Source organism: Taudactylus pleione, unplaced genomic scaffold (genome assembly GCF_031769625.1).
Source record: "Taudactylus pleione unplaced genomic scaffold, aTauple2 ptg000080l, whole genome shotgun sequence".
Classification (NCBI taxonomy): domain Eukaryota; kingdom Metazoa; phylum Chordata; class Amphibia; order Anura; family Myobatrachidae; genus Taudactylus; species Taudactylus pleione.
The window spans coordinates 9,520,765-9,664,943 of record NW_028284482.1 but is presented as its reverse complement, the minus strand read 5'-3'; the positions used below and the strand labels follow the sequence as shown (position 1 = coordinate 9,664,943).

The following is a 144,179-nucleotide window of genomic DNA, read 5'->3' as shown; positions in this document are numbered from 1 at the left end:
CAGGAGCAACGGAGAAGGGAACAGAAGATTGGGGTAAGTTGTCGGACCGGAGGGCACGGGATGCCGCCCCTCCAGAGCGTAACACCCCCAGACTCTTTTACAGCATTTCTGCAGTTATTATTATTTTTTACCTTTATTATCAATATTTTTTCCTGTTATTGGATTTTGCATTGTTCTCATACCCCTGGACACTTTCTAACCTTCCGGTTAGGAAGGTGAACTTGGACTAATTCTAAATAACTTCCCCCCCATTTTTTCTATTGTTTCACCCAATCTCTTTTCCCCCATCCATATTCATATGCCCTTTTGTAGATTCAGTGGGATTAGGGTAGCACTGTGACTACCTACAGATCCCATTTTTATCTGCTATTTACACCCATCCCAATGAATAATTTTCAACATTTGGGTTATACATTGTTTCTATTGCACCATACTTTCAAGCGCAGGTATTATCCATTATCTATTTATCCCCAGATGAAGGCCCAAGGGCCGAAACATGTTGGGACATTGATACTTACCCACCAGAGCAATGCTATCTCATATCTATTAAGAACACATCACCAGAGGAAGACCAAATTCAACATTTTTTGCAGGTGCTGCAATCTTCTACATGCGCCTGCTGAATGATGAAAGTGTCCAGAAATTTTGTGGGCCACAGAGGGCATCTCCTGCATGGCCCTGTCATTTAAAAAAAAAATTGCACCACCAAGTTGATTGCATAAGAAAAACATAGGATGTGTTGGAATTCACCCACCTTTAATGCTCTCACAATATTGGTGGCATTGTCAGAAATCACAAATCCTGAGGAGAGTCTAAGCAAGGTAAGCCATTTCGCATTGACATCCCTGAGTTTTTCTAAAAGGTTGTCAGCGGTATACCTCTTAGTGAAACCGTTGATACACAGAGTAGCCTGCTTCTGAATGAGCTGCTGTTTCTTATATGCTGCTGCCACTGTTGGTGCCGCTGAAGGCAATACACCCACCCAGTGGGCTGTTACAGTCATGTAATCTTGTGTTTGCTCTGTTCCACTTGTCCACATATCTGTGGTTAAGTGGACAGTGGGTACAACAGCATTTTGGAGGACACTAATTAAGGTTTTATTAACGTCCTTGTACAGGCTGGGAATTGCTTTTGTAGTGAAGTGGAATCTAGATGGGATTTGGTAGCGGGGATACAGGACCTCAATTAACTGTCTAAACCCACTGCATTATTGGCGGATATTGGACGCACATCTAATACCAGCATAAATGTAATGGCGTCAGTGATCCGCTGTGCAACTGGGTGACAGCTATGATACTTGCTCCCCCTTGCGAAGGATTGTTTAACAGTCAATTGTTTTTTTTAAACTACTACTAGTAGTCTTCCTGGTCCCCTTCTGGGATGAAGATCCACTACAGCAGCAGCAAGCGTAGTGCTTAAGGATTCTTCTAGGGGCAAGGAATGATTTCAATATTTTATGTAAATGCCTCCCTTCCTCCCCTCCACATAAATTTGCTTCGGAATAAAAAAAATTAATTTACTACTAATCAAACCTTTCTTTTCCTGCCTTATACTACATACATACTCCAACTCCTTCGGGCCTCTGACCTAGTTCTTGATTAATGAAAACATTCTTGGTGCTTAAACTTCCTATGGGGTCATATAGTTTATTAAACTATGAACATACAACACCAGGCGCTATTTTAAATATGAAATAAAAGTTGTTTGTAAATGTATAAAGAGTCGCTACCCAATAAATAGCTCTGATATTACTACTTAACAATAAGCAATTAATAAGAGGTGGTAACTGAAATTATTCACCTCAGGGTACGCTCACATAGACATAAGGATACATATAATACATTAAAATATTTTATTAAAATTACACAGTATTAACATGTTTTATATGTTAATACTGTGTAATTTTAATAAAATATTTTATTGTATTATATGTATCCTTATGTCTATGTGAGCACACCCTTAGGTGAATAATTTAAGTTACACCCTCTTATTAATAGTTTATTAAACTGCCATCCTGTCTACCAATGAAGTGCCAGTCTGTGCCATGTTGGAAGCTAAACTGCCACATGTTAGTGCCGCCCACTGCTCTCGCTTAGCTTAGTCAGCCAGCTAGCTTGATGCAACCTTATGGCCTAAACTGGATGAAATCAATATTGTGAGCTGTGAGGTGGTCAACAATGACTGGAAATGACTGTAAATAAATGTTATTGAGGTTAATAATACTGTAGTAACAAAAACAATCCCAAATTATGTGATATCAGCTGTTTTTATGATTATTTAGAAAAAATACAGATCCAAAACCAAAACACGCAAGGGTGGTTTTGTAAAACCAAATCCAGATCCAAAACCTTGAAGGAGATACAGATCCAAAATCAAAACCAAAAACAAAACACAGGGGTCGACACACATTTTATTTTTATTTTCATTCACAGTTTCCTGTGAAACGTCGTATCCGTATGGATTAAAGCAACCTTATATATGCCTACAACAGCTGTTCACATGTAAGCTATAGTGTCAGCATCTGCCATCATCTCATATATATGTGATGTGTTTTTGATGTCTCTGGGGAATTCTTATTCCAATATATGCCCGTATTCAATTTGAGGTGAAATGTCAGAATTGGCGATAAATTATCGTCATTTTAACCTATTTGAAAGGTGAGAAAAGTCAATGTAAAAAAAGGGGGATAAAAAATGTGGAATTTGGGTATAGGGGTGCAGGCTTAAAAAAATAGCTTGCACCCTTGGGAATGCCCCCTTAAAATGAAATATGCAAAAAGTAAAAAGAAAAAATATCGGGACACCCCCAAAAAATCATTTAAAATTTTGGGGAGAAAAAAAAAAGAGGGAACAGTGTTTAATAATAGCAAAATATGTTCAGGGGTATTCTGTAAGTATGCAGCAGGTGTTTTCTAGAATAGGCTATTAGCGGCAGGTGCATTTTTGCAGAATTTTATACAAATTTGTTTAGGGAGTTAAAAATATGCTAGTACCCATTTTCATGTACCCCAAATTTGATGGGACCACTTTTAAAAATGAAAAAAAAAAGCGAAGTGCTCTTCTGCATCACTTCTTCAATGTCGGGAAAAAAACACCTGCCGCGGCTATTTTAAAACCCGACTTTCTTCTGCAGGCAAAAATGGGGGTACCCATAGTGATCCCCCAGATCAGGACATCTTTAGGGGAGTCATACAATTATTTCCCAAAAATTCTCGTTTTTTTTTCGCCAGATCCAAGTTTCGCCTGTTCCCGATTTCCCCTAATTTGAAATTGAATACGGGGCATAGCGGGCACGCGCGCAATACTTTTCCGCCTGGAAAACAGGCGAAGGAGGCGTAAAGTCCAGCAGGCGATAAGTCTGGACTTTTCGCCTCAAATTGAATACGGGCCATAATGGTAAAGAAACCTGTATGAGAATATTCCACATTGACCTTATGTAAGCATTTATGTGAGCATTATTATTATTATTATTATTATTATTATCTATTTATATGGCACCACAAGTGTTCCGCAGCACCTTACAAAGTACATAAGCAATTAAGTAACCAGCGACTAACAATACAATACAATGCAAAGCAGGACACGGACATGGATAATAAACATAGCTATATTAGCGACCTTTACACCCAAATAAGCAGCCAAGTGTTAGTTGCCCTAGTGGCAAGTAAGAGATAAATGAAAATACAGTAGGAAGAAGCACAAGAGGGTAGAGGGCCCTGCTCGAAAGAGATTACATTCTAAAAGGGAGGGGCAGACAAACAGGAGTGACACAGATGGGGTAGGCGGGGAAGAAGGAAGATGTAGCAGGAAGTTAGGATGAGAGCTGGAAGGCTTTAATGAAGTAGTGGGTCTTAAGAGCTTGTTTGAATGATTGTAAAGTGGTGCAGTGCCTGATGGGGAGAGGGAGGGAGTTCCAAAGGTGGGGAGCAGCACAGGCAAAATCTTGGAGGCGGTAGTGGGAGGAAGTAATCAATTGGCATGAAAGGCGGTGTGTATTAAGTGAACAAAGAGGGCGGACAGAAGAGTGAAGGGAGATGGGATCAGAGACATAAATGGGTGAGGGCTTTGTAAGTGAGTGCGAGAACCTTGAATTGGATTCCGAAAGTGAAGGGGAGATAGTTTAGGGCTTGTAGGAGAGGGGAGGCAGATGTAGAGCATTTGGAGAGGAAAATGAGCCGAGCAGCAGCATTGAGGACAGACTGGAGAGGAGAGAGATGGGATTTGGGGAGGCCAGATAGAAGGAGGTAACATTAGTCCAATCTGGAGATGACCAGTTTTGGTAGTATCTTGGGTGAGAAAGGGTCTGATCTTGGAATTATTCTTGAGATGGACACAACAGGACTGTGAAGAGGTTCTGAATTTGTGGTTTGAAGGAGAGGGAAGAATCCAGGATGACTCTAAGACAATGTACTCTGGGACTAGATGAGATAGTTATGCCATCTATTGATAAAGAAATAGTGGAAAGTGAGGTTATGTGGGAGGTTGGGAAGATGATCAGCTCAGTCTTAGACATATTAAGCATCTCTTAATTTTCATATTTTCCACAGTGGTGTTTTTTTGGGAGTTGGAGTGTGAGTCTATAACATCTGTGGGTGACAATATCTGATTATGTACAATATTCCCTTTTTTCTGCTGTACTTCTGTGGAACTTCCACCAATTCCCTTTTCTACATGAGCAGTGAATGAGGATGAAATATTGTTCCTAACAAATTTTATTTTCCATTATTTCTACATATTGCCCCTACTGAGGACAACTGACCTTTTTGGAGGTGAAGAGAAAACATTTGATTTTATTTTTGACCCAGTAATTACAGACCATTATTTGTGGAACAAGACTGACGCAAGAAAATATTACCTTATAGTTTGTGATGGTCAAATAGTTGATCGACAAATGATCGTCAGTGCAGGAGGTTGACAGGATTAAAAGGTGAACAGTTTCAAATAACACACAAATGGTCGACACAAAAATGGTCAACACATGTTTTTCCATGGTTTTTTAACATTTTAAGATTATGGTTAGGGTTATGATTAGGCACTTGGGAGATTTTTTGATTTTTCAATACAGCATTTCTACATGGAGAAGAGGACCAAGCAACAAGGAGGAGGTGCGTATGAAGTGTGTGAGTGTGAGTGCAAGTGTGTGTACTACAGTCGGATTTTTTACAGTGGAGGTACAGGTGACAGCAGGTCCTTACTGTCCGGGCATGCTGATATTTGAGGTTCTCCAAGTGCTGAGATGGCTTGCTGGGAACTGGAGTTCAATTGACACCATGTAAAGTGGCCTGCAAATTACCACACGACTCTGGAGTACCGAGTGTGTCTACTCACTGCATCGTGCTGAATAATGGCTGCAGGGGCACTTTCTGAATAAAAGTGGAGAGCACTGATGCAACTTTCTGCCCTTCACATTAAAGCAGCACAATATATACCATTGTTGTGCTGCAAACCCCTCTTCGGGTTGTGGCAGTGATTCTGGCAGGCCAAACCCCCATTCAGGACTCCAGTCAAGTCTGGCCCATCCAATCCCCTTCTCGGTGCCCCTGGGAACAAACAAATTCCTGCTCAAGATTTATATATTCACAATGGCAAAGTTCACCAGCCACAGTATTTTCTATACTTCTAAGTACTTTAATGATGTATTAATGTAACACAGAAGAAGGTGGCGGAGGAATTTATCTGACTGGACATTTGGGTCAGTTGTTTAATACACCTGCTTTGCCATCAGTGTAGTACATAAAGTAGCTGTTGTTAATTCTAGAGAAGTATAGGCGAGTGTTAATGTAACTTTCAAGCAGTGGCTGAAGTGTTCCAAGTGTTTCAGTGCCAGTTAAGGACAGTAATACTTAATAATTATTCAACAAACACATTTTATGACAAATGGCATGAATCATGTGGCCTTGAATAACCTGGGATAACATCATTGCTTCGGCTAGCAATTCTATTGGTAATGCAAATATAACAGGGTGCAGAGGGCATCAACGACTCTGTACTATCTATTACTGACAAGAAAGTGCTTTAGCAGAGAAGCCACAGATAGAGATACTGGCAGAGGGAGAGGAATATAATAATAATCCCATACCATGGTAGCTTTCAATATTAACCCCTCAAACCCAAATTTAAGGTGAAATGCATCTACAGAAATTGCAGAGAAGGGATTTGAAAGACAGACTCCAGCACAATTAAATTGATTAATCTTTGAGTATTTTCAGAAACTTGTATAACCCACTTGGTTTATGTGATCGGTTCTGGCAATGGTTCCAAATGTTCCGCAGATTTTCAATGTTGTCTCTAAGCACAGGAAGAGATTCAATAAGCAGTACGGTTCCATCAGAATGCTGGGTCCTAAAACAAGCTGGATCTTCTGGCAACAAAACCTTGCTTGGTTTTCTTACCATAATGACCTGCTTTGTATTTGCAGATAGAATATTGCTCTTAAATTAATCTCCACCCCAACGTTTTTGCTGAGTATACCTAAAGTTTCCTATTGAGTTAGTCAGCAAACATGATTAAAATCCAATAATTGTGCTTAACTGGCATCTTTAGGTTCAGAAATGAGGTGTTGGACAGAGCTGTGTTTTTATTTGTCTACAATGCTTCTGATCAGCATCCACCAGTATTTTTTTTGCCTATCACATGGAGCAGAAGGGTATGAAAGAAAGGCATACTGTTTGAAGAAGGGAGAACGGAAAGATGAAGGGTGAGAAGGTGTGGTGCGAGTGGACAGTGGTCGTGGGAGCAGGTGGAAGAAATGGAAGAGGAACAGATGGGATAGGAGCAGTGGCGTCCCTCCCCACTATTGCACCCGGTGCAGGGAGGGCCTTAGTGCATGCGGGGGAAAGGGACAAAGCCTTGCGCAAGGGGGACATGGCATTACAGAAGGGGCGTGGTCTCGCTGCCCGAACCCCGTAACAACTGGGGAACTTCGGTGGAGGGGGGGGTACCGGAGATGCAGACTGCACCGGTGCCGGCTCCATCACTGTGTCAGGAGCTGAGTGCTGCACATAATGTTACAGTGCAGCACCCGGCTCCTTTCACTGATGGGGAGTCGGCACTTTGGTGTTACCTCTCGGTGGGTGACACCCGAATGATGCCCACACCCCCTGCACCTCCTTGTGACGCTACTGGATAGGGGTCAATGAGAACCATGCACACATAGGAAGGAATAGAGAGGCACACAAGGAGAGACAGGTTGGAGTCAGATAAGTAACAAAAAGATAGTGACAGAACAAGAAAGGGGAGCAGAGACACAAATAGAGGGTGGAACAAACATGGGTGAAGGGAGAAATGGAGTCAGAGGCGAGCAAGGGAGGAGGGGGAACACTACTTATAAAGATGTCTGCCAGAGAATATTGCATGAAGACAAGGGTGAGGGGAGGGCAAGTGGAAGTGGGAACTGGGCCTCACAAGCGCTATGCAGTCTGTCACTGTGTGTAAATGGCCATGTGCTGCCTCTTTACAAGGCTACGTGCTCAAGTATTCAGAGATGCCGTCACAAAAATTTATTTGATTTGGCACAATTTGTGACCTTACCACTCACCCATCCAAGACTTCCCTTGTGAGTGAGCAGCACCCCCGATACTGCAGCACACAGTTTGGGAAACACTGATATACGGTCATAATTTGCACATGCAATGGAGTCTTTGCCTGTCTCAGAGATAGATTACTATCTCTGAGACAGGCAAAGACTCAATTTCTGGGGAAATCTTGACTCTTGTAAATAGAGTTTGGATAAGTATGGGATGAGAATATTTAAAAAGAATTTGTATAAAAAGTTAAACTATGCATCTGGCCAGGGGCTTTAACCAAGGGAACAAGTTGATAACTGAATAAATCTCATTAATGTCCAAAGTGCAGTTAAGTATATCAATATCTCTTGGATTAGAAAGTGTTGAGGAAGTTAGTTATTAAGTTTCTATTAACTAAAGGTTATTTGAATCCTCTTTATCATTCTATAAAGTTTAATAGCAGATACCTTTTTAGCAAATTATTAGAGTAGGGAATTATTCTTTCATTCCCTTTGGTGAAACTATACGGAAGGTTTTGTGTAACTACTGTATATGGAAGGCCTGGGGCCAAATGTAATGGGGTGAGAGTTTAGAAAATATGAGTGCTTAGCAGTAACCTCTAACAATGGTTGAGTTTTATCTTCAAAATGGGAAAACTTCTGGATGAGAGTTTAAATCGTGAGAGTTTTTTTTGAGTCTAAACACATGCAAGTTTACCTGTTCTTGGACATTGGGCGAGTTTACAAAATGTGAAAGTTTTCTGCTAAGCTCTCTCATTTTCTAAACTCTCACCCTATTACATTTGGCCCCTTCAAATCTCTGCTCTTTAATATGTCTGATTTATTCTATTTACTATATGTCAGCATGAGCCTGTCTAGATGTGTTTTCATTTGAAGCATGTTATGTCTGATTCTGAGTTGGGAGCAAAGAAAAAAAAGGAGCAGTGATGGCCATCGAAGGCTGTACCATTGATGGTCGATGGTAGAAACCTTCAATGGTTAGCCATCGATAGTTGAGAGCTACAAATGCATTCACCTCAGCCAGTGGGCCGCCGATGTTTTCTCAACATTGGCCGCTTCCACCTCTGATGCCTCATTAGTGCTGCACCATTCATGGTAAAAACAATTGCCAACGGGGGATGTAGTTTGGAAGCCGACGGTCTAAATGCCGAGGCACCACCCGGGAGACTTAGGTTTAGGCTGTGGGGAAGGGGGGGTTAGGTTTAGGCACTTAGAGGGGGTATTAGGGTTAGGCACTTGGGGGGGAGGTTAGGGTTAGGCACCCCTAAGGGAGGGTTAGAGGAGAATTAGGTTAGCGATACTTACCTTATGGACGATCAGGATATTCACCCTTGCCGGGCTGTCGCTGTCGGGATTTGAACCGCCGGCCCTGTGTCCAGCGGTAATACCTACTACACCCGTCATCGGTCATAGACAATCAATGGTTGTAAACCATGATTGGTCGATGGCCATCCCTAAACAGGAGTAACTGTGCACCTTGGCAAAACCAGGCTGCACTGCAGAAGGGGCAGATATAAAATGTGCAGACAGATTTAGATTTAGGAGATGTGTGTCCTAACTCAAATCTAAATTGCAGTGTATAAATAAAGCTGTCAAGTATTAGTGGGACAGTATTTACCCTAAATGCAAAAAGAAAAATGTATTTGAATTAGAGATGAGTGGTTCGGTTTTACTCAATTATGGTCAAATCTCAAAAACAGCATCTTATTGGCCATCTGGCTCTCACATGTTTTGGATAGCCAATAGGATAAATTTGACAGTTCAAAACCAAACCGCTCATCTCTAATTTGCATTGGGTTCAATTCCTTTTTTAATTTTTTGTTTGCTCCTGACTATGAATCATCCCCTTTGAGCTCATGTAATTTGTTCCTCAATTTCAAAAGTTGCCTAGTGGGTTGTTTTATTATCTTTATCTTATGTCATTCTTTTATGAAACAAAGGGTTGATACTATTGATTTCCCCATAATACAGGGAAAACAATAGTACTGCTCCTTAAGGACCCCCGTTGTGAACGAGAGGTCAATTGGGGGAAATTTCCATAGCAATGAATGGGGATGCCCGGATTGGTCAGAATGTGGGAACTGCTACAAACTATTTCCTAATACCAGTCTATATCTATGAAACATAGTGGCACTGCAGTGGCAGACAAGATGGCAGTTTAATAAATGTTATGATCCTATAGAATATTTTCATTAATCAAGAACAGAGGTCTGAGGTCAGCACAGGTAAATGAAGGTGAAGAATTTAGTGGAAGCCAGGTAAAGCATTGATTAATTGATTGATTACTAACAGTTCTAATAACTTTAAGGAAAAACAAATCAGGGACAAGGAAAAAACTATAATAAAACAAGCTTCCAAGTGGAAACTGAATCCAAACAATAAATCATAGGCCCCAGGACAACACAAGAGATTCAAGACAGATTAACAGCCTACTCAAAGTCAATAATTATTAATTATATGAATATATGAATTGATGATACTACCCTGTATCTGTGGAGACACAGCAGGAAACTGGGCCTATATGCCGGGATGAGAAACTGGTGAAGGGTGGCCTTGCAAGATACAAAACAACATAAACGCCCCAGTAAAGTACAGAAATATACACTGCCTGTCAAACACACACAATCTTGGCAAGCCCATAATAAAATGGGGTGCACGATGGAATTGTCATTGGCCTGAATTTTTAAAGTGTCAATAATTTCAAAAGGAAAACAAGGCACAAGAAAATTGTGATATTTCAGTCTGGTATAGTTAGGCTTGAAAAGTATTGTCAAATTGACACCCATAAGCTACAGAAAACACAAATGTGTGCATATACTATAAGATGACTCACAGATGACCACATAACATTATATTTTGGTTCCGAACATAAAACCAGACTGCTGTCAAGGCTCTGCCGGGGATCAGCGCGGCCTTACCTCCTCGCCGGCTTCCTTTGATCTCCCGGGCGGTTGGGCAGCTGGCGCGGCGGCTGAGAGGACGCTGAGCATTCTCCCCGTGCGTAGGGGACTGCGGGAGGTCCGGTGTCTGGAATCGGGGTTCCCAGCATGGGCGCCGCCATGTCAGTCGGCCCATGTGACTGTACTTCCGGCCTGGGATAGGTGAGCATCAGCTGATCGCTGTGCACCTATCAAAGGGTTCTGTGGGGTATATAGCCTGCATCCACCTTTCTGCAAACTGCCTGAACAACGATTGTCTCCTAGTCCCTAGTTGAGTTCCGGTCCAGGTTCCTGGTGTTCTATTTCCTCTACAGTGTGTTCCATCTCTGCCTGTGTGCCAAGACGTCAGAGGCGGGCTGGGCTGGGGGGCAGGGTGCCAACTGCCCCCTGGGCCGGTATACAATTAGGCATTTGGGGCCGCACGAGCCAGAAGGCTCAATCGGAATGCATAACTAGCATTCTCTGCCTGCCTCCCGGCCGCCGTGACTCCTCTCCATTCTCCACTGTTCACTGCACTGCAGTGTACTAGCAGCGTTGATTGGTGGATGGTGCTGGCCATCCACCAATCACAGTTGTGGGACTATCTAACACTGATTGGTGGATGGCCGGAGCTATTCACCAATCAGGGAAAACTGCAGTGAAGCGCGCTCGCACAGAGAGCTGCTGCGCTGCCAGAGAATTAACACTGAAGTGAGTTTACAGTGCAGCCAGCACTGTAGACTCACTTCAGTGTGTTCGGTCTCTTGCAAGGGGCACAGCGTGGGCGGAGCATGCTCCAGAGCCGTTTCCGTTAGGGACATTATATATCAGACTGCCGAGATCATGATGAGGGCATTGTCGGGACTCGGCAGCACCCATGCACTGTGCACAGGCTGGCCTCCTGACCCCTGCATCTCTGGCTGCATTAGTACTGGAAGCACGGTAAGCAGTGCGCACCCTCCTCCCTGCTGCATTCATATTGACACGCTCTGTGCAGTGTCCTCTGTGTAGTGTTACTGTCTTTTAGTGTTAATTTTTGCCATGTTGGTCTCTCATCTTTGTGTTTTTGCCCTGAGTTCTGTTATGTTTGTATTAGTGCATTCAGGGTTCCCAGTCCCACCTCCACACACTGCCCCTACACTGCTACCCTATCCAATAGTGCTCCAAGACTGTTCCCACATCTCATACTACCTCAACAATACCACCATTCCTCATATTGCCCAAAACACTGCTCCCACTCCTCATACTGCCCAAAATACTGATCCCACTCCTCATATTGCTCCAACAGTGCTCTCACTCCACATATTGGGGCAGATGTATGAAGCTGTGGTAAGTGATAAAGTGCAGAGTGATAAACGACCAACCAATCCGCTCCCACCTGTCATTTTTCAAACACAGCTAGTAACATGACAGTTGTGAGTTGATTGGTTGGCCGTTTATCACTCTGCACTTTATCACTTTCCAGAGCTTCATACATCTGCCCCACTGCCCTAACACTGCCCTTAATTCACACTACTCCCAAAATATTGCCCCCACTCCAAATATGGCACACCTTCAAAATACTGCGCCCCCCCTACCCCCCCAAATACTGCTCTAACACTGCACCCTCCTCCAAAGACAACCCCATTTCACAATGGTAATGGATAGATACCCTTCTGTTTCTGTACCATGACATCATCAGTTACTGTCCAGCATCATTCCCTACCATCCACGTGGTCATTGAGGGGGAATATATTCTTGAGCCCAAAGCGTGGCAAGCGAAGCAAGCCTGCAAGGGAACAATTCTCTTCTTCTGGTGGACTGTATGGGCAGAAAACCGCACTTCCACTCTCACTGCACGTCACTTCATGGTACAGAAACAGAAGGGGATTTATACACTACTATTTCATAATTCAGCCCACTTCACCCTCAGGCCCAGTGTTGCCCCCTCAGTCTACCCACATAGCACCTTCAGGGTAATGTCTCACCTGTTAAAACTGAACATCCCCAGTGGGCCCCTAGTGCCCCAGTCTGACACTGCCTCTGCTAAATTTCTGTCATCTCAACTTGCCTCCACACGTTGGCTATGCCAGACACACCGGTATTATGGGGGGCGCCATAACATGCGCTTGCTCCAGACGCCACAGCTATACGCTACACCTCTGACAGCAGGCGCTATCGCAGTGGTGCAGTCACTGATTGTGTGTGTGTGTGTGTGCTGGTCCATAAAGAAGCAAAAGAGCTGTCATGGCAGCAGGCATTGTAAGCGGCTCCTATGCCATAGGCTACCATGGACCTACTGTGCCATAGGCATATTGTGTCATCATAGTTACTTGTTCAAAGGTGGACTAGCACACGGTTCACTATAACTTAGTGATATGGACAATAAACCACTAGCTTTATAGTTTTGTAAAGTTCATAATAGTGTTCTTTTAATTGAGCATTTTGCTAGAATATTTGTTGCCTACTGTATAAGAAGCAAAAGTTTTGACCTCTCTCCTCACCCAGATTTATAACAATGACACTGGGCCTGAGTAAGACATGTACACTATGCCGATATTTACGCAGTTGAGTCATTGACTGTGCATGTGCCAAGGTAGCTCTGCGCTGCCACTCACAGTGCGGTCTCCTTCAAGTGATCGGCAGTCAGGTAACATTTGGGGGATGTAATGGCCAATGGCGGCAAAAATAAACAAACGCTTTTGGGGTATGTCATAGTGTGCGTCTGCGATCCTGTATGCAGATAAAGTTGTTCTGACAGCTCAGTCCAGGGGACGATATGGCTACTCAGACGGACGATTTTATCGTATGATCTGCAACGGCTACAGAATTAGCATATTATTCCATAGGAGCTGCGTGCAGTATTGCAGCTGCAAAAGCATTAGCGTACATATCTTAATCAGGCACGCTGTTAGCAGTGTACTATAAAGACGAGGCACTATAAACAGCATTACACAATGCCAGTCTGATTATTACTTTTAAGGGGGTTACCAGCGTTTTATTTATTATTTCTGATTTTTTGTTGTTGTGTGTGTGTGTGTGTGAAACCAAGCATCAATAACAGAAAAAACTCATATATATGTCTTGTCATCACCCATAATGAGCATTCCCCCTTGTCACGTCAACCCCTAGCGTGTGAGCAAAAGCAGGGTAGGTCAGTGATTTCACTATTACATGTAAAGCAGAAAACATCTCTGACCTGCAATAGGTTCAAAAAGAACATATGGTCGGGGGGGCCCCCGCATAAATGCTTACAGAGGCTTGCTGGGTCGGTTGGCAGGATGCCATCTATACTTGCCAGGGCCGCTTGCATTCATTTGCCCCCCAGGCTAAAAGTTGCCAGCCAGCCCCTGCAAGACGTTACTGTGATCCCTGTGCAACAGTGAGTTACCATCTGCCTGTGTGCTAAACGTGTCTCTAGTGAACTTCTTGCAACAGTGTATTACCATCTGCCTGTGTGCTAACGTGTCTCTAGTGAACCTTGTGCAACAGTGAATTACCATCTGCCTGTGTGCTAAACGTGTCTCTAGTGAACTTCATGCAACAGTGTATTACCATCTGCCTGTGTGCTAAACAAGTCTCTAGTGAACCAGGTGCAACAGTTAATTACCATCTGCCTGTGTGCTAAACAAGTCTCTAGTGAACCAGGTGCAACAGTTAATTACCATCTGCCTGTGTGCTAAACGAGCCTCTAGTGAACTTCATGCAACAGTGAATTACCATATCTGCCTGTGTGCTAAACGTGTCACTAGTGAACTTTGTGCTACAGTATTGCCAGACTTCTTTACGTTGTTTGTGGATCACTCCACAGTGCCTTAAATCTTAGTCATCTCTTATTAGAGCAACGGTTATTTGTGTCTCCAATTCCCACTGAGCTCGGGTACCTGGTCAAAGGACCGCGACCTGCTCACAGGGTGCAGCTAAGCCCAAATCCCGATTGGAGGGGTCACTGGCGAACACCATCCTGTGGGTTAGACTCCGCACCATTGCCCAGGTCTCGTCAACACTCGAGAGCTGTGGATGAGGAGAACATATATCCAGGCCCCTCGCCTTCGTTTCCTCCCGCAACCCGGACCCAGAGTTTCCACTTCCCCAGCGCCAAGCGTGACAGTTTGTTCAGGCCGTACAATGGAAGCCGCTGGGTCCCAAGGTACAGGGTCCCTTCAGGACCTTGCCTCTCGGATGGATAACCAGGAGGCAGCCCAACAGCAAGTGGCCCAGTACCTGCAGGAGCTCTCTAGACAGCTGGTCTCGATCCAAACTACATTGGCATCTATTCTCCCGGTTCCACCAGCTGCAGCCGCTGCACCCCCTCCTGTTTTGCCTCAAGGGGCTTCGGGATCTAAATCTCGTCTCCAATTGGCAACCCCGGAGAGATTTGATGGTAATCCCAGGCGGTGCCAAGGGTTTATTAACCAATGCGAGATCCAATTTTAATGTCTCCCCCAGAATTTCCCCACCCCTCGAGCAAAGGTGGCGTATGTTATTTCCCTGTTGACCGGGGCTGCTCTGGACTGGGTCTCTCCCCTGTGGGAACGAGCTGACCCCATTGTGTCAAATTATGAAGAATTTGTTTCAGCATTTAAAAGGATTTTTGACGAACCAGGTCGCTCCGCTTCAGCCTCATCCGATTTGCTTCGTGTGCGCCAGGGGACCCGATCTGTTGGTCAGTATGTAGTTCAGTTTCAAACCCTGGCATCTGAGATAAAGTGGAACGAGGAGGCTCTCAAGGCATCCTTCCTCCATGGACTATCAGAAAGGATGAAGGACGAGTTGGCCTCCAGAGATTTACCGGAGTCCTTTGCTGATGTCATCTCCCTCTGCATCAAGATCGACCTTCGCCATCGGGAACGCAGGGCTAGTAGAGGCAGGGGGGAACGCTTTCAGGTCCGTACTCCTCCTGTGAACCAGTCTTCTTTCTCTCCTAGTAGTGAAGAAGAACCCATGCAGGTCAATAAGTCCAAGCTTACAGCTGTAGAACGCAACAGGCGTTTCCAAAATAAATTATGTATTTATTGTGCTGCTCCCGACCACATTTTGAAGAATTGTCCTCTGCTTGCGGGAAATGCGAGACCCTGACTGAAGTAGGGAGCATTCAGTTAGGGGTTATGTCCAAGTCATCCCAAATAACAGACAGTCTTCTACCAGTGTCGCTTTCCCATGGGTCCAGGACAAAGAGGGTTAAAGCTCTAATTGATTCCGGAGCGGCAGGCAATTTCATTTCAGATACTCTCGTTCGGACTCTAGGTATTCCTGTCGTTCCATTACCCAATAAACTAGTACTCTCCGGCTTAGATGGTAAAACAGTGCTAGGAGAATCTCTTTCTTCTCTCTCCCATCCAGTATCCATCAAGATTGGATGTCTTCATCAGGAATGGCTGGAATTATTTGTGTTACCTAAGTCTCCCTACGAGCTGGTGTTGGGGCTACCCTGGTTAAAAAAGCACAACCCTGTGTTCAATTGGAATAAGATGCAAATTTTGTCCTGGGGATCAAGTTGTTTACAGAAGTGTCTGACCAAGGTGGTTCCTTTGCGTAAGTTAACCACAGTTACCTGTCCATCCGAGATGTTCTCTCCACCCTCTATCTCTGTGGGTCCCTCTCAGTCCAATTTACCAGAGCCCTACCAGGATTTCGCTGATGTATACTGCGAACAAGTGGCAGATAAACTCCCTCCGCATCGACCATGGGATTGTGCTATTGACCTGCTTCCGGGGAAGACCCCTCCTCGTGGCCGTGTTTATCCATTATCTGTTCCTGAGACTACCGCTATGGCAGAGTACATTAAGGACAACCTTGCTAAAGGATTTATCCAGCTGTCTTCATCTCCTGCTGGAGCAGGGTTCTTCTTCGTAGGGAAAAAGGACGGAGGGCTCCGCCCTTGTATAGATTATCGGGGCCTAAACCAAATTACGATAAAGAATCGGTGTCCACTACCCCTGATTTCCGAACTTTTCGACAAGGTCCGAGGAGCTCAGTTTTTCACCAAACTAGACTTACGCGGGGCCTACAATTTAATTCGGATAAAGGCAGGGGATGAGTGGAAAACCGCTTTTAATACTAGGGATGGACACTTCGAGTACCTGGTAATGCCTTTTGGACTCTGTAACGCGCCAGCTGTATTTCAAGGCTACGTCAACGAGATTTTTCGGGACATTCTCTATAAATTTGTGGTAGTTTATCTCGATGATATTTTAATTTTTTCTGCAAACTTACAAGACCATCATCGGCATGTACTAGAAGTGTTGTCTCGTCTCCGAAATCATTGTCTCTTTGGAAAGTTGTCAAAATGCCTCTTTTATCAGACCTCGGTACCCTTCCTGGGGCATATAATCTCTGGAAAAATTCTTCAAATGGACCCTGATAAACTGAAAGCTATTGCCGACTGGCCTCAGCCTACTTCGTTGAAAGCTACTCAACGTTTCTTGGGTTTTGCAAATTATTATAGGAGGTTCATTCCACATTTTTCCACATTGGTCTCTCCTATCACTTCTCTCACAAGGAAGGGAGCCAGCCCATCCTCTTGGCCTGATCCAGCAATACAAGCTTTTAAAAAATTAAAAATTGCATTTTCCACAGCCCCAATTCTCCGCCAGCCTCAGCTGGATCAACCATTTATGGTAGAAGTGGACGCATCCTCTGTTGGAATTGGGGCGTATTGTCTCAGATCGCTGAAGATGGGAAGATCCACCCCTGCGGATTCTTCTCCCGGAAATTCTCTCCCGCAGAGAAAAATTATATTATTGGAGATCAGGAACTATTAGCTATATGCTTGGCACTAGAGGAATGGCGTTATCTTCTGGAAGGAGCTAGATTTCCAGTTACGGTCATTACAGACCATAAGAACCTAACTTATCTACAAACTGCTCATAGATTGAATGCCAGGCAGGCCCGATGGTCTCTTTTTTTTTCCAGGTTCAATCTAAGGCTTCAATTTCGCCCAGGCATTTTAAACAAAAAAGCGGATGCTCTCTCCCGTTCTTTTATGACTATGGTAGAGGAAGAGGACCATCCGCAGATACGTCCAATTCTTGATCCAATTGTTTATCTCTCCTACACAGATATACTCTCTGCCTCTGGGAAAAATTTTTGTTATTCCCAGTTTACGTAAAAACTGTTGACATGGGCTCACGCTTCGTTATCTACTGGTCATACAGGAATCACTAAAACTTATCAATTCCTACTACGTTCCTACTGGAGGCCCACCATGAAGGGAGATGTCAGAGAATTTGTCCTGTCCTGTATTAAATGTGCACAGCATAAGACACCTCGCAGGAGGGTGATGGGTCCATTACCGGTTCCAGTTGCCCCATGGACTCATATCTCTATGGACTTAATTTCCGAGCTACCTCGATGCAAGGGACACAATACGGTATGGGTGGTCGTGGATCGCTTCTCAAAAATGGCACATTTTGTTCCTCTGGTCGGTCTTCCATCGGCTCCTCAATTGGCTAAAATATTCATCCGGGATATCTTCAGATTACACGGTCTCCCTAAGGAGATAATCTCTGATCGTGGGGTCCAATTCGTGGCCAAATTTTGGAGAGCCCTGTGCAATACATGTGGAATTAAATTAAAATTTTCTTCAGCATACCACCCTCAGACAAATGGTCAAACCAAAAGGGTTAATCAAGAACTTGAGACCTTCATCAGGCTTTTTGTATCATCTTCTCAGGATGATTGGGTGGACCTTCTACCATGGGCAGAATTTTCTCACAATTTTAAGTATCATTCGTCATCCAAGTCCACACCCTTCTTCACTGTCTTCGGTAGACATCCCCGAGTCCCTGACTTCGAACATCTTCCAGCGGTAGAAGTTCCGGCAGCAGTCAAGGAGATTGAGTCATTTTCAACCCTGTGGAATAAAATTCACCATTCATTGGTACAATCCTCAAAGAATTATAAGAGATTTGCCGATAGGAAACGTTTGGCTGTTCCCTTTTTAAAAGTTGGGGATAGGGTTTGGTTATCTTCCAAGAACATTCGTTTGAAGGTACCCACGATGAAACTTCCTCCATGCTTTATTGGCCCCTATCGCATCATTAAGATAATCAATCCAGTAGTATATAAATTGGAACTTCCTCCACAAATGAAAATCTGCAATACATTCCATATTTCTCTTTTACGTCCTCTGGTGCTCAATCGATTTCAAATTGTTCCTCCCAAATTGCCTCAAGTACAGACTTTACAGGGTACTGAGTTTGAAGTGGAGAAGATCTTGGATTCACGCCTTAAGTTTAATACTCTTCAATACCTCATCGATTGGAGGGGCTATGGTCCCGAAGAAAGGGCTTGGGTCAAGGCTTCCGATGTGCATGCTCCACGGTTGGTCCGAGACTTCCATAGGAAATTTCCAAATAAGCCTATGGGGTGTTCGGTGCCCACCCTGAAAGGGGGGGGGTACTGTCAGGGCTCTGCCAGGGATCAGCGCGGCCTTACTTCCTCGCCGGCTTCCTTTGATCTCCCAGGCGGTCGGGCAGCTGGCGCGGCGGCCGAGAGGACGCTGAGCATTCTCCCCGTGCGTAGGGGACTGCGGGCGGTCCGGTGTCTGGACTCGGGGTTCCCGGCATGGGCGCCGCCATGTCAGTCGGCCCATGTGACTGTACTTCCGGCCTGGGATAGGTGAGCATCAGCTGATCGCTGTGCACCTATCAAAGGGTTCTGTGGGGTATATAGCCTGCATCCACCTTTCTGCAAACTGCCTGAACAACGGTTGTCTCCTAGTCCCTAGTTGAGTTCCGGTCCAGGTTCCTGGCGTTCTATTTCCTCTACAGTGTGTTCCATCTCTGCCTGTGTGGCAAGACGTTACTGTGATCCCTGTGCAACAGTGAGTTACCATCTGCCTGTGTGCTAAACGTGTCTCTAGTGAACCTTGTGCAACAGTGAATTACCATCTGCCTGTGTGCTAAACGTGTCTCTAGTGAACTTCATGCAACAGTGTATTACCATCTGCCTGTGTGCTAAACAAGTCTCTAGTGAACCAGGTGCAACAGTAATTACCATCTGCCTGTGTGCTAAACGAGCCTCTAGTGAACTTCATGCAACAGTGAATTACCATATCTGCCTGTGTGCTAAACGTGTCACTAGTGAACTTTGTGCTACAGTATTGCCAGACTTCTTTATGTTGTTTGTGGATCACTCCACAGTGCCTTAAATCTTAGGCATCTCTTATTAGGGCCACGGTTATTTGTGTCTCCAATTCCCACTGAGCTCGGGTACCTGGTCACAGGGTGCAGCTAAGCCCAAATCCCGATTGGAGGGGTCACTGGCGAACACCATCCTGTGGGTTAGACTCCGCACCATTGCCCAGGTCTCGTCAACACTCGAGAGCTGTGGATGAGGAGAACATATATCCAGGCCCCTCGCCTTCATTTCCTCCCGCAACCCGGACCCAGAGTTTCCACTTCCCCAGCGCCAAGCGTGACAACTGCAACACAATTTCTCATGTATGTTAGCTGGCTTCTCCAATGTGGTTGCTTTGTGAAAAATGCTTCTAATCTCTTGTTGCACACACCTGATACCATTGTTTTGTTCTATGCTTGTTGGCAGCCTATATATGATAATTTGTTACATTATTTCCCAAGTATTTCTCTTTTTAGAGAGTCTACGTGAAACTTTTAAACATGACCTTGTTTCCCCCTGATATATTCAATTTAACTGCCGTCGATAACTACAGCTGGCTTTCTTCAAAATAGGACATAAAAAAATCTCTTTGCAATAATAAATGTTCCACTGGCAAAAATAAGCACCTGGTAAAAAAGTCTCATGTTTTAATTGGTTCACGGTTAGGTTTTGCTATACCATTAATAATGGACTTTTCACTAATCATTGATGGATTACTAATAGAAAATGTACTTGGTGCTTAAACAACTAATAGTGTATTTACACAACAATGCACCGATTAACAAAGATATACACAAAACAGCCACACGTCATGTGGATGTAGAGAGCACATCCATACTAAAGAATAACTGATGATAAGGCAAAGCTGTACACAGCTGCAGCACAGAAATATCTCATGTTAAGAAAGCAGGCTGATAGAGAATTGTCAACGTATACACTTTTAACACCTGAAACTGAAAAACCAACACCTCTTCAGACAACTAGTCCTGAACCACCTGTGGAATTGGATGATGCTTATCTTGAAGTTATGGATGGTGTAAATGATTAGTTTAGGAAACTAGTGAACTACAGATGAGTAAAATGCACTGCTCTTAGCAAATCTCAGACTAAGGGGCCTATGTATCAAGCCATTTTTTACATTTAATTATGCATAAATTACAGTTTCTGAATAATGTTATGTATCGATCCTATGTACTAATGGCAGATTGCAGGATATTTCACAGAAATCTCCTGCAAAGTGCTAATTAGCACTTCAGATCACAGTCCCCATTATTATCAATGGGGACTACGATATGACCCCTATGTACTAAACTCCAAAAAGTGAACCTTTTCGGAGTTTAGCACCGGTAGTTTACACCATCTTAAGATGGTATAAACTACTGTAAGCCTATGGAGGCTCCAGGTGCAATAGAGAGATCTGTCGATCTCTCCCCTGCAGCCCCCGGTCAGTTCAGGAAGCTGATGCGGTGCGTATGTGCAGTGTCAGCTTCCCCGGGGAAGTCTTTCACTTCTGAAATGCCAGGGATATAACTTGTCGGAACAGCGGTTACTGCAACCGCTGTCCCTGCGAGCTCCCGGTAGTACACAGCTGGAATATTTTCATTAAAAATGTAAATATTCCCGGCAAGTTGGACCAATAATAATCACGGCAGTACTGCGATTATTAGTACATAGACCTCTAAAATGCTAAAGACTAATTTCTTTATATAGAACAGGTTGTACCCGGTATGACCATGTTAGACTTCGTAGCCAGCATCACCCAAAGCCATAGCAAAGCCATAGCATATTGCACCATAACAGGCCTCACAGCTAGGTTGTTTTTATGTGGGCTATGGCTGAATTCAATATTTAATCCACAGTTGTTGGTGATGTTACAAATAGTTTAAAGCAGAAGTATTGGTCACTGATGATAGCAGCACAGTCTCAGGTGTGTCTTAACTACCCATAAGAAAAGGTCCATAAATGTTTTAAGTACCCCAGGACTAACAACATCACATGGCTACTTACTCCCTAGCAAAAGAATAAAGGGCCTGTTACAGGAACCCCAGTGGTTGAGCCTATAACAATAAGGTAATGTCTAAATCCCCTTAACGGAGAGGACCCTGACATCATCAGCCAGTGTCCAGCGTCATTCCCTGCCATCCAAGTGGGCATAGAGGGGGAATATAACCACGTGGCGAGCGCAGCGAGCCACCGTGCCCGAAGCATGGCGAGCGTAGCGAGCCCGCAAGGGGACAAGAAACTTGTTTAAGTAGGGACAAAGTACTTCTGTAGCTGGCTGTCATGGGCAGGAACTGCACTTCCGCCCTCACTCACGTCACTTCCAGGTCCCTAGCACAAAGGGGAAATAAGCTCAACCATAACAATAACCTGTATTTCTTTTTTATTGTAACTATACAATGTTTCAGCCTTTTGCCTGTGTTGCAACTATGGCCCGTATTCAATTTGAGGCAAAAAGTCCAGACTTTTCGCCTGCTGGGGGGTACAGCCGGTACTATTGTACCGGGCCCGGGCTCAGAGGGGGCCCGCAGAGTGCAGATGATTCAGTCTTAGTCACAGGCAGATGACTTCCTGTGAGTACAAAGCAGTTTACTGCAGGACCGGTGCTCTGCGGGGCCCCCTGTCACACAGTCACTATGTGACTACCAGCAGCTGCAGGGCCCCTTCTCATAGGAGGGCAGGACGGAGGCTTTGCTTTTAGCACTGCCTCACTTAAATTATTTGTCTCTCTCCCTCTGCACGAGTTATCCCCCATGCCGACGGATGTGTAAAGTCCACTTTCCCCGCCCCCTACCCGAGTCCCAGCCCCTCTTTTTCTCCTGCTCTTTATTATATGTCCTCTCCTTCAGATGGAGTGTGAGGTCCCTCCCTGCCCCTTCCCAGAGTCCCCGTCCCCTCCCCGAGTCCCCGCCCCCTCATGCTTTTCCAGGCCTGCTTGATGATGTCTCTGCATCTGCAGCCGTTGTGTGAGGGACACGGAGGCTGCTGCGATGCTGCTAGCAGAGGTAAGTACCTTAGGGGGCTCTGTACTTTATGTGGTGCCCCATAGTTATGGTGTCCCTGACTAACCTCTGTTAGTTAGGGAAACCACCTTTGCCTAGTGGCTCAGCCATGTCCCCAGGGATATTGTAAAGTGCTGCCCTTGTATAAATATAATTTTTTCCAGGTGTCCCCTTGTACTTATACAGCATATCATTTTCAATATCCCTGTGGACAGGGTGGAGCCATTACTCAAAGGAATTGTCCCTAACTGAGGGGGTGGGGCACCACATTACAAAAATAGAGGGGCTTTTAAACATGTCCATAAGGCACTCCTATACTGTATGTTAGCTCCCTGATAAAAAAAAAACAGTGGTGATGATTAGGGGATCAAGGGAACACCTAGATAACTGTGGGGTGTCTCCTATATTTATACAAGAGCAGCATATCATTTACAATATCCCTGGGGACAGGACTAAGCCACTAGGCAAAGGGGGTGCCCATAACCAAGAGAGAGGTGACCCCATAATTATGGAGCACCATACTTATTCATGCTATGTGGGTGAGGTGGGGGTCTATACTTGTATTAATGGGAGGGGGGAGGGATGTGTAAGAGAAGTGTAAGCATTATCCTGGGGAGTAAGGTGGGTTGGGTGGGGTATTGGAATGTATCAGGGGGTTGTGAGGTGAATGAAGTAGTTGTCAAGAAAAAGAGGAGATCAGTGTTTTAAAGGCAAGCAGTAAGTGGTTGTAGTATAGGCCCACACATACATAGCTTATATATACATATACACACACATACATAGCTTATATATACATATACACACACACATAGCTTATATATACATATACACACACACATAGCTTATATATACATATACACACACATACATAGCTTATATATACATATACACACACATACATTGCTTATATATACATATACACACACATAGCTTATATATACATATACACACACATACATAGCTTATATATACATATACACACACACATAGCTTATATATACATATACACACACACATAGCTTATATATACATATACACACACATACATAGCTTATATATACATATACACACACATACATTGCTTATATATACATATACACACACATAGCTTATATATACATATACACACACATACATAGCTTATATATACATATACACACACACATAACTTATATACATATACACACACACATAGCTTATATATACATATACACACACATACATAGCTTATATATACATATACACACATACATTGCTTATATATACATATACACACACATAGCTTATATATACATATACACACACATAGCTTATATATACACATACACACACATACATAGCTTATATATACATATACACACACATACATAGCTTATATATACATATACACACACATACATAGCTTATATATACATATACACACACACACACACACACACACACACACACACACACACACACACACACACATAGCTTATATATACATATACACACACACACACACACACACACATAGCTTTTATTTACATATACACACACAGAGGAGGGGAGGCCATGCCAGTACTTTATCTAGGTCTCCACTGGGTCTTAATCCACCTCCGAGACTCAGCCCGGCTTGTATGACTTCACGCCGCGCCACTATGCTGAGAGGAGGGGGGTGACAGGAGAGACACAGAAGGGGGTCTGGCTGGGAGACACAGAAGGGGGGCCCTGTCTATTTTGTCAGTCCCGGGCCCCATAATTTCTGATGGCAGCCCTGCCTGCTGGACTTTTCGCCTCCTTCACCTGTTTTCCAGGCAGAAAAGTATCGTGCGCGTGCCCGCTATTCCCCGTATTCAATTCCAAAGTAGGCGAAAACGGGAACAGACAAAACTTGGATCGGCAAAAAAACACAGGAATTTTTGGGAAATAATTGTAGGACCCCCCTAAAGATGTGCAGACATGGGGGATCACTATGGGAACCCCCGTTTTTGCCTGCAGAAGAAAGTCGGGTTTTTAAATAGCCGTGGCAGGTGGATAAATGTGACTTTGAAGAAGGTGATGCAGAAGAGCATTTAGAAGTTCTTTTGGGTAAAAGTAACTATGCCCATCAAATTTGGGGTACTTGAAAATGGGTGCAAGCATATTTTTGAGTACTTTAAATGAGTTTTAAACATTCAGCAAAAATGTACCTGCCGCTACTCCCGCAATGAAGAATACACCTGCTGCATATAAGGGAACCCCTCTGGACTCCATTCCACTAAATTAGAAGTGTGTTCCCTATATTTTTTTTTAAACCCCAAAATTTTAAATAATTTTTTGGGGTGTCCCTATTTTTTTTAAAACTTTTTTTAACACACATTATTTTTAGAGACCATTCACAGGTGTGCAGGCAATTTTTTAAAGCCTGCACCCCTAAACCCCAATTCTGTACTTTTTTTCGCCTGCTAAAGGCAAGCGAAAATGTATCCCCATTTTTTTACATTGACTTTTCGCACAGGCGAAAGTCAATGAAATTGAATACGGGAATAATGGAATTAGGCGAAAATTATGTCATCGGGGATATTTATCGCCGATTCTGACATTTCGCCTCAAATTGAATACGGACTTATGTATATAAAATTAGTTGTCTATGTGAACTGACACAGTTGAATAGCTGTTAATATTGTTTGACATTTGTTATTTTTGTTGCTGCATTTGTAACTATGGACCTGATTTAGATTCGGACACAAATGCCATCACAGCTGCAATCTCTCATTGATTTGCAATTGCGAAAATATGCTAATTAGCCACTCGCCATCCAGTGCTTAAATACGCTCACTGAAAGCATCTCACATCCGCCGCTCATGTCCAAAACTTGAAACATCAAATACAGATCAGACGGCCATCAGCCTTCCGAGTAAGTCTAAGCTGTCATAGACTTGGCGGGTCTCCAGACACACAGAGGACTGTCCTGCTGCGAGCAAGAAAGCAGTGGCTAATTTCTGGCGAATTTCTGGTCTCCCAGGAAACAGTGTAGCGTTTTTCTTAACACCCCTGTTGCCTCCCCTAATTGCTGACTACCTGTCACTCACTTTGAGAATGAATCCTCTGTGTGAGCGTAATCACAATTCAAACTCTGCGCATACACTGTGCGGCTGAAACGCATTTGCAATGGCTAACAATCGCTCAGTCTGCATATAAATCGGCAATGTGTTAATTTCTGAATCAAGGCCCTAAATAAAACTTGCCTACACTCACGGAAGTCACGTGAGGTTCCTGATTTTTCGGGTAGCCCCCCGCACCCCCGGAATTGTAGGAAGATCTCCCGCATCCTGCCCACTTCCTAGTGAAATGGGCAGGATGGGAAAATTTAATGGGGAATACGTGGGTCCACGAGGAGGGGGCGGGGCTTATCTTTGCAATTTGCATAATTTAGCCCCATCCCTCCGCGCGGATCCGCGAATCGCGGACTTTTCCAGGAACGAGACGGGGGCCTAATTGCATCATCAGTCCGGCTCTGCCCCCCGAACCAGCCACAGCGGCAGCTCTCACAGCTGCTCCCGGAAAGGCTATCTTTAAAGTAGGTAAGTATGCCCTAAATCAAATGACAGCTATTTTGCTTGTCTTAAACATGTATTTGAAATAAAATTGTACCTAAACTGATAATATTGAAGAACTTTTGATGATTGTAATTTTTATACGTAACATACAGTACAGTATATAAAAAAAATACTTTGCGGCAGATCATAAACTGTAAATATCTGTACACACTTTTTTATGTTTCCATAAAATGCATATATGACCCCACAATTGACTGTGGGGGTCATTCAGACCCACTCGCGAGCGCAGGACGCTCGCAAGTGGGTCGATGTTCCCCCACTGCGCATGCGCACGACGGAGGGAGCTCCGTCGTGCGCATGCGCGAGTCCCGGACAACGACAGCCAGGCTGTCGCTCCGGGTCTCGCACCAAAGGGGGCGTGCTGTCAATGGTGACTGACAGCACGCCCCCTTTGGTGGGCGTGCCGGGGGCGTGGCTGCCAGATGGAGGCGTTCCCATGGGAACGCCTGCCGTCTGAAGCCGGCCCCACTGACATCACTAGTGATGTCAGTGGGAGTGATTTTGGCTCTGATAGAGCCAAAATCACTCCAGGGCTTGCGGCAGCGAGACCGTACCGCAGTGTCTCCGTCCCAAGCCCGATGGTCGCGATGGTCTTGACCATCGCGACCATCATCATGGACGCTCGCATAAGCTGTGGGTGGTAACCCAGAGCTATGCGAGCGTCCAGGAGGACGCTCCAAATTTTACTAAGACGGCCCTGATTCAGAGCGAGCGCTCTGGTCAGAGCGTCCGGCTCTGAATCAGGGCCTGTTTTTGTTCTTTGAGTGCTGTTCTGTATTACATGCCCAGACATGATCGCTTAAAGCAAGTAGTTACACATTCCTGTGCTGCTGCTCATATCAAACTGATTATGTCAATTAAACCATCACCTGACAATATGATACTCAAATGAAAATCACATTTATAATTAGATGAAAACAATAACATCTGTAAAATAGCACATTATTATTTAGACACCGATCACACTCCATTAATATGGATATATCAATGAATACAATACTGCTATACCAAATAATACAATCTTAATTACAATATGATATGATTTGATGATTGATTGGGGAGTGCTTATGTCAATTAAAGGGGCTTGGAAAGGGGAAGGTTAACCTGTCAAAAAAGTTTGACAGAAAGTGTAGCCAATCCTTGGATGCCAAATACCTGTCACTAAAATGGCTGCTACAGTAAGTGATTGTTTCTATTAAGTATGATTGTAATATTTTTGAGCATGGGCAACAAGAAGTTTGTTATAAAGATATGCCAACATATACCCACAAACATTATATATAAGCCACCAAAGGCAAAACACACAATGAATTGTTTCACAATTTTCCAAAACCCATTGAAAAATTATAATGGCGATAGTGGGCAGAAGCATGTTGATGGTCACACATGTGCATTACATCAGCTGGGTCATAAACCAAGAAGTAATGACATTGCCTGGGGATACAGGGGCGTTTCTACAGAGTAGGGGTCCCGTGTGCAGTCGCTGTTCGGGGCTGCCTCCTCTCTCTGGTGGCCGGCTGCGCTCAGTGGTGAGTGCCGCTCCTGTAGACTCTGGGCACTAGAGTGTGCCCGGAGTCTACAACACATGCGCAGGTCACCGGGTAAATGGCACAGCGCCCATTTTCCCAGTGTTTTCCCTATTGCGCATGCGCAAAATGCAGGGTTTTTGACAGCGCTGATACTGGCACCAACGTGGGACTCCGGAGGTGGAGAGGTAATTATTAAACATTAGGGGTGTGCACCGGCCACTTTTCGTGTTTTGTGTTTTGGTTTTGGATCTGGATCTTTCTTCGTGTTTTGGATCTGGATTGGTTTTGCCAAAACCACCCTTCCGTGTTTTGGGTTCTGGGTTTTGTGTTTTGGATCTGTATTTTTTTGAAAAAAAGCATAAAAACAGCTAAAATCACAGAATTTGTAGGTTTTTCTGCTCCTATGCTATTATTAACCTCAATAACCTTAATTTCCACTCATTTCCAGTCTATTCTGAACACCTCACACCTCACAATAGTGTTTTTATGTCCAAAAGGTTGCACCGAGGTAGCTGGATGACTATGCTAAGCGACACGAGTGGGCGGCACAAACACGTGACCCTTCTAGGCGTGATACTGCAGTGGCAGACAGGATGGCAGTTTGAAAAACTAGGCCCCAAACTGTACATAATGCAAAGAAAAAAAAGAGGTGCAAGATGGAATTGTCCTTGGGCCCTCCCACCCACCCTTATGTTGTATAAACAGGACATGCACACTTTAACAAACCAATCATTTCAGCGCCAGGGTCTGCCACACAACTGTGGCTGAAATGATTGGTTCGTTTGGGCCCCCACAAAACAAGCTGGCAATTAATCTGTCCCTGCACAAACTGGCTCTACGGAGGCAAGATGTCATCCTCATCCTCCTCATCCACCGATTCCTCACCCTCTTCAGTGTGTACATCCTCATCCTCACAGAGTATTAACTCGTCCCCACTTGAATCCACCACCACAGGTCCCTCTGTACGTTCTGGAGGCTGGTCTCCCTGGAAGAGCTGATAATTCATTTTGATGAACATCATCTTCTCCACATTCTGTGGAAGCAACCTCCTACGCCTTTCGCTGACAAGGTTCCCGGCTGCACTAAACACTCTTTCGGAGTACACACTGGAGGGGGGGCAACTCAGGTAAAATAGAGCCAGTTTGTACAGGGGCCTCCAAATTGCCTCTTTTTCCTGCCAGTACAGGTATGGACTGTCTGACATGCCTACTTGGATGCTGTCACCAATGTAATCCTCCACCATTCTGTCAATGGTGACAGTATCATATGCAGTGACAGTAGACATGTCAGAAATTGTTGCCAGGTCCTTCAGTCTGGACCAGATGTCCAAACTTGGTCCTGCCTGCCCTGCATCACCGCCAGCGGGTTGCTTAGGATACCTAAGTTTTTTCCTGGCAGCCCCAGTTGCGGGAGAAAATGAAGAAGGAGCTGTTGACGTGTCACGTTCCGCTTCAGCTGACAGTGTCTTCACCAGCAGGTCTTTGCACCTCTGCAGGCTTGTGTCGGCCGGAAAGAGAGACACCACATAGGCTTTAAACCTAGGATCGAGCACGGTGGCCAAAATGTAGTGGTCTGATTTCAACAGATTGACCACCCTGGAATCCTGGCAAAGCGAATGAAGGGCTTCATCCACAAGTCCCACATGCCGAGCGGAATCGCTCCGTCTTAGCTCCTCCTTCACTTTCTCCAGCTGCTTCAGCAAAAGCCTGATGAGGGGAATGACCTGACTCAAGCTGGCAGTGTCTGAACTGACTTCACGTGTGGCAAGTTCGAAGGGCTGGAGAACCTTGCACAACACGGAAATCATTCTCCACTGCGCTTGAGTCAGGTGCATACCCCCTCCTTTGCCTATGTCATAGGTGGATGTGTAGGCTTGTATGGCCTTTTGCTGCTCCTCCATCCTCTGAAGCATTTAGAGGGTTGAGTTCCGCCGCGTCACAACCTCTTGCTTCAGGTGATGGCGGGGCAGGTTCAAGAGTGTTTGCTGGCGCTCCAGTCTTCGGCACACAGTCGCTAAATGGCGAAAGTGGCCAGAAATTTTTCGGGCCACCCAAAGCGTCTCCTGCACGCCCTGTCGCTTTTCAGAAAATTCTGCACCACCAAGTTTATTGTGTGAGCAAAACATGGGACGTGCTGGAATTTGCCCAGATGTAATGCCCGCACAATATTGGTGGCGTTGTCAGATATCACAAATCCCCAGGAGAGTCTAAGTGGGGTAAGCCACTGGGCAATGATTTCCCTCAGTTTCTCTAAGAGGTTGTCGGCGGTGTGCCTCTTACTGAAACCGGTGATACACAGCGTAGCCTGCCTTGGAACGAGCTGGCATTTCTGAGATGCTGCTACTGGTGACGCTGCTGCTGTTGCTGCGTAAGGTGATACATCTACCCAGTGGGCTGTCACAGTCATATAGTCCTTAGTCTGCCCTGTTCCACTTGTCCACATGTCCGTGGTTAAGTGGACATTGTGTACAACGGCATTTTTCAGGACACTGAGGACACTTTTTCTGACGTTTCTGTAGAGTCTCGGTATCGCCTGCCTAGTGAAGTGGAATCTAGACGGTATTTGGAACCGGGGACACACTACCTCCATCAATTGTCTAAATCCCACTGCACTAATGGCGGATACCGGACGCACGTCTAACACCAACATAGCAGTCAAGGCCTCAGTTATACGTTTTGCTTCAGGATGACTGCTGTTGTACTTCATCCTCCTCGCTAAGGACTGTTGGAGGGTCAATTGTTTAGTAAAAGTAGTGGTGTTCCTACTTCCTCTCTGGGATGATGAACGACTCCCAGCAGCAGCAACAGCAGCAGCGGCAGCAGGAGGCGTAGCAATGCAGGATCCTCTGGAGGAATCCGGGATAGGAGAGTCAGTCATGCCAGTGACATGGCCTGCAGGACTACTTCCGATCCTGACTAAGGAGGAAATTGACGAGGAGGGAGTTGACGGTGTGGTTTGCAGGCGCTTGGATACAACAGGACAACGGGATTTAGGTGTCCCTGGACTGCTTACGGTCTTAGCCAAAGTTTCTGAACTTGACAGTAACTTGAACGCGCTGCAGGTGCCGTATAAGGGAGGATGTTCCTAGGTGGTTAACGTCCCTACCCCTACTTATTCCACCTTTACATAAGGTACATATGGCAAGACAGTTGTTGTCCGGATTTGGATAGAAATATTGCCAGACCAAAGAGGTGGAATGTTTGGTCTTCTGCCCAGGCATCACCGTGATGGGCTTTTTCATCCCACGGACAACAACTGTCTCCCCCGGAGCCTGATTTAAACAAACCACATCACCATCAGAATCCTCCTCGCCAACTTCCTCCTCAGCGCCAGCTACACCAGTATCCTCATCCTGTTGTACTTCAACAGTGACATCTTCAATTTGCATATCAGCAAGTGGACTGTGGGTGCTCCTTTCAGCACTTGCAGGGGGCGTGCAAATGGTGGAAAGAGCCACGTCTTCCCGTCCAGTGCTGGGAAGGTCAGGCATCGCAACCACCACCACACTTGGACTCTCCTTGGGGATTTGTGATATCTTCTTAGAAAGCACAGTTCTTCGCTGTGCTTTTGCCAGCTTAACTCTTTTGATTTTTTTAGTGGGAGGAGGGCTTCCATCGTCATGTGAAGCTGAACCACTAGTCATGAACATACTAGGGATCGACCTTAGCCGTTCCTTGCCACTCCGTGTCGTAAATGGCATATTGGCAAGTTTACGTTTCTCTTCAGCTGATTTAAATGTTTTTTTCAAGGTCATTTTCCTGAACTTTGTCATTTGGGATTGTATGTGCCCTCTACTATGACATTGGGCATCGGCCTTGGCAGACGACGTTGATGGCATATTATCGTCTATGTCATGACTAGTGGCAGCAGCTTCAGCACTAGGAGGAAGTGGTTCTTGATCTTTCTCTATTTTATTTTTATCGGAGAAAGTTTGGTCCTCCATTTATGTTATATCGATTTGATATATACGTGCGGCTAAACACAGAAAATATTTTTTTATTTTTGCTGGAGAGTAGTGCACTTTGTGGGTTACATCAGCCTTTAAGAAATGAGCCAGCCGGCTCTTTACTTATGGGACACAGGCGCACACTTGGCGCTGCTCCTTTGTTGATGCACGTGCGGCTACTGCGCACACAATTCACAAACACAGAAAATTATTTTTTTTTTGGTTTGGACTGGAGTGTACTTTGGGGGTTACAGCACCCTTTAACGGTCAAGCCAGCCGGCCCTTTACTTATGACACAGGCGCACACTTGGCACTACTTTGTTGATGCACGTGCGGCTACTGCGCACACAATTCACAAACACAGAAAATAACTTTTTTTTTGGTTTGGACTGGAGTGTACTTTGGGGATTACAGCACCCTTTAACGGTCAAGCCAGCCGGCCCTTTACTTATGACACAGGCGCACGCTTGGCACTACTTTGTTGATGCACGTGCGGCTACTGCGCACACAATTCACAAACACAGAAAATATATTATTTTTTTAGCACTTGGGGGGAGCACCCCTGATGGACAGAGCACCCCCTGGACAACACTACAGCACCCCTTTAGGACTGGGACACTGCACAGGACTTTGGAGTGGACACAGCCCCTATGGAGAACTGACTGCACAACACAGTCCAGCCAGCCCCTATGGACTTTGAAGTAGTGGACACAGCCCCTATTAACAACAGCAGCACAACACAGCCAGCCCCTATGGACTTTGAAGTAGTGGACAACAGCAGCACAGCGCAGCACAGCACAGCACAACACTACTCTGCACTACACTACACTACACTACACAGCCCAGCCAGCCCTAACTCCCACCCTCCCTCTTCACTGTCCACAGCCGAGTGAGAAAATGGCGCCGACGCAGGTACCTTATATAGGATCCAAAACCCGCGAGACTCGGAAGGCGGGATGATGACGTTTTGCCTCGATTTCAGATCCGAGTCAGGCGGGAAAAGTCGAGCCTGACTCGGATCGGCCTCGGATCGGGGGGGCTCGGGGGGATACGGATTTCAGAAATCCGAACCCGCTCACCCCTATTAAACATATGGGTGCAGTGTGGGCCCCCCTGGACCCTGCTCCCATTATAGACACGCCCCTGCTGGGTCAGCTGGATATCGTAAAGCTTTCTTGGCAATATTTGATGAAGAATTCCATTGGAACTAAAAGCAGGTAAGTAGGTGATGATGTATGTTAATGATCACATCATAATCACTTCATTAATATATCTCACCCTGGAAGCCTGAGAATCTTGTGATCAGTAAACTCACCTCTTACTCAAAAGAACAACAAAAGTGCATTCAATGTCTGTCCTGGTTAAGGTGAATGTGCTGTGTGGTACTCCAGGTGGTGTGGATGTTGAGGGTGCGGTTCATACAGGAGATTGATACCTTCACTTGATGTAGTCTTCTACCAATTCTACCCTCACTCTGGCAGAGAGGCACACTTTTCCTTCAACAACAGAGACTCAAAAGGTGAAATATGAACACAATTTATTCTGCAATCTGGGGTTAGGCCTAGCCAGACACAGCAGAATACAAAATAAAAACAAAAACACTGCTAGTTCTAAATAGGCTTTAGGGGTTAGCAAAAAACTACTGTAAGTGCTGTACAGCTTTATAGTAAAACATAGGCTTAATAAAACATCATACATATATATGGGTGAGTGTGATCAGCTCTGCTCACCAGGTCAACCAATTTTTTAAATTGACACCCAGTAGTTATGGGGTATCACATTTGTTCAATATCTGGATGTGATATAGGGTTCTATTTACTACAATCCGCATATTGAATGCGGATTGTAGTGTGATATTACCGAGTGAATTCGCATTGCGAATTCAGGCAATATCACAGGGATTTACTATAAATCCCTTGCAGGGACAGAGCTTGTGATAAAGCTCTGTCCCTGCGGATCCCATCCGCACTCTAGTCGCGGCATTTTCGGAAAAATACCGCAACTAAGAGCCCGCGCATGCGCCGACCCACTGTTGCTGCTACCCCCCACCGATGCTAAGCCCCGCCCCCCGCGATCGCGGACCCCTGCGACCCCCCCCCTCCATTCATTACACTTACCTGCATCCTCCTGGCCTCCGGTGATCTTCTCCGGGCTTCCCGATCAGGTGATCTCCCATACTGCACTGGGACCCGATCACCTGATGACCGGGCACCAGTGTACTATGGGAGACCAGCTGACCAGAGAGGAGCCATCACCGGAGGCCCGATCACCGGTCCCTGGATTCAGGTAAGTAAAAAAAAAATGTTTCAATTTTTTTTTTCTTTTTTTTACAGCAATCAGCTTGCGGTCTGTTTAGACCACATAGCTGATTACTGGTACCGGCTCCCGCCTCTGCTCTCCCCGTTAGAGCAGAATGGGAGCCCTGTAACCGAGGGAGACCCTGGATAACACCACCTCCAGGTGGCGTTATTATCACAGGGCTTCCCCTGGTATTTTTTTACAATTTATTTTTAGTAACTCTGGTCGGATCACATTTCCCATTACAGTTATGGGAAATGCGATCTGCTTTACTAAAAATAAGTGATACTAAGGGTTGGAGTAGAATTTTACTAATTCTACTCCAATTGCCCTGTAATAACTACAGGTGAAACTAAAATAATGTGAAAAGGGTGTGAAAACACCCTTTTTCACTTTATTTTAGTAAAAATAATGTTAATAAATAGAGCCCATAGACATAAGACCAAGGGTGGAAAGTGCAGCCACAATCTCCTGAAAGGTGAAAAAAAATCAAAGCATTTGGTTACACGTTTGTTTAATGCTTTACAATTAACAAAGACAATTAACAAAGACAATTTATGGTGCATACACACGATCAGATTTTTTCTTCAGATATGAACGATAACGATTTAAAAATCGTTCAGTCGTTCATATCTGATGAAAAATCGTTCATATCTGACATGCCTGAACGATGGACGATCAACGATGCGCGTTCCCGTTTGTCAGATAACGATATCTGACATCTGATGGGTTTGCAGTCAGACTTGGACGATTCCATTCATTTTAATGCAGTTAAAAATCGTTCAATCGTTCAAATCGTTCAAATCGTTCAAAACTTTGGTCAAATCGTCCAAATCGTTCAAATCGTTTAATCGTTCAGTCGTTCATCTGACAAATCTGACAAGTCTGACAAATCTGACCGTGTGTACGCTCCATAACAATGACATTGATGAGTACATTTCATTGTTTTATGAAAAGTAATTTTATATATGTACAGACGGGATGTAGATAGGTTACCGGCGGCCCCCGGAATCCCAACACTAAAAGCCCGACATGGGTCTAAGGATAGGCATCGAAATCCCGACGCCTATCATTAGCCCCATGCCGAAATCCCGATGCCGGCATACAGAACAAAGGTAAGCAAGGTGTCTTAGGTTGTTGCTGCGGGGGAAGAGGGTTAGGTTTAGGAACCCCGGGGGGAATTTAGGGATAGGCCCCACACCGGGAGGGTTAGAGTTAGGCTAAGGAAGGGGAGGGGGGTAGGGTTAGGCACCGCTAGGGAGAGGTTAGGGTTAGGCACCCTTCTGGGAGGGTTAGGTTTAGGGTGTGGGAAGGGGGGTTAGGGTAGGGCACCAATGGGGGAGGTTAGAGTTAGGCACTAGGGGAGAGTTTGGGGTTAGACACCACTAGGGGAGCGTTATTGTTGGGGTAGGGAGAGGGGAGAGTTAGGGTGCTTATGAGCCCCAGTCTGTATTTTGATCTGTCGGTCTTCCACTGTCGGTATTTAATCCGGCGGCTATTCAGCCACCGGGATTACATAACGATTCCATACAGATGTGTCCTCATACACCTAGTGTCTATAAGTCACATGGTGGTGCAAGATGCCCAACATGACAGGGCCGCTCTAAAAGGAGAAGCGGACTGTAGTTTTATTCATCTTATTCGCTTGCAGATGTAGATGCAGCAAAACACCACTCACAGTGGACTAGAGATGCTGAGACTTTACCGGCAAAGGAAATAGTTATAAACACATATATTGGGGTATATTTACTAAAGTGCAGGTTTTTAGAAGTGGAGATGTTGCCCATAGCAACCAATCAGATTCTAGCTACTATCTTCTAGAAGGTGCTAGATAAATGCCAAGTAGAATCTGATTGGTTGCAATAGGCAACATCTCCACTTCTAAAAACCTGCACTTTAGTAAATATAACCCACTGTCAGAGAGGAAGCACAATGGAACTTGGCATAAGAAAAAGCTGTGGCTGCTGCAGCACTTTGTATACAGATTCAGACTCAGGGCCTGATTCACTACCAATTGCAACTGCGATTACGCACACAATCAGCCAATTGTTGCATTCTGAGCATTCATATGCATTGCAGTGTGCGTATGCTAACCGGCCAATGGTCGCAGTGACTACGCAGACCCGTCACAGAGTGATTAACAGGAAGTGCCATTTGTTGGAGGTGACAGGGGGGTGGTCGTTGAAAACGAAGACACGCCAGTGCGATCGAACGCCATTACAATAGGTGACTACAGTTTGATTAATTGGAGACATGCTCCATATGTGACTTTAAATCATCTGTATGGCCAAGTGGGGACTCTGTATAGAAACTGATTTTATTCATTTACAGCGGTTTGAGCTTCTGATACGGGAATAATACTCTGACGGACCAATCTGTCCACAGGATTTGATACAGCCTGAGGTTTATACAACTCTTGGAACAAACAGGTGCATGTGATTCCAACATACAGATTCTTATATCAATGTGGAGTTAACAATTGAAGCAAACCATTGTATATTGGATTGAGTGTGTGACTATAATTATTTCATCATTTACACTCTTACGCTTATACGATCTCCACCTTTAGCATTCAGCTGTAATATACGATTGCTTGAATGTGAACAGGGTATTCCATACAGAAGCTATTAGCTCTGGCTGGCTACACATACCGATTACAGCATGTATCCACTATCCACTTAAATGAATTTAAGTTACTAACAAAATTTTTACATTTATATGATACTGTGCAATATTGTGAATTATTTATTTTATTGTTGTTTTTATGTACTCAATATTTCTCATTGCTTTGTATTTTAATTTATGTTTTATTTCTCATGTCAATATGGGATTATTTTAGTGGTTAATAAATATTTCTACCTTTTATTTACACTCACATATTTCCTATTGTATTTTTACTATTTTTTTTATATATTTCTTGTCAATATAGAGGTAGCGCGAACTATCCATTTTTTTATATTGTTTCTACACTACAAATTTACACAGGGTTTGTTTTAGTCTGCTGCAACCCTGTGTTACATTTAAACTAGATCATTATCTATGGGCACGGGCGCCAGAATTAGTTTTCACTATTGGGTACAATCCATGACCCCGATTGTGTTCCTAAAACAAGGTATTTGCTGGAACTGCTACTTCATGGTTATAGGGGTTTCATCATCTAAAGGCAGAATAATAAAACAGTTGATACATTATATATGCCCACAGTACCTGAATATATATATGTCCACAGTACCTGACTATATATGCCCACAGTACCTGTTTGAGTACCTGACTGCAAGCAGTCTCGGACATTCGTTCTGAAACAACTACTGTGGTCTGGAAAAACCCAGATACACATGTAACAGTTTACTTATCAGTGGTATTCCTGCGTAGATGCCAATCAAGGGTTCTAGGTCATTCTGCATAATGCACAGAGAGCCTGAACCAGAGGTGGATGCTAATGATGGAGCGACTGCCGGCTTTATGGTAATGACACAGATGATTGAATTCATATAGAGACATCCTCTGGCTGCAGCGCTAATCTGCTGCTTTGCGTAAACAGACGCATCATCGGTCATACCACTGAGCATCACACCAGCTCTATGTACAGTAGGTGCAGAATGTCCGTCTATAACTAAATTTGTTCTTTGCCCCCTGGCAGTTATCATCAAGACCTGAAAACATAGGCTGAAAATATAGGCTGCTTGTGTCCGAAGCACAACAGCATTCACCTCTGAATTAGGTCCAGAGTGTCCATGGTGACATAGGACTCTAGTAACTACAATCCGCATTTAAAATGCGGTTGTAATGTGATATTTCCAACTAAATTCGCATTGCGAATTTAGGAAATATCACATGCATGTACTAACATCTGTGTGCGGGGACAGAGCTTACGATAAAGCTCTGTCCCTGCGAATCCCATCTGCACACTTGTCCCTGTATTTTTTGGAAAAAATACAGGCAGAATGTGTCTGCAGATGCACCGCCTCCGGATATCGCTACCACCCCCACCTCGCGACCGCCCCCCCCTATCTATTTAGACCACACAGCTGATCATTGGGGCTGGCTCCTGGCTCTGCTCTGCCTGTTAGAGTAAGGAGATGGGGAACTGGGGGAAACCCTGGATAACGCCATCTCCCGGTGGTGTTATTATCACAGGGCTTCCCCCAGTGTTTTTTACAATACTGTATATTTTTAGTAAATCTGGGCAGACCACATTTTCCATTACAAGTATTGTAAATGTGATCTGCTTACTAAAAATATGTGATAATTAAGGTTTGGAGGAGAATTTAGCAAATTCTACTCCAATTGCCCTTTAGTAATTTCATGTAATACTAAAATAATGTGAAAAGGGTGTGAAAACACCAGTATTCATATTAATTTTGTAAAAATAATGTTAATAAATATGTCCCTTAAGATGGTAGCTGAAAACAATGTATGACCACTGTATCTGACATTCCAAAGACTGTTACAGTTAACCTGTAGACACACTCCCAGGACCAACGATATAGTAACTGCTGGTTGTAGTGGTCAGTGGTAGAATAAGGTTTACAAGGGCCTGGAGCTGAAATGTAAAAAATGCCTAATGTGTGTCGCCACAAGCGTATGAGGGGGGGAGGGAGGGTTGGAGAGGGTGAGTGATGATATGGGGCCATGACCAGTGCTACGGGGGTGCGGTCTGTATAGGGGGTGTGGGGTGTGGCAAGAACTGTGGAGAGCATAGCTAGCACTTATATCAATAGTTGATTGTGAGTGTCTGTCAGTGAACAAAAGGAACATTAACGTGACCCTAGTATGACAAAAAGTCCATCCATAAGTCTGTATGTACTGTATTGGAATCAACCCTATATCTTGATTTTGTTGTACTAAACCTCCTCCCTATATATTTTGTATTGTGCCACTCCTCATCTGTGTATTCTGTACTTTACCTTTTTCCTTCATCTGTATGTCTTGCATTGTGCTTTTATCCCTCCTAAATCGTGTATGGTCTGCATTGTACTGTCTGTCCTATCTTATTGTCATACATTGTCATTTTTTTCCCGCCATACAGTATGTATAACCTACATTGTGCTGTCTGTCCAGCCTCATCCTGCATTGTGCTGTCTGTATCCCCAATTGTATGTCCTGCATTGTGCTATCTTCCCATATGTATGTCCTGCATTGTGCTGTCTGTCTCTCCAAATGTATGTTCTGCATTGTGCTAGGGGGCACTAAAGGAGACAATGTCCCTCTCAGCAACTGAATCGGGCCCCCACCAAGACCCTTAAAAAAGCCTGGAAATTAGTAAAGAGTCTATACCAGAGTTTCCCAAACTCCATTACAGTCCAAGTTTTAAGGATATCAATGCTTGAATCCAGATGATGAAATCAAATTGACTGAGGTACTTATTAAGTGACCTGTGCTCAAGCACGGATATCCTTAAAACCTCAACTGTAATGGCAGAGTTTGGGAAACTCTGCTCTATACTGTTTTTTGTGTGTACTAAATAAAAATGTGCCTTATCTATTTGATGTTTTCTCTGCCACAGGAAACCTCTGAAGAAATTGATCCTCCCTGAGCAGACAGTGTCTTCAGTAGGTATACACTATTCATGTAGAAGATCATATGGTCCAATGTCATTGTCATATGGTAGAGGTTCAACCAAACTCGTGCCCCCTGTATCCCCTCTATTGCCTTCTGTGTCTTTCCAGCCTTCTGCATCTTGTGTCTCTCCAGCCCCTGTCTTTCCAGTTTCTGGCCCTCTGTGTCTCTCCAGTCTCCTGTCCCGTGTCTCTCCAGCATTCTGCCCCTTGTGTCTCTCCAGTCTCCTGCCCCTTGTGTCTCTCCAGCCTCTTGCCCCTTGTGTCTCTCCACTGCCTCTGCCTCCTGTCACTCCAGCCTCTAATTCCCACCTTTATGGTATCCATCCCATGCTAGGGAAATGCTGCATTGCTGCTGCATAGGCGCTCAGTCCTCAGCCTCTGCCTGAGCACTGCTGCTGCAATGCGTAGTTGTGCAGCATGACACTCTTAGTAACGGTGATGCTGCACACAGCAGCGTGCATAGGCTTGCCATAATGTTCCTTTAATCCGGGACATATATCAATTACACAGGTTCTGGCTGGCTAAATTCAAGTATGGATTTCACCTGGTATTAATCAGACATAGAACCTGTGTAAATCACAGGTGTCCTGGATTAAACGGACATTATGACAAGCCTATGTATAATACAGGATGGGTGGCAACCCTATTCCCCCCATTCCCTCTATCACCTCCCTCCTGCCCTGTGTCTTGCATTGTCCTCTCCCCTCTGTCATGTTGTATTGTCCTCTCCCCTTTGTCCCCTGTCGTGCATTGTCCTCTCAGCTCTGCCTTGCATTGTCCTCTGCCATCTGTCTTGTGCTGTCCACGGAAAAGTTACCTGTCTTCCCCTGCACTGTTGTGCTCCTTTGCGCTGCCACTCCTCCAGGTACAGCTCCACTGTAGAGTTGTCAAACAGCATTGACCTGATGTCCGCACCACTGTCTAGACGTTGCATGGCCTGGTGGCAGGGGAGAATGGGGAGGAGATAGAGTGGGGACTGAGTCAGGAATCTGATCCAGGGCAGGCGCTGTGCTAGGGAGGAGTGGATCAGTCGTGCGGGGCTACCATCGGCTAGTGTGTGTTCGAGCTATACGATGCACCAGCATGTATTCACTGACAGTCAGTGACACTCGTCCAGTGGGTGGCACTGGCAGGCACCTGAGTAGACAATAAGTAAGGTGGTACGACCGCCGGCCAGTACCATCTTACTTGCACCACTCTCCAGCGATTCTGTGAGCCTATTGTCATGGGGGGCCTGGAGCTGCAGCTCCACGCGCCTCATTGTTAATCCGGCCCTGGCAGTGGTGGCAATGTATTAGCTTTTATACATTTCAAATAAAAGAAATAAGCACATGCTCAGTAAATCCCATAATAAACATGATACTTGCTGCATGACAATATACAGTGATTTGCAGTCAGGTGAATATTATAAATATCTTCTTTGTATTATTATAATCATTTTTATGGTCAAAACTCTGGAGTAAAAAGTGTATGGCAGGTGAGGCGCTGCCTCCCCTGTCTACCTTTTCCGCACATCCCTGATTAAAACACACCAAATTTCCAGCCTTATATACTGCTGCACCTTTGTATAATGCCCACATGAACCCTTGTGTTCATATATGTATCTGTAAATCTGACTCTGATACCAGCCATTGCCTCCCCAGTCATTCACCTCACCGCACTTTACTGAATATAAATGCCACATATGAATACAAATCAAAATGTTGTGCTTATGCTCACTTTTGACAATCTGTATATACTGTAGCAAGTAAAATAAAAGTATTAGTTCATATTTTGATCTACATATCTAAGCTTTGAAGACCACATCATGGATCCTCACATTACTGCAATTCCTATCAGTGGCGTAACTACAGCCCCTGCAGCCCCCGCGGTGGCTTGGGGGCGCCAGGGCCGTTGCTTCGCCACTGCAACTGTGAACGCTGGCCTCTGAAGTGTTCGGAGGCGTTCGCTTCAGAGGTCAGAATTCCCAGTGATGCAGACGTGAGAAGCCTGCGCGTCCTCGCCTGCTGTATCAAGTTGGATCCAGTGAGCACGGCAGCGGGAGCCACAGCCCATCTGATGGCCGAATGGAGTTAGGTAAGTACTGGGATCAAGTAAGTATTGGGTTGGGCACAACTACAGGGGCACTACTTTAAGAGGCACAACTACAGGGGGCACGGCATATGGGCACAACTACAGGGGGACTGCATAAGGGGCACTACTACAGGGTGCATTGTGTATGGGGCTCTACAACAGGAGCCATTGCAAAAGGAGCACTACAACTTGGGGCTTTGCATAAGGGGCACTGCTACATGGGGCACTGCATAATGGGCACTGCTACAGGGGGCATTGCTTAAGGGGCACTACTACAGGGGGCATTGCATAAGGGGCACTAGTACAGGGGGCATGGCATAAGGGGCACAACTATAGGGGGACTACTACAGGGGGTACTGTATAAGGGGCACTAAACTTGATACACGCAGTTTACAAATTATAAGCTATTTTCCCAATAATCTGGTTCTACACAGACATAGAAACTATGCAACCTGTCTTGAGTTGAGGTGGCAGACTGGCAGGAGCGGAGAGGAGGGTTGGTGAAGTAGATCTTTCAGGGTGAGATGCAATGGGCATTATTGTGTGGCATAATGTGTAAGGGGCATTACTGTGTGGCACAATGTGCTATTAGGGGTATTACTTAGTGGCATAATGTGTTATAAAGGGCATTACTGTGTGGCATTATGTGTTATAAGGGGCATAATGTGTAAGGAGCATTACGGTGTGGCATAATGTGCTATAAAGGGCATTACGGTGTGGCATAATGTGTTATAGAGGCATTACAGTGTGGCATAATTTGTTATAAGGGCATTACTGTGTGTCATGTTTTATACATGGCATTATTGTGTAGCATAATGTGTAAGGGGCATTACTGTGTGGCATAATGTATTGTAGGTTGATTCCTACACTAACATTATGCTTAAAATAAAAATGATTTGCATTTAAAATAAATTGCACCCAACACAATCATAGACACTGTGAACTGGAGAAGCCAAGACAACATTAGTCAGTATTTGTAACAAACACTGAAAAGAAATAAGCCCAAACTCAGTAAATCCCATTATATATATGACATCAGCTGCATAACAATCTAAGGGCCCCATTTACAAACAAAGGGAAATACCAGTGACAATTTTCGTTTAGAATCACTGTGATACAAACGAAACTTCCACTGGTATTTAGTAATACTTACCCCTCTGGCGAGGTCCCGCGAAGTCAAAATGCTCAGCGAGGTCCTCCGCTGGGTTGATGGCAGCCTAACGCTGCCAGCGATGGGCTACAGTGCATGACAGGGAGACCCGGCAGTGCTTGGAAGGCTTAGTTGAAGCCTGAAAGGCACCGCCGGGTCTCCATTGCCGGCAATGGGGCCCGCATCGCTCTCGCCATCTTTTAGATGGCGAGAACGATGCTGTACAAACAGCGGTAATCTAAGATTACCGCTGTTTACTAAATACAGGAAGATGGTATAACACCTTTATCAAGCGCTAAAGGGGTTATATTTAGTTTGTAAATGGGGCCCTTAATGCCCTATATGGTTACAAAACAAAAATACCGTTATTCACAGTGTTTGTCCTCACTTTTGCAAATCTGTGCATCCAGCTAAATTAAAGTATGAGATATAGAGTTTGATCACAACATGTAAGCTTGCCAGCCATGTCACAGGTCCCTTATGGTAGTAAAAGTTAATACAGGTATAGTGTGCACCAGTGCGTCCCTGCACCATTTTCAGCTTTCCCTCCATTCTCCTCCACCCTGTCCTTGATGCCAGCTATCTACACAATGAGTCCTGTTTACGGAAGACTTCAATGTAATTATGCTTGTTTTAACCTCTGCCTGTGTTTCAGGCCATCCTTTGTGTGTCTGCCACCATCTGTGTATTAGTTTATCAGTCTACAAACTGTATGTCTCTCCATATATTTTCCTGTCTCTCTCTGTCCCTACTTTTGTATGTATGTCACCTATTGTCTCCCCAATCCTCTGTTCCCCTTCCTTTTTCTCCCATTTTTTCCACACTTACAACACACCTTCCACCCCCTAGACTCAGTGCATATAAACCTCATGAGTCCTTTTAGGTTAGTGTACCCATCAGACATGGCATACTACCTATGTTAATTAAAACAAAGATAACTCCAATGTTAAGGATGGATAAATAATCTGACCTATCCCTTGATGATTGAATTTAGGAAGCACATTGCATTTTAAAACTGTACCACTTAATGCACCATAAGTACTAAAAATAAGTTTTATTATCTTTAGGGTTGCAGAGGCATCTACCATTATTTTGTCTGCCCATCTGTAACTATTTCAAATATATAATAAAAAGTCTGACCTCTTCACTAAGAATCTCTGGGCCTGATTCAGAGCCGAACGCTCTGACCAGAGCGCTCGCTCTGAATCAGGGCCGTCTTAGTAAAATTTGGACTGACCTCCTAGACGCTCGCATAGCTGTGGGTTACCACCCACAGCTTATGCGAGCGTCCATGATGATGGTCGCGATGGTCAAGACCATCGCGACCATCGGGCTTGCGACGGAGACCCTGCGGTAGGGTCTCGCTGCCGCAAGCCCTGGAGTGATTTTGGCTCTATCAGAGCCAAAATCACTCCCACTGACATCACTAGTGATGTCAGTGGGGCCGGCTTCAGACAGTAGGCGTTCCCTTGAGAACGCCTCCGTCTGGCAGCCACGCCCCCGGCACGCCCACCAAAGGGGGCGTGCTGCCAGTCACCATCGACAGCACGCCCCCTTTGGTGCGAGACCTGGAGCGACAGCCTGGCTGTCGTTGTCCGGGTCTCACGCATGCGCACGACGGAGCTCCCTCCGTCGTGCGCATGCGCAGTGGGGGAACATCGACCCGCTTGCGAGCATCCTGCGCTCGCGAGTGGGTCTGAATGACCCCCTCTGTTCCCATTGTAAAGAACGCGAGCAAACACTTCAACACAGTTTTCTCCTTTCAACCCCCCCCTATCACGGATAACAAATACAAATTTTCCTCCTTTAACCATTTGTTTATTCAAGTTTAAAGTTGTGTGAATTATGTGTGTACAGGTGCTGTTTTATAGCAGCGTTATGTACACACCAGTGGATGCCTTATCACTACAGCAGCCCAGTTGCTTAACCAGTGGGATAATTTATTTGAGGATATACTGTATGATGTACAGCCGTACTCACTGTGATACATGCTGGTTGTAGATGGAGCAGAGTGGAGTGTGATACATATCACCAGCTGGGTAGCAGTGCAGAGTGCTGCAACACTTGTAATATTAGGTATAATGCCAGGTCCATTTAGAGCTAGGTAGGAGAGGTCAGTCTCCGACTGAGGCACACTAATACAGTGATAAGATGGTGCTGCACATGCATAGTACTAACCTAGGTGGCCAGCATGGAACAGGGAATGAAACCTCCTTGAAGGAACAAAATGGAGTCTGCACAGGAATCATAACTGATTTAATGAGCCATTTGGGTTTCACTGTACTGGCCATGTATCCTTACATGTGCATGGCTTAATCATTGAGACAAGCATATGCTGCTGGCAGGATCAACCAGGTAGCTTTGGCGTAAAGCATCCCATCTTCCTCAGTCCTAAAACAAGTGGTGTCTTCTCTCTTTTCTTAGTTCTGTTCTTCATTAAAAAGGATCTGGCATGCTTTTCAATATATAAAGTTTATAAACAAGGCAACTGGTTTTCTCAGTGCTTGTATGGATGGTTGCATATAACTAGATTTCAATGGCCCTAACTGTGTAGAGTTCTCCAGGGGCGGAACTGCCAGAGACAATGAAGTGGATGCCTCTGGCTGCCAGCCTTGAAGTGGGCATCTCTTCTCCATTATCCCAGCCAGCTTCCTCCATCTCCTAATTAGTGCTCGCAGCTGCTGCTACCCCAACACCTTTGATCCAGCAATGGACACAGAAGAGCAGAGTCAGATACCCCCTAACAAATGGCCCCCCCGTGAACACACAGATTGCGACACTCTGCATTATACAGTATGGTGAGCACTGTGACAGTCTGCATTATATGGGGGTCATTGTAACACTATCTGCATTACATGGTGTGCACTGTGACACTCTCTGCATTACAGGGTGGGCACTGAAACACTGCATTACAGGCAGGCACTGCAACACTCTCTGCATTACATAGCAGGCACTGCAACACTCTCTGCATCACATGGCGGGCACTGCAACACTCTCTGCATTACATAGCAGGCACTGCAACACTCTCTGCATCACATGGCGGGCACTGCAACACTATGATGTTCTCTGCATTATATGGTGGTAACTAAAATGCTCTTTGTATTGACTGGCGGTTACAAAAATGTAAGTATTGTATGGTAGTCATAAAAAATGCGCTGAGTATTGTCTGGTGGTCAGTAAAATGCTCTATGTATTGTCTAGCAGTAACTACAGTAAAATGCTCTCCGTATTGTCTGGTCAGAAAGATTGCAGATGGAATGAGCGACTTTTACACTACTGTGCATGAGCGATTTACTGAGATATCACTCTGTGCATGCATCAAATGAGTAGTCGAAAGTTGCATAGATCTGCATCAATAGATGAACATGAGCGGTAACAGGTTAGCAGGAATGGTAACTGGATGGGGTGTACTCAGTTGCACGATACAACTTATTTTCATAGGGATGTTAAGGAAGTGTCGTTCATTTTAAAAAGTTGGAGAGTCGGCATGGGGACGCCAACATCTATCTTGCCTCCGTGCGACTGGGATGAAGTTACGCCACCGACATTCTACCTGTGCTTGCGTGGGTTTCCTCCAGGTTCTCCGGATTTTTCCAACAATTCAAAAATATACAGTACTGATAGGCTAATTGTCTCCAAACAAAAAAAATAACCCTACTGTGTATGTGTGTACTGTACATGTGGTAGGAAACATAGATTTTAAGCGCCACTGGGGCAGGGACTGATGTGGATGGCTAAATATTCTCCGTAAGGCGCTGCTACATTTGTGTGCGCTATATAAAAAACTGGTGATAGATAAATAAATACATACATACAGAATGGCCAATGTCACTTTAAGTTTGTGGACCTGTGGATGATCTTCAGAGTTCAATGGGAGGCATTACTTACAGGGAGTCCATTTGTCAGGTAAAGCTGGAAACTTGTACTTTGATTAGGCAAATAAAGATCTGGCAGGTATATAATGTGTGACAGCAGGAACTAATTCTAGAATAGAACATTATGCAGACGGAAAAGCCGCAGCTTCTCTCCCTTCTGTTTTCCAATGTATTTTTACTGGGAATCTCCTTCATTATTTGTCTTTTCCTCTTCGATTTTGTGAAGAGAAAGAAATGTTCACGGTTCCCCAAAGGTCCCAGAGGTGTGCCCTTTCTGGGTAACATTCTGCAGATAGACTTCTCAAATGTACCCGGCACTTTTTACCAGGTATGTTATATGCAATATACTGAGTAATATACTGTACTAAATAGAATCACACTATGCATAACTTATCTATGTTCATGTGAAATAAATATATAAACTATTCTTGTTATGAATATTGTTACACCTGACTACTCAGAATATCATTCCAGTGTATTTATTCCATTTTGCAATAACATTCAAGTCCATTTAGGGCTGGATTCCGAGGTCAACGGAAATGATGATGTTGCACAAAAGCGATTAATGGTTATAGTCTGTGCATGTGTCTGAGCCGTACAGCACATGTGGCCCGATGGTAACCACTGGGAGCCACAGGACAAATTCAGAACAGAGAGAGACAATTTTGGTGGGGATTCCTGGGAAGTAACAGGAGGGTGGCGAGCCAAAGGTGGGCATGTCACGAGCGTATTGTAGTTGTACTGGCACCGGTGGTTATGTTCAGATGGACATTATGTGCCTCCATAGGGCTGGTGCAATGTCTGTTGGTTCAACCAATGCGCGATCTATGTGTGACCGATGATGCATCTTTTTACGGACATCGGTAGATTAGAGCTGCATTGGTGGGCGTCTCAGTAGGTAGCCCATCGGCTACAGCATTAGTGTCAGGGGCAGAACTATGGGAGACAATGGAGGCGCCTGGGAAACCACCAGACACTAGTGGAGAGCTCCATGTCAGACCATCAGCTGCTGCCTTCAACTATCTATAGGCTGTCTGCATGCAAATTGCTACATTACAGTGTCAGCGGCAGTGTCGGGGGTGGGGGGGTACCAAATTATAACTTGTCTCCGGGAATCTGGGGTGAACTTACACCACTGATTAATGTAAAGTCTCAGTTGCAATGCACAAAACGACAGTCACGGCTGTAATTGCGTCCACCTCTAAATCAGGTCTTTAACTCACAGACGTGGAACAATAGATAAACTGTGGTGCTATATTATGTACTGTATTTTGATCTTGATGTAGAATTAAAGTTAATCAGGCTTACTTTGCTCTAAATAAGTGTGCACTGAATAAATGTGCATATTCCCCCCCATGTACAGAACTGTGCACATCTTGTGATGCCACCACATACATGCTTGTACCTTATTTGCTACCAGTCATCCTCAGTGCACATTTGCAACTACCCTACAGTACACAAGGTTCAAAAGATAATGATATACTGTACCTCCAAACAAGCATATTTTATGTTTTGTCCAACTTCCCAAAAACCATGTACATCAATACATAACTACACTTTACATCTGTGAGAGTGCCTCATTACATCCCAGTTGTGTATGACTCAAGTTGTCGGTTTCATAATAATTGCTACCTTATTTTCTAGTGATCTGGGAAATAATGAATTAGCCAAGTAACAATGAAGACTTAGGGCTGTATTCAATTAGCCGCGAAAAGTCGGCTAAGTTTCGCCTCCCGGACTTTCCACCTACATTGCGTGTTTTTGGCAAAAGGTGTTTTCCTGAACGCGACTGCTTTTCATTCAATTCCAAAGGACGCAAAAATGGTACCCGGCGAAACTCAAACATGCGAAAAGTGCTGTCAGTTTTGGGGAAATCAGCCTTACACCCCCCAAAAGATGCACTGACATTGGGGATCTCTATAAATACCCCCGAATAGGCCTTCTGAAGGTATTTCTGGCACTTGCATGATCTCAATAGCTGCTATTTAGCGTCTTTGCAAAAGTGGTGTAGAATAGCATTTTGCATTATTTTTGTGAGAAAATAAGTAGTCCCAGCAAAATTGGGGTACATGAAAATGGGTGCTAGCATATTTTAAAGTTGCTAAAGTTAAGTTTTATAAAAGGTAAGAAATCCGCCTGCCGCAACCACCTGCAATCAAAGAAACACCTGGGGCATACTTGGGGACCACCATGGAGTCTATTTAGCTAGTTTTTAACTTTGTCCCCTAACTTTGTTTTTTTTCACCCCCAAAACGAAAGTACTTTTTGGGGTGTTCTAAAGTATTAGAATTTTTTTTTGATACAGTTTTCCTTTGGGGGACTGTCCCAAGGGTGCTGGGGGGTTTTCAGAAGTGTGCACCCCAAAACCGCAATTCTGCACTTTTTTTCGACCCCTATTCATAGGCAAATCTTTTTCGCCTATTACAATTCATTGACTTTCCACTCCGGTGAAAAGTCATTGGAATTGAATACGGGGATAACGTTTCACCTGGCAAAATGACGTCACCGGCAAGAACTTTTTGCCCAAAATGGCTTATCGCAGTTGATTGAATATGGCCCTTAGGGGTAAATTTACTAAGAATCAAGTCTGATCAAGTTTTTTTTTTCTTCAACTCAATTTGCATTGCGGAAACTCGGGTGATTTGATGCTTCCGAAACTCACAAAGTTACTAAGAAATTAGTTTAGCTGTGATGGAGTTAGGCGATGGTGAAGCAGATTGAGATATCTCCCTCGAGTAGCAAGTTTTATATAACGATTACTGACCCGAGTTTACAGTGTCTTCTCTCTAAATAAAATGAGAAAAAAGGGAAAGGGGTTCGCTACTTAGTGCACTTATCCCCTATTAACAAACAAGTATAAATCTACCCAGTGTATTGATGTATTGAGAATAAAATATAACTTTTATTGTATATCTCTTAAAATAATAGCAAAATATTAAAATGATATTGTGCAATTAAATAATACATTGTGTTTTAAAAATGTTCCACTTGGGAAGGGTGCCCTCACTTTACCAATAAATGATATTCCTTATGAAAATTGTTCTACCATTCACTGATTTATTAGGAGATATTTAGTTATTTCTCTTAGTTTGGTAGAGAAGGGGTTAATTATTACCTTTATGTGAATGTTTTATATATCCGTGTTCTTTTTTTTGATGTTTGGTTATCACTCTCTTTATTCCCTGGATTATTGAGTGGATTTTATTTCCTATTTTCTGCTTTGAGTTCAGGGTTTGTAATTGTTACTTTGTAACTAAAAATCCAAGACACAGTGTCTAATTGTTTAGACACATTGGGCCATATTCAATTTGGCTGCGAAAAGTCGGCTGCGATGACGTCATTTTCGCATGTTTGAATTATCCCCGTATTCAATTTCAAAGTCTTTTCGTCGGTGCGAAAAGACTTTGAAAAAAAAGGGGATAAGTTTTCACCATGTTTTACATGCCGAAAAAAAGTGCAGAATTGGGGTTTAGGGGAGCAGGCTTAATAAAAATAGCCTGAACCCCTGGGAAAAAACCCCTAAAAATTAACTGTGTCAAAAAAAGTAAAAAGAAAATAGGGACACCCCAAAAAAACAATTAAAATTTTGGGGTTAAAAAAAAATATGGGGAACACATTTTTAAATAGCTAAATTAATTCAGGGGGGTTCCCAAGTATGGGGCAGGTGTTTAAAAGAATGCGGGTGGTAGCGGCAGGTGCATTTTTAAGAATTTTCAAAATGCACTTTAGGGACTTAAAAATATACTTACCCCCATTTTCATTTACCCCAAGTTTGAATAGTTATTTAAAAGAAAATCTAAGTGCTATTCTTCACCACTTCTTCATAGTCGCAAATATGCACCTGCCTCGGCATTACAAACCCGACTTCCTTCAGCAGGCAAAAATGGGGGTACCCATAGTGATCCCCATGCCTGGACATCTTTAGGGGGGTCCCAATCACATTTCCCGAAAATTCCCGGTTTTTATCGCAGATCCAGGTTTCGCCGGGTCCCATTTTCGCTCCTTTTAAATTGAATACGGGGATAAGCGGGCACAGATAGCAATCAGTGTCTATGTTATTTACTTGGTTATACGGTGATCTGTTGCAGTGATCTATTGCACTGTATTGTGCCCTTCACTCTTAGGGGTCTATTCACTAAGCAGTGTTAGGAGACAGAGTGAAAAGTGATAAGGTGCCAGCCAATCTGCTCCTAACTGTCATTTTTCAAACACAAGCCTGTGAGATGGCAGTTAGGAGCAGATTGGCTGGCACCTTATCACTTTTCACTCTGTCTCCTAACACTGCTTAGTAAATAGACCCCTTTATGTTATAGTGCTCCAAACTACCTGCTGACACGCACACTCGTTATTCCAATAGTTTCATCATTGGCTTGTGTACGGAGAGACTTAGGGCCATATTCAATATGGTGCAAAAAGTCCATTATCGACGATTATGTAATTGTCACCTATTTCCAATATCCCCGTATTTAATTACATTGACTTGTCGCCTGTGCGAAAAGTCAATGTAAAAAAACGGGGATACCCCAAATTTTTTTTTACATTTTGGGGTTAAAATAAATAAATAATGGGAACACATCCTAAAGTACCCAAATAGATTCCAGAGGGGTTCAGAAGTATGCGGCAGGTGTTTTCTTCATTGTGTGGAGTAGAGGCAGGTGCATTTTTTAAGAACTTTTTAAAACAATTTAAGGGACTTAAAAACATGCTTGCACCCATTTCATGTACTCCAAATTTGATGGCCATAGTTATTTTTCCCCCAAAAAACCCCTAAGTACTATTCTTCACCACTTCTTCTTAGCCGCATTTATGCACCTGCCGTGGCTATTTAAAATCCCGACTTCCTTCAGCAGGCAAAATCAGGGGGACCCTTAGTGATCACTCATGTCTGGACATCTTTAGGGGGGTCCTAGGATGATTTCCCGAAAATTCCCATTTTTTTTCGCCAATCCAAGTTTCGCCGGTTCCCGATTTCGCCAACTTTGAAATTGAATTTGGGGAATAGTGGGAATGCGCAAAATACTTTTCCGCCTGGAAAACAGGCGAAGGAGGTGAAAAGTTCAGCAGGTGAAAAGTCCAGACTTGAATACGAGCCTTAGTTGTGGATTTGTCTAAGCCGCTATTTCCACTGCAATGCGCCCCTCATTATTCATATTATAGTGCTCTGATCTGCCTGCTAACATAGATGCCCATCATTGTTAGAACAATTACATCATTATACCGTCTGTGGAGAGACTCTGAATTAGCCTACTACCACTGACACACGGATACACATTCACTTCACTTTCTTTTATCTTTTTACATTGATGGAAACATTCTGAAGTATGGAGGGCACGTGTGCCGATGTATGTTTTGCTCTTATGCTTTTTCAAGGCAAACAGATTGCCAAGAAGACTGGCCCCTTAATGCCCCGCATGATGGTACTTGTGGTTCTCCAAGTACCAGCATGCGGGGGAGGCTTGCTGAGACCTGCAGTTCTACTGTAAAGACAATGTTGTTAACTATATTTTTAACACTACACCTACACTATCAACCCGCCACCCACCGCCCAGGGGTGGCGAGGATAGCCCCAGGTTATCAGCCTAGGCCAGCGGTGCCCTGGAGAGGGGGACCCCTTTATTGGAGGGGTCCCCAACTCCCCAGGGATCCATGGCCTGGGCTGACTAGCAGTCAGAGCTGATGCTGCGGCTGGGGGGGCCCGGTGAAAGGGCACCCCGGGCTGTGGAATCAGCCCCCCGCTAGAAAGGGTCCAGTGCTGGTTTTAATTATAGGGGTACCCCTACGCAAATTGTTTACCCCTATAATTAAAACCAGGACTGGCCCTGCAGCCTGGTGCTGGTACCTAATTTACGGTGGAACCCTACTCGTTTTGTTCCCCATAATTTTAGGTACCAGGACAGGCTGGCAAGTCCGGGGCTGTTTAGTCTTTTGAAGGGGGGACCTCACGTAATTATTTTTTAAATAATTAACCCTACTTAAACGAGTTAAAAAAAAACCTACACAAATCACAATGCTTTGTGTATGTTTCAGCCAAACTCGCAGCTCAAGAGGTGTTTAAAACTTCTATTTCACAGTGAGTTTGCTACAATCTCACACGAGATTGGAAACTCGAATCTTAGTAAATTTGTGAGTTGCATCTTTTCATCTAAAGTACTTCCTATTTTGACCAATGGTGAGTTTTTTTGAGTTTACAAACTCACATGAGTTTTAACAGTGAAAAAAGAGAACTCACTTCAAACTCACTCGAGTTTGTCTTTAGTAAATTTGCGAGCTGAAAAAAATGGCTAAACTCACATGAGTTTGCGAACTCACACAAACTTGACCCTTAGTAAATTTACCCCAATGTGTCTAAACAATTAGACACTGTGTCTTGGATCATTAGTTACAAAGTAACAATTACAAACCCTGAACTCAAAGTAGAAAGTTGGAAATAAAATCCACTTAATAATCGAGGGAATAAAGAGAGTGATAACCAAACATCAGAAAAAGAACACGGATATATAAAACATTCACATAAAGGGTAATAATTAACCCCTTTCTCTACCAGACTATGATAAATAACTAAATATCTCCTAATAAGTCAATGAATGGTAGTACAATTTTCATAAGGAATATCATTTATTGGTAACGTGAGGGCACTTTTCCCAAGTGGAACATTTTTAAAACTCCATGTATTATTTAATTGCACAATATAATTTTAATATTTCGCTATTATTTTAAGAGATATACAATAAAAGTTATATTTTATTCTCAATACATCAATACACTGGGTAGATTTATACTTGTTTGTTAATAGGGGATAAGTGCACTAAGTAGCGAACCCCTTTCACTTTTTTCTCCTTTTATTTATTGACGTAATTACATAAAGGGGCATTAGTAGCACTCCTGTAATGATATCAGGATCCGTTGAAGAGTACAATAGCCTATACAAGTAACCTATACAATACAATGGTAATTATCCCCGCTACACCTCTTATATAAATTTATAGATAAGAGAGTGACTGGTGCGGGAATACCCACTACCCTAGCTACGGCCCTGCAAAAGACATACAGTACAGTCAATATGTTTGTAAACACAGAATTAGACTTAAGATACTTTAAACAGCATAATATACTCCTGACTGTGTAGAAGAAAATGTAATGTAAATGTAAAAGCCTGCGAGATGCAGACAGCAGCAACATTTTGGAGATGTAGCTGCTAGATTTAAAGCTACACATTTTTTAATTCAAACCCAGGTTGGTTTTGCCTTAAAACAAATTGCTGCGATTACCTTAAGGCCAGTATATCAATATCATGTTATTATAGTACTCCTGGCTTAAATCACGAGCTAGCACATTAGTACAACTGAAATTCTAAACAAGGAGAGATGGATTACTAAAAGTTGTGCACAAGGGCAGCGCTGACAACTATCATAACCTGATGCATCACTGCACTTTAAATATGAACAGACAAAAATCATGGAAATAATACAATAAATGGTGCTCAAAGAATAAGTTTAATAAAAGGAAATGCATTCCTTAATTTTATTGAAATTCCTTCAAGGGGAATGTCCAGGTGGATAATACTGTTTCTTAACTCATTGAGGTTTTCATGTATATAAGAAAAGAAAATAATGGTAATAGTATAGTATAACACGTCCTTTATGTTAGCAGTGGAGTGTGTTACTGCGCAGTCAATATGGCTCCTCATGGGATACTTCATTTCCCTTACCAAGATGGCCGAAGATACTATTACAGCACATGCGCGACGCCATGTTGTTCACTGTGAATGAGTGATACATTGGAGGATGGCTGTCCTCCCATTAGCTCCTGAGACATGTACCTACATATGACTGCTGTTCTAGCACCCAAGGCTGGCGCAATGTGCTCCACCGACCCTGCGCCGCAGGGAGGTGCCAAGCTGGAGAGGTGCTGCCACTGCCTACTCCATTTGACGGGCGCATGCTAGATTTTGTTATCAGCGGGCGCCCGGTGGCTCCTTCCCTGCAGCGGCAGCCGGTGGCTGGAGCTCACTGCTGAGCTCTGTGTTCCAGCTCCCGCAATAGGTAAAGTGACGTCTCTCTCATAGTGCAGAGCGTTAGGAGCAGTCGGATGGTTGTGGGCGCAGGAGCGGGGCATCAGGTAAGTATAGTATTCTGTGTGTGTTATTTTGTGTAAGGTGCACTACTAGTGTGTGTATTGCATAAAGGGCACTACATAAGGGGCACTACTACTGGGGACACTAATACTGGGGGCACTGCATAAGGGGCACTACTACTCTGTGGGCATTGCCTAAGGGGCACTACTACTGTGGGCACTGCATAGGTGCATTACTACAGTGGGAGTTGCATAAGGGGCACTACTACTGTGTGCATGGCATAAGGGGCACTACTACAGTGGGCATTGTATAAGGGGCACTACTACAGTAGGCATTGCATAAGGAGCACTTCTAGTGTAGGCATTGTGGACATTATGTGTAAGGGGCACTACTGCTGTGGGCATTGTATAAGGGGCATGACTACTGTGGGCATTATGTGTATAAGGGGCACTACTACAGTAGCCATTGTATAAGGGGAACTTCTACTGTGGGCATTGTGCAAGGGGTACTACTGCTGAAGATATTGTATAAGAGGCACTATTATTGTGGGCATTATGTGTATAAGAAGCACTACTACTGTAGGCATTGTGTATAAGGGGCACTTTTGTGGACATTGTGTATAAGAGGCACCATTGTGCAGGGTAATGTGATTAAGGGACACTACTATGTGGTGTAATGTGAATAAGATTGTGCTACTGTGTGGCATAATTTTATTGAGGATACTATTGTGTGACCATATCCCTTTCTTGTGAGACCACGCTCCTTTTTGCGACCGTGCCGTATAGAAAAATGGGGAATGCCAAACACCCTAGCGCCTGCACAATTACCACAATACCTGAGACAGTCACTGGCTGGTGAGCTGCCTAACCCCTGAAAAGTACAAATGCTCATGAGCCATAGATTAACAAAATGTCATGACATCAAAAAATGTGTTACTATCTTTCAATCCAGAGGTGATGAATAATGTAATAGTGAAAATTAATGGAAATATAGCTCCGTTAGCAGCAGGTGTCAGCTTATGGCTGAGTGAACATACAGTTCCTTCGTGAGAGCCCGGAGTCCCGATCTTAATAACAGGTAGTGTCCTCGGAAACTGTGCTGGGCAAATCTTCCACTGGCCAGCTGCAGAAAGCTGTAAAAGGTCACTTTGAAGAGACGATCGAGTTCTCCGGTATCTAGACTGGTCAGGTAGTGGAGCCCTTAACGCGTTTCGTCACGATCGTATGAATATCTCAAAAGGTGTGGCTCCAAACCTCAGGTAAGCCTCTTATATGAATTCCAATAGGCAATAACTTGTGTTTTGAAGCTCATCGATGCTGTTCCCAGCTACAAAATTCAAAAGGATCCAAACTAATCCAAGCGGCAAACAGAAGAAAAACATTTTTATAAAAATAAAATCAAAGTCAGAGATTCAGTGGGTTTTATGGGTAATGGCATCACTATAATTATATAAAAAAATAATATTGAAAAATAATTAATTAAATTATACAAATAGAATATTCCTGGAGACACCCTGTATAATAGTTGAATATACTAGAGAGCAAAAAAAAAAAAGAAATAACAATAATTCAATAACTAGTCATATAGATTAAAAAAAAAAAATCCCAGTAGAATAATGAAATATTATAAACAAAGACTATAAATGATCTTCAATTAACCTGTTCGAGTATAGGTGCAAATATCACGACGGGGGACAGAACAGGGTAATGAATGAAGCTTCGATTTCATATTAAAGTTAGATAATAAATAAGAAGAACTTATAAACGGAAATATGGGTCTAAAGAGATACTAAAAGATTTAGTACAAACAAATACCACGGTGAAGAGAACGTAATATATACAAATATATTAATTAAATACCATAAAAAAGAGATTCATAACTATAGAAGAAAGAAACATAACAAGAAATAGAAGAAATAGGGCCTGATTCAGAGGCGCTCGAAAGATGTGATTGCACGCTCTATGCATATGCAAATTTTTCAAAGTGACGCTACGGGAAGCGATCGCTCACCACGGCATAAGCACGCCCACCATATCTTAGCGAGCGATCGCTTTGTGTATACAGACACCCATTACAGACTACGGTGATATGCCCTCGTCACCTCCTGGAACTGATTGAAAACTTTGGTACAAGGACTATTGGAAGTGAACACAGCCCTTGTTGCATTCTCATCATCGCTTTCGATGTTCCCTTTAATTGCTTATGCTGCAATAGCAAACAGTGTAAAAGCGCACATTTTTTAATTATTTATTTTAGCTTACAATTTACATATGCTGCATTTAGTAAATTGGACTTCCACCAACTTTGTATGTCTATTTTGATATATATATATATATATATAAAATTATATATATCGATATATAGATATTGTTTTCTCTAAAAAAAAATTTAAAATATATAGATAAACATATCTAAATATATAATATATCTAAATATATATATATATATATATATATATACATCAACCAAGATTTATTTGTATAGTCAGGTCCATAAATTTTGGGACATTGACAGAATTTTCATATTTTGGCCTCTATTCACCACCACAATGGCTTTGAGATGAAACAAACAAGATGTGCTTTAACTGCAGACTTTCAGATTTAATTTGAGGGTAATTACATCCAAATCAGGTGAACGGTGTAGGAATTACAACGGTTTCTATATGTGCCTCCCACTTTTTAAGGGGCCAAAAGTAATGGGACAAACTAAACAATCCTAAATCTAACTTTCACTTTTTAATACTTTGTTGCAAAACCTTTGCAGGCAATTACAGCCTGAAGTCTGGAACGCATAGACATCACCAGACGCTGGGTTTCATCCCTGGTGATGCTCTGCCAGGCCTCTACTGCAAATGTCTTCAGTTCCTGCTTGTTCTTGGGTCATTTTCCCTTCAGTTTTGTCTTCATCAAGTGAAATGCATGCTCAATCGGATTCAGGTCAGGGGATTGACTTGGCCATTGCATAACATTCCACTTTTTAGCCTTAAAAAACTCTTTGGTTGCTTTTGCAGAATGCTTCGGGTCATTGTCCATCTGCACTGTGAAGCGCCGTCCAATGAGTTCTGAAGCATTTGACTGAATATGAGCATATAATATTGCCCGAAACACTTCAGAATTCATTCTGCTGCTTTTGTCAGCAGTCACATCATCAATAAATACAAGGGGACCAGTTCCATTGGCAGCCATACATGCCCACGCCATAACACTACCACCACCATGCTTCACTGATGAGGTGGTATGTTTTGGATCATGAGCAGTTCCTTTCCTACTCCATACTCTTCTCTTCCCATCACTCTGGTACAAGTTGATCTTTGTCTCATCTGTCCATAGGATGTTGTTCCAAAACTGTAATGGCTTTTTTAGATGGTCTTCCTGTTTTTGAGGCTCACCAATGGTTTACATCTTGTGGTGAACCCTCCATATTCACTCTTGTGAAGTCTTCTCTTGATTGTTGACTTTGACACATATACACCTACCTCCTGGAGAGTGTTCTTGATTTGGCCAACTGTTGTGAAGGGGTTTTTCTTCACCAGGGAAATAATTCTTCTGTCATCCACCACAGTTGTATTCCATGATCTTCTGGGTCTTTAGGTGTTGCTGAGCTCTCCGGTGCATTCTTTCTTTTTAAGAATGTTCCAAACAGTTGATTTGGTCACACCTAATGTTTTTGCTATCTCTCTGATGGGTTTGTTATGATTTTTCAGCCTAATGATGGCATGCTTCACTGATAGTGACAGCTCTTTGGATCTCATATTGAGAGTCGACAGCAACTGATTCCAAATTCAAATGTCACACCTAGAATCAACTCCAGACCTTTTACCTGCTTAATTGATAATGAAATAACGAGGGAATAGCCCACACCTGTCCATGAAATAGCTTTTGGGTTGATAGTCCCATTACTTTTGGCCCCTTAAAAAGTGGGAGGCACATATAGAAACCGTTGTAATTCCTACACCGTTCACCTGTTTTAGATGTAATTACCCTCAAATTAAAACTGAAAGTCTGCAGTTAAAGCACATCTTGTTTGTTTAATTTCAAAGCCATTGTGGTGGTGAATAGAGGCCAAAATATGAAAATTCTGTCAATGTCCCAATATTTATGGATCTGACTGTATATATATATATATATATATATATATATATATATATATATATATATACATATATATATATATATATATATAAATTATCCCTATATATATCTACACATGAATTTGTTTAAATATATATATATATATATATATATTATGAAAGTGGTAGTACACGGCGCTGAGTCCTAAAAAGTCAATATAATCCCAAAGCAATTTCAATATCAGTTAATCAAAAGACACACTCCCCAGATGTATAGAGTGGCTGCTCCTACTCCCATGTACTGCTGCCCAGGCAGATTCCAATTTCTGTAAAACAAAAAGGTGGAGAAAAGGGCGCCTCCTAGTGCATTAAATTATTATATGATGTAACCATCACCAAAGGTAATCACCCTCTGTGCAGATGGGGGTGTACCTTATATAGTGGAATTCACCACTTATTTAACAGCAAGAACAATCACAGTAAATCCTTATTTGTCCAATTTCTGGAAACCATCAGGCTTTTCCCTCCATACAGACCATAGTGAATCACATTAAGCAGACCCCAGCACCGTCTTCTTACATTAACAAAAGTGCATCCAAAGTTCAAATATCAAGGAAGCATACTAATTCCATAATAAAATATATATTTATGTCCCAAATAAAAAATATATACATAGGGCAACATTGAATGAGAACGTTCGACTTTATTCAGATTTTCCTTATATAATATTTTACCTTATAATAAATACTCCACACATATTTTGGTGTAAAAATTAACTTTTTTTATTTTTCAGAACACAAGTGGGAATGTTGGTGAAGGGGGATTTAGAGGTGCTGTTGGATGCGTCTTACGGCGTCCAAACAGTTCTGAAACGCAGAGCCTTTTGTGCCCATCTCTCTCCTTAGCACCTCCCTGAGTGACTCCTCTTGTTCCCCTGAAATGTAAATGAAAAGCAAAATTAATTATTAAGTTATTGTTATTAAATCATAACAGTTTTTAAAAAAACCCACCCACCATAGCCATGAATAATTTGTGGGGATCCCTTCGACAGATAGTACTGCACAGTGTTTAACATTGGCTACTGAGGTTAATGCTGCGTTCACATAGCATTATTTTCTGGTTCCTAAATTAGATATACATTTCATAATTGCATATGTGACATAAGTACCTTCATCTCTTTGTACAGGCACTTCTTGGGCACAAGCAGCCCAATTGCCACTTTCCAAGGAGTCAGTGGGGGAGTCTTCATGAGGGATGGGTGAGGCGGAGTGGTGGGGGAGGCAGGTTCAAGGATGGGTGAGGAGGAGTGTGTCGGGGAGGCAGGTTCAGGGATGGGTGAGGAGGAGTGGGTGGGGGAGGTAGGTTCAGGGATGGGTGAGGAGGAGTGGCTGGGGGAGGTGGGTTCAGGGATGGGTGAGGTGGATTGGGTGGGGGAGGCAGGTTCAAGGATGGGTGAGGAGGAGTGGGTGGGGGAGGCAGGCTATTGGTGTGGTTGGGGCTGAAGGTTGGGGGGAGGGGTCTTCAGGGATGGGTGGCAATTCAGCCTGCCAAGCCCTTGCTCTTCTTTGCCGTAATACTAAATTGTTTTTTTTTTTAAACATGTAAGAATGTAGTAGAATAAAACAAGGCCAACATTTAAATATTTTATAGTTAATCCAATCAAAAAACCCACTCAGGGTGTGCAGAATTATCCATGTTTCTTAAACCATGATATCCAGATATCCCTGGTTTAGCAGACCAAATTTTTTTTTTTACAAAATTAAAAATAAAGCAGAAGATTACATACAGACACCTGTGTCAGCTATGTGGCAAAAATCCAGAGACTCTGTGTAAACTGTAGCTTGACACTCAAAATCTGGGTGAAATTTGCAAATATCATCAATCGGAAGCACTCCACTAAATTGTTGGCATATTTTTTGCGTAAAAAGTAAGTTCATTTTAAATGTCACTTTATTTTGTATCCTGTTGAAAAATTGTTTTAAAATTTAGAAATTTAAACATTGTTATCCAAATGGTCAAAATATCTATATAACTAATACCAAGATTTTTTTTAACACAAATTCATGATGCAACATTTTTCAAAAGGTAGAGTGACCTTTGCAGCCGAATTAAAAAAAAAGCTGGATTTACGGATAAAACACTTTAATGGGCCAGGAGGTCCATTCCCTGACACCTTGGCTTTGACAAAAAGGCAACATCTACTTTTGGGGGCCTTAGATTGGAGGTTAGTGGAGGACACAAATATCAACAATCAGGACCCTCCACAAGATGACCCACATGCTGAGTCTGGTAATAATTTGCATACACCTGTCTCTCTGTGTTTTTTTGTTTTTGGATAAAAAAATAATAGAATTTTCTTCCATTTTATAGGAAGTGACATGGCTGAAAGCCTTCAGATGGATTGGGTGACGGCACAACCTCCATCAATTGTGCCTCCCCATCCTCCACTGCCACCCTTACCCAAGTCCTGGATGGGCTTAGGGTGGCAGTGTTCAGCCATGAACACTGTAAGGCAAGCATCAGCCATGGAGGCTGTCCAGGCCAGCATGTTGGAGCAAACCTCCTTTCTAAGGTCCATAAGCCAAGATGTCAGGGAGATGAAAGAACATCTGACTGGCCCATTAGAAGGTGGGGGGGACCAGTGCCCTGCTGTGGCTGGACCAAGCTCTCAGCAGGGTGCGCGACGTTCCCCCCGAATCAGCAAATTCAGCTTTCCAGAGTCGGCTGCAAAGAGAAAAAAATCCGATTGATGAGCTTTAATTTTTTTACCCAGAACTTTACTCATGTATGTCCACAACTGAACTCTGGTTAGTGCTCCTGGAAGGCCCACAAGGTTTATCTTGATATTGTATCGTTCCATGTGATGGGCCTGCCACATTTTGAGGTGATGTGTTTGTAGGAGGTGGAGGAGGCACATCTGGTGGCGGCACAGGCCCACTTTCCTCACCCACATCTGCAAGTGTGTCCACAACTTCATTTTATGTTGGTATTACTAAACAAAATTCATCCAGAAAATCATGTATTTTTAATGTTTTTTTTTTTAATTCTTTATCTTATGTTAACAAAAGGAAAAATACAATGAATCATTTTTCCTTAAAATAAAAATAAAAATTTGTTTGTTTTTTAATAAATTAAAAGTAACAAATAATAAAATATTTCCTTTTGAATGATAAAATGTGTTTTGTTCCTTCTTCCAACATTAAATTTGTCCCCCCAAAAAAGGACTATTGTTTGTTAAATCATAGCTTTTAGGTATTTGTATCTTTCACAATATCCAAATTACAAACAAAAAGATAAAATAAAAAAAATAAAGCTAAGTTACGCATCCACTTTGCAATTAGACAATTCAATGAGTAGCACCTGCTACTCTATTAATTGACTGCTGACATCAGCACAGGCAGAAACCATCAGATGCATATGCAGTGCTTGTGGTAGACTCTATACTACAGCTAGCACTGGGAGCATTTCAGTGTTCAAAAAAAGCAGGTGACGTGTACAATGACGCTGCCTGTTAATTATGCACTCCCATTAAACTCCTTTCTGATGGTCAGACACACCTGCGTTCACACATCCACTCCCCCATTCCCAAGCACCTTCCCCTGTTACCACCCACAAACAACACATTCTGTCACTCAATTAAGCAGCCCATCTGCGGCCTAAGGGCAAGCACATTCCCATTGCACTGACCGGTTTATGCACGCACACTGCAACTTATACGCATGCTCAGTGTGCGAAAAATCGCTCAATGCAAGCGAGCGCAGCATTGCGTCCGGGTCTGAATCAGACCCATAGTGCGAACTTACTGAGGAAAAGATAATATACATATAACCCTAACGGAAGACTGGTCAACTATTAAAGAATAAATTGAGAATTGTAAACTAGTCTTTACAGTTATATATGGATAAAATTCTTGTATATATTCGGTACTGCCCTGTGTGACTTGTATAGAAAATAAAGAATTCTAAATAATAAAAAACGATAAACTGTGTCGGCCTAGTATCTTTTGCATGATGTCCATTGTACACCGGCATATAAGTTAAAAAGGTAGAGCCACTTGGGGGTATTGTTATAAGAGTAAATTTGAAAGCAAAACCTTCTAAGGAATTAATGGGAACACAGAGAAAAACATGCAGCAGATAACATGACATATTAATTAGTCCTTTTTGATGGTGTATTACAGGTTAATCTTTTCTCTTAAAAGATGGAACTTATACAGATCCCTTTCAATTAGCCAACTCTACTGAAAAAAATCAGCCTGATAGATCTGCGTTCTATTGATCTTGTGACCCATACTGGACAATGGACATGTCAGTTTATGATTGCCAAGGCTACAATACTTTGATCCTGATTAGACACTGTAGGCATACACCTATGCATACCACTATCTGTGTGCATTTTAAATGATCTAAGCAGTAAAAACCTGTCACTTATAACAATGACCCATAGTCTCAGTGTAAAACAAATACCTCTACAAGCATGCTACTAAACATTTATACAGGCAAATCTATTTAATCTATTTCTCACTTTAAAATATATATATATATACAGTATATCTAAAATATCAATTAATGATGTTTTCAATTTAGGCAATGTCTCTCATCCTCATATTCCTAAGGTATATTTTATTTTACAATTGATTACCAGCTAGCTGCGGTGACCCCCTTGTGGCCGTGAGAGATTAATTTGATTGGCCACACATTAATCTAATGTAATTGTTCCCAATGCATTTTTAGGCATTTCTTGTAACCAAACTTTCCTTTCATACTCATTATTTTACTATAACCATTGTACCACTCTAATGGTTGCATATTTCCTCTAAGATAACACCAAAAATACAAATATATATTGAAAAGAAGAAAACCAGCTATACATATAGTGCAGGGATGGAACCACATATTAACATCGTGTTTGGGGTCATAATGTACAGAATTGTGTTAGCATAGAAACGGTGATTGCGAATAGGTTGTCACACATTGCAGCAAGCAGATATTAGCAATGCCGGATTTATGTTTAATAATAGCATATAACAATGGTTGATTTGAGCTAGTTTTTCGGAGGGAACCCAGAGGTGAACTCCTGTAACAGCATCATGAGCCTGGGCATCGCCCACTGTTTGAAACAACCAATGACCCCCAGTGAACTGGAAACGTCCTGCCCCTGGACCAATGGGAGAGGACACAACTTGCTATTATACACACCCATAATTTAACTATATAAATTGGGCTCCCCGGAACCAGAGAGCAGTAGCTGTATTCTACCAGTCATCTGGTGACGACTGCACTCTGGTTCCAGGGAGCACATGCAAACGTATGTATATTGGTTTGTAAACTCTGACCATTTGTTTCTTGAACTATATTGTACCACTGTATGTATAACTTGTAATAATTAATGTTATATATACTTTCAATACAATATTTACTTTTGTGCGTTGGACCATAGAAACTGGTGTGTGTGTGTGTGTGTTCACTTGCTTTCACACAAGGTTATTATACTGTGATTCACATTGTATTTTGATATGAAGATAACAACTATTATGCATACTGTTGGTGTTACAATATAGGAAGGTATTGCGTATGCATCACACGTTGCATGCACTGTGCATTCACGTTTGCGTATCGCCATACGCAAGGTGCGTCCACGTGGCGTCAACAGCCATAGAGAAATTTAAAGTAGGATTTCACAATCTGTATATATTACGTTCTATTCACCGTGGTATTTGTACTAGATCTTTTAGTATCTCTTTAGACCCATATTTCCATTTATAAGTTCTCCGTATTTATTATCTAACTTTAATATGAAATCGAAGCTTCATTCATTACCCTGTTCTGTCCCCCATCGTGATATTTGCACCTATACTCGAACGGGTTAATTGAAGATCATTTATATTCTTTGTTTATAATATTTTATTATTCTATTGGAAATTTTTTTTAATCTATATGACTAGCCAAATTGGTGGTATTATTGAATTATTGTTATTTCTTATTTTTTATTTTGCTCTCTAGTATATTCAACTACTATACAGGGTGTCTCCAGGAATATTCTAGGTGTATAATTTAGTTAATTATTTTTCAATATAAAATTATTAAAGAATATTAGTATTTATTATTATTTTTTATATAAATATGGTGATGCCATTACCCATAAAAGCCAAAGAATCTCCAACTTTGATTTTATTTTTATAAAAATGTTTTTCTTCTGTTTGCCGCTTGGATTAGTTTGGATACTTTTGAATTTTCTAGCTGGCAACAATGTCGATGAGCTTCTAGGAGAAAGACAGCTTCTCTAATTAACTAATTAACAAAACACATGTTATTGCCTATTGGAACACACATAAGAGGCTTACCTGCAGTTTGGAGCCACACCTTTTGAGAAAGTCACATGAGCATGATGAAACACTTTAAGGGCTCCACTACCTGACCAGTCTAGATACCGAAGAACCCGATCCTCTCTTTAAAGTGACCTTTCACAGCTTTCTGCAGTCGGCCGGTGGAAGATTTACTAAGCACAGTTTCCGAGGACACTTGGACGGACTAATTAACCACCTGTACTTACCTCCTGGGCATCTCTCCTGGCCAGAGTTACCGTTGTGCTGCTATCTGATACTGCCGGGATTCCGGGACCTGATGAAGGAACTGTGAGTTACCGAATACCTGTTGGTGCGTGTATTAACAAGACTACCTGTTATTAAGATCAGGACTCCGGGCTCTCACAAAGGAACTTTATGTTCACTCAGTCATTAGCTGACACCTGCTGCTAACAGAGCTATATTTCCATTCATTTTCACTATTACATTATTCATCACCTCCGGATTGAAAGATAGTAACACATATTTTTTGGTGTCATGACATCTTGTTAATCTATGGATCATGAGCATTCGTACTTTTAAGGGATATCCCTGTTTTAGCAGACTGCTGATTTATACTACTACGGGACATTTTCTTTTCTTGAAAATGATTATTGTGCTTATTAATCATTGCCATTTTCTTTTCTTTTTTCTTGTTACATTATTCTCTTAGTTAGTGTGCTAATAATATAGCATATTTTATGCTTCAGATTTCTATATTAAAATCATATTTTCATATGAGACACCTCTGTTCAATGGATAATTCCTACCACGCAGGTCTATATACACAACCGTACAAAAGTTTGGGGTCACTTAGAAATTTCCTTATTTTTGAAAGAAAAGCACTGTTTTTTTCAATGAAGATATCATTAAATGAATCAGAAATACACTCTATACATTGTTAATGTGGTAAATAACTATACTAGCTGCAAACGTCTGCTTTTTAAAGGAATACTGTATCTACATAGGTGTATAGAGGCCTATTTCCAGCAACCATCACTCCAGTGTTCTAATGGTACATTGTGTTTGCTAAGTTCATTAGAAGACTAATGGATGATTTGAAATTTGTGCAATTATGTTAGCACAGCTGAAAACGGGTTTGCTCGTTAGAGAAGCTATAAAACTGGCCTTCCTTTGAGCTAGTTGAGCATCTGGAGCATCACATATGTGGGTTCGATTATGATCTCAAAATGGCCAGAGAAAGAGAACTATCATGTGAAACTCGACAGTCTAATCTTGTTCTTAGAAATGAAGGCTATTCCATGTGAGAAATTGCTACGAAACTGAACATTTCCTACAACGGTGTGTACTACTCCCTTCAGAGAACAGCACAAACAGGCTCTAACCAGAGTAGAAAGAGAAGTAGGAGGCCCCAGTACAGAACTGTGCAAGAAGACAAGTACATTAGAGTCTCTAGTTTGAGAAATAGACGCCTCACAATTCCTCAACTGGCAGCTTCATTAAATAGTACCCGCAAAACGCCAGTGTCAACGTCTACAGTGAAGAGGCGACTCCGGGATGCTGGCCTTCTAGGCAGAGTGGCAAAGAAAAAGCCATATCTGAGACTGGCCAATAAAAGGAAAAGATTAATATGGGCAAAAGAACACAGACATTGGACAGAGGAAGATTGGAAAAAAGTGTTATGGACAGACGAATCTCAGTTTGAGGTGTTTGGATCACACAGAAGAACATTTGTGAGGTGCATAACAAGTGAAAAGATGCTGGAAGAGTGCCTGACGCCATCTGTTAAGCATGGTGGAGGTAATGTGATGTTCTGCGGCTGCTTTGGTGCTGGTAAAGTGGGAGATTTGTACGTGGTAAAAGGGATTTTGAATAAGGAAGGTTATCACTCCATTTTGCAAAGCCATGCCATACCCTGTCGACAGCGCTTGATTGGAGCCAATTTCCTCCTCCAACAGGACAATGACCCAAAGCACACCTCCAAATTATGCAAGAACTATTTAGGGAAGAAGCAGGCAGCTGGTATTCTGTCTGTAATGGAGTGGCCAGCGCAGTCACCAGATCTCAACCCCATTGAGCTGTTGTGGGAGCAGCTTGACCGTGTGGTACACAAGAAGTGCCCATCAAGCCAATCCATCTTGTGCGAGGTGCTTCAGGAAGCGTGGGGTGAAATTTCTTCAGATTACCTCAACAAATTAACAGCTAGAATGTCAAAGGTCTGCAATGCTGTAATTGCTGCAAAAAGGAGCATTCTTTGACGAAAGCAAAGTTTGAAGGACAAAATTATTATTTCAAATAAAAATCATTATTTCTAACCTTACCAATGTCTTGACTATATGTTCTATTCATCTTGCAACTCATTTGATAAATAAAAGTCAGTTTTCATGTAAAACACGAAATTGTCTGGGTGACCCCAAACTTTTGAACTGTAGTGCATATCTTTGTGTTGATTTACAGCCTTCAAGTTGCCTATATGCCAGCATGGGCTGGTGGGGACAGAGCTTCCCAGTAAAAAATGGAAAAAAGAGCTTTCCTGTAAAAACTGCTAAACAGTAACCCATAGCCTAGTATGGGCCAATGCCATCTGAAGTTGGAATTAGTTACTGGGGTCACACTTCTGAATGTGATTGCTGATTTTCCCAACTAAGCAGCCCTCATAGAATTCTATGGAGGCTGTTTTTATGATCAAAAATGGTGCAACCGCAGTGCGGATCTTAATTTTTGCAGAAACCACTGTTTTGGTGGGATTTTCCACAAAATCTATACGTAGTATAAAATAAAGTCCCTGGTATACGTCTGTCTGTTTGTTCGGGCTAATCTCGGGAACCACTGGATGAATTGTGATGCAGTTTTCACTATTCTATAAAGCATTTGTCAGGGAATGTTTAGGTGTATGACAACAGTGAGCCAAGCAGTGACTATTTTAGTAACTCAAAGACAAACTGTCATCCAAGAGATTTCTTGGTTTGTACTGCTTAAACCTTTAAAGATATATCATAACAATGGACTTTATTTTATACCATGTACAGATTGATACGTATAATCCGATTTCTCCAGAAAAATTGATGTAAGCTATGTTTACTGATACAAAATTTAATTTTTTCCCTTCTTTTACTATTTCTATTTCATTTATGTGAAAAACGATTCTTTAATTTTAAACTAGTCCAATTGCCGGTAAGAGTCTACCTGGGCATGACAATAAATAAAGCACAGGGGCAGACACTTAACATGGCTTTAGTTGACCTAAGTAGAGACTGTTTTTCTCAATGAAAACTTTATGTGGCCCTTTTGCATGTCACATCAAAACTAATGGTGCGTACACACTGGGCGATATCGTTATCGTTCAGTCATCCACTTTATCGTCCATTTTTAACCCCAAAACGATGAATGATAACGACGACGCGCGTTCCCGCAGGTCGTTTGTCATCATCGTTCATCGGGCTGACATGCAGGCCAACCTGACGATCTCGTCAGGTTGCTGCATGTTCGGGAATGGGGGAGAGAGCCCGGCGCTGAACGATATCGTTAATGATATCGTTCAGCGGCTGTGCTCAATGTCATGAACGACATTGAGCACAGCCTGCCGGGGACACACTACACGATATCGCTCAGGGAGCATATCGTGTAGTGTGTACGCACCATAAATCTTTTCATGTTGAAGTCAGGAGGAACAATGACCAATGTCTTCTACTAGGCAAACTTATAAGACCTCGGTTAAAAAAGACTATCACTGTACATTCAAAATTGCTCTCATGCAAAGCCAAGGTGGGTCGCTAGTTACTTAAATAAAATATTCCCTTTAATTAAAAATTATATTAGTCATATTCATGTCTTTATTAAGATAGCAATATCAATTTATTAAATTATACAAGTGGGCACTACTATTGATTTTAATACTATTGGGCTATATTATGCAATGATTTTTCAAAAGGATACTATTATTTATTTAATTATAAGCAGGGACACTACTTTTTGGTTATTTATGCACTGGAATGAGTGTACACCGGTGGCACTACAAATTACACTTGTCTACTCTCCTAGAACTTTCGGGTTTCTCCTCATAGCGCCTTCTCATACAGTCAGGTGCATAAATATTGGGACATTGACAGAATTTTCATATTTTGGCCTCTATTCACCACCACAATGGCTTTGAAATGAAACAAACAAGATGTGCTTTAACTGCAGACTTTCAGATTTAATTTGAGGGTAATTACATCCAAATCAGGTGAATGGTGTAGGAATTACAACGGTTTCTATATGTGCCTCCCACTTTTTAAGGGGCCAAAAGTAATGGGAATATCAACTCAAAAGCTATTTCATGGACAGGTGTGGGCTATTCCCTCGTTATTTCATTATCAATTAAGCAGGTAAAAGGTCTGGAGTTGATTCTAGGTGTGACATTTGCATTTGGAATCAGTTGCTGTCGACTCTCAATATGAGATCCAAAGATCTGTCACTATCAGTGAAGCAAGCCATCATTAGGCTGAAAAATCAAAACAAACCCATCAGAGAGATAGCAAAAACATTAGGTGTGGCCAAATCAACTGTTTGGAACGTTCTTAAAAAGAAAGAACGCACGGGAGAGCTCAGCAACACCAAAAGACCTGGAAGACCACGGAAAACAACTGTGGTGGATGACAGAAGAATTATTTCCCTGGTGAAGAAAAACCCCTTCACAACAGTTGGCCAAATCAAGAACACTCTCCAGGAGGTAGGTGTATATGTGTCAAAGTCAACAATCAAGAGAAGACCACAAGCGTGAATATAGAGGGTTCACCACAAGATGTAAACCATTGGTGAACCACAAAAACAGGAAGACCAGATTAGAGTTTGCTAAACAACATCTAAAAAAACTAGTGATGAGCGGTTCGGATTCTGCAGAATCCGAACCGCTCTGAACAGGTGGAATCCAAGTCCACCCGAACGCAAGTTCGGGTATTCCCGCCTGACTCAGATTCCACCTCGAGGCCGAACGTCACCCGTCCGGTGTCGGATTCTCGCGAGACCTCGCGAGAGCCGGGTGACGTTCGGCCTCTATAAAAGGCGTGGCGCCCAGCTGTCAGCGCCATTTCGCGTGACTGTATCCAGACGGAACAGTCACGCTTAGTTAGGTAGTGATAGAGAGGGGAAAAGCGAGACTAGAGTTAGATTAGTTAGAGAGAGTAGTTCTACTTCTTGCCACTGTGTGCTCCGTGACTGGGCTTAGCCCACTGTGTGAATATTATACAAGCTCCGTGACTGGACTTAGCCAACTGTATGCACTGTGTATTATACAAGCTCCGTGACTGGACTTAGCCCACTGAATGTATTATTTATATTATACAAGCTCCGTGACTGGACTTAGCCCACTGACTCTGCCATGAACACTGTAAGGCAAGCATCAGCCATGGAGGCTGTCCAGGCCAGCATGTTGGAGCAAACCTCCTTTCTAAGGTCCATAAGCCAAGATGTCAGGGAGATGAAAGAACATCTGACTGGCCCATTAGAAGGTGGGGGGGACCAGTGCCCTGCTGTGGCTGGACCAAGCTCTCAGCAGGGTGCGCGACGTTCCCCCCGAATCAGCAAATTCAGCTTTCCAGAGTCGGCTGCAAAGAGAAAAAAATCCGATTGATGAGCTTTAATTTTTTTACCCAGAACTTTACTCATGTATGTCCACAACTGAACTCTGGTTAGTGCTCCTGGAAGGCCCACAAGGTTTATCTTGATATTGTATCGTTCCATGTGATGGGCCTGCCACATTTTGAGGTGATGTGTTTGTAGGAGGTGGAGGAGGCACATCTGGTGGCGGCACAGGCCCACTTTCCTCACCCACATCTGCAAGTGTGTCCACAACTTCATTTTATGTTGGTATTACTAAACAAAATTCATCCAGAAAATCATGTATTTTTAATGTTTTTTTTTTTAATTCTTTATCTTATGTTAACAAAAGGAAAAATACAATGAATCATTTTTCCTTAAAATAAAAATAAAAATTTGTTTGTTTTTTAATAAATTAAAAGTAACAAATAATAAAATATTTCCTTTTGAATGATAAAATGTGTTTTGTTCCTTCTTCCAACATTAAATTTGTCCCCCCAAAAAAGGACTATTGTTTGTTAAATCATAGCTTTTAGGTATTTGTATCTTTCACAATATCCAAATTACAAACAAAAAGATAAAATAAAAAAAATAAAGCTAATTTACGCATCCACTTTGCAATTAGACAATTCAATGAGTAGCACCTGCTACTCTATTAATTGACTGCTGACATCAGCACAGGCAGAAACCATCAGATGCATATGCAGTGCTTGTGGTAGACTCTATGCTACAGCTAGCACTGGGAGCATTTCAGTGTTCAAAAAAAGCAGGTGACATGTACAATGACGCTGCCTGTTAATTATGCACTCCCATTAAACTCCTTTCTGATGGTCAGACACGCCTGCGTTCACACATCCACTCCCCCATTCCCAAGCACCTTCCCCTGTTACCACCCACAAACAACACATTCTGTCACTCAATTAAGCAGCCCATCTGCGGCCTAAGGGCAAGCACATTCCCATTGCACTGACCGGTTTATGCACGCACACTGCGACTTATACGCATGCTCAGTGTGTGAAAAATCGCTCAATGCAAGCGAGCGCAGCATTGCGTCCGGGTCTGAATCAGACCCATAGTGCGAACTTACTGAGGAAAAGATAATATACATATAACCCTAACGGAAGACTGGTCAACTATTAAAGAATAAATTGAGAATTGTAAACTAGTCTTTACAGTTATATATGGATAAAATTCTTGTATATATTCGGTACTGCCCTGTGTGACTTGTATAGAAAATAAAGAATTCTAAATAATAAAAAACGATAAACTGTGTCGGCCTAGTATCTTTTGCATGATGTCCATTGTACACCGGCATATAAGTTAAAAAGGTAGAGCCACTTGGGGGTATTGTTATAAGAGTAAATTTGAAAGCAAAACCTTCTAAGGAATTAATGGGAACACAGAGAAAAACATGCAGCAGATAACATGACATATTAATTAGTCCTTTTTGATGGTGTATTACAGGTTAATCTTTTCTCTTAAAAGATGGAACTTATACAGATCCCTTTCAATTAACCAACTCTGCTGAAAAAAATCAGCCTGATAGATCTGCGTTCTATTGATCTTGTGACCCATACTGGACAATGGACATGTCAGTTTATGATTGCCAAGGGTACAATACTTTGATCCTGATTAGACACTGTAGGCATACACCTATGCATACCACTATCTGTGTGCATTTTAAATGATCTAAGCAGTAAAAACCTGTCACTTATAACAATGACCCATAGTCTCAGTGTAAAACAAATACCTCTACAAGCATGCTACTAAACATTTATACAGGCAAATCTATTTAATCTATTTCTCACTTTAAAATATATATATATATACAGTATATCTAAAATATCAATTAATGATGTTTTCAATTTAGGCAATGTCTCTCATCCTCATATTCCTAAGGTATATTTTATTTTACAATTGATTACCAGCTAGCTGCGGTGACCCCCTTGTGGCCGTGAGAGATTAATTTGATTGGCCACACATTAATCTAATGTAATTGTTCCCAATGCATTTTTAGGCATTTCTTGTAACCAAACTTTCCTTTCATACTCATTATTTTACTATAACCATTGTACCACTCTAATGGTTGCATATTTCCTCTAAGATAACACCAAAAATACAAATATATATTGAAAAGAAGAAAACCAGCTATACATATAGTGCAGGGATGGAACCACATATTAACATCGTGTTTGGGGTCATAATGTACAGAATTGTGTTAGCATAGAAACGGTGATTGCGAATAGGTTGTCACACATTGCAGCAAGCAGATATTAGCAATGCCGGATTTATGTTTAATAATAGCATATAACAATGGTTGATTTGAGCTAGTTTTTCGGAGGGAACCCAGAGGTGAACTCCTGTAACAGCATCATGAGCCTGGGCATCGCCCACTGTTTGAAACAACCAATGACCCCCAGTGAACTGGAAACGTCCTGCCCCTGGACCAATGGGAGAGGACACAACTTGCTATTATACACACCCATAATTTAACTATATAAATTGGGCTCCCCGGAACCAGAGAGCAGTAGCTGTATTCTACCAGTCATCTGGTGACGACTGCACTCTGGTTCCAGGGAGCACATGCAAACGTATGTATATTGGTTTGTAAACTCTGACCATTTGTTTCTTGAACTATATTGTACCACTGTATGTATAACTTGTAATAATTAATGTTATATATACTTTCAAAACAATATTTACTTTTGTGCGTTGGACCATAGAAACTGGTGTGTGTGTGTGTGTGTTCACTTGCTTTCACACAAGGTTATTATACTGTGATATATATTGCACTGTAATTCACATTGTATTTTGATATGAAGATAACAACTATTATGCATACTGTTGGTGTTACAATATAGGAAGGTATTGCGTATGCATCACACGTTGCATGCACTGTGCATTCACGTTTGCGTATCGCCATACGCAAGGTGCGTCCACGTGGCATCAACAGCCATAGAGAAATTTAAAGTAGGATTTCACAATCTGTATATATTACGTTCTATTCACCGTGGTATTTGTACTAGATCTTTTAGTATCTCTTTAGACCCATATTTCCATTTATAAGTTCTCCGTATTTATTATCTAACTTTAATATGAAATCGAAGCTTCATTCATTACCCTGTTCTGTCCCCCATCGTGATATTTGCACCTATACTCGAACGGGTTAATTGAAGATCATTTATATTCTTTGTTTATAATATTTTATTATTCTATTGGAAATTTTTTTTAATCTATATGACTAGCCAAATTGGTGGTATTATTGAATTATTGTTATTTCTTATTTTTTATTTTGCTCTCTAGTATATTCAACTACTATACAGGGTGTCTCCAGGAATATCCTAGGTGTATAATTTAGTTAATTATTTTTCAATATAAAATTATTAAAGAATATTAGTATTTATTATTATTTTTTATATAAATATGGTGATGCCATTACCCATAAAAGCCAAAGAATCTCCAACTTTGATTTTATTTTTATAAAAATGTTTTTCTTCTGTTTGCCGCTTGGATTAGTTTGGATACTTTTGAATTTTCTAGCTGGCAACAATGTCGATGAGCTTCTAGGAGAAAGACAGCTTCTCTAATTAACTAATTAACAAAACACATGTTATTGCCTATTGGAACACACATAAGAGGCTTACCTGCAGTTTGGAGCCACACCTTTTGAGAAAGTCACATGAGCATGATGAAACACTTTAAGGGCTCCACTACCTGACCAGTCTAGATACCGAAGAACCCGATCCTCTCTTTAAAGTGACCTTTCACAGCTTTCTGCAGTCGGCCGGTGGAAGATTTACTAAGCACAGTTTCCGAGGACACTTGGACGGACTAATTAACCACCTGTACTTACCTCCTGGGCATCTCTCCTGGCCAGAGTTACCGTTGTGCTGCTATCTGATACTGCCGGGATTCCGGGACCTGATGAAGGAACTGTGAGTTACCGAATACCTGTTGGTGCGTGTATTAACGAGACTACCTGTTATTAAGATCAGGACTCCGGGCTCTCACAAAGGAACTTTATGTTCACTCAGTCATTAGCTGACACCTGCTGCTAACAGAGCTATATTTCCATTCATTTTCACTATTACATTATTCATCACCTCCGGATTGAAAGATAGTAACACATATTTTTTGGTGTCATGACATCTTGTTAATCTATGGATCATGAGCATTCGTACTTTTAAGGGATATCCCTGTTTTAGCAGACTGCTGATTTATACTACTACGGGACATTTTCTTTTCTTGAAAATGATTATTGTGCTTATTAATCATTGCCATTTTCTTTTCTTTTTTCTTGTTACATTATTCTCTTAGTTAGTGTGCTAATAATATAGCATATTTTATGCTTCAGATTTCTATATTAAAATCATATTTTCATATGAGACACCTCTGTTCAATGGATAATTCCTACCACGCAGGTCTATATACACAACCGTACAAAAGTTTGGGGTCACTTAGAAATTTCCTTATTTTTGAAAGAAAAGCACTGTTTTTTTCAATGAAGATATCATTAAATGAATCAGAAATACACTCTATACATTGTTAATGTGGTAAATAACTATACTAGCTGCAAACGTCTGCTTTTTAAAGGAATACTGTATCTACATAGGTGTATAGAGGCCTATTTCCAGCAACCATCACTCCAGTGTTCTAATGGTACATTGTGTTTGCTAAGTTCATTAGAAGACTAATGGATGATTTGAAATTTGTGCAATTATGTTAGCACAGCTGAAAACGGGTTTGCTCGTTAGAGAAGCTATAAAACTGGCCTTCCTTTGAGCTAGTTGAGCATCTGGAGCATCACATATGTGGGTTCGATTATGATCTCAAAATGGCCAGAGAAAGAGAACTATCATGTGAAACTCGACAGTCTAATCTTGTTCTTAGAAATGAAGGCTATTCCATGTGAGAAATTGCTACGAAACTGAACATTTCCTACAACGGTGTGTACTACTCCCTTCAGAGAACAGCACAAACAGGCTCTAACCAGAGTAGAAAGAGAAGTAGGAGGCCCCAGTACAGAACTGTGCAAGAAGACAAGTACATTAGAGTCTCTAGTTTGAGAAATAGACGCCTCACAATTCCTCAACTGGCAGCTTCATTAAATAGTACCCGCAAAACGCCAGTGTCAACGTCTACAGTGAAGAGGCGACTCCGGGATGCTGGCCTTCTAGGCAGAGTGGCAAAGAAAAAGCCATATCTGAGACTGGCCAATAAAAGGAAAAGATTAATATGGGCAAAAGAACACAGACATTGGACAGAGGAAGATTGGAAAAAAGTGTTATGGACAGACGAATCTCAGTTTGAGGTGTTTGGATCACACAGAAGAACATTTGTGAGGTGCATAACAAGTGAAAAGATGCTGGAAGAGTGCCTGACGCCATCTGTTAAGCATGGTGGAGGTAATGTGATGTTCTGCGGCTGCTTTGGTGCTGGTAAAGTGGGAGATTTGTACGTGGTAAAAGGGATTTTGAATAAGGAAGGTTATCACTCCATTTTGCAAAGCCATGCCATACCCTGTCTACAGCGCTTGATTGGAGCCAATTTCCTCCTCCAACAGGACAATGACCCAAAGCACACCTCCAAATTATGCAAGAACTATTTAGGGAAGAAGCAGGCAGCTGGTATTCTGTCTGTAATGGAGTGGCCAGCGCAGTCACCAGATCTCAACCCCATTGAGCTGTTGTGGGAGCAGCTTGACCGTGTGGTACACAAGAAGTGCCCATCAAGCCAGGAAGCATGGGGTGAAATTCAGGAAGCGTGGGGTGAAATTTCTTCAGATTACCTCAACAAATTAACAGCTAGAATGTCAAAGGTCTGCAATGCTGTAATTGCTGCAAAAAGGAGCATTCTTTGACGAAAGCAAAGTTTGAAGGACAAAATTATTATTTCAAATAAAAATCATTATTTCTAACCTTACCAATGTCTTGACTATATGTTCTATTCATCTTGCAACTCATTTGATAAATAAAAGTCAGTTTTCATGTAAAACACGAAATTGTCTGGGTGACCCCAAACTTTTGAACTGTAGTGCATATCTTTGTGTTGATTTACAGCCTTCAAGTTGCCTATATGCCAGCATGGGCTGGTGGGGACAGAGCTTCCCAGTAAAAAATGGAAAAAAGAGCTTTCCTGTAAAAACTGCTAAACAGTAACCCATAGCCTAGTATGGGCCAATGCCATCTGAAGTTGGAATTAGTTACTGGGGTCACACTTCTGAATGTGATTGCTGATTTTCCCAACTAAGCAGCCCTCATAGAATTCTATGGAGGCTGTTTTTATGATCAAAAATGGTGCAACCGCAGTGCGGATCTTAATTTTTGCAGAAACCACTGTTTTGGTGGGATTTTCCACAAAATCTATACGTAGTATAAAATAAAGTCCCTGGTATACGTCTGTCTGTTTGTTCGGGCTAATCTCGGGAACCACTGGACGAATTGTGATGCAGTTTTCACTATTCTATAAAGCATTTGTCAGGGAATGTTTAGGTGTATGACAACAGTGAGCCAAGCAGTGACTATTTTAGTAACTCAAAGACAAACTGTCATCCAAGAGATTTCTTGGTTTGTACTGCTTAAACCTTTAAAGATATATCATAACAATGGACTTTATTTTATACCATGTACAGATTGATACGTATAATCCGATTTCTCCAGAAAAATTGATGTAAGCTATGTTTATTGATACAAAATTTAATTTTTTCCCTTCTTTTACTATTTCTATTTCATTTATGTGAAAAACGATTCTTTAATTTTAAACTAGTCCAATTGCCGGTAAGAGTCTACCTGGGCATGACAATAAATAAAGCACAGGGGCAGACACTTAACATGGCTTTAGTTGACCTAAGTAGAGACTGTTTTTCTCAATGAAAACTTTATGTGGCCCTTTTGCATGTCACATCAAAACTAATGGTGCGTACACACTGGGCGATATCGTTATCGTTCAGTCATCCACTTTATCGTCCATTTTTAACCCCAAAACGATGAATGATAACGACGACGCGCGTTCCCGCAGGTCGTTTGTCATCATCGTTCATCGGGCTGACATGCAGGCCAACCTGACGATCTCGTCAGGTTGCTGCATGTTCGGGAATGGGGGAGAGAGCCCGGCGCTGAACGATATCGTTAATGATATCGTTCAGCGGCTGTGCTCAATGTCATGAACGACATTGAGCACAGCCTGCCGGGGACACACTACACGATATCGCTCAGGGAGCATATCGTGTAGTGTGTACGCACCATAAATCTTTTCATGTTGAAGTCAGGAGGAACAATGACCAATGTCTTCTACTAGGCAAACTTATAAGACCTCGGTTAAAAAAGACTATCACTGTACATTCAAAATTGCTCTCATGCAAAGCCAAGGTGGGTCGCTAGTTACTTAAATAAAATATTCCCTTTAATTAAAAATTATATTAGTCATATTCATGTCTTTATTAAGATAGCAATATCAATTTATTAAATTATACAAGTGGGCACTACTATTGATTTTAATACTATTGGGCTATATTATGCAATGATTTTTCCAAAGGATACTATTATTTATTTAATTATAAGCAGGGACACTACTTTTTGGTTATTTATGCACTGGAATGAGTGTACACCGGTGGCACTACAAATTACACTTGTCTACTCTCCTAGAACTTTCGGGTTTCTCCTCATAGCGCCTTCTCATACAGTCAGGTGCATAAATATTGGGACATTGACAGAATTTTCATATTTTGGCCTCTATTCACCACCACAATGGCTTTGAAATGAAACAAACAAGATGTGCTTTAACTGCAGACTTTCAGATTTAATTTGAGGGTAATTACATCCAAATCAGGTGAATGGTGTAGGAATTACAATGGTTTCTATATGTGCATCCCACTTTTTAAGGGGCCAAAAGTAATGGGAATATCAACTGAAAAGCTATTTCATGGACAGGTGTGGGCTATTCCCTCGTTATTTCATTATCAATTAAGCAGGTAAAAGGTCTGGAGTTGATTCTAGGTGTGACATTTGCATTTGGAATCAGTTGCTGTCGACTCTCAATATGAGATCCAAAGAGCTGTCACTATCAGTGAAGCAAGCCATCATTAGGCTGAAAAATCAAAACCCATCAGAGAGATAGCAAAAACATTAGGTGTGGCCAAATCAACTGTTTGGAACGTTCTTAAAAAGAAAGAACGCACGGGAGAGCTCAGCAACACCAAAAGACCTGGAAGACCACGGAAAACAACTGTGGTGGATGACAGAAGAATTATTTCCCTGGTGAAGAAAAACCCCTTCACAACAGTTGGCCAAATCAAGAACACTCTCCAGGAGGTAGGTGTATATGTGTCAAAGTCAACAATCAAGAGAAGACCACAAGCGTGAATATAGAGGGTTCACCACAAGATGTAAACCATTGGTGAACCACAAAAACAGGAAGACCAGATTAGAGTTTGCCAAACAACATCTAAAAAAACTAGTGATGAGCGGTTCGGATTCTGCAGAATCCGAACCGCTCTGAACAGGTGGAATCCAAGTCCACCCGAACGCAAGTTCGGGTATTCCCGCCTGACTCAGATTCCACCTCGAGGCCGAACGTCACCCGTCCGGTGTCGGATTCTCGCGAGACCTCGCGAGAGCCGGGTGACGTTCGGCCTCTATAAAAGGCGTGGCGCCCAGCTGTCAGCGCCATTTCGCGTGACTGTATCCAGACGGAACAGTCACGCTTAGTTAGGTAGTGATAGAGAGGGGAAAAGCGAGACTAGAGTTAGATTAGTTAGAGAGAGTAGTTCTACTTCTTGCCACTGTGTGCTCCGTGACTGGGCTTAGCCCACTGTGTGAATATTATACAAGCTCCGTGACTGGACTTAGCCAACTGTATGCACTGTGTATTATACAAGCTCCGTGACTGGACTTAGCCCACTGAATGTATTATTTATATTATACAAGCTCCGTGACTGGACTTAGCCCACTGACCATATTATTTATATTATACAAGCTCCGTGACTGGGCTTAGCCCACTGAGTGTATTATACAAACTCCGTGACTGGGCTTAGCCCACTGTGTGTATATTATACAAGCTCCGTGACTGGACTTAGCCAACTGTGTGCACTCACTGTGTATTATACAAGCTCTGTGACTGGACTTAGCCCACTGAGTGTATTATTTATATTATACAAGCTCCGTGACAGGGCATAAGCCCACTGAGTGTATTATACAAGCTCCGTGACAGGGCATAAGCCCACTGAGTGTATTATACAAGCTCCGTGACAGGGCATAAGCCCACTGAGTGTATTATACAAGCTCCGTGACAGGGCATAAGCCCACTGAGTGTATTATACAAGCTCCGTGACAGGACATAAGCCCACTGAGTCTATTATACAAGCTCCGTGACAGGGCATAAGCCCACTGAGTGTATTATACAAGCTCCGTGACAGGGCATAAGCCCACTGAGTGTATTATACAAGCTCCGTGACAGGGCATAGCCCACTGTGTGTATTTATAATATTATACAAGCTCCATGACTGGACTTAGCCCACTGTGTGTATTATACAGGCTCCGTGACTGGACTTAGCCCACTGTGTGTATTATACTGTACAAGCTCCGTGAAAGGGCATAAGCCCAGTGAGTGCATACAAGCTCCGTGAAAGGGCATAGCCCACTGTGTCTATTCTACAAGCTCCGTGACAGGGCATAAGACCAGAGAGTGCATACAAGCTCCGTGAAGGGGCATAGCCCACTGTGTGTATTATACAAGCCCCGTAACAGGGCATAGGCCCACTGTGTGTATTATACAAGCTCCGTGGCTGGGCATAAGCCCACTGTGTGTATACAAGCACTATGTCTCCTTGGGATGTAGCCCACTGTGTATACAAGTACTGTGACTCTGCTGGCCATACCCCACTGACTGGGTGGGTGGGCCCAAGGACAATTCCATCTTCCACTACCTTTCATTTCTGCCACTGCTGTGTGGCATAGTTTAATAGATGTGCTTTAAACTGTGGTGTCTGTGCCACTGCACCGCTGCTCTGACGCTTGGTAACCAGTCAGCTCACTGCAACCCTTGGCCAATAATGGTGAAAACAATAATTTAAGCTGTGAGGTGGTCTAAATTGACTGTAAATGACTGGAAATTAATGTTATTGAGGTAAATAACACTCCAGGAAGAAAAAAAAGCCCAATTTATGTCATTTTAGATTTTTTAGCGAATTTTGGCAAAAAATGCAAATCCAAATCCAAAGCAAGTCACCGCAGTTTGGCAAATCCAAATCCAAAGCCGGACGACGAATTAGAACCAAATCCAAACCCGGCAAAAAATGGTCCGGCGCACATCCCTAAAAAAAACCATTACAGTTCTGGGACAACATCCTATGGACAGATGAGACAAAGACCAACTTGTACCAGAGTGATGGGAAGAGAAGAGTATGGAGAAGGAAAGGAACTGCTCGTGATCCAAAACATACTACCTCATCAGTGAAGCATGGTTGTGGTAGTGTCATGGCGTGGGCATGTATGGCTGCCAATGGAACTGGTTCCCTTGTATTTATTGATGATGTGACTGCTGACAAAAGCAGCAGAATGAATTCTGAAGTGTTTCGGGCAATATTATATGCTCATATTCAGTCAAATGCTTCAGAACTCATTGGACGGCGCTTCACAGTGCAGATGGACAATGACCCGAAGCATACTGCAAAAGCAACCAAAGAGTTTTTTAAGGCTAAAAAGTGGAATGTTATACAATGGCCAAGTCAGTCCCCTGACCTGAATCCGATTGAGCATGCATTTCACTTGATGAAGACAAGACTGAAGGGAAAATGCCCCAAGAACAAGCAGGAACTGAAGACATTTGCAGTAGAGGCCTGGCAGAGCATCACCAGGGATGAAACCCAGCATCTGGTGATGTCTATGCGTTCCAGACTTCAGGCTGTAATTGCCTGCAAAGGATTTGCAACAAAGTATTAAAAAGTGAAAGTTAGATTTAGGATTGTTTAGTTTGTTCCATTACTTTTGGCCCCTTAAAAAGTGGGAGGCACATATAGAAACCTTTGTAATTCCTACACCGTTCACCTGATTTGGATGTAATTACCCTCAAATTAAATCTGAAAGTTTGCTGTTAAAGCACATCTTGTTTGTTTCATTTCAAAGCCAATGTAGTGGTGAATAGAGGCCAAAATATGAAAATTCTGTCAATGTCCCAATATTTATGCACCTGATTGTACATTCATGAGAAAAGTCACTTCCTTATAAGTCGTGTGGGATGGAGGGCGAGTCCCTGGTATTGCACAGTGGGGGTCAAGTCCATGATGATGTGTTCTGTGTTTTCCTATCCAACCCTCCCCCGGCAGTGGCCATCTATATATCACTTCTGAAAAATGGCAAGAGAGATAAATAAAATTGACATGTACACTGTAAGTGCAAGTATGCACTGGTACCAAAATGCATGCAGGCACTTGTAGTTCTACAAGAGACAACATGCAAAAACAGCTGTGGACTGTCAGTGCATGCTGGCAACTGTTGTGCCACAAGTACTTGCACTATATTTCATATTAATTCCCAGGTACTCACTCATCAAAGGTACCATTAGGGGCCCACTGCTATTCAGTATTGGGCTGGTACTTTCTATGTATGGAAAGTTGGAAACCCATTTCATTTTTCGGGTCCTCCCTACTAGAGAATCAAGCCACAAGCTGAGAACACTGGGCTCTGGAAGGGGTACAAAACAGATGTTGGTTTAAGGTATACAAACTGCCACACATCGTATGCAGTGGCATTACTATGGTTGGTGTCACCCAGTAAGCTAAAAGAACTGTGCACACTAAACGGGTGTCACCTAGTGGGAAGAGGCGTGTCCTCACGGAATGCCCCATTTTCATCACTATGGGGGCATGCCCAGCATTCCGCAGAAGCTGCCCCCAAAGACTCTCCCCGTACTGCCGGCTCCTCCACAGTGACCGGGAGCCGGGTGCTGCACTGTGACATTAATATATCATGCAATGCACGCTCCCAGCTCATATTGATGTCACTACCTCAGATGGTGAGACCTGGTATTGTCCGTATCCCCTGCACTGCCCTAGTGATGCCACTGATGTCATATAGTTTAAGTTTTCAGCCTCTGAAAACTGCATCTAATGTTTAGTTTATTAACTGTACACAAAACCTCCCATTAGTTAAATGTCCCCCTAGTGAAGATTCTAAAAAATGCACAGTGTAATATATATTATGTATTACCATTTACAATTATATACAAATATATACAATGTAAGATATATGTATTGCTTGCTAATATATATTGCTTTCTTTTTAAATACAAACAGGTTTACAGAGTTATTGTATTTACATCACCAATTTGTTATTACATTCATATTTTTCAACAGCTGACCAAGAAGTTTGGGAACATATTTAGCCTGCAGTTCTTCTGGAATAAAATTGTGGTGCTCAATGGGTTTGAAGTCATGAAGGAAGCTCTGATCAACAGGTCTGAGGATATAGCAGATCGTCCCCGATTTCCGCTCTATGAGAAATTAGGATATGCAGGCGAATGCAAAGGTATTTTCTGAATAATTTCACTCTTAAATACTAGAGATGAGCGAAATTCATGTATCTGAGCCGAGATCAGAGTCCGGCTGGGGATTTCCCGCCTGATTCAGATCCAAAAACGAGGCAAAGTGCGCCATCCTCCCGCTGTCGGATTCTCGTGGATTTTGAATTGTATAAAGGTCCTGGTGATCGGCGCCATTTTCACTCCGGCTGTGGAGAGTGGGCCTGATTCAGAGCCGGACGCTATTTGCGGATGGTCGTTCCAAAAAAGGGGCCAGCTATTAAATTGAGCGCTCGCTCTTTGCGGTTTGTTGACGCCTCTATGTCTGAGCGAGCGAACGAAAAATGCGCTCGCTATTTTGTAAAGACACCCCTTTGACGTTCGCATCACACGTCATCTCCGGTATTTATTAGATTAATCGGGTACATCGAAAGGCATCTGAACTGCTCGCAGTGCTTGTGGTCGCTTTTTCTTACCGCTATCACTGCGAGCAGTTCAGGCTAAAAGACAACCAAGTGATGTGGTCGATGACGCTCCTTTAATAATTATGCACTCCTATTAAATGCCTTTTTGACTGTTTGGCACGCCTGCGTTCGGATCTCCACTCCCCATTTTCAAGCACCTTCCCCTGTTACCACCCACAAACGGTACATTCTGTCAATCAAATTAGCAGCCCCTCACTGTTTTGCGAGCGCACGATTTCCGACCGCAATGACTGGTTTGCGCATTACAACCCATACGCATGCGCAGTTGTGTGAACATCGCTCAGAGCGAACGAGCGGCCGCTTACAAGTGGCTCTGAATCAGGCCCTGTGTACAGAACAGACGTATTGCTCTGTCTGTGCATGTTCTGCTGTGTCACTGTGTTGTTCTGTCGGGGGGCTGGAGCTGCAGGTTGCTGCTGTGTTGTCCATAAAGGGGCTGCAGTACATAAAGGGGGGTTTTCTGTAATCAGTACATAAAGGGGTGCTGCTGTGTCACTGTTGTCCTGTTAATCAAGGGGCTGGGGCTGCAGTACATAAAGGGCTGCTGCTGTGTTGTCCTGCCCATCAAGGGGCTATGGCTGCTGTTCATAAAGGGATGCTGTGTTGTCTAGGGGGGGTGCTCTGTCAATCCAGCGGTGCTCTTCCCCAGTGTTCATAAAAATAAGAGTTTAATAAAATTATCATTCCACAAAAAAATAAAATCTGTTTTGTGTGTGTGCTACTGTAGCTAGTAGCTACGCTATTATTGTTTGGTGATACTGCCGGCCAAACCGCAATTTATCATCCACGTATTTGTGCAGGTGGTCCGTCCGCACTCCGCAGGGATGCTTTGTTGTCCATAAAGGGGTGCTGTATTCTTCATCAAGGGGCTGCTGCCAGGTTGGGAATTGTTTTTCTAGTGAAGTAGAATCTAGATGGGATTTGGTAGGGGGAACACAAGACCTCAATTAACTGTCTAATACTTACTGCGTTATTGGCAGATATTGGATGCACATCTAATACCAGCATAGATGTTATGGCGTCAGTGATCCACTGTGCAGCTGGGTGACTGCTGTCATACTTTCTATCCCTGGCAAAGGATTGTTTAACAGTCAATTGTTTTCTAAAGTACTACTATTAGTCTTCCAGTTCCCCTTCTGGGATGAAAATCCACTCCCAGCAGCAGCAGGCATAGTGCTCAAAGATTCTTCTATGACAAGGACTGATGTGAATGATTTAAATATTTTTTGCAAATGCCTCCCCTTTTCCCCTCCCCTCCTTCCTCATAAATTTGCTTGGGAATCAAAAAATTAAATTAAATTTACTGCTAAAATCTTCCTTTTTCTGCCTTCAACTGCATACATGATTCAACTCCCTCGGGCCTCTTGAATAATAAAAACATTTGTTTCCTGATTTGCAATGTTAGAAGTTGAACTGCCACAGTTGCTGCAATCTTTGACATGTGGTTGTTGAATGCCAAAAATGTCCAGAAATGTTTATGGCATAGACAGCATCTCCTGCATGCCAGTTTAATTGTAAAAAATATTCTGAACCACTAAGTTGATTTTGTGGGCAAACATGGGACATATTGTTCACCCATGCTCTCCCCTCCTCCCTCATAAATTTGCTTTGGAATACAAAAATGTAATTCAATTTACTACAAATCAACCCTTCCTGCCCTGCCTTCAACTACATACATACTCCATCTTTATCAGGCCTCTTGATTAATGAAAACATATGTTTCCTTGTTTGCCATGTTGGAAATTAAACTGCCATGTGTTTGTGCCGCCCACAGCTGCCGCTTAGCTTAGTCAGCCAGCTAGCTTGGTACAAATTTTGGGCCTAAACTGGATGAAAACAATATTGTGAGCTGTGAGGTGGTCAAAATTGACTTGAAACAAGTGGAAATTAATATTATTGAGGTTAATAATACTGTAGGAATAAAAAAAGGCCAAATTATGTGATTTTAGCAGTTTTTATCAATTTAAAAAAAAAAAATACAGATCCTAAACCAAAACACGCAAGGAAATACAGATCCAAAACCAAAACACTGGGGCCGGCGCACATCCCTATTAAATACACAATTCCACAAAGTGCAACCCTTACTAATTTGTATTTGTGAAGAGTAAGGAATGCAAAAAATCTACTTTAACAGTTGCCAAGTTCGGAAAAATGTGTCCTTGTCTGACCCCAAAAATGTAATTCATACACATTCCCTGGATCAAATATACGCCTGATGCCATCTGCACTATAGATGTCGTCGCCGATGTAGAGAGAAAGGTAATGTTAAATTATTCAGAGATGACACATGAGAGTATTAGCATCACTTAGAGCAGAACAAGTAAGTAACACAAGCTTCCCGGTCTGATCTTTTGTTCAGCTCAATATTACAATATCCACCAATCACATGTCATCTGTTTGCCCAAGGACAACATGTCCAGCATCCATTTAGGCTGTTTGCTCTAGGACTTGTTGTGTTTTCTCTTCTTAAAACCAAGAGAATAATGACAATTTATGTTATTAAGCTTTAGATACTGTATGTGTGCTTATACTGAATATTCAGTGACTCATACATCTGCTTTCCAATAGAGAAAAATAAGCTTACAACAGCCTCTCAGTTTATTTCCATGCAGGATTCCTTTGGGGATTTATGGTGGAAAAGGTTTGAATATGTACAAAACCATATTACAGTATTGTAGGTAATAAGAAATAGAAAACTTGGTTTAAGGAAAATAAATACTTAGGGGTAAATTTACTAAGATTTGTGTTGGTCCCGATTTGTCTCGTTTTTAGAGTCGGATAGGATCGATCAAAATCGGCCGTTTTTTCTCACTTTAAAAATCGTGAATTTACCAAGCACCCAGTTTTGACAGGATCGAGTTGTTTGATGGTGTATTTGATTGATCCTGTCTGTGTTGAAGCCCCAACTTTCTCTCCTGAACAAGCAGCCTGCACATATTAGAGAAATATGTGCAGGCTGCTTTTTTTATGTTTTTATGTTAAGGGTTAATTTTTTTTTAAAAATTGACGTGGGGTCCACCCCCAAAAGGATAACCAGCCCTGAACTGGTCAGCCAGTTCTGGTTCCTAAAATTATGGGGAACCAAATGTGTAGGGTTCCCCCGTAGTTTAGGAGCCAGCACCTGGCAGCAGGGCCAGTCCTGGTTTTAAATATAGGGGTAAAAAAATTGCATAGGGGTCCCCATATATTTAAAACCAGCATCGGACCCAAACCGACCGGGGTGTAATGCCACAGCCAGGAGACCCTATTACTGGGTCTCCATAGCCAAAGCATTTGCACCCCAAGCCAGTCAACCCAAGCCAGGGATCTCAGGGGTGGTGGGGTCAAGAAGAGGTCCTCTCTCTCTCAAAAAACCCAGGCTTAGTCTGAAGACCAGGGCTCTTCACCAAACTCCTGGAGCGGTGGGTACGGGGGTAATAATGTGTTAAATACTTTCAAACTATTGCATTTTACAGTGGACCTACAGCTGACAGCATGTCAGCCCTTTGGCACTTGTGGAACTACAAGTGCCAGCAGACTGCCGGTACCCTTACCCCCACTGTAAAATAAATAGTTAAAAAAAGACAACACACACACCATATATAGTACAGCTGTATTACATATTACACCTCACTCACACATACTTACCTACTGCCAACTGGTCGGTCCCCTTCTCCCATTAAGAATCCCATGGGTGTACCTGAAAAAAAGATCTTATACTCACCTCCATCATCAAGTTAGTCTCCGTTGCATCCAGGGGTCTTCGCAAAAAAACCCATTACCCGATCCAGATACTTCCATTAGAGGTGTATGTGTGTGACCACATACACCGCTACCCGGCTCCTGACAGATTAGTATGAACTATCAGGAGCCGGCAGCCAATCAACGGCCGCTAACTGTAGATCTTAGATATGTGCAGTAACTCACATCTAACCAGAATGCTAAGTAGTTCATTTTGAACAAAGGAAATTCAATACATGTCTTAATTACAGCAAAGCAAGGTTTGCAGTTGGCATAAGAGTTAGATTATTAAGGTGACCTTGTAAAAAAAAAAAAAATAGTGGAAGAAATGATGGAACAGTTGATCCCATTGATGATCCTGAGTGAGTGTATACTTACCCGGCAGAGAGGACGATCTGTCCGGCGTCCTCGGCGTCGGTATTTTAATGCCTATGTTAAATCCCTTGCCGGGATTATGCTGTCGGGTTTGAGACCTCCGGTCTCATAACTGCATTCCTTGTATGCCATCTCTTACTTCTTTGTTAGGGCTGTTGATGGATCTATCTGACTAAATAAGCCAAGCACTTGAATAGTACTCCAGATATATACTGTAGGTCTATGGTGGAGATGTACTAAGCTCTGAAAAGTGATAAAGTGGAGAGTGATAAGCTACCAGCCACTCAGCTTCTAACTGTCATGTGATTTATCACGCTCCACTTTATCACTTTCCAGAGCTTAGTACACCTGCCCCTATATCTGCTGCTGTTAGAAGAGGTGTTGTCTACCTCACATTAAACCACATAAACAAAGAGAAAATAGCTGCTCTGATATAACCTCTAAATATTAGTATACAAATCAGTATTCTCATAAAAATTATATTTATTGTGTAATTACTTTTATGTTTATTGATACGGTACCATATTGATGAGTTTAGACTGTATTGAATCTCTGGTTCCAGAGTTATGCTTATTTGCCATTTGCCAGCTGAAATTACCTTCATCTATATTTGAGGTTATGTTATGCAGCTCCTCTGTCAGGGGCCTCAGCAGCCTTGGCTGTTGTACCATGCACTACTAAAATCTTGACAAACTGTTAAGTCCCCTCCGTATCCAGTCCAAACTCCTAACCCTCACATACAAAGCTCTTAATACCTCTACACCCTCCTACATATCTGACCTCATCTCTATACACACTCCAGCCCCCCATTCTGCTCTTCCTGTGACTGCTGCTTCTACTAACCCCTCCTCTCATGCCTGCCTTCAAGATATCCTCCAATCTGCCTCCAACTCTGGAACAATCCCACGCCAAGTGGGACTTTTTGCCAGTCTCCCCATCTTCAAACGTTCACTCAAAACATAACTTTTCATCAATTCCAACCATCCCTCTTAAATCTCCTCATTTGTTCACCCATCCCTTTGGCATGTAAGCTCTTTAAGGGCAGAGTCCTCCATCTTCTTGCTCATGCCATGCATTATCCTCGCTTCCAGTGCTCCGTGTTCACTACAGTGACCTTATTATTGCTTAAGCGTATTCAATTACAAAGACATTTTGCCGGTGCACAAACTCCATTTAGCTGGGGGAAAAAGTGCAGAATGGGGGTTTTGGGGTGCAGGTTTAACCAAAATAGCCTGCACCCCTGGTAATGGCCACCATAAAAAATGTGTGTAAACTAAAATTAAAAAAAAAAAAATCCGGAAACCACATAAAATAATTTTAAATGTTGGGGTAAAATTTAAAAAAATAGGGAAGACACTTGTAAACTAGCTAGATTCTATCCAGAGGGGTTCCCATATATGCGGCAGGTATATTCCTCATTGGGGATAGTCATTGGTGAAAAATTCTCGCCAATAACGCTATTTTGCCAATTGAAACTGATAGATAAATGCTAAGTAGAATCTGATTGGTTGCTAGGGCCTTTAATTGGATGCAAAATGACCGGCCATTTTTTGGGCCAGTTTCAATTGGTAAAATGACGTTATTGGCGATAATTTTTCCCCAAAGACGTTATTGGCAATAACGCCATTTTGCCAATTGAAACTGCCCCAAAAAATGGCCGATCATTTTACATCCAATTAAATAAAAGCCCTAAGGGTAAATTTACTAAAGTCAGAGTTTTTTAGAAGTGAGTATTCAAACTGAAGTTGCCCTGAGTATTCAAACTAAAGTTGCCCATAGCAACCAATCAGATTCTAGTTATTATCTTGTAGAAGGTGATAGATAAATGCTAAGTAGAATCTAATTGGTTGCTATCACCTTCTACAAGATAATAACTAGAATCTCATTGTTTGCTATGGGCAACATCAGTTTGAATACTCACTTCTAAAAAACTCTGACTGTAGTAAATTTACCCGCTATTATCTATATGTTATTGTGTGTGGTGTTGTGATATAATTACTATACCTGGGTGGGACGATCTCCACGATCCTGTCCTGTAGTTGTCCCCGCTGCACTCCTCTCCCTCTGTCTGGACCCCTCTTCCTGTGACACCTGCCACTCGTCGCTGGTGTCCGGGGCAGTGGCGTAACTAGGGTATTTGGAGCCCAGGGCAAATTTAAAAAGGGAGCCCCCCCCATGTGCACGCGAGGAAGGCGCATGCGGCAAAAAATGGGCGTGGTCACTTAAAAATGGGGCGTGTCAACATGACACACCCCTTTATTTTCACACTGAACATTCCTATTCATATATACCTTAACCCCAGTAGTACCCCTATACAGTACCCCCAGTATGCAGTTGTGGTCCCTCTTATGCAGGCCCATAGTAGTGCCCCTTACACAGTATCCCCAGTAGTGGTCCCCCTTATACAGCCCCCAATTAGTTCCCCTTACTCAGTACCCCCAGTAGTGGCCCCCACAAATGCAGTGCCCCATGTAGTGTTCCCCTTTATGCAGTGCCCCCAGTAGCAGTCCCCACAATGCAGTGCGCCCAGTAGCGGTATCCCCTTATGCAGTGCCCTTTATATAGTGCCCCCAGTAGTAGTCCACCCCCCCTATGCAGTGCCCTTTATATAGTGCCCCCAGCAGTAGTCCCCCCCATGCAGTTTTCCCAGTAGTGGTCCCCCTTATGCAGGCACCCAGTAGTGATCCCCTATATCCAGTGCCCCCTGTAGTGGCCCTCCTATTATTGCCCCCAGTAGTGGTCCCCCCAGTGCAGTGCCTCTAGTAGTAGGCCCCTTTTATAAAGCCCCCAGTGGCAGTTTCCCCACCCCCCAAGTAGTAGTCCCCAGTAGAGGTTCCCCCTCCCGATTAAGTGCCCCCAGTAGTAGCCCCCCCCTCAGTAGAGGTCCTCCCAATAATGGTGCCCCCAGTAGTAGCCACCCCCCTCCCCCGTTGTGCCCCCAGTAGTAGCCACCCCCCTCCCCCGTTGTGCCCCCAGTAGTGCAGACAGGTTTAAAAAATATATATATAAAAATATACTTACCTGAATCCACGCTGCTGCTGCTCCGGTCCGCGACACCGCTCCCTCCACCGCCGGCCAGTCCTCCCGGGCTGGCGCGCTCAGCTTTATGGGAGAGACGTCATGATGTCATGACGTCTGTCCCATTACCCACTGCAGGAGCCGGACAGAAGCCCGGCTCTTGCAGTGGGTGCTGCTGCAGTCAATGAGAGTCTATCTGACTCTCATTGGCTGCTGTTTAACACACGCATCGCCGCCAGCGCTGGCGGCGATGCGTGTGTTATGCACAGCCTGAGCCCGCCTCCTAGCGCTATTGGGCAAGCGCTCAGGGGGAGGGCACGGGCTCAGCTGTGCAGCACACGACCGGCGCTGGAAGCCTAGCGCCGGTCCTGTGTAAAAGTGTAGCGCTGACCGCACTCATTGCGGTCGGCGCAACACTGGCTAACTAGGGCGGGCGGGCCGGTACCGTGGCCGGCGGCACCCCCCCACGCCGCCGGTCCCACGGCACCCAGGGCACGCAGCCCGCTCGCCCTGCCCTAGTTACGCCACTGGTCCGGGGACCCGTCAGAAGAGCGGGGCAGGCGGGGTGACAGTGGCCTCTTCTCCCTCGGCATTTCTTCAAATCAAACCTATAATATAATCAAAAGTTATATCTTTGCAAATGTTTATTCAAAAAAAAAAAATTAAATATACATAAAAAAAATAAATGCACAGATAAAAAAAAAATACAATTATATTAAGGAGTACATATTGTTCTTAATCCACATTATTAACTAGTGACATCATTTAAGTATGGTGTCCGAAATTGGGAATTTCATTTAACTACAGGTCTAGGGGTAGTGGATTATGGGGTTGTAAGAGTAAAAAATTTATTTTCTAAGGAGAGGGGGTGTTTTGGGAGGAGTTAAACCTTGTATTTTAAATTAACCTAACAGTAAGCAAATATACTATTTAAAGGAAAACATTTTTGCAGATGTAAATAATATTGAAGGGGGGGGAGCTTAAAGGGGCGCAGCACTGCCGGTGTGAGTGCATGGGTGTGGGTGCAATTAGTTTGCAAGAGGTTAAGGAGCAATAAGGTTGGTGTTACAGTGCTTGTGCTTACATGGGAGAGGTCCCCATAGGTTTTCTGCACGGCCTATGTGAGTGCATGGTGCAGGTTGGTGTTACTGTGCATGTGCCTACAACGGACTAGTGCACTGTAGGTGTTCACCACTGGCTATGAGAGTGCAAGGGTCAGGGTGGTCTTACTGTGCATGGGCTAACAGGGTGGGGCGTGGGGGTGGGGCGGAGGGGGGAAGATGGTCGAGATGTGCAAAAGCTGTATAGGTCAGGGTCAGCTCGAGGGTAGGGTCTCTAGGGTATTGGGACAGATTGCACTTACCTGTACAAATAGAAATAGGACCAGATCTCTTCCTCCACGGGCTGGCTCCTCTTCTCCCAGACACTGTCTTCTCTCCAGTGGATCCTGGATTGCTGGTCACACTGGATGCTGCTGCTGCTCTCTTGCTGACTTTTGTTCACCAAAGGTGCCCTTGCCAGCAAGCCAAAATGATCAGAGACACTGCACTCTCTCCACGCTGCAGGTTGATCAAAATGGTGGATCACCAAATGCCAATCAGAGCCTTTTATACCCAGCACAAAAAAGTGCCAATCCGCCGTTAAGTTTCCGCCTCCGGCATAAACCCCTCCTCCGGATTCGGCGATTGGCCACTTTCCGCGTCTATGGGAGTTTCGCCTATTTTAAATTGAATTAGGTGGAAACGGACCCGGTGGAAAGTTTTCGCGACACGCGATGATGGCAAAAACGGCATTTTGACGTCATCGGCGAAAACGCGGAGCGTAATTGAATACGGCCCTATATGTGCTCGCTCTTCATTGGGTACAGTATCTTACTGCCTTGCACTACTCGTGACTTAACCGTCTCATGCTGGTTTGTATACAGTGGGTCTCTCAACTTAACCCCATCTTCACCATACGTAGTTTGTCGGTCATTCGCTTTGTGTAGTTCCAATGTTATGTCATATTACATTTACTGTACTATTTTCACTGTTATCTGTATATTATCTGTATGTGCCTCTAAAATAAAAAATAACAATAATAATAATAATTATAATAATAATAATAATAATTAATAATAATAATTATAGAGCTGTAAAATCAGAATCTGTATAGAACATCATAGGAGATAAATTCAAAAGTTAAACACAATTCTTTAGTTACAAATCGTTGACATTGTATTGCCCTATAAGACATTACCCATCTTTATAATACATTGACCCCAAACTAAAATTGTACATGTATTATTGTTAGGATTGGTGTTGGTCAGATATGGAAATTCCTGGAAAGAGCAAAGAAGATTCACACTGTCAACGCTGAGAAACTTTGGGATGGGAAAGAAATCCCTGGAGGAGAGAGTGACAGAGGAAGCGCAGTGTCTGTGTTCTGTATTCAAATCCCAGAAAGGTCAGTCACAGATGTATGTATAGAGATTGTACACCACACCAGATGTTAATCTAATATACATCTTATTTACTTCTTATTTGTGTGAGGGCCCATCAACACCTTCCTTAGGCCCCCGATTCCCACACATGCTCAGAAGAAGGCAGAGCTGGAGAGACTTGGGAGGGTGAATCTGCACTGCCAGGTCCCCTGCTCCTCCTGCATTGGTGGATAGTGATGTGCTCCTAATATGTAAATATATAAATGCTGTAACCATATTATTTAATGTTAAGGAAATAGCTAATGGCCTGATTCAGAGACGGTCACAATGACAATGTTTTCGCAAATGGCATATTTATTCCAGTGCTCTCGTGGAAGGCAGAGGCAGTGGCCGGATGCAGAGACATGCATTGTAATTTTTAGTGAGCATTTCATTTTTCTTTTATACTTTCTTTTTTAAGTCTGATTTTTAACTTACTTGTGTTTTTCATTTATTTTGAAATCATTCTTATTTTTTATTATTCCTCTGACAATTGTTGTCTACAATAGTGAAAATAATTTTAGTTTTAAATGTTGCTTATCCATGACAATAGTGAGTTGTATTATCCTATTAATCTAACTAATAAATCATTTGATTATCTATTTTTTTGTTGGGTCACCCCTTATTTGCCAATTGCAGCCCATATTTCATGTTTGGATAGGAGGGTGTTTGACCACTTATATTTTAAGTGCTGACACTACCTTTTAGAGTCCTATCTTACTGGGCTCCTATTTATGGAAAGTAAGGGACTACTTTTGCAAAGCAGAAGTGTCACAGTGAAGGTTTGATCTATAGAGTACCTTCTTGGCATTGGAGATACTCTCCTGTTTTCTATTCTATTCTCTTTAGGCTAATGCCCATATTCAATTTGAAGTGAAAAGCCGTTTTTGCGTGTTTCGGCGAAAACTTTTCGGCGATGAAGTAATTTTCGCCTGTTTGGATTTTACTCTGTATTCAATTTGGAAGACTTTCCGCCTAGGTGGAAAGTCAATGTAATGTAATAGGCGAAAAAGTTTTGCCTTTGAATGGGAGGCGGAAAAAAGTGCAAAATTTGGGTTTTGGGGTGCAACGTTGCGGGAACCCCCGTGCAGCCTTCAGACAGTCCCCCAAAGGTAAACTGTGTAAAAAAATTCTTAAAACACTTACGAACACCCCAAAAAATTACTTTGAATTTGGGGGCGTAAAAAAAAATGTTGGTGGACAAAGTTAAAAACTAGCGAACTTGACTTCCAAGTATGCCCCAAGTGTTTTTTTGATTGCAGGTCCTTGCGGAAGGTGGATTTTTCATGATTTTTTCAACTTAACTTTAGAAACTTTTAAATATGCTGGCCCCCATTTTCAAGTACCCCAAATTTGCTGGGATAACGTATTTTCTAGAAAAATACTCCTGAATACTATTCTGCACCATGTATAGAAAAACGCTATTTAGCAACTATTGAGCCCATTTAAAAATACCAAATACCTTCAGCAAGCCAAATCGTGGGGTACCATAGCTAACCCCCATGTCAGAGCATCTTTTGGGGGGTGTCAGGCTGATTTCCCCAATTCTGACAGTACTTTCAGCTTGTTCAAGTTTCGCCGGGTCCCGTTTTTGCGTACTTCCATATTGAATACGGGGTAAAGCAGGCACGGCCGCGATACTTTTCCGTCTACAAAAGACGTGATGTAGGTGAAAAGTCTGGGAGGCAGAAAAGTATCGCGGATCCGCTCTAATTGAATACGGCTCTTAGTTGGGAAACCCACTAGTTCTCCTTAGGTCGCAGAGTTTGGGCACATGTTGGCGTTGCCCCTACATTCACTTTTACATTTCCTTGAATATGATATGTATCTTTGTGGATATCTGAGTAAAACAACGTCTTCCCCTCTCCAGATCATCCATTTAATCCCCGTTTGCTCATTGGTAATGCAGTCAGCAATGTGATCTGTTCCATAGCATTTGGAGATCGGTTTGAGTATGATGATGCGAAATTCCAACGACTTCTAAGACTCTTTGAATCTGCCCTGAAGGCTGAATCTGGACTCTTGGCTCAGGTGTTTAAAATGCCTTATATTCATGTGCAATTATATTACACCCTGGTTCTCCAGGTTCTTGCTGCCAGAATCTTACATTTTAAAATGAATACCTCACAAACCCAATCAAATATGATTGTATCTTGCAAAATACATTATTCATTATCATTCTATAGGCTAAGGGCCTGATTCAGCAAGGAACGCAGTTGCTAATATGCACACAATTGGCTGATTATTCCGTACTGCGCATGTGTATGCATCGCAGTGGGCGTGCGCAAACTAGCTGTTGGGATCGGGACTGCGATCTCAGTCACTACGTAGACCCATCGCAGAGTGATTGACAGGAAGTGCCGTTGTGGGTGGTGACGGGGATGGTCAGCTGAACGCACGTGTACCAGTGCGTTTGAAAGCCGTTGCAGGGGCATGCATTAATTATCCACTGTGATGTCCTTTGCAGCCTGAGGCCTGAGAGCGTACATGGAGGTTAGCAATTTCTGAGTAAGGTCTGACCTTGTGCAAGTGTGCGTGAGGCTGCAATGGTACTCGATTGTACCAATGTTTTCGCAGTCTTGCAAAATATTACGGATGTGTGTAAGGTAAAGTGGGTGTCCTTATGTTGTGCTGCGGCTGCATAGCGATCGCAATGGAAGTTGAACTGCGTGCGTAATCATTATTGCATTCGCAGTTGCGTTCCGTAGTGAATCAGGCCCTAAGTTGTATTATTATTTAGTATACAATTAAAAACATATTATTCACAGCTATACATTTAGGGGATCATAAAGAAAACAAATTAAGTACAAATACAACAAACGGAAGGTAAATATGACTCTCCCCTAATAAAGTTGCAACCTAAAATTGTTGGAAACAATTGATAAATAAGTAGCGTAAAAACAATTGTGACGGTTTGCGGGAAAATGTATGTGTTAAGTGTTACCATGCATTTTAGTTTTATTTAACTAAATACATAACTGTCCCTAAACGAGGTAGGTAAAGAGAGTTATGTAAAACATAAGTAAGGAGGCTAGGCTCACATGCTTGTGGTTTAAAATATATTGTTGCATATATAGGACTAAAAAAAAGATGATTTGACACTTCGGTTGTGTCACAAACTATAACTAAAACCTATTTAATGGTATAAAAATCACAGCAAACTACAACACAGAAAAATATCTTAATGTAATATGACACATTTCATGTCCTGGGATCCCATATTGACAGAAGGGTTCTATCATGTCCTTGTACCTAATTTCCTCCCCTGTCATTTTTTTTCTTAGTTTCTAAATGAAATTCCTTGGCTAATGAACATTCCATGGCTTGTTGATTATGTTCTTCAACCAGAGTATGATTTGATTGCGTTCCTCAAGGAAATAGTGTTAGAACACAAGAAAACGTGGAATCCTAATTACATTCGTGATTATGTTGATGCCTATCTACTGGAGATGGAAAAAGTAAGCACTGTGTATTTCTATGCTCTCAATAATAAAATTCCCCCAATGGTTTGGGAGCTGTCTATTCGTCTTTCGTTATATACGAGACCTGCGCTAGCGCAGCAGATCCAGGCATTATTTTACATTTCTATTGCAAATTTCCATGTGGTGTAATTCTCTGCACCTTTTAATTTAATGACCCCCATAATAGGTGAATGCTGCAGAATGACATATACGCTGGGTGTATGCTGCAGAATGACATATACGCTGGGCGTATGCTGCAGAATGACATATACGCTGGGTGTATGCTGCAGAATGACTTATGCTGGGTGAATGCTGCAGAAAGACATATACGCTGGGTGTATGCTGCAGAACGACTTACGCTGGGTGAATGCTGAAGAATGACATATACGCTGGGTGTATGCTGCAGAATTACATATAAGATGGGTGTATGCTGCAGAATGACTTACGCTGGGTGAATGCTGCAGAATGACATATACGCTGGGTGTATGCTGCAGAATGACATATACGCTGGGTGTATGCTGCAGAATGACATATACGCTGGGTGTATGCTGCAGAATGACATATAAGATGGGTGTATGCTGCAGAATGACATATAAGCTGGGTGTATGCTGCAGAATGACATATAAGCTGGGTGTATGCTGCAGAATGACATATAAGCTGGGTGTATGCTGCAGAACGACATATACGCTGGGCGTATGCTGCAGAATGACATATAAGCTGGGTGTATGCTGCAGAATGACATATAAGCTGGGTGTATGCTGCAGAATGACATATACGCTGGGCGTATGCTGCAGAATGACATATACGCTGGGTGTATGCTGCAGAATGACATATAAGCTGGGTGTATGCTGCAGAATGACATATACGCTGGGCGAATGCTGCAGAATGACATATAAGCTGGGTGTATGCTGCAGAATGACATATAAGATGGGTGTATGCTGCAGAATGACATATAAGCTGGGTGTATGCTGCAGAATGACATATACGCTGGGTGTATTCTGCAGAATGACATATACGCTGGGTGTATGCTGCAGAATGACATATAAGATGGGTGTATGCTGCAGAATGACATATAAGCTGGGTGTATGCTGCAGAATGACATATAAGCTGGGTGTATGCTGCAGAATGACATATAAGCTGGGTGTATGCTGCAGAATGACATATAAGCTGGGTGTATGCTGCAGAATGACATATAAGCTGGGTGTATGCTGCAGATTGACATATAAGCTGGGTGTATGCTGCAGAATGACATATAAGCTGGGTGTATGCTGCAGAATGACATATAAGATGGGTGTATGCTGCAGAATGACATATAAGCTGGGTGTATGCTGCAGAATGACATATAAGCTGGGTGTATGCTGCAGAATGACATATAAGATGGGTGTATGCTGCAGAATGACATATACGCTGGGTGTATGCTGCAGAATGACATATAAGCTGGGTGTATGCTGCAGAATGACATATAAGATGGGTGTATGCTGCAGAATGACATATAAGCTGGGTGTATGCTGCAGAATGACATATAAGATGGGTGTATGCTGCAGAATGACATATAAGATGGGTGTATGCTGCAGAATGACATATAAGCTGGGTGTATGCTGCAGAAAGACATATACGCTGGGTGAATGCTGCAGAATGACATATACGCTGGGTGTATGCTGCAGAATGACATATACGCTGGGTGTATGCTGCAGAATGACATATAAGATGGGTGTATGCTGCAGAATGACATATAAGATGGGTGTATGCTGCAGAATGACATATAAGCTGGGTGTATGCTGCAGAATGACATATAAGCTGGGTGTATGCTGCAGAATGACATATAAGCTGGGTGTATGCTGCAGAATGACATATAAGCTGGGTGTATGCTGCAGAAAGACATATACGCTGGGTGAATGCTGCAGAATGACATATACGCTGGGTGTATGCTGCAGAATGACATATACGCTGGGTGTATGCTGCAGAATGACATATGCTGGGTGTATGCTGCAGAATGACTTACGCTGGGTGTATGCTGCAGAATGACTTACGCTGTGTGTCTGCTGCAAAATGACTTACGCTGCGCTGGAAACACTCTTTGCTGTGTCTGGAAACACTCGGGGCCTGATTCAGAGCCCGACGCTCTGACCAGAGCGCTCGCTCTGAATCAGGGCCCTCCTACCTATCATTGGAGCGGCCTCTTGGACGCTCGCATAGCTGTGGATTACCACCCACAGCTTATGCGAGCGTCCATGATGATGGTCGCGATGGTCAAGACCATCGCGACCATCGGGCTTGCGACGAGACCCTGCGGTAGGGTCTCGTGGCCGCAAGCCCTGGAGTGATTTTGGCTCTATCAGAGCCAAAATCACTCCCACTTACATCACTAGTGATGTTAGTGGGGCCGGACCCAGACGGTAGGCGTTCCCATGGGAATGCCTCTGTCTGGCAGCCACACCCCTGGCACGCCCACCAAAGGGGGCGTGCTGTCAGTCACCATCGACAGCACGCCCCCTTTGGTGCGAGACCCAGAGCGACAGCTTGGCTGTCGCTATGCGGGTCTCGCGCATGCGCACGACGGAGCATGCGCATTAGGGCACCATCGACCCGCTTGCGAGCGTCCTACGCTCGCGAGCGGGTCTGAATTAGGCCCTCCGTGCCTTTCACTCTGTGTTTGCACTAGTCTAATGGTGTCTATGTGACTGCTGAGTTATATTACACACCTCGGACCTCTGAGATGATTTCTCAGCAACATTTTTGATTGTTTTTTTAATTTAAAGTACAGTGGTTACAGTATGTGATGTATCCTCTGTTCTCTACCATTGACTCCCTTTTCTGCTTTCTGATCTCTCCCTTTCCAATCTTTTGTTTTTAAAATACAAAAAAAACTATTTAGATGGCTCCACTACAATATTCATAAAAATAATCATGTTTATAAAATATGGCATCAACCATAGAAGAGAGTTAGGCTACTAGCCTCAGATTACTGTTGTGAAAATGAAACCGAGTTGATAGTATTACCATGGGATGACATCCTTACTCCTATTCCTGAGAGCCTTCTGGAAAATGGATATCCACTCTATTGCACAAGGATATCTATCAGGTCATCTAATGAGGAAGACAACTCATGGGAGGCTAACTAGTTCTACTGGAAGCCTGTGTCTAGCCTCTCTCAGTCAGATTTGACTTCTTATGGCTGATGCTGGAGTGTATCCTTATACCAAAACCCCCACATACAATATACAATAATAACTAAATTCAATAAATAAAGACGCAGACAACAGTTATGGTATTTACATTTGGTCATCAATTTATTTGAGAACAATTAAATTAGGAAAAATAGGAGAGAAAAACTGGTGGCAAGGAAGAGGGACAGGCAGATCAGCTTATATAGTATCAGGCCCTGCAGATCTGCAGCGGCCAGTACATATCATCAGTCTCTGCCCCTACAGAAGCCATTATATGGTTTCAGGGGGGTCAGCATACTGTCCCTGGATGCATAGCTCTAAAGGCAATTCCTCACCTTCATATCAATGTCCAAAGGAGGCGGCCCATTATCAAATGGAGCCATTGGCCTCTGGAAAAGAGGCTACAGTCAAAATACCACTGTGAAGGAGAATGTCCCCCTATGCGCTAGAAATTATTTTGGATCTGCCATACCCACCCCCGCCCCCACACACATGCAATGGCAAGGCTCCCACCACAAGCCTCAGCTCCGCCACTAGGAAAGCCAGCTAAAGAAGATCTACTAAAACCTAGATAAAGCCCAACAGAAATAAAAAGACTGTCAGCAGCCCAGTGCACTCAGCAAAGGAGGCAAAAAGGTGGGTGTAAATAGTGTGGGCTCATGACATAGAGGGTCACTTTAGAATACCCTCCATACATCGAATTGGGCCATATCACAGTTAACCATAAGACAAGCCATATCAATGGAACCACCCCCCAAGATGGCAATGCCAAAATCGTCATCCATAACACCCAGGTCACATCAGACGGGCAGAGAGCACTACTTGCACAACCACCATCCAAGCCTGGATAACAGCCTCAGAAGGTTAAAGACATCTGATCATGCAAAAGACACTCACTAGAATAATACAGTATTATATATTACAGTATAATATAATACAGTATCCCAAAGGACCACAAACTGCCCAGCCACTGTTGTTAGTTTCCAACTGCAAGTATCCCAACACAAATCACCAAAATGTAACTAGCGGATCTGAGTAGAAATTGGGAATTGGTCAGTGCTTCAGGTAATAGGGACCAAGAAGCCCAGCACAGGCACACAAAAGAGGGACCTACAATGCGCAACAAGGGGGGGGGGGGGGGTAGGTAAAAAGCCTGTTATGAATAAAATCAAATGATAGCGACAGTCAATTCATTAATCACCACAAACAAGAGGATTCTAATGGCAAATGTCAGAGGGAAGGGGAAGGACAGGAAAAGAGGGAAGAGGTGAGGGGGGGAAAGGAAGGAGAGCAGGGACCTGATCTGAGGTGAAAGACTCCTGAAAGCACCCTTATTATTTTTGAATGATGGTCCCACATAGGTGTTTATGCTACCAGCAGCGGGTGGCAGCAGCTTCAGCTCCCTGCATTTGGGGGTGCTGCAGGCGCCGGGGGAAAATGGACACATTGCTTGTAGCAGTCCTTGTTCCAATGGCCTAATGCTTCAAAGATATGCAAGACAATCCTGATGTATATGTGGAATCATCTGCACCAACACAAAACAAGAAGGTTCAAACTCAAAAGAATAAAGCCCTAGCTTGGAAAAACAGCTGTCAAATCAATGAATCTAAATGATCAATTAATGGGGAGTGAACCCAAAGCCCCATACATTAACTCCGCCATGAGCACCATGCACAATACAGTGCAGGGATCCGAGTGTCATCAGAGTTGGGCTGCGCCACAAGCACCTTGGGGAAGGGAGACTAGACATAGCCAGTTCCCTTCAGTGCTGCAATGTACATTACATTACTAAGCCTTATAGAGAGATAAAGTGGATGGAGATGAAGTACCAACCAATCAGCTCATAACTGTCATTTTTTAAACATAGCCTGTAAAGTGACAGGAGCTGATTGGTTGGTACTTTATCTTCATCCACTTTATCTCTCTCCAAGGCTTAGTACATAGAAGCTCATTCAGACCTATGCGCAAGCGGCCGCTCGCTCGTTCGTGGCCGATGGTAAGGGAACGCACATGCTTCGTTCTGCGCATGTGCAAACTACTCGGAGCGATCGAAATCCGCTTGCTCGCCCAGCAAAGACAGCCCAGTGTAATGAGTGACAGGAGAGGTCGTTTGTGGGTGGTAACAGGGGCAGGACACTAGTAACGGGGGAGTGGAGGTGCGATCACAGGTGTGCCTGAGTGTAGCAACGCCGTTTCAGAAGTGTGCATAATTATCAGCCAGCGTCATAGTACACGTCACCTGCCTGTTTTTTAGACTGAAGTCCTCGCAGTGCTTGCAGTAAGGTAAGGCAACCACAAGCGCTGCGAGCCTTTCCGATGGTCCTCGAAGTACCAATGTTTTAATAAACTTCCTGGAGATGACGTGCGCTAGTGGGCGTCTCTACATAGGCTAATGGGCGTCTATAGACACAAAGTTATCACTCGCCAACACAAAGTGGGTGTGCTTATGCCTTTCCGAGCGAGCGTCTGCCATGCCGTCACTTTGCCGAATTTGCATACGCTGGGTGCGAGCGGCTCTGAATTAGCTCCATAGACCCCACAGTAAGGGTCCAATTTTTTGCCTTACTGTTAGGTGTAAATTCAGGTCTCAAAATTATAATCTAGTTTAAATCATGTCCAGTATATTCTACTATTGGTGAGTCAGTAAGTATGGGGGACTTGTTTACACAAGAGATGAATGGCTAGCGTTTTATCTTCCACTACCATAAGGTGGACACAGCTAAATGCACCAACGGTAAAATATGACTGTTTTAGCTATTGGGCCTGGGGAACTGTATATACTATGAAATGGGGTAATTTGACTCTATATGATTTCAACTAAATATATTAACAATATTTTTTCCTTATTTAAATGTTTTTAGAAATTCTCTTGCCCTTGTATTGTTTTTGTTGCGAGTTTAAAACCTTCATTTCTAAGGTATATTTACTAATAGATTTATCAGAGGCATATACTGTACATATAAAGCAAATACCAGTATTGTAATGTCATATAATGTCAAATTGTTAAAGGGATATTTGATATTTGGGATAAATACATGCATTGTGTGTAAACTCTGTTATGACTTCAGTGTGATTCCAAAAGAAACACTTAGGGCCGTATGCAATTAGTTTCGCACCCGCAATACTTTTTCGCATGCCGGACTTTTTGCCTACATCGAGTAGTTTAGCTGCGGAAACTTATTGTGCGTGCCCCCGCTATTCACCGCATTCAATTCCAAAACACGCGAAAACGCAACCCGGCGAATGCAAACCAACTGTAAACTACTGTCAGAATTGGGCGAATCAGCCTGACAACCCCTTAAAGATGCACTAACATTGGGGATCAATGTACGTGCCCCCGAATAGCCCTAATAATGCTATTTGGTGTATAAATTTCTTCTAATTAGCGTCTTTGCAATAGTGGTGAGGAATAGCATTAAGAATTTTTTGGGGGGTAAAATAAGTAGTCCTGTCGAATTGGGGTTACTGGAAAATGGGTACAAGCATGGTTTAAAGTCGCTAAAGTCAAGTTTAAAAAACATAAAAAACGCACCTGCAATGAAAAAAACACCTCACCCATACTTTCAGACCCCCCAAAAGTCTATTTCGTACTTCTATTTTTTTTAGTTTTTTTTTTAACGCAGTTATCCTTTGGAGTGCTGTTCCAAGGGTGCAGAGTGGTTTTTCCACCATTGCACCCCGAATTAGCGATTTTGCACTTTTTTTTCGACACCTATTTATAGACTAATCTTTTTCGCCTATTAGATTGCATTGTGTTTTCGCGTACGCGAAGAGAGTTTGCAATTGAATATGAAGATGAGTTTCCGCCTGGCGGAAAGTTGTAATCGGCGATACTTTTTCGCGGATTACAACTTTTCACCACCAATTAAATACGGGCCTAAAGCTATTAGAAATAGATAGGAGGTGCCCAATAGTGTGGTATGTAATCACAAAATTGAAGCGGTCTGTAAATCATAATATTAGGTGGTTACTTTACCAAATATAAGATTACTCACCTAACATTACAAGATGATAGAAAACTTACAGTAAACAATACATTTATAGTAGTTTCCATACTCTGGAGATGTCTTCAGATGCTAATTTTATTAATTTTTATAATGATTTTTTTCTTTTATCTGGACCTACTTAGAAGAATTACAAAAAAAAGTGCCGGTACTATGTTCCGTCAGTACCATCTAAAAAAAGCATTGCATATTATTCCTTACTTTATTTAATCATCTATAGTATATACTATTTACTAGGCTACAGATGATGTCTCTCTGTCTATGCTTCTCTGACCTATCAGGACCAAACATCTACTAGAATGGAGGACCTTTGAAGTAGGGGTGAGCGGGTTCGGATTTCTGAAATCCGAACCCCCCCGAGCCCCCCCGATCCGAGGCCGATCCGAGTCAGGCTCGACTTTTCCCGCCTGACTCGGATCTGAAATCGAGGCAAAACGTCATCATTCCGCCTTCCGGGTCTCGCGGGTTTTGGATTCTATATAAGGTACCTGCGTCGGCGCCATTTTCTCACTCGGCTGTGGACAGTGAAGAGGGAGGGTGGGAGTTAGGGCTGGCTGGGCTGTGTAGTGTAGTGTTGTGCTGTGCTGTGCTGCTGTTGTCCATAGGGGCTGTGTCCACTCCTCCAAAGTCCATAGGGGCTGGCTGTGTTGTGCTGTGCTGCTGTTGTCCATAAGGGCTGTGTCCACTCCTCCAAAGTCCATAGGGGCTGGCTGTGTTGTACTGTGCTGCTGTTGTCCATAGGGGCTGTGTCCACTCCTCCAAAGTCCATAGGGGCTGGCTGGACTGTGTTGTGCAGTCAGTTGTCCATAGGGGCTGTGGGCCTGATTCAGAGCCGTCCGCTATTTGCGGACGGTCGTTCTGAAAAAGGGGCTGGCTATTTAAATGAAGTGCTCGCTCTTAGCGGTCTGTTGACGCCTCTAAGTCTGAACGAGCAAACAAAACCTGCGGCCACTATTTTGAGAAAAACGCCCCCTGGCCGCTCGCATCATACGTCATCTCCGGTATTTATTAGATTAATCGAGTACATCGAAAGGCGTATTAACTGCTCGCTATTCTTGTGGTAGCATTTTCCTACCGCAATCATGCGAGTAGTTCAGGCTATAAGACAACCAAGTGACGTGGTCAATGACGCTGCTTTGTTAATTATGCACTCCCATTAAACGCCCGTTTTGATCGTTTGGCACGCCTGCATTCGGATTTCCACTCCCCCGTTTTCAAGCACCTTCCCCTGTTACCACCCACAAACGCCTCATCCTGTCACTCAAATTAGCAGGCATTCGCTATTTTGCGAGCACATGAATTTCGACCGCACTGACTGGTTCGCGCATGTGTATTACGACCCGTACGCATGCGCAGTTGTGCGAACATCGCTCGGAACGAACGAGCGGCCGCTTACGAGCGTCTCTGAATCAGGCCTTCTGTCCACTCCAAAGTCCTGTGCAGTGTCCCAGTCCTAAAGGGGTGCTGTAGTGTTGTCCAGGGGGTGCTCTGTCCATCAGGGGTGCTCCCCCAAAGTGCAAAAAAAAATTATATTTTTTCTGTGTTTGTGAATTGTGTGCGCAGTAGCCGCACGTGCATCAACAAAGTAGTGCCAAGCGTGCGCCTGTGTCATAAGTAAAGGGCTGGCTGGCTTGACTGTTAAAGGGTGCTGTAACCCCCAAAGTGCACTCCAAACAAAATAAAAAAATATTTTCTGTGTTTGTGAATTGTGTGCATTGTGGCTGCACGTGCATCAACAAAGGAGCAGCGCCAAGCGTGCGCCTGTGTCCCATAAGTAAAGGGCCAGCAGGCTTGTCCGTTAAAGGGTGCTGTAACCCCCAAAGGGCACTCCACACAAAATAAAAATATATATTATTTTGTGTTTGTGAATTGTGTGCGCAGTAGCCGCACGTGCATCAACAAAGTAGCACCAAGCGTGCGCCTGTGTCATTGGTAAAAAGCCGGCTGGCTTGACCGTTAAAGGCTGCTGTAACCCCCAAAGTGCACTCCAAAAAAAATTAAAAAATATATTTTTTTGTGTTTGTGAATTGTGTGCGCAGTAGCAGCACGTGCATCAACAAAGTAGTGCCAAGCGTGCGCCTGTGTCATAAGTAAAGGGCCGGCTGGCTTGACCGTTAACGGATGCTGTAACCCCCAAAGTGCACTCCAAAAAAAATAAAAATATATATTTTTTTGTGTTTGTGAATTGTGTGCACTGTGGCTGCACGTGCATCAACAAAGGAGCAGCGCCAAGCGTGCGCCTGTGTCCCATAAGTAAAGGGCCGGCTGGCTTGTCCATTAAAGGGTGCTGTAACCCCCAAATTGCACTCCAAAAAAAATATATATTTTTGTGTTTGTGAATTGTGTGCGCAGTAGCCACACGTGCATCAACAAAGTAGCACCAAGCGTGCGCCTGTGTCATAAGTAAAGGGCCGGCTGGCTTGACCGTTAAAGGGTGCTGTAACCCCCAAAGTGCACTCCAAACCAAATAAAAAAATATTTTCTGTGTTTGTGAATTGTGTGCACTGTGGCTGCACGTGCATCAACAAAGAAGCAGCGCCAAGCGTGCGCCTGTGTCCCATAAGTAAAGGGCTGGCTGGCTCATTTCTTAAAGGGTGGTGTAACCCACAAAGTGCACTAGTCTTCAACAAAAATAAAAAATTATTTTCTGTGTTTGTGTGCGCCTTAGCCGCACGTATATATCAATATAACATAAATGGAGGACCAAACTTTCTCCGATAAAAATAAAATAGGGAAAGATCAAGAACCACTTCCTCCTAGTGCTGTTGCTGCTGCTGGGAGTTGTTCATCATCCCAGAGAGGAAGTAGGAACACCACTACTTTTACTAAACAATTGACCCTCCAACAGTCCTTAGCGAGGAGGATGACGTACGACAGCAGTCATCCTGAAGCAAAACGTATAACTGAGGCCTTAACTGCTATGTTGGTGTTAGACGTGTGTCCGGTATCCACCATTAGTGCAGTGGGATTTAGACAATTGATTGAGGTAGTGTGTCCCCGGTTCCAAATCCCGTCTAGATTCCACCTGCATCCTCAAAGCAGCAGCGACAAGCGTGCGTCTGTCTGTTAAAGGGTGGTGTAACCCTCAAAGTGCGCTCCACAAACAATAAAAAAATTCTTTTTTTTTCTGTCTTTGTGAATTGTGTGGGCTGTAGCCACGCCTGCATCCTCAAAGCAGCAGCGACAAGCGTGCGTCTGTCTGTTAAAGGATGGTGTAAGCCTCAAAGTGCGCTCCACAAACAATAAAAAAATTCTTTTTTTTCTGTCTTTGTGAAATGTGTGGGCTGTAGCCGCACCTGCATCCTCAAAGCAGCAGCGACAAGCGTGCGTCTGTCTGTTAAAGGGTGGTGTAACCCTCAAAGTGCGCTCCACATACAATAAAAAAAATTCTTCTTTTTTTTTCTGTCTTTGTGAAATGTGTGGGCTGTAGCCGCACCTGCATCCTCAAAGCAGCAGCGACAAGCGTACGTCTGTCTGTTAAAGGATTACATCGGTGACAACATCCAAGTAGGCATGTCAGAGGCAATTTGGAGGCCCCTGTACAAACTGGCTCTATTTTACCTGAGTTGCCCCCCCTCCAGTGTGTACTCCGAAAGAGTGTTTAGTGCAGCCGGGAACCTTGTCAGCGAAAGGCGTAGGAGGTTGCTTCCACAAAATGTGGAGAAGATGATGTTCATAAAAATGAATTATCAACTCTTCCAGGGAGACCAGCCTCCAGAACGTACAGAGGGACCTGTGGTGGTGGATTCCAGCGGGGACAAATTAATACTCTGTGAGGATGAGGATGTACACAACACTGAAGAGGGTGAGGAATCGGTGAATGAGGAGGAGGACGACATCTTGCCTCCGTAGAGCCAGTTTGTGCAGGGACAGATTAATTGCCAGCTTGTTTTGCGGGGGCCCAAACGAACCAATTATTTCAGCCACAGTCGTGTGGCAGACCCTGGCGCTGAAATGATTGCTTTGTTAAAGTGTGCATGTCCTGTTTATACAACATAAGGGTGGGTGGGAGGGCCCAAGGACAATTCCATCTTGCACCTCTTTTTTTTCTTTGCATTATGTACTGTTTGCGGCTTAGTTTTCAAACTGCCATCCTGTCTGCCACTGCAGTGTCACTCCTAGATGGGCCACGTGTTTGTGCCGCCCACTCGTGTTGCTTAGCATAGTAATCCATCTACCTCGGTGCAACCTTTTGGACATAAAAACACTATTGTGAGGTGTGAGGTGTTCAGAATAGACTGGAAATGAGTGGAAATTAAGGTTTTTGAGGTTAATAATAGCATAGGAGCAGAAAAATCAACACATTCTGTGATTTTAGCTGTTTTTATGCTTTTTAAAAAAAAAATACAGATCCAAAATACAAAACCCAGAACCCAAAACACGGAAGGGTGGTTTTGGCAAAACCAATCCAGATCCAAAACACGAAGAAAGATCCAGATCCAAAACACGAAAATTGGCCGGTGCACACCCCTAGTAGGGATGTGCAGGCTCGGATAGGTTCTAGTTTGCACGCCGAGTTCGGATTTTTCCCTCCAAAAAATACGGAACTCAGAAAGAGGCTAAACGACATCTTGCATGGGCAAACATCATCATTCCTGGACTTTTGTCCAGGAATGATGATGTTTGTCCATGCAAGATGACGTTTAGCCTCTTTCTGAGTTCCGTTTTTTTTTAGGGAAAAATCCGAACTCGGCGTGCTAACTCGAACCTATCCGAGCCTGCACATCCCTACTTTGAAGTCACCAAGAATGACACAAATATTCAATCTTCATTAATCTCATGTTTGGTACAGAGCCAACTAATGTGACATTTTACAGTACACTACATTTTGTGCATAACTACACCATATTATGCATACCACATAATTGGGCACAGATCGCAGAGCCTACTTAAATAGAGGTGCATGAAAAGACTGCTAGCACTCTGAATATCATCATTGTTAGTGGTTACTAACACCCATAAAACAAGGCCGAGGGCGTGACACTGTTGCTGCATTGTAGGTATCTGCATTTGGTTTGTAGAGTGACTAGAAAGACACCCTACAGCCTTGAGATCCACAAGAGAGCCATTTGTTTCGTAATTAGGAAGCGCCCGGCTCTCAGTATCCTGGTTTCAGCACCCCATTTGTGACATCATAACATCACATGTGCATGGGGCGGGGCCAGCCCAGAGCGCATTATTGCCCAGTTTCGGCAATTGTATTTACATTGTACAATTATAATTGTACTTACAGTGAGGTTTTATATAAACTTAGTTATTTTGCTTCATTGTAGTTTACATTATTTTGAAGCTAGTGTCAGGACTAACTCTAATTGATATACACAAAACCTTAAAGCTATTTTCAATTTGTTTGCTATGTTTAAAAGAATACCGTATACACAGAGAAGTTACAACTTACCTTTTAAAATTGACAGGAGCATACAGTATAATTCAAGTGTAGACGCACAATAAGTTTTATTACAACAACTTCTTTCTTCTAGGTAAAAGGTCCTGCCAGTAGTATCAATGAGGCAAATCTACTCATTTCGACATATGATTTATTTGGAGCTGGGACAGAAACCACAAGTACCACCTTGAGATGGGCACTCTTATACATGCTTCTCTACCCAGACGTCCAGTGTGAGTAGCAGTACTATAACATCTACTGTCTAATACCGCTTTACACCAAAACCCAGGAAATTCCCGAGTCGGTGCCGTCTGCACAGTCGGCTTTTCCGGCGTTGAAGTGGGCGCTTGGAGATTACTTCATCTCCAAACGCCACTGAAGCTGGACCAATCGGCCTGCATGCCGCGCACTCCAGGTCATCATGACCCAGAGCGCGCCGTTCACACTGCAGGGTTTCACGGGTCACTCCCATGTTAAACCCTGCAAGTTACCTGGGTTGGATTGCCGGGTCACTCGACCCTGCGATCCAACCCTCTCCCCTTTTACACCAAGGAGCTACCCGGGTTAACCCTGCAATAACCCGGGATTTAGCTCTGGTGTAAAAGGGGTATAACTTTTACATGTTGGAATGCTTTGGGGCAAAGTAATGTGGCCCCTACAACAACAATCACACAAAAAGATTCACTGCTACTGAGTCTTTTTTTCCTGGATTTACTGATTCTCTAATCCATCAATGTGCACCCATACATTGCCGATATGTATCAGCAATTTCCAGGTAATTTTAACCAAAGAACGTATCTGCAAATCGTGAAAGGTTTATCATATTTCTAGTAACAGTCTGTAAAATGGCTAATTGTACCACAGACCACCAATCTGCAGCCCCAATCGGTCAGCTAAATCCAACATGTTGGACAACCCGATTCACTGATTCTGATCACTCCTTGGTCAGAATCGGAAATTGGTGAATCCCATACATTGCCATTTTTTCACATTCATCTGTAAAATGCATAATTACCCCAACTGATTGCTGATGTATGGGCCCCATCAGTTTGCTCATTAGATCAAGTACAGCCTGATTACAGGTGATGGAAGGATAACTATCTGTGGTCCTGGGCAGTGTAGAGTAAATACTTGGATGTTGTAGTGCTGATCAGCTCTGTATCAGTTGAGTTTAGAACATATTTAAGTGAAGAGTTTGTGTATGTTTCCTAGGAAATGATCATTAGCAGCACAGTGATGATGGACTACATGATTGTACATATAATATGTTGTGTCAGAGAGGTTGGGTATAATTTCCCGGCAGTCGGGATGCCGCTGGTCAGAGGGCGTGACCTAATCGCGGGAGGCATTGCATCACCCACTTAGAAGAAAATAAGTAAAAAAAACATTTATGCAGCTGGCGAGGGGGGTGCTGTGTGCCCCTCAGCCTGGCGCACAGCCAATGGGAGGCGCGATCAGCATGATTGCTCCCCCCATAGACATAGGAGACTGCTCCGGCTGCTGCTTTAGCAGCCATGAGCAGTCTCCCAGTGCAGCCCAGCACACAGCAGCGTATCCTGGGTTGCTGTCATGTAAGAGGGAGGGGGAGCGGTGCTGGACCCAGGCTCCCGCTGGGCCCCTCCAGCAAGCCTGGGCCCGGGTAATTAGTTCCCGCTCCCCCCCCTCTCGACGCCCCTGCCCCTATACCCCCCCAGGTGCCTAAACCTAACCACCCCTCCCCACACCCTAAACCTAAACCTCCCCTCTTAGTGCATAACCGTTACCCTCCACCTAGGGCCTAACCCTAACCCTCCCCTAAACCCCCAATACTTACTTTCGGGATGCCGGTGATCAGGATACTGGAGCCGGGATCCCGATGCTGTCGGGATTCCGACGCCAGTATTTAGAACGCAGGCATCCCGCACGCCGGAATGCCGACTACATCCCGTGTCAGACAGCTTTGCTGATGTGAAGCGCACTTTCGGTCTTGTTATGGTACAGTAATTCTGTACAAAACATCCCTTTTATTAATTCATTACAATTATATATTCATGTTTTGTTAGGTAACTCTTGTTCCAGTGTAAGGCCGTTTGGGGTTCAGGTAATTGAGAAAGTTACAGTGTTTTAACAATTGGTCAAAATATGCCCCATTTTAAAGATAGGGAATGTCAATTTGCTGCACATGCTCAGTAGGTGACCTCCTGCAGGGGGTGTACAGTGGCTTCACTTGGGTGCACAAACATGGCTGCCTTTTATACTCATACACTCAGCTGATGGGGTGCTCCTCAATGGGCGCAGTATACAAAATGCACAGAATTAGTACAGGTGAGGGGCATTTGAGCTCAGGGTGTAAGAGACACAAAGCCTGATTCAGCAAGGAACGATTGTTGCGTACTGCATATGCATCGCAGTGAGCGAACTGGTCGCTGCAATCAGGACTGCAATCGCAATGACTACGCAGACCCATCGCAGAGTGATTGACAGAAACTGACGTTTGTGGTGGTTGGGGAAATGCAGGTGTGCCTGTGCGCGTGAACGCCGTTGCATGGGTGTGCATAAATTATCCACTGCGATGCCCTACGCAGCCTGAGGCAATTTCTGAATAAGGTCAGAGATTGTGCAAGTGTGCGTGAGGCTGCGATTGTACTCAATTGTACCGATGTTTTCGCAGTCTTGCTAAACATTACGGATGTGTGTAAGGTAAAGTGGGCATCCTTATGTAGTGCTACGGCAACATTGCGATTGCAATGGATTAGCATACTATCGCAGTTGAACTAGCGGCAAATCTAAAGCAATCAAACAGGTGTAAAAGACCCTTGCAAAGCAAAACCTAGATAATGAAGTCTGAGTGGCGTGAAGGTGCCAGCGTGCGCTGCCGGAGGGCCGTAACCTACTAAATGTACGGCCAAGCCGACTAGGATTGGTGAGAGGCTGTGCTCGAGCTGGGATAGAGGTCCATCGCCCATTTAGCAAGTTGATCTTTTTTTTTTTTTTTCTAATCTATGTATACGACACAATTACAGGTTATACCACAAACCTCATTCTCAAACTACAACCAGTTGATGTCAAACTCCTATTTTTTTCTAACAACCCACCAATTATAAACATCCCTAAATAAGCTAAACTAAAGAGATGTGCCTCTTAATTAAACCAATGCAATCCCCGATACTGCAACTATCAGCCTCTTCAAAATTGATAGATCAATAGGTTTTTGCAAATCGCCTAGACTGAGTGGAGCACCCCTAGCCTCTCAATACTGTAGCTAATAAAATCATTTGGTCGTGACCGACATACCAGGAAACTTTGAGAAATAACATTTGCTAGAAATAGCCGCTGACATGACCGCTTTGGAACAACTTCGCCCATGCCATTTACAAAACGATTCTAATATGTAGGAATGGAAAGGCATACCTCCCTTGCCCTTGTTAGCTAAGAAACCTTGTGAATCATTACAAGCCGCCGCTTGACTCCTCCGCGTACGAGGCACGAATGACCTCAAAATGCCTACGCGACAATCAGCTGATATGAACAGGACAGGGTAAGCCATGTATATCAGTAAAGAGGGGGCGGCCAGCACCCAAAGCCCATCCCATTAACAAACGAGACAAGAACATCTGCTATCCAGTTCTCCATGCCCGGAAAGCGACGTGCCCTAAATCTATGGTCCTGCGCAAACACGCAGAAGGTTGAAAAATGCCTCAACAACACGCAAAGCCGAAGGGGACTCATTCCCATAAATATCGATAGCAGGAACTACACCTAAAACATCTCTTCCAAAAAAACACCATCCTCCTGTCTCTGAGTTTGGTAGGCCAGATCTCGACTGAAACCTTGATTAGAAACAATTCCAGAAAACAGCATACTACAAGTTAGATCTTGCTGCCTCCAATAAATCCGACCAAGGTTCCGCGCACCATTCGCCCTCTGTGAACGCCCTACGAAACCCATTGAACTAGACGCGACCTGAAACAAATGAAATTAAAAATTGTTTACCGGAGCTGGTAGCCAATTCTAAACCCATTAAAAACTCCCGAAAAAATTACCAAACAAATGCCAGATCCTCCTACAAATCCTGAGATAAGTGAAAAAATTGTGAGATTTTGTAATCCTGGCTATGATGTGTCCCAAACAACTACAGAATGTTCTGCCCGTGGGTATTAATCTACAATCAAAATTCAAAAAAGGCCTAGAAGCGATTGAAATTGCTTGTAGTGACACCTGCCCAATAATTTTCCAACTCACTAAATTACCTAAAGGCAATCACAAAGACCTAGCAAAGTGTATATATCTATTCCCATATAGGATAAACGCGTAATAGGGGTCTTGCCGCGGACAAATAGAAATCTATAAAAGCACCTGTAATGAAAAGCAAATCCCCGTGAACGAAAAAAACGCTGAATGGCCCCGCTTATAAATAACTCATCTCAATAGTGAGCCACCCCGTCTTGACATGTACGTTCTTGCCCGCACCTTGCAAAAGTACATTAAACAGAAAATCAAACAGAACATCCCGTTGGAAAGCACTGAACTACAGAATAAGCCTCAGCGGCAGTACATCCCTCAAACTGGAAAGATCCGGGTAAAGTGCATTAACCGGAAAGTGGATTCGATATCCACCTTAGCCTGGGGTGCTTGCCTGCTAAAACTTTGTACCCTCTCCAGTGCCTGCTCGAAGGATTGCTAAACCGCTTGGCAAACTGCCGAATCGAACGAGTTGTTGACATATCAGCCCTCCGGGTAGGAAAGATGCTGGACTAACCTCAACGTGCCAGTCTCTTTCTTGGGTACAAACCCCAAATTAGAGATGCATAAGCCACTCAACGGAAAAGACAAGTAAGGGACGACTTCCGGGCTCTAACAAAACAGGCCGCTTCCTCCAAAGGCGGACAGCGATCAAACACTCCTGCGGTTCACTCGCATTAATAGACGGGGGCACCAGATTTAATACCCCCTTGCAGCTCGTTTTGTTATCCCCTCGACCCGTTCCTACACCCCCAAATGGCTGTAATTCCAATTGATGACCGATACCACAAAGCATGCCGATACCTTGTACTTACTCCCAACTCCCTGTTGCAGTGGGCATTATTGAAACTCCTAGCCGTTACCATGCCTGACCCTCCTAACAAAATGCCCCTCAAAAAAGCCCTCGCCTGGTTTAAGCCTTCTAGCCTCTGCCGTAATGGTGAACAATGCCTACAAACCTCCTTTCTTAATCCGCTCCCTGAAACCAGAGTACATGGGAGCATATACAAACGCCATAAAAATCGTGCCAAGTTGGGAAATGAATCTTCAACCTCTACTGAGAGGCAGTAACGCTAACCACTACGCCAACTGTGCTGCCTTAATTTCAACCTCGAATTCCCTAAGTATAGCTGCGTTCGCACAATGGACCACATCCCCCTCTGCAACCGGGACCCTAGCTGATAATACAGTACTAGATCTCTTTGGGCTTTTATGGTTACCCATAATCGATTGTGCCAAATGCTTATTGGACATACGGGGCCTATCAGTGTATCTGGAAGAAACCCTATAATCTGCAAAGAAAAGGGGAACACTGCGCAAAAGGAGAACGACATGCTCACCAGATCCAGCAGAGGAAAGCCCGGCCATGATCGACTGCCCGCTAAATCTTGTCCCTCGGTGTGCGGTGCACCCACCACGACTTGACTCGCTGTCTGATCAACCTGGACAGCCAAATACACTTCGTGTGGAACCCTGGAAGACTCTGAGACGGCAACCTGAGGACTTGAGATAATAACATGTGAGGTGGCAGCATAGGGTGCGACCTCCATCATCTGATCAGGTAGGTGAACAGTGGTAGCAGGCCCTGTAGGGGGGCGGGAGGTGTGGCGCAGGTGGCAAAGGAGTGCAGGGGCTGTGTAACAACTCTGATTTGTATCGGCGATATAAGGCTGGTAAAAAAACTAGGGCTAATTGTGAAATCGGATGAGTCAGGGGAAAACCAGAGGCCATGGCATATTGCAGGGGGGGAGGAAGCAAATGTAAGGGGGGCAAGGCTGATGCTGCACAGCTGCTGGTGATTAAGAGGGATAACCGGTGTGCAACAAATGGGTGAAGGCTGGGAACTGCCTGCGGGTGCGAATGCGGGCCCGCGCAAATGGCCATCGCCCGCGTGGGGGTAATGATCTATCAGAAACTTAGGGGGGGGTGGGTGTCGGGGCACAGGAAGCACGCTAAGCGCCCTAGAGCAAAAGAGCCCGCAGGTGAGGCAGAAGTGCCTGCCACCATGGGGCTAAATAACAATGTGTAAATTAAGCTACTGGGGAGCTGCCGGGGTGCTGCCCCCCCCCGGAGGAGGGCATGGTGGGGATGGGGACATCGGGGATGAAAGCATGAGAGAGGATGTGGGCGGAAAGGGCCCTCTTCACTAGATGCACAGTGTAGAAGGACACAGGGGTGTTAGGCTGGAGATGAAAGTGGGATCCATAAGCAATAGCTAGCAAAATACAATGGAGAAGAGGACAGCAAGATGAATTATAATCAGTGATACTCAGCCTCAGCCAGCCTGGTTCCAAAACTGGAAAAGAGGAAGATGTCTTCTTTTCCAGGCTATTTATAATGAATAGCAGGGGCCTTGCCCCTTATTTCTGCCATAGCCTACTATTTTGATGGACACCTTCCTGGCTACATCCCCTCCTCTCTATTAACCTCTGGTGAACTAGCAATATTCCATCACTAAACAGGGTGCTTATCTTTTCTCAAAATTATTCAAGTATTCGGATCTATAAAGCACCTTTTATATTTGACTCTGCTAAGTCCCATTTATTCACACACAATAAACTTTGCTTCAGCCCCAAAAGTTGAATCTGCCTATGAAAGAGATTGCTAATTATCTCTATTCAAGGGAATTGTTTACATGCTACAATAATCATGGAGAAAGAATCTGCCAAGAATAAACAGCAGAAAGGTAAAAAAAAATATATGAAATAGAACATGTGAGGGAGTTCACCAGTCTTGAGAAAAAATATTTATTTGATCATTAACAGCAGAAATTGCCAGTCAATGTTATGTCCTGGCACGGAACTTGCCAGGACATAACATTACCAACATGTTCAGCAACAGATGAAAAATTACATCCTTACCCCTTGGGTATTTGTAACCTTCAAAAACTCCAATAATAATAAACATCTTTGCTTGTAGTGAACTAACTGGTCAGTGTCACATAGCACTGGCTTATACCCCTTTTACACCAGAGCAAAAACCTGGGTTTTTGCTGGGTCTACCCGGGTCGCAGCTCAGTGTAAAAGGGTCCCTGAAAAATAACCAGGGTCAAGTGACCTGGCAAACCAACCCAGGTAGCTACCAGGGTCGGATCCAAGATGGACCTGGGTAATGGTGCAGTGTAAATGATGCAACCCGGTTATCCGACCTGGTCATGCCTAAAATGAGCTGATTGGTGGCTGTGGAGCAGTCACGTCCCACTTTTTATGACCTCACAAGTTTAGCAGGGCAGACCTAGGTTCAGTGTGAACGGGGCTGACCTGAGAATAACCTAGATCGATGGTGCTGTGTAAATGGTGTCTGACCTGGGTCGGAACCATGTCTGAAAACTGAGGTCGGACCCGGGCTTTTGATGGAAAAGAGGTATGTATGTATACAGTATACATGTATATATATACTCATATATAAATAAGTGTGATGTGGTCATCTGAAGGCCTGGCATGCCCCTGAGATGTATGGAAACCCCCCTGTGATGCATAGCCATGCCCCTTTTCTGTGGAGACAAAAGCTGAAGGGGCTAATTTTTTGCTTATATTTTTTTTATATATATATATATATTTATACTTACAGTATATATACACAATAAAGATGAGCGCAGACCCCTGGATGGTTTTAAACTGCATAAAAACAGCTAAAATAATGGAGTTTTAACCTGTTTTTTATCCTATAGTAATATTAACATCAATAACATATATAAGACCCTATAGAATGTCTTCATTAATCAATAATTAATAGCCTAAAAGTAAAAGCCTAGTAGAAAATATAAGATATTACCAACGCACTTCTCCAAACAGCAAATCACAGGCCTTAGGCCAGCACAGGTGATTGCTGCCGAAGTAAAGTCCAGTAGAAAACTAGATCACTATCAAACTTACTCAAAAACAGCAAATGACAGGTGATTGGAGGTGGAGGATTTAGTGAAATGAAGGTAAATCATTTATTACTATAAGGAAAGGTAAATCTGAAACATGGAACAAGTTATTAAAAACCAAGCTCCCAAATGTGAATTTTCAAATGCAAACTGAATCCAAACAGCAAATAACAGGCCTCAGGCCAATACAGACAGTTCAAGCTAGAGTAACAGACTAGTGGAAAAGATAATAATATCAAACTTCTTTTAATGTTACGTACTAAGGGGTTTCCCCCTGTATGTGAGGTTACCAGGAGTAATTAGCATCACTACTAGAATAGTAAATCATACAGTTTATTAACACACACAGTTATAATGCAGTAATCCAAATAAATAGGCAGCTATCAAGGTTAATTGAGTCCACAGTAAACAGAAATGCACTAAATGATTAGATCCCGGATTGTACTGGTAAAATGCAAAGCATATAGTAGTAATGTCCTGGATTGAAATGGTTAATGCAGCAGGTAAGCAGCGTTGTAAGCAGAAATGTCCAAATTAGTACTGATAAGTGCAGGTACTCTAGGAGCTTGGTGCAGCAGACTGCACATGTGAATAAAAGGTTCTAGAAGATAAACACAGACACTAAACCTGAACATACAGAGCAGTGCAGTTGATCTGGATGGCACTGGAAGCACTGAAGGATTATGATATGGCAAACTCTCTGACTAGCACTAATTAAAATCCCTTAAAACCTGGATTGTAATGGCTGCGTTTTGGATCCTCTGGACAAGAGATTTAAAAAAAAAAAAAAAATCTTCATTCAGCTTTATTTTGGGGTGCAGCTGACAGGGCCAAAATATCCAGGAAGTACAGTAATATACACTGCCCCTCAAACACACACACTGCTGAGGCTGGGTACAGTGTGTAGGAGAGAGCACTTCTATACATACATCAATCGGGGGGTGGAACTGGTCGCATTTCTCAGCCTCACCAATAGGGCTGTTTCATCAGAATAAGAAAGTATAGTGATGCTGGATATGTGTTGTTGGACAGTATTGGATAAATCTTTTACTTGCAGGCTCATGTGATTTAATATGTGAAGTTATATGCGGATGTCCAATTAATGTATTTTTTTTGTTTTTAAGTGCATTTTTATTGTGTGCAATATAAACTATATATATATATATATATATATTTATAAATTATAAATGTGTTATATTATCCACTGCTTTGCACAAGATGATTAACAAGGCTATTTAGGTAAGAGATTATTATTCTTTTTATCCCTGATGAAAGTACAATTAACTATATAGAAACATCAGAAGCCCATTTCTGTGTCTGTCACATAAGGCAACGAGTATGTGCATCTACTAATTAGCCAGAAGTGCCACAGCTTCTATTAATATATCGATGTCACGACCAGAGCGTCCTTACCTGCTGGCTCCCGGTCTCTGCCTGTGCGAGCGCTCTGTTGTGGTCCTACCGGTGGGGGTGCTAGTTCCTGGAGGTTGGCGCGAGGTGCATGAGGAGGTCCCGGGGGAACAGGCCATGCGAATACAGGTAAGACTGGCAGCTTCTCTGTGCTGTAGACTGCTGGGCGCCGCCATCTTGGTTTTGGGCATGTGACCTGAATGGGCTAATCAGGTTGGAGCTTCTGCATGTGACTCTCAGCAGCCTATCTTGCACCTTCCCATGGTACTTAAGGGTGTTCAGTACGTACTCTAGTTGCCAGTGCAAATTGTACTCCACCTTGCTGTGTGAGAGTTCTCTGTGATCCCTAGCCTTGGTATATTGCAGTCTCAGCAGTGCCTCGCTTGCTTCCTGTCAGCATTCCAGGCAGTTCCCAGGATTCCTGCACCTATCAGCTATACCCCATGTCTCACCCTCCTCTTGTAACTGACCAGCCGCACGCACTCAGAACCCAATGCAGGTTACAGACCTCTGATCCTCAGCATACCTCTATTGGACTTTGTTTTTCTGTCAGTTCATTACCAGACACCTGTTTCTCTGCTTCTCGTTAATTGGAGTTGTTTTATTATCAGACACTTGTTTTTCAGTTCTACAGCTATTGGACTTTATTTCTCTGCCAGACATTTATCCTCAGTTCACCCTTGGACTTTTGTTACTGTATTTATATATTTGTTTATCCCATGAATCCAAATACTCCCATTAAACCAGTTGCCTTTCAGTTTAACAAGACCATTCCTGCCTCCATTCCATCCTGGGTCCAAAAATCTCCCAGGTTCTAACAATCGATATATAATGTACATAGGCCCTCATTCAGAGCCGCACGTTAACAACAGTACGCTCGTTGCGTTCCGATGTTGACTAACCGCGCATGCGTCGGTGTTACACTGCGCATGTGCGTACGGCAGATTGCGAGCTTTTTTTCTCTCGTTCCTAAAATAGCGTACAGGAAGTGACATGTCAAATGTGATTGACAGAACAGGGCGTTTTTGGGTGTTGACGGGGGTGGAGATGAAAAAACGCAGGCGTGGCGAGGCGTTTTTGGGGCGTACATACATTAGCAGATGCGAACGTCAAATGTGTTCGGATCGTCTTATACGTCACTGAAACATCCGCTTTCCCTTCAAAATGCTCGCACAGCTTAGGGTCAGGATTACTCGACCACATTGGCGATGGCCTTCTCCTCCGTCCCGGGACTCCACGATGGTGCAGCGATTAATCGCGGCTGGTCAGTAAAGTAATTAGTGTTGGTTTGAAATCCGGCTTGGTATGTGTTTGGAAAGCAGTTTATTGGGATAGCACAAAAGCGTACGCAGGTGGAAATCAGAGCTGCTAATGTCATGATTACACAATCAATTAGCGTACATTTTTGGGGTTTTATTTTGGCCACAATTTGGTGGTTATGGCCTATTGTAACAATAATGTCATCATCTTTTAATTAGCTCCCCTTTTTTTTGGTTTACTGTGGAATTTGCATCGCTATGTGATTTTTTAAACGTTCCTTAAAGAGGCCTTTTTTTTTTTTAAAGAGGGTCAGTTTTTGTGTTTAAGGCCAGGATTAAATGTAACCCATTTGTACAATAATGTCACAATACAATGTCAGTGTTTTGTTTTTAATTTATTGTTTACACACAAACAAATTGGCCTAATATTGTATTGCCTTTTTTTGTGGCCAAGATATTTGATCCAAAAAAAAATATAACATAACTACTAACATAAGCGTAAATACAAAATTTAAAAACATTTCACAAGAAAGGAGAGGGAAGTTTTGACCAGAAAGGAATATGAGCCAAGCACAGAAGGAGTGTGGGAAAAGTCGCCATTGCTGTCACCGTTTTCTCGCCCGTTTGGCTGGGTGAGGGTGGGCGCCAGACCGGGTCCGGGATGCCATCGGGCTGGCCTGTCCAGAGGCAGATGTTGTGGCCTCTGGACTAGGCACAGGGCTAGGCACATTTGGAGGATTGGCTGATGTTGTGCCAGAGGTGGAGGATCCGGATGTTCCGGCAGGAAGGGAGGTCGGCTCCACCATGTGCTGGCGAACGAGCTGCTCCAGGGCATCGGCGATGCGGATGTTGGCCCTGGTATTTTCCGCCAGGGCCTGACCAATGGTCACGTTGGCCGCAGCATTTTGCTCCAGGGCCTCAGCCACCCGTATCAGACTGGCGTCCATCCTCTGCAGAATCTCCGTATGGAAATCCGATTTAAAATTGAGTTCTGTGAGGAGGCCCACTGCCTGCGAGGGGGCACGCCCTGGACTGGCTTCTGCAGGGTCCTCAGCCGGATGTACTGGTTCCTCCCCTGCAGAGCCAGCAGAAATTCTGCGCCCAAGGCTCCCCTCTGGAGCAGACTCATCCGCCTCTGTCTCTGTTAGGAAATTGGAGAAAAGACTCACATTAGAATCTACATATTGGCACAATAGCATTTCTGAGTTGGTGACATCACAAGACTTACCTTGGCCAACATGAGGAGCCGCAAAGTCTGGCATGTCCGTATCCATGTTGGACACGCCAAACACCTCCACAGCCTGCACACACCCCTGTGCCATCTCTTCTAAGTCTGTCAACTCCAATGACACAGGGGTGGGACCCCCACCTGTCCCCCTTGCATGCCTAGCCCTGTCGGCAAGTTTTTGTTTGAGACGATATTTGAAGTCTGCCCATCTGTGGAATGAATTTGGAACCATTATCCTTTTTTTTACAATGGGGTTTGTTTAGAGGATGGGAAAGTGTTTACTTACCGCCGTTTGACATCCCGGGCTAGACGGACATAATCACCCACCCTATTGACAGCAACGGCGACCTCCTCCCACATTCTCCACTTCTGGCTTTGGCTCATATTCCTGGCTGCCTGGGGCAGGATGTCAACGCACTTCTGGATCAAAACCTCCATCTCCTTGCTTGTGAAATGTGGCTGCCTTTTTTTTTTGCCAGCTTTGGCGGGTTGACTGGGGCCAGCAGTCTCTTCCATGTCATCCTCCTCACCTATTTGGGTAAATATTCAGATTTAGCCACTTCACAACTTGCACAATATTATGTTTTAAAAGAATCATTGACACAAAATGCATGAAGGCCTTACCGCCGCAATTTTGACCATTGTTTCCCTGGTTTGAAGCCATGTCTCTGCTTCCAGCATGAAATCATCCAGAAATTCTATGTGATTTCGTGACGTATTTATACATGCGTCCTTAGTTTGCGGCCGCATCATTGATTGTGCGTCCCTATGATTCATCCTTAATTTGTGCGGGAAAATAAACACTATTTATGGCTTGGTGTGTGTGGAGTCGAGGTGGGGTTGTTGGAGTGTTGTCGGTTAAGTGGTTTGGATTTGGTTGTTTGCGGTTGGAGGATTTGGCAGAGTTGGTTTTTTGTTTGTTTTTGCTACATTTCTTTGGTTTTTCCGTTCGCATTTTTTTCATTTTTTCCACATCCTTTCCTGATTTGGTAAGTTTTGTGCATTCAAATTTGTGGCCAATTGGTGTATTCTTCTGTTTTGTGGTTCGTTAATTTGTTTAACACTCATTTCATCTTTTTTAGTTTTTTTTGGTTTTCGGACCCAAAGAAGTTTTTTGTGGAAATCTTATATATTCGAGTTGGGTAAGTCCATTTTTTGTCTTGCATTTGCGAATTAATTACCGCATTTTTGACTGTTGGTGTAGCGACTTGCATTTGCGAATTAATTACCGCATTTTTGACTGTTGGTGTAGCGACTTGCATTTGCGAATTAATTCCCGCATTTTTGACTGTTGGTGTAGCGACTTGCATTTGCGAATTAATTCCCGCATTTTTGACTGTTGGTGTAGCGACTTGCATTTGCGAATTAATTACCGCATTTTTGACTGTTGGTGTAGCGACTTGCATTTGCGATTTAATTACCGCATTTTTGACGGCTTATTCATCATATAATCCAGTTTTGCTTTTCCCTTTTCCATTTTTTGGGTCCATTTGAACCCTATTTGACGTACGGTGTGCAATGTCGTTTTCATCGATGGCCAAATGTGTGTTTCCGCTATTTTCTGTGTTGGCTTGCAACAATTTTTAAACAAAAAAAACACCCTCTAAATTTTTGAAGTCTCATTGTTGGCTTTTTTACAGTTTATACGTATCATGACAATACCCCGGCATGTAAGCAGCTATGGATGGTATCAGAAAGCTAAGTTGTTTTTTGTTACTTTTGGGGTGGGTCAAAAGCCTTACATTGTAAACTTTGAATTTCAGGTAGATCTGGGGCGAATTGTTCTGGCCCTGCTCCCGGAAGACGACCAACCTCAAACTCGTCCCAGGCGTAGGCATCGTAGGCATGCAAGGCCCCAGATATTTCGAACACGTGTCACCCTTTTTGGAATGCCCGATGATGAGGTTTTAAGACGCTACCGTCTACCTCCCAAAATCATCATAGACACTCTCTCATTAATAGAAAGTGATCTTGAGCGGCAAATTGACAGTCCAACAGCAATACCACCACTGACGCAATTTATGGCGGTGTTACATTTCTGTGCCTCAGGATCGTTTCAAACAACGGTGGGAATAGTGGCGGGCATCTCCCAATCCTCCTTTTCCCGGATCCTGAGGGCAGTGATGGAGGCAATTTTCAAGCACCTCCATCATTTTATTAAAATGCCTTTGGATATGGGTGCCCTTAGTGTGGCCAAGGCCAATTTTTACCAAATAGCTGGCTTCCCACACATCATAGGGGTTGTGGATGGTACTCACATACCACTTCAGCCTCCAGCACGGCTGGAGGCAATATTTAGAAACAGGAAACACTATCACTCCCTGAATGTAATGGTGGTATGTGATGCCTCCCTCCAGATCCTGTCCCTGAATGCTAAATTACCCGGAAGTGCTCATGACTCCTTCGTCATCCGGCAATCAGGGATATGGCAGAAATTAACCAACCTACAAGCTGGTGATGCGTGGCTTCTGGGTAAGTGGAGACCTTTAGTACATAACAATGTTAAGCTTGATACACAGTGTTCCTGATGTGGTCTATTTTTGTTCACAGGAGACAGTGGATACCCTTGCATGTCCTGGCTGCTCACTCCTTATTTGGCTCCCACACCAGGGCCACAAAGTGCGTATAATTCCGCATTTACAGCCACCAGGCAAGTGGTGGAGCGCTGTATCGGCCTTTTAAAAGGCCGATTCAGATGCCTCCACCGCTCTGGTGGCGAGCTCATGTATGTGCCGGATATGGTGTCGAAAATTGTGGTCCTGTGTGGGATATTTCACAACATTGCCATAAGGAGTGGTGTCCCAATGCAGCCAGAGGATGCCTTACCTGAGGATGGCCCCCCCGAGGTTGGTCGAAGGTCAGTATGTGGGGGGGCCATACGCGATGATGTGGTGGCCAGATTTTTTAGGTAAGTTTGAACAAAACTCCAGTGTTTATACCTAATGTGTTTGTGTTTTTTGGCGAACATCTAATTTATTTTTATTTTTCTCACCATCTTCTGTTTGTTCACATAATCTTTGGCACTCCAACGCTCACTACTTCCTGCTACCCTTACCAAACCTGGATCTGGTCCTTTTGGGCATATATTCTGGAACCCATATTGCAACGCCATGTTTGTGGAATCATGTTGGCATGGTCCTTCGTCAACCAGTTCTTGATTTTGTGTTTTTATTTAATTATTTCTTGGTATGTGTTGTATTTGAATTTATCACTGTGTATTTTTTTTGGGAGTGACCACTTTGTTTTCTCTGTTATGTTGTGAATAAATGTTTGAAGAGTGAAATGGTCTTCCTTTTTTGGGACGTTAACAGCAAGTGTAACCAGGTTAACACAAGTTACATTTGACTAAGGGGTAAACCAGTACTGACGCCAGTTGAGCAAAACTGAAATATGTTTTCAGCTTCCCAATCCACACCAAAAGGAAGCCTGGCCCAACCTTGGGATTTGTAAGATTGGCCTAAGCAGCTTGCGCACCAAGTAGGAACCTGGAAAATGTAGAAATCTGTAATTGACACTACACCCAAAAAGGGAAATGACATTGTTACTGTTATGTGTTTCTGGTGTCTGTTTGACATACAAAGACAAAACACAATCTAACTTTTAAAAAAGGGAAATCCTTGCAGGAACAGTCTACTTATGTCAGGCTAAACTATCTTGGTTTTGGTTTTTAAAAATGAGCCACAACGTATATTTGTCTTAATAAATTTATTTGGAAAATAGAACCAAAAAAAAAAAACTAATGCCGAAGGAGGCCAGACAGCCGGTCGAGGGCCACCAGAAGGCCGATTACATGTTGGCGCATCTGCCCCACAACATCCGCCACCTCTTGCCGACGCCTCTGTTCCTCTGTGGGTGAGAAAAGTGTGTGGGTTAATACAACAATAGGGAATCCACAGAAAAATTTAAAAAAAAAACCAAATCACTCCTAAACCCAAAAACAAAAATAAAAAGGGTGGGCTGGCAAAAATACAAGGCCTAGGTACAAATTCCCACAGGTATGATATGTGTATGCTTAAATCACCAGGAAGAGGTAAAGGCAAACCTTCACAATCAACAAAAGTCAAGCCACAAAAACACGAAGAAAGGCACGACACATGATTACATACAAACAGTTTGTGCTTTAAAAAAAAAATTAAAAAAACATACCGGGAGACAAATCGGGAGCTCCGGCCAAACCTCCATGATCCTCCTCGGAGGATCCGTCATTCCCCAAAGAATGGGGCGGAGTTATGCTGGACTCCGGGGAGGGGGTAATTGGAAGAGGGGTGGGTGGAGGAGAGGGGGAAGTGGGACGGAGGGGAAGGAGGCCCGACATTTCCGGGAGAGGGTCTGGGAAGGATGGGGAGGAGTGGGGAATAGGGGAAAGATTTGGGGTGGAGTGTTGGCTGGGGGTTGGGGAGAGTGGGCGGGAACGCCGTCTGGACGGACGTTGACGGCGGAGTCTTGGCTGTCCCCCTAAAATATGTCAAAGAAATTGCGTTTAGTTTATGGGCAAATCCGGGCAACCAACCAAAAAAAAAAAAAAAATAGCAGTAGAATTAAAAAATCAGAAATAGAGGGGAAACATGCAGACGCAGATATGAGTACAAATAATAAATAGAACAGACAGGAAAACATGCAGACGCAGATATGAGTACAAATAATAAATAGAACAGACAGGAAAACATGCACACGCAGATATGAGTACAAATAATAAATAGAACAGACAGGAAAACATGCAGACGCAGATATGAGTACAAATAATAAATAGAACAGACAGGAAAACATGCACACGCAGATATGAGTACAAATAATAAATAGAACAGACAGGAAAACATGCAGACGCAGATATGAGTACAAATAATAAATAGAACAGACAGGAAAACATGCACACGCAGATATGAGTACAAATAATAAATAGAACAGACAGGAAAACATGCAGACGCAGATATGAGTACAAATAATAAATAGAACAGACAGGAAAACATGCACACGCAGATATGAGTACAAATAATAAATAGAACAGACAGGAAAACATGCACACGCAGATATGAGTACAAATAATAAATAGAACAGACAGGAAAACATGCACACGCAGTTTGCCCCACAAACACAAACATTAAAACCACAATACATAACACTTACTTGCCAGGATCTGCATGCGAAAGCATGCCAGCAAGCGGGGCGTTCGCCGTTGCAGGTCGGACCACCTGCGCTCCAGCTGCCCGATGTTGTGGCGTGAGCCGAAGGACCGCAGGCGGGACCGTACCTCCGCATACGCGGAGCGCTTCTGCCGGTTGGTCATGGGTTGAGGCTGGCTAGTGATCTGGCGATCCATGACCTCCGTAAGCACCAGCAGCTCACGCCTGGTGAATGCGGAGGCTCTCATGATGGCAATGGTGTTTTTCTTAAAAATCATTTTTGATAAAGTGTGTAAAAATTTTCTGATTGGCTAATGTATTTTGGAAATTAACAGGAGCAATTTTATTGGTTAGTGTATGAGTCATGTGTTCGACAGGGCCAGAAATCTCTGGAGAGTTATGATAGGCTTGATGCAGTGACATGCGTAAGCAAATTTAAATAAAGAAATCAACCCAGGGAAATATGCGGGGATCCACAGCAATAGTACAATTGTTTAATTGTGGTTCACATGTTTTTTGAACAATAAAAGCGAATGTTTCATCCGTACGTATTCTGCGGGTAAACACAAACACGGACAAGAGTAAAGTTTCTTGCATTGTGTTGAAAAAAAACAAACAATTAAGCTAATTGATACATTGATTGGCATGATACGATTGATGGAGGTAGGCAGAATAAAGGAGCAGGTAATCGACATCTGACAAGGCCACTTCCTGTTTATACGTGTGCGTGCGTTCCTTTCAAGCCATTTCGGGGATGTACGCTCGCTATTTCGTACGCTCGTTAGTTAGAGGAGGGGTCGTCAGAGTTTAGGGAGGAATTTTAGATGCGAACGAAAATACGAGCGAGCCATTGAATTTAAATATTTTTGTACGTACGCCTAACGTACGTGCGCCCGCTTGCGAGTGGGTCTGAATGAGGGCCATAGTTTTTCAAATTAAACTAATGAACAGTGTAATTGAATAAACTTAGTTTTCATATAGAAATTAACATTGTGATTCAGCCAAAGTCCATGAGGAGATTGATCGGGTGATTGGAAGAGAGAGAAAGCCCGCAATGGGAGATGTGTTGGAAATGCCATATACTACTGCTGTGATCCATGAAATACAACGTTGTGGGGACATCATTCCCTTGGCTTTGCCGCATATGACCTATAGAAATATGGAAATTCAAGGACACTTTATACCAAAGGTATGGTCTAGTGTGTAATTAGTTTTTGTCTCTCTGGAATGCCATGTGTTTAATAGTAATGTTTTGCTAGATTAAATATAAGTGAAAGCTGTGATGCAAGCTTTGTATATCTTGTTTTATTGTATACATTTCTATTTCTTCCTTTGACTGTATTTGCATTTTTTTTTATTAGTGATTACATCCTTGGCGCAACATGTACGGAACTTTGCCATATCTGGTATAACTAACATCTCGGATGCAGCTTAGGCAATATATTTGGATATATATTTGGATATAGAGATCTATGGACTTTAATGCATTTGGAAAACTTTATTGCAAGAGACTATTCAGATGTTTATTTCCACCTATACCAAGCCCATTAAACAGTCATATAAAAGACATATAAGCTGGAATTTCCTAGCTATAAATGAGAACAATTATTTAGCAATATTGGTGTTTATTGCTTTTATTGTTTTAGTATTATGACATCATAAAATTGTTATACATTTTTAACATTTGAGCCATTTAATAAAAGTAACTTGGATTTTACACTATTATATTATTAATCAGATTAATATGATTATTTGTTAGCCTATTAGGATCTGTTCCTCTTATTTCCTTCCCACCTACACACCCCCTCACCTCCTGGTCATTCTCAAGTGAATCTTGTTGTGCCAAGGATCTAACCACTACTTATTATTGATTTCAAGTAAGGAGAGTGTAGATGTGTTGTATATCAGATAAGACTCAGGAGTGCAGAATAACACATTTACTTAGAACAACATCAATAACTGAACTGAGCACAAACAGGAACTCCCTCCCAGCATGCATAGCCCCATGGAAAATCTCATCCTGCTGGATCCTAGCAGGATACATATCTACATCCCTCCCTTCATACTCATCCTGACTTGGTGGTATACATGTGTGGCATGGGAGCCTGGTCATTGCAAGGGATATCTGTTGGTGTCATTGAGTCAGATGGTGGTTCATTATCAATTGAGGAAGCCACAGGTTCTGACAACCCTGGACTTGGTGTGATGTGAGAGGTGTTTGTGCCATCCACTTTTACATTGGGCGCAGTAATAGTCTCTTCAGGTACACTCAGGAGGTGGCGACGATTACGCTCATACACAGCTCCTTCTGCTTGAACAACATAGCTGTTGGGCAGGTCGGCTTCCAGTAGCAAGTTTGTCATATCCTCGAGCGTTCTGTAGTCGAACAGCTTGTCCTGGGACTAACTGAGGGAGAGCGTGTGCTGTACGGTCATAATTCTTTTTATTAGACATGCACTTATCAGCCAGTGCTGCCTGCACTTGTGTCTGTAATTGAGGCTGTAATTGCTGTTTGGTAATTGGGATTTGAGTTCTGGTGCAACGTGATAACAACAGTCGGGCAGGGGATGGTAATCCATCTCGCGGTATGTTACGTAAGTTAAGGAGTGCCAGACAAACGTCGGTCTGGTCTCGTGCGCATTTCTCTAACAGATGCTTGGCGGCATGAACAGCTCTTTCTGTGGATCCATTGGATTGGGGATATAGTGGACTCCTGGTGATGTGTGTGAAATCCCAAGTACAAACAAACAGCTTGAACTCATTGCTCGTGAACTGTGTGGCATTGTCTGTAATGAGTTTCTGAGGTATTCCATGTGTGGCAAAGTGCTGTTTGAGCTTAGTAATTATGGTGGTGCAGGTAACAGTAGTTAATTGATCAATTTCAAACCATCTTGAGTAAGAGTCTACAAGAACTAGGTACTCCTTACCCCTCCATACAAAAACATCAGCAGCAGTGACAGACCAGGAAAGTTCTGTTATGTCATGCGGATGCAGTGGCTCTTTAGGTGGGTGTACATGAAGGGCCGCACAAGGGCCAAAAACAGAGACCTACTTCTCTAGATCATGAAACATGGTAGACCAATAGAGCAGTTCCCTGGCCCTGCACTTCGTGGACTCCAGACCAGGGTGGCCTTGGTGCAGTTGCTTGGTGTAGTACTTTTGCAATGTGTAGGGTATAACAAATCTCTGACCTCGCAAAACAATCCCATCTGATGGTGATAACCCATCTCGCATGGCAAAGAATGGGTGTAATACTTGGGGTCGCTCCCTGGAAGACCTTGGCCAGCCTCGCAGGATAACCTGAGAGAGGCGTTAAAATAACTCATCCGCCAAAGATTCTGTATGCATCTCCTCCATTTGGGCAGAGGACAGGAATTGCACAGTCATTATATAATAGTCATTATCAACCAGAAGTGGACCAGAATGGGGTAGGAACAGTCTGGGCATCAGCCATGAACATTTCTTTGCCACACTTGTAGACTATGTCTAGGTGGTACCTCTGTAATTTGGGCATCATCCTTTGAATACGGGCAGATGCATTGTGCAGGGGCTTTCGCAGGATGGTAATGAGCTCGACGGTGACCGGCCGCCCGTAGATGAAATCATGGATTTTGTGGCAAGCAAACACCAATGCCAAAAGCTCTTTTACCATCTGCGCATAACGAGATTCTGTGTCCGTCAGAGCCCTGGAATGAAAAGCAATTGGTCCATTGTTCTGAAGGCAAACTGCAGCCAACCCGTGCTATGAGGCGTCAGCTGAGATCACCACCGGTAAGTGTACATCGAAGTATTGCAGAATAGGAGGGCTGGTACGTATGCATTTAAGTTTTGACAACACAGCCTGGTGCTGTTCCAACCAACACCACTCCGTATCTTGGTGCAGAAGATGACGCAGGGGTGCAGTGATCTCACTGTAAGTGGGGATGAATTTTGACAGGTAGTTAGTCACCCCTTAGAAGCGTTGGAGGCTAAGTTTGTCCACAGGCAAAGGCATGTCCTGGATGTCTGCCATTTTGTCAGGGTTGGGTTTAACACCATGGTTAGTGAGGAGCTGACCCACGAATGGGACTTCAGCAACTCTGAATGAGCTTTAAGTTGATAGAACGTATTCTGTCCAATACCTGGCTTAGACGCTCGTCATGCTCTTGCATATTACGGCCCTAGACGAGGATGTTGTTGACTGTAATCTCACAGGGGTATCCAGCAAACAGTTGTTCCATACACTGTTGAAACACTTCACTGCCAATCCGTATGGCATGCGTAGAAAGGCATATCTCCCAGCTGGTGTCATAAAAGCAGGGAGGAGTGACGATTCTTTGTCTAATAGGATTTGCCAAAACAAATTTTTCGCATCCCACGTGCTGAAGACCTTGGCTTCTGGCATGTCAGCAATGACTTGTTCTACTGTTCTCAATGGGTGGCGGGGTCTTAGCAGCGCTTTGAGGTGTACAGGGTCTATGCAAATCCTGACAGTCCCATCTTTTTTTATAGCAGCAACCATTACAGATACCCACTGGGTCACTTCTTCAATAGGGGTAATAACACCAAGCGCAGTCATGAGCTCTAACTCAGCTAGGACCTTATCCTTCATGGCAATTTGAATCCTCCAGGGTGCACACACTGTAGGGATGACATTCATCTAAACTCATGTGGTATATGACAGGTAGTTTGCTGATGGTGTTGCATGTGAATAAATCCTTGAAGTCACGGAACTCTGGGGTGTCTTGTTGTATCATGTGTACTTCAGGTCCCAAATGTATCAACCCAAGGCACACGGTGTCAGGCAGTCCAAGCAATGGCCTAACGTCACTATCTACTATGTGGAATAGCAACGATGCACACGTATATTCGAAGGTAGTGGTGCCCACAGTCTTGATAATATGACCCCCATATGCCACTAAGTTTACAGTGTCTGTGTGATCTATTGTTGCTTGCGGGCTGGTTTTGTGCAGCAGAGTCTTGGACATCACTTTGCATTTGGCACCAGTGTCAATTTTAATCTTCAATGCATTGCCACTCTTTTTATCACATAAGTTAGTGAAAATCTCTCCTTGGTTTGCAATTAGATCGACGCTTTCACAATATACTGTCTCATCTGTATGCGCTGTTGACTCGCGTGGTTGACTTTATGCATTTGTCTGTCTACCTGTGTTACTTGTGGTTCACTTTGTGTCACAGTTTATCTGGATCTGCAACACTTTGCAAAGTTGTTAAGCTTATTGCAGCGGTTGCAGCGTTTGTTAAAGGCAGGACACATCTCCCATGCAAATGCATGGCGTCCCCCACAGTTTTAGCATGGCCTGTATTGCGTTTGTGTGCACTGTGCACTGCATATTTCAGCCTCCCTCCGTAACTATTTTGTGCCCTGTTCTGATTTCTCGTGTAGCATGCAGATGTGAATGGCGGAGTTTAAGGTTATATCCTTTTCTCGTAGTAAGTGCGCACGTCCTGCATCACTACGGGTACCACATACGATACGGTCTCTGATCAGCTCATCAGTTATTGCTCCAAAGTTACATTTGTTTTCCAATAGTTTCAAGGTGGACACGTATGACTTTATATTTTCCCCAGTGTTCTGGTTTGTGGAGTTGAATGTGTATCTGTCCATTATGACATTTTTTACTGGCATACAAATCTCATCAAACTTTGCAAGTAATACATCTGGGTCTTCTTTGTTTTCCCCCTCTGCATATGTAAATGTGTCTGCTTTAGTGACTGGCTCTGCACCAGCCAGATTAAGCAATGTGTATGCTTGTACCTGCTTTGATTTTTCGGACAGTCCAGCCATGCGGTACACAGCCCATTCTCTCCTGAACTGCACCCATCTGTCAGCAATAGTTTCATCAAACACGAGGGGGTCCATGTGGCGGAGTCCTTGAGCCATGGTATCACGCTTCTGTCACATTGTAGATGTGTTGTATATCAGATAAGACTTATGGACTCAGGAGTGCAGCATAACACATTTACTTAGAACAACATCAGTAACTGAACTGAGCACAAACAGGAACTTCCTCCCAGCATGCATAGCCACATGGAAAGTCTCATCCTGCTGGGTCCTAGCAGGATACATATCTACAGAGAGGAACCTTTTAGTGTCCTAAAGCTCCTCTCTTTCTATTACCACATAGTTCCTAATATTGCCCAGATAGACACCTCTTAATCTTAATCTTCTTAATTTTATCTGTTTCTTTTTTCTGTGTCATCTTTGACACCTCCAGGTATGAGGGGACACAATAACACAGATGAGAAAGGGGGGTAGCACAATAACACAGAGGAGGAGGGGGAGCACAACAACACAGATGGGGAGGAGGGGGGACACAATAACACACATGGGGAGGAGGGGGGACACAATAACACAGATGGGCAGGAGGGGGGACACAATAACACAGGTGAGGAGGAGGGGGGACACAATAACACAGATGGGGAGGATGGGGGACACAATAACACAGATGGGCAGGAGGGGGGACACAATAACACAGATGGGGAGGATGGGGGACACAATAACACAGATGGGGAGGATGGGGGACACAATAACACAGATGGGGAGGATGGGGACACAATAACACAGATGAGAAAGGGGGGTAGCACAGTAACACAGAGGAGGAGGGGGAGCACAACAACACAGATGGGGAGGAGGGGGGGACACAATAACACAGATGGGGAGGAGGGGGGGACACAATAACACAGATGGGGAGGAGGGGGGACACAATAACACAGATGGGGAGGAGGGGGGACACAACAATAACACAGATGGGCAGGAGGGGGGACACAATAACACAGATGGGGAGGATGGGGGACACAATAACACAGATGGGCAGGAGGGGGGACACAATAACACAGATGGGGAGGATGGGGGACACAATAACACAGATGGGGAGGATGGGGGACACAATAACACAGATGGGGAGGATGGGGACACAATAACACAGATGAGAAAGGGGGGTAGCACAGTAACACAGAGGAGGAGGGGGAGCACAACAACACAGATGGGGAGGAGGGGGGGACACAATAACACAGATGGGGAGGAGGGGGGACACAATAACACAGATGGGGAGGAGGGGGGACACAACAATAACACAGATGGGCAGGAGGGGGGACACAATAACACAGATGGGGAGGAGGGGGGACACAATTACACTGATGAGAAAGGGGGTAGCACAGTAACACAGATTGAAAGAAGGGGGGGGACACAATAACACAGATTGAAAGAAGGGGGGAGACACAATAACACAGACGAGGAGGGGGAAGCACAATCACACAGGTGGGAAGAAATGGGGACAGTGGGTAGGAGGGAGGAGCAGAGTAACACAGACAGGGAAGTGAACCAGAGCAGGGACTGTATGGCTGCACCATATAATTATTCTGAAAATATGAGGGGGGGGGGGCGCCAGTCTCTTGCTTTGCCAGGGGCGCTCGGACCCCTAGATACAGCCCTGCAAAAACACCAGTCCCAGTCCCATAATCTATCCAGTCACTTCCCCAATTAACCACCAACACACAAATAATCCAATAAACCATCCCTCTTTCACTAATTGAAAACACAAATTGTCATTTGAACTTGCGATGGGTACATGGGTAGAATAAAATGTGTGCAAATTGACTTTAGCAGGCAATGAGCACTGAACAAGTAATATCATTCTTAATAGGCAAACAATAAAATGTATTTACTTGTTTTATAGTGGCAGTGTGTTCTGTATAATTATTTATTTTATATAATTTGTATGTTTGTATATTATTTTCAAAGGGGACCACCGTCATCACTAACCTGTCCTCTGTACTGAAGGATAAGAAAGTTTGGGAGAGACCTCTGCAGTTTTATCCGAAGCATTTCCTTGATGAAAATGGCAAGTTTGTAAAGCGAGAAGCCTTCATGCCATTTTCTGCAGGTAAACAAAACCAAAACTTTTAGAATTTATTGAGGAGCCCATCGTAACACAAGGAGGTCTGTCAAGTCCAAATTTGTATGAAAAAGCTATTCCAAGTAGGAGAGATATGAACTACTGCTCAGCACCATAAGAGGCATTAGCGGATTAGACATGTTGAAGGCTAGGGACCGGTCGCACCACCTGCACCCTCCATCTGCCGGGCACCCACTAAGTGTGATACCAGCGGGCGCCCGGCTCCAATTCAAACCCCGGTGGGAGCCGGAGGATGGAGCTCTCTCTGTCTTCCGGGTCCCGCAGGGAACTATGGGAGTGACGTCATGACGTCACTCCCTTGGTGCCGAGGAGCAGACGCCGGGGACGGAGCTCAGGAGTGAGCTCCATCTTCTGGGTCCCGCAGAGCACTATGGGAGTGACATCATGACGTCACTCCCATAGTGCCGAGGAGCAGACGCCGGGGTATGGACGGCAGCAGCACTGGAGCGGGGATAAAGGTAAGTGGTTTTTTTGTGTGTGTTTGTGTGCACACGGGGGGGGGAGCAACTACTGGGGGCAACTACAGGGGGCTCACTACTTGGGGCAACTACTGGGGGCTCACTACTGGGGGCAACTACAGGGGGATCACTATTGGGATCAAGTAGGTGCAACTACAGGGGGCTCACTACTGGGGGCGACTACAGGGGGCTCACTACTGGGGGCAACCACAGGGGGCTCACTACTGGGGGCAACCACAGGGGGCTCACTACTGGGGGCAACCACAGGAGGCTCACTACTGGGGCAACTACAGGGGGCTCACTACAGGGGGCTCACTACTGAGGGCAACTACAGGGGGCACTACTGGGCACAACTACAGGGGCACTACTAAAATGGGCACAACTGCAGGGGGCACTACTAGAAGTGGCACAGCTACAGGGGGCACTACTTGAAGGGGCATAACTACAAGGGGCACTGCATATAGGCACAACTACAGGGGGCACTACTTTAATGGGCACAATTACAGGGGGCCCTGCATAATGGGCACTACTACAGGGGGCATTGCATAAGGGGCACTATTATAGGGGGCATTGCATAAGGGGCACTAGTATAGGGGGCATTGCATATGGGGCACAACTACAGGGGGCACTACTTTAATGGGCACACCTACAGGGGGCCCTGCATAATGGGCACTACTACAGGGTACATTGCATAAGGGGCACTATTACAGGGCTCATTGCATAAGGGGCACTAGTGTAGGGGGCATTGCATTTTTGGGGCACAACTACAGGGGGCACTAACTTGATACACACAGTTTACAGGTTATAAACTATGTTCCCAATAATCTGGTTCTACACGGACATAAAAACTGTGCAACCTGTCTTGAGCTGAGGTGACAGACTGGCAGGAGCAGAGAGGAGGGTTGGTGAAGTAGATCTGTTAGGATGGGATGTAATGGGCATTACTGTTTGGCATAATGTGTATTTGGCATTACTGTGTGCACAATGTGCTATTAGGGGCATTACTGTGTGGCATAATGTGTAAGGGGCATTACTGTGTGGCATAATGTGTTGTATGTGGCATTACAGTGTGGCATAATGTGAAATAGGGGCATTACAGCATGGCATAAATGTGTTATACGGGCTTTACTGTATGTCATTATGTGTTATACGTGGCATTATTGTGTGGCATGTGTAAGGGGCATTGCTGTGTGGCATAATGTGTTGTAAGGGGCATTCCGGTGTGGCACACTGTGTTGTAAGTGGCATTACTTACGGTGTCGTAATGTGTAAGGCACGTTGCTGTATCATGTAACCACATACCTTAAACGTCGTCTTTGGGTGTGTTTGATCTTTGGGGGGAGAGGCGCCTGAAACTTTTTTGGCATGGGGGAGCAAAATTTATAGTTACGCCACTGTCCGCGACCCGACTTGTCATGCTACTTGTCATGCTACTTGTCATGCCACAAAAATATTACGCAAGACGTATAGAGCAAATATGTACCTAGACCATGCTTGCCTACTTTTGTAAAAGCATTTCAGGGAGATTGCGAAAACAACACCTATGAGTGCAACGTCAAGGCTGCAAATGCAACTGTTGCTTTGGCATGTAGGGAAAATATTGTCTGTTTTCACATGTAGCACAGAACTACTGAGCAGCTTTATTTTTACCCTGCAGTATAGAGGTGAGTGTTAACACATTTTCCTCCCACCACATTTTAAATGTACGCTCCCATATCGCAACATGGTTTTGCCAAAGAGGGAAAAAACTATCTACTCCGTATGAGGCCCAATGTGTTCTTTGTCCTGGACCAACTAAAGTTTACACCGTGTAAATATAGAGGCTTTGGATTTATAGTATTATATACCACAACCATTTAGCTCAGGGGCGTCTTAACAGTGGAGGGGGCCCGTGTGCACTCCCCGTGCGAGGCCCCCTCCTCTCTCTCCGGTGGCTGGCAGCTGACTGATGCGGCTGGCCAGCCACCTGAGCATTAGTAGACTCCGGGCACTAGAGTGTGCCCGGAGTCTACTGCGCATGCGCAGAACACCGGAAAAATGGCTGCGGTGGCCATTTTTCAGGTGTTCTGAGCAGCGCTGACACCCGACGCAGGACCACGGATAGGTAAGTTTAAAAAAATCTGGGTCCAGTGTGTGCGGTGCGGGGCACCCCTAGACCCGGGGGCCCGTGTGCCCCGCACACACTGCACCCATTATAGATACGCCACTGATTTAGCTTATAGCAGGTAGTTTGGAAGATTTAGGATACAAGTGTATAATACAACAGTCTTCCCATAAGCCTCGGCTGTGACTCTGTTGAAATGCTACAGTGTAAAAAAAATTCCATACTATGTTTACAATATACTGTATATACACCTTTTCTATTACAATGAATGTAAATAATATGGCAATGACTGTTTTGCTCTCTTGCAGGGCGGCGAGCTTGTTTGGGAGAGCAACTAGCTAGGATGGAACTTTTTCTGTTCTTCACAACTCTCCTGCAGCAATTTACATTTGAGATACCAAGCGACCAACCTCGCCCACGGGACGACCCTTTCTATGCATTAACACTAAGTCCATATCCTTATGATGTGTGTGCTGTAGCCAGAATATAATTTACTAAACAGAGGAGAGATCTCATTGTTATATATATATATATATATATATATATCACTTTCTTTACACTTTAGAAATGTTTTCATTGTTGTAAAACTCAATTCTTGGAGAATGGAATTTGTATTGTTTATTAACTCAACTACTAGGCTACTTCTAATATCAAGCAAGCAGTACGTTATGCTAACTTTAGTACAAGCATAAACATGGTAACAATAGGGAATTATGTTTGGTGAGGTCGCTGTTATTTGAATCTGCCTATTTGGTTACTCTGTTAATGGTAGTTCAGGGTTGTATATGATTCTGTTTCTACAGCATCTTTCTTTTATTTCTAGTTCTCTAGTGAAACAAACAATGGAATTCTTTTGTATTTCATAATTGTTTTGTATTTTGAACTCTCTCTTCTATTATTTTCAGTGAACCTTTCAATAAATATAATTTAAAAAAAAATGGAATTATGTTCATAGTGATGGATAATTATGTACAGTATGTTATTTTTTTTACAACATTCAAGCAAATTTACGAAAGATAAAACCATAAATAGTCATTTTTGTTTTTACTTTAACTATAATTAAAAGACAACAATCAATAGGAAGTGTTTTTTTCAGTTTATTGTGTAACAACACCTGAGACGTGAGTGACGTTTGTTGCATTCAAAGTTTTAAACCAAGAATACAAAGGTTAAAGGAGCATATCTATTCCAAGCAGGAGAGAAAAAGAAGAGTAAGATAAGGTAGAAGTGGATCGGATTAGGTCAATATGGCGTAAAAATCCAACTGTACATGTGGTATACACCAAATTTATTTAACCATCATAAAAACACAATAACATTTGTGTATTTTACCCTATCTAATGCATATCAATGATGATAATACAGACTGCGCAGTTTTCATATCAATATATAAAACATAACTCCAATGTAAATATATCATATAGAATATTCATAAAAACATATCAAATTCATAATGGCAGCACATACAGTGTAATGGTTAGCATTACTGCCTCATAGCACTGAGATCATGAGTTCGATTCCCACCATGGCACTACCTGTGTGGGGTTTGTATATTCTCCCTGTGCTTGTGTGGGTTTCCTCTGGTTTCCTCCCACATTCCAAAAATATACTGGTAGGGTAATTGGCTCCCAACCAAAATGAACCCTAGTGTGTGTGTGCGTGTGACAGGGAATATAGATTGTAAGCTCCATTGGGGAAGGGACTGATGTGAATGACCAAATAGTCTCTGTAAATCGCTGCAGACTATGTATGAGCTATTTAAATAACTATTAATAATATAATAAATTTCATAAAGAGCATCTACAGTATGTTATAAAAGCAAATAACTGTCCTGCCTCATTGGCACTAGATAGTCCAGAGACCTGTTATTCCTGCCTAATCTCCAGATTCAAGTCCACCAAAACAATTCCTGATGACCACTGCACTCACCGTAGCTGTGGGACCCGACGAGTAGGTCTCTGCACACGCAGCCATCGGCAACTATTTTGCAATGCAGATATACTTTTTATACACTGCTGTAAACTATTATGTTTAATGGGTACCCTGTATTATGTCAGTCAAATATTTTTACATATTAGAATTATATATTGTTATGCAGTGCAGTAATACAATGTTGTGTGTCATGGTTACACATAGTTATGTGTTGCATAAATATTTTTTATATATATGGAGATGATATATTATTATAAGATACAGACAAAGCATTCTAATATGTTACAGTGATCTAACGTTATACATCTTATTAAAACAACAGTATAAATTAAGCATAAATCATTATATCTAAAACATGATGTAGTAGGCATCCCGGCGTGCGCGATGCTGACGGTCTTAATACCGGAGCCGAAATCTCGACAGGTCGGGATTCTGGTACCAGTATCCGGACCATCAGCATCCCAAAGGTAAGTATCAGGGTGTTAGGGGGAGGGTAGCGTTAGACAGTGGGGTTAGGGTTAGGCACTAGGGGGAGGGTTAGGGTTATCCACTGGGGAGGGGGAGGTTAGGTATAGGCACTAGGGGGGAGGTTAGATTTAGGCACTGGGGAGGGGGTCTTAGGTTTAGGGTGCAGGAAGGGGGAGGATAGGTTTAGGCATCGGGAGGGTTAGGGTAGGGGTTAGAAAAGTTTTTACCCTAGCATCCTGTGGGTGTCGGTATTCAGGCTGTCGGGGTGCCGCTGTCGGTATTCTGAACAGCGGCATCCCGACAGCCAGGATATCCCATGTAAAACAATGTTATGTTAAGGAGACAGTTGCCCCACTGAGGCCTTACCTGTCTGGCTAACCTGGACAGGCACTGAGGGGTGCCGTATGCTGGACCTTCCCCACAGGGATCAGCGATGCTCCTCCCTGATCCTCAGCTTGACTCTCGGTGGGCCATCGTCCAGGTGTCTCTCACCAGTCTTGACTATCAAGCAAAGCCTATCAGACACCCACAGTACTTACTGTAGCTATGTTCTCCAGTAACAGGAACCCGAAGAGTAGGTCCCAGCACATTAACTCCTTTGCCACCTTTTTACATTGCTAATATACTTTTTTGCACTGCAGTAAGATATTATGTTTAATGGGTACCTAGTGATCTAATGTAATGCCTTGTAATAATATATATTTATATAAATGAGGCATAAATTATTATATCTAAAAGTACGTTATGTTAATGAGTTAGGTCACCCACTGAGGCCTTACCTGTCTTGCCAACCTCAGCAGGCAGAGAGGGATACCTTGTGCCAGCCCTTCCCCACAGGGGTCATCAACTATCCTAACTGACCCTCAGCTTGGCTTTTGGTGGGCCTTCACACAGTTGTCTCTCACCAGTTTGACTGTCATTGGCTTCACCTGGCAAGAAAAGTAAAAGCTCGAATCCAAAGACTTCTCCTGCTAAACAAGTACAGGGATCTACTCATTGCCATGGGGTCCCCTGGTCTTCTTTCCGTGATGTCTATTCTCCCTGATGACTCTTTTTCTTCTTCTATTGAGGAGCTCTTGATGTCTCCCTTTCCACCAATGAACTAACATTTCCATGTTTGCACCAACCATTACAAGATAAAGCAATGCGGTAGAGCTATTACACAGAAAGCCAAGAATGACTTACTGTGACTACTCCTGATAGTCCCATGCACAGGGTGCTGAGAATAACTCTTGGGGGTGACTTAAATTGCAAAGTGCCTTATACCAATTGACTGGGCTTGAATCTCCAGATTCTAGTCCACCAAAACCATTTCAGATGCCCACAGAACTCACCGTAGCTATGTTATCCAGCAACTGGGATCCGACGAGTAGGTCTCTGCACACGAAACCCTCGGCTACCATTTTGCAATGCAGATATACTTTTTATGCACTACAGTAAAATATTATGTTTAATGGTTATCCCGTATTATGTGTCAGACATTATTACATATTAGACTTATATATTGTTATGCAGTGCAGTGATACAATGTTGTGTGTCATGGTTACACATAGTTATGTGTTGCATACATTTTTATTATATATATGGAGGTGATTTATTGTTATAAGATGCAGTCAAAACATTCTAACATGTTACAGTACTCTAATGGGGATGCAGTTTATAGATAAACGAACTAAATGCAGCCGGTCTATATCCCGACAGGAGAAGCCCGATGGGGAACTTAAGATAGGTGTCGAAATACCAACGCCTATCTTAATCCCGATGCCTACCCGAATGAGGTAAGTCCGGGGCATCCTTAGCACTAGCCGCATTAGGTTTAGGGAGTGTAGTTAGGTTTTGAGGGGAGATTAGGGTTAGGCACCTCCGGGGGTAGGTTAGGGTTTGGCACCTCTCCCAGTAGGGTTAGGTTTAGGGTGTGGGAAGGGGGGAGTCAGGTTTAGGCACCCCTGGCGGGTGTTAAGATTAGGCACCACCCCAGGAGTTTTAGGGTTAGGCACCCCTAAGGGAGGGTTAGTGTTATGGGGGAAGAGAGGAGGGTTAGGGTACTTACCAGCCGGCATTGGGATCTCCTCCTGTCTGGCTTCTCTTGTCAAGTATTTGAGCTAAACAGACAAAAAGAAGCCGGTACTTCATACCGATCCCATCTAATGTTATACCTGTCAGTATGCGGCCAGGGATCAGCCGCTACTCACCATTGTGCCGGCTTCCCCTGATCTTCCTGATGGTCAGATGCCGGGTTCAGCTGCAGGTGGCGTGCTGAGTATTCTCTTCAGGGTCTTCTAGGACTACCATGTGTGCTGCCTGCCTCTGTGGTCCGGTCATGGGCGCAGCCATGTTGGTCCCTATCACCTGACAAGTCCCTCATCCAGTGGTAGCCTGGCCAACTCTCAGCTGACTCTCTCATCCAATGGACGGCTACTTAGGGGTATAAAGCAAGACTTCAGGTAACAGGAGGGGGCCTGTTCAACTTCATTCACTCTCCAGTGATTGTGGCTATTACATCGCTCAAGGCTCTATGCTGAGATATTCTCAGGTGCTTCTCCACCTTAGGATCTCCAGTGTCCTCATTCAGCTCTCACGTTGATTTCTAGTATCGTGTTTTCCAGCTCTCATGCTGGTTTCTGATGTTCGGGTCTCTTAAATTTGTAAATACCTTTTAATATATTCCTGCCTATACACCTCTAATTTCACCTGCCTAGAACCTCTAAGACAAAACCCTGCCTAAAAAACCTCTAAGACAAAACCCTGCCTATACCTTCTAAAACCACAAGATGTCGCTATTTTGATTATACCATTAATGAAATACCAAGACAGTTGAATAGCGGTCCGAAGCGCTAAAGATTATTATTCAGGTAAAAGTACAGATGTTACAACACTATGATCTAATAATGAGCGCAAATAAATTGTACAAACATTAGGTCATAAGGTACAGTTAAAATACATGAAACGGTTATTAAAGATTAAAATACAATGAGCAATATGAGAGAGAGAGAGAAAGAGACATATTAAAATACAATGAGAGATATATCAATGTCTGATGAGAGCACATGTTCAAGATGGCTGGTGATGGAGTGTGTGTGTGTTTGTTTGTGTGTGAGGGGGGGGGGGGGTTGGGCCGAAGCACATGTTTTTCCTTTGTTTGCAAGCCTCATGATTCCTAGGCAAACTCCATCCTGCACCAAGCTGCAGCTCCGCAAATCATCCATCAATGACCACAACCACAACAAAGACAATATACCTATCTGACCCACACAACACCACAACTGGGCAGAATCACAATTTCCCTTGTTCACCCCACATGGAGGCAAGCCATCTCCAACAAACCACAGACAACATACCCATCTGACTCACACAACACCACACGGCAACCACCCACGACCATTCAAAGCTGCCATCAATTCAACCTCCACGATACAACACGTGACACCACCCTATGATCACATTCATGAGTATACAGCACACACAAAGCCCATCTCTCCCAAGCAGAGATACCGTTCAAGCACACGGCAGGGCCCAAACACAGAACACATGGCAGGGCCCAAACACAGAACACATGGCAGGGCCCAAACACAGAACACATGGCAGGGCCCAAACACAGAACACATGGCAGGGCCCAAACACAGAACACATCGCAAGGCCAAACACAGAACACATCAGAGGATCTCAATCAACCAGCATCAATCATTCACAAATATCACAACAATTCCACAATCAATCCCTTTCCTGCATGCTGACAACAGATCACTGTACCCTACAGTGCAGATGAAAAGCACAGACCAGACAACACATCATACACTGCATGCCAACACAGACCCATGAATATCCTTAGAAAACTACAAACCACACACCATGCTAAGCTAATAACAGACTAACACCAAAAAGCCTCAGACACCCAAAACAGGCTAAATATTGCACAATTTATACTTAGCTACAACAACCCAGGGGAACTGAGATCCATATTCTTCCGTTGTCTGGTCAGGGAGTGTACCTCTCTCTTCCTCTAAAATTTGCAAGTGTGTCCCAGTCTGTTTCTCCAAGTGTGTGCATGCTATATTCCCGCCACCTTTTACCTGTGAGGTCATCAGAAAGGGAGTATCCTTTTGGTTACCTGAATTAGATTCTACTCCCAGCTAGCTAGCTCTATTGTTTAGACTGGAATAACCAGTCCTTTGGAGAAAAATGTAAATAGGCCTACACCATGTTATTGTCTTTTGGTAAAGGTTAGAATTCTGTTACAGGGCATTTATTGGACAATTCCAAATGGATACAAAAGGTCTCCAACCTCCTTTTGTATCCCCCAACATGCAAATCTAAGCTGCTATGGAAAACAACATTTCAAATAGATATTCTCTCTAACATTCATATTTCATAGCCGCATGTTCTGATCTTCATATTGATGTCACCGGAATGCTGTGGAGACAAGGTAGATCAGAACGGTTCCAAACACAGTCCAATTGTCATTTACTAAGCCATAGTTACAGAACTAACATTGCGTTTAAATTATCCTTTTTGCGTTACGGGACCATTGCTTTTAAATGTATGTATGCGGGGAGAACAGCACTGAATTGCATTGTGCGTCTGATTGCAAACAGATTCTGTCTTCGCCAATTATCCGGTTTTGACAGTCCACCCTTTGATAGCCAATCAGGCGCTATCACAACCTGTTCTGAATCTGTTTAGCCATGCATGAGAATATACCGTTCAATGTTATTATGGTATGACACAGTGTGGTCATTTGAACCATTCAGATAATGCGTCTCTGGGAGGGACATGAAACTGTCCTTATACGCACACCGCGGAGCCTTAAGGGATCATGGGAAAGATGTTGGGATGCACCTATCCTATAAGGAGAGCCTTGGAAGGGGTTGGGACTGCATTACCTAAGATGACTTAAAACAACATAAACATTATATCCATGCATGACCACTCAAACTCAGGCTACATTATTATACACTACATATTGGACCGGCACTCCCCTGGTTTGGTATAGCACTCCTCCTTTCAACTCCTCTGCAT

The 144,179-nt window shown here is 43.3% G+C and overlaps 1 protein-coding gene across 1 annotated transcript; it reads left to right on the top strand.

The window, feature by feature from the left end:
* Positions 1-46,683: 46,683 nt before the first annotated feature.
* LOC148532290 (cytochrome P450 2D17-like) lies at positions 46,684-137,253 on the top strand. The gene is made up of 9 exons (XM_088468097.1): positions 46,684-46,887; positions 82,933-83,104; positions 92,987-93,139; positions 95,026-95,186; positions 96,440-96,613; positions 109,268-109,406; positions 127,284-127,471; positions 134,027-134,168; positions 137,072-137,253. The coding sequence occupies exons 1-9, from the start codon at positions 46,684-46,686 to the stop codon at positions 137,251-137,253; spliced, it is 1,515 nt and encodes a 504-aa protein (XP_088324223.1).
* The last annotated feature ends 6,926 nt before the right edge of the window (positions 137,254-144,179 follow it).

Bases quoted from the DNA above. Each gene is read 5' to 3' on its own strand.
- LOC148532290 (XM_088468097.1), top strand. From the start codon at position 46,684: ATGCAGACGGAAAAGCCGCAGCTTCTCTCCCTTCTGTTTTCCAATGTA. The intron at 46,888-82,932 runs GTATGTTATATG...ATTTTTCAACAG, and splicing joins TACCCGGCACTTTTTACCAG to CTGACCAAGAAGTTTGGGAA. The intron at 127,472-134,026 runs GTATGGTCTAGT...TTATTTTCAAAG, and splicing joins AAGGACACTTTATACCAAAG to GGGACCACCGTCATCACTAA.